Source organism: Macaca thibetana, chromosome 10 (assembly GCF_024542745.1).
Source record: "Macaca thibetana thibetana isolate TM-01 chromosome 10, ASM2454274v1, whole genome shotgun sequence".
Classification (NCBI taxonomy): Eukaryota; Metazoa; Chordata; class Mammalia; order Primates; family Cercopithecidae; genus Macaca; species Macaca thibetana.
In genome coordinates this window covers 23,297,693-23,441,871 of record NC_065587.1, presented here as the reverse complement: position 1 = coordinate 23,441,871, position 144,179 = coordinate 23,297,693, and positions in this window count along the sequence as shown.

Here is a 144,179-nt window from a genome sequence, read left to right as displayed (position 1 = left end):
CCCAAAGTGCTGGGATTACAGCAAGAGCCACCGTGCCCGGCTGAAAAACCACAAGTCTCTTGATGACGCTGGAAAGCCCAGCTACTCCAGCATCAAAGAGTGTTCAAAATGGGAGACGGAAGACCAGCTTGAAGCCCTTCGCTCTGCAGAGATGGAGCCCAGAGAGGCCACGTGACTTCCCCAGGGGCACAGAGCAGGGCATGATGGGACAGGCTGCAGAAGACAGTGCTTCCTTCAGCTCCCTTGCAGCCTGTCTCTAACTCCCAGGCACTGGGGCCTGCTCTACCTGCCCAGCCCTCTCCACCCCTCCTCGCCCACCCGTCTTCACCTGGGGCCAGTCCCAACACAGGGTGCCTCTTCCTGTCTGCAGACAACACAGCCCCACAAGCCAGGTGTTCCCTCAGGTGTCTCTTCCCTAAGCGGGCTGGGTTCCTCCGGTGGAAAATATCCTGGGGGCTTCAGGCTGGAAGGAGTGAGATGACTCAGGGCCAGGTGGGAGAAGCTCAGGGAGAAGGAGGCCGGGGGCACAGATGGCGGGAGTTCTTTGTAAATGAGTCAGAAAAACAAGCCTTTCTCCAGATAATACCAAGAATCTATTGGCCCGAACTCAAGTATGCAGGACATGAATGTTAGTTTCCTGTAACTGAACTTGCAGTGCCGTAGCCGCACTAGTTAAATTCTGATCCCACCTGCCGTTCATCTCGCATCTTGGAGCGACTGTGACACGCAGCCTCCTTCTGTGCCTTCCTCTGCCTGCCCCTCCTAGGAAGCCTCTGTCCGGTTCGGAGGTGGGAGAGGGGTCTCTCATCCCCAGTTCTTCTCCACCTGTTGTTTATATCCAAGGTTCTGGTTTTTGAAGTTGATTATTCCCTCCTCGAGGTGATAAATGCAAACTGCTTCCCTGCCCTGATGCGGGGAAGGACAGGGGTTATCTAGGAAGGCTAAAGGAACAACTTTGCTTCATGTTTCAAGGATTCTTCAAGGAGAACTCCCTTCCTGACTGGGGTGTGGGTTGCCCTGAAGCACATCCTGCAACAAGAACTGCAGTGTGTGGGGGGGTGAGAGGGTGAGGGAGTGAAGCCAGGAAGGGAAGCTTCATTAGCAAGCAAGGTTCCACTGTGGGCAGCCGGGGCACCTGAGTCCAGTGCCTCATATGACTATGTCCCAGTTCCTGGGGTTTAATTCAATGCCAGGAGCCCCCTTCTCCTTGACCTGATCCTCAAAGGGCTTCATCTGCCTCTCTGTGCCCTCTCTCGCCTGTGAGCAGAAATGAGTTTTAAACTCAAGTGGCCAGGCACGGCAGCTCACACCTATAATCCCAGCACTTTAGGAGGTGGAGGCGGGCTGATCACGAGGTCAGGAGATCAAGATCCTGGCTAACATGGTGAAACCCCGTCTCTACCTCTGGGAGCCAACATGGAACATGGCTGGGAGTTGTCTCGCCCAAGGAGCGAAGGAGCTGAGGTATTTATCCTGCAGCCCCCATAGGCTCTGCCACGGGCTGAGGGGTACTGCCCTGGCACTTCATTGTGTTGGAAACTGTAGAGTGGACACACATGGGGATGGGGACACACATGAGAGCCCAGGAGGAGTGGGTGGGCGCCAACAGCCTCTGCTGCATTCACATGTGTAATATGGGGGTACAAATCTTCTCATCTGCATATGGGGATAGTTCATATGCTCATGTATGCTAGCAGCATGACCTGCAAACCCCAGTGCCACCCCCATCTTACAAATGAGGCAGTTGAGGCCTCGCCTACGGAAGTACCTCATTGATAAAAGCGGAGAGGCTCAGAGATCCAGGTCTTTGGCATCTATGTCTAGGAGAACCGGCTCTGTGTGAGCTCAGGCCCAGGTTCCAAATCCTGGCCTGCCTCCTCCCAGCTTTATTTTTCTGAGCTGTCGATTTCACTTCCTTTTAGCCTCATTTTTTTCCTCTGCAAAGTGGGAACAGGATCATCCCCCATCGCAAGGCTGATGCGAAGATGCAAGATAATGCGTGCACACGTGTTGTGGACCAAGCCTAGCACACTTTAGGTGCTTCATAATCATTCCCCTCCCACCCTCTTCTCAGCCTCGCTCTGCCACCAAGTCCCTCTGGGACTTTGAGCCAGTCCTGTGTTCAATTCAGTGAACATTTTCAGAGCCTCCGAATGTTCCATGGTTGTGGCTGTAGGTGAGTCAGGCTGGCCACATCCGAGTCAGCAGTGACTCACCTGAGACGGGACGTGGGGCGAGGCCCCATGGGGTCCTCCCGTGGGAAGGTCAGGGACAGCAGACAGGAGCAGGGGTGGCGGGCGCAGTGTGGAGGGCTATAAGCTAGGTGTGGTGGGATCAGGTTTCTGAAACTTCCTCCACTGCCCTGTGGATGCAAGGCTGAAGCTGGCCCAGGAGGGTCACTTAGAAGGCCACCTCTTAAAATGGAGATGAGCAAAGATAAGGCTGACCTGAGGCAGGGGAATTAGGGGTGGGGGAAGGGGAGAGGAGATGCTGCGTGGGCTGGGGGCGGTCTTTCCTGAGGCAGCCAGAGGAGCCAAGGATGGCCACTGAATGGGAGGCTGGGGCTGAGTCCAGCCATCCCAGGACCTCCGGTGTGTGACTTCTGGACACAGCAGTCTTTGCCACCCTGCTGCCCTTCAGAGCTACAGCCATGGCCCTCAGGCCTGTCCACCGCCCTCAGCTCCATCATGGCTAACCTGGGCTCCATGCTTTTCTTGCATCAGCAGACAATGCCCCTCTGGGGGAAGCTCTGAGACCCAGCACCTGTCAGGAAAAATTCGAAGGCCTGGGCACTGAATCCAAGCCGGGTAAAAATGTAGATAAAGAGTGCTGGGAAGGAACTTTTTTGAAAACACACCCACCCAGCCCCTGGGGTTGAATTGAATGCCAGGAGCCCCTTTCTCCTTGACCGGATCCTCAAAGGGCTTCAGCTGCCTCTCTGTGCCCTCTCTCGCCCATGGACAGGGATGAGTTTTAAACTCACAAGCGGCCAGGCGCGGTCGCTCATGCCTGTAATCCCAGCACTTTGGGTGGCCGAGGCAGGTGGATCACGAGGCCAGGAGATCGACACCATACTGGCTAACACGGTGAAACCCCATCTCTACTAAAAATACAAAAAAAAAAAAAAAAAAAAAATCAGCCAGGCATGGTGGCTCACGCCTGTAATCCCAGCTACTCGGGAGGCTGCAGCAGGAGAATCACTTGAACCCAGGAGGTGGAGGTTGCAGTGAGCCGAGATCACGCCATTGCACTCCAGCCTGGGCGATAGAGTGAGACTCCATCTCATTCAGATCAACAGAGGATGGATGGAGCGTCCCGAGTCGGAACGTGGCTCCAGCAAAGAAGACAACACTTGAGAGCTGGCTTCAAAATACACAACACAACGGCCACATTCAAAGCCACAGGAACTGTTTTTTGGGTGTTGGGCCATTTTGTTTTGGTTTGGTTTGGATTGGTTTGGTTTGGGATTTATTTTTTTTGCAGCTATATCAGGGGGTCCAGAAAGGAAGGCCTAAGTTTTTATTTTTAAATAACAGCTTTTTAAAAACTTTAAAAACAAAAAACAGCTTTACTGAGATATAATTCACATACCACTTAATTCACCCGTTTACAGCACACAATTCAATCATTTTTAGTCTATTCAATATGAGCAAAACAGTCACCACGGGGTTTAGAACAATTCTACCACCCCACAAAGAAACTCAGTTCCTCTCAGCTATCACCCCATGTTCCCATCACACCCCCCAGCCCCTGAAAACCACCATCTACCTTCTGTCTCTATGGATTGCACTGATCTGAATGTTTCATAGAAATGGAATCATATAGTACATGATGTTTTGTGTGTGGCTTCCTTCACTTAGAATAATGTCTTCAAGGTTCATCCATGTTGTGGCATGTGTCAGTGTGACATTCCTTTTCGAGGTGAACCCATTGTATGGGTGGACCACACTTTGACTGTTCGTTTATATTGATGAACTTCCACACTTGGCTCTTATGAATAACGCTGCTGTGAATGTTCCTGTACCAGTCTCTGTGTGGCCATGCGTTCTCATTTCTCTCGGGTAGATACGTAGGAGTGGAATTGCCGGGTCACGTGGTAACTGTCTGTTTATTCCTTTGAGGATCTGCCCCACTGTTTTCCAAAGTGGCTGTATCTTTTTTATTCCCACTCTCCCTTACTTTTCAAAACTACCGTATATTGAGCCAGGCACTCATGGGCATCATCTCTTTGAATCCTCCCCACAATCTACCCACGGGATATCTGGGCATGACCATCACCCCATCTTCCAGATAAACTGAGGCTCAGAGACACAAGGCTGCTTGCCTGGGTCACTTGGCTGGTTGATGTTGCAGGATCCTGATCAGCTGCCCTGCTTCCAGCCATGCCTCTGGGGCCTTCCATCCGTCCCCAGTGGGGCTGCTGTTTAGGAGGCTGGGATGCCCCACTGGGCCTGTGGTGACTCCTGCTCCAAGGAGACCCTCCCCCATGCCTGACAGGTGATCCTGGGAGGAATATTTACCCTGGGGCTCCCGAATGGGAAAGCCCTCGGGGGCTGTAACTGGAGAGGCCCGGTCCTGAGGCTCTGCTGAGGCTGGAGGAAAAGCACAAAGGGTCCTTTGTCCTGCCCATTGTTTGCACTCACAGCCAGCCTTGCTGTGCCCCTCAGACCAGCACGGGGCACGCTGGGTCTGCAGAGCAGCTGGGCTGTCTCAGGTTCTCTGGGGGGCCCCCTGGGATGAACCAGAGGATTCACCGGGGCGGAGGCAGAGGGGATGTGGAAAATATTGGGAGCTTAGTAGGCACTCAGCCTATGGGAAATCATCCCCCAGACTTTTTAAAGGAGTCCTTTGTCCTTGGGTTATAAAGTCAACGGGCACATGCGTAAAAAGGACGAAACAGCCCCAAGGGTGTGTGTACCCTCCTCTTCCCACCCTGAGCCCAGCAGCCACATCCACACCTCTCGTGTGTCTTTCCAGAAAGTTTTTAATGCTTACATATGAAAATGAACACGTGTGTGTGTGTGTGCTTCTTTTTTACATATGAATGGTGGCTTTCTTTTTTCTTTAAGATTTAACTGGATTTTACTGCGACAGGGGAGACCCCACCAAGCAGGGCCAGTATATGTGGTCCCAGGAGGTCAACACATGGTGACTTTCTGTATCCACTCCTGTCTTTCACTGCACAAAGCCCTCAGAAGATTATTCCATAGCAGTATGATGACAGCATCCTCCTTCTAGGGACTGCATCGTCTTCCGTCTCTGGATGTGCCATCTTTTACTCAGCTAGTCTGCATCTCAGTTGTTCCCTGTCTTCTGCACACAAGTCTTTGCACACGCGTGTGAGCGTGTGCTGTGGGCATATTCTTACCGGTGGTATCATTGGGTCATGGGAGGTGTGTCTTGTTTTTGCATGTGACAAGCACAAGCAAATTGTCTTCCATGGGGGTGGCCTCAATTACCCATCCCCAGCATGGCTTGGGAGTGCCTGTGTGCCCATAATCTCACCAATAGGATAGCATCAGCTCTTTCATTTTTCTTTACTTTTTTTTTTTTTTTTGAGACAGAGTCTTGCTCTGGCACCCAGACTGGATGCAGTGGCATGATCTCAGCTCACCTGCAGCCTCCACCTCCCGGGTTCCAGCGATTCTTCAGCCTTACCCTTCCAAGTAGCTGGGACTAGAGGCAAGCACCACCACGCAGGGCTAATTTTTGTATTTTTAGTAGAGATGGGCTTTTGCAATGTTGGCCAGGCTTGTCTGGAGCTCCTGACCTCAAGCGATCTGTCTGCCTCAGCCTCCCAAAGTACTGGGATTACAGGCATGAGCCACCGCACCTGGCCTTTTACTTTTCACTGAAGTGAAATGTACATACAAAAAAGTGCGCCTATCATCAGAGCCCAGCTCGCTGGATTTTCACAGCGTCCACGCCTCCATAAAACCAGCACTTAGATCAAGACGGGAGGGTCCCCAGTCCCTGAAGCCTGCTTGTCCCTCCCCTCCCAACATAACCTTGATCTTTTGTCAGTCTTTTTTGTTCACTAAAATCCCCTTCCCTTTCCAAATTCCCCTGTCTGCATTGACCATGTCAGTGCTGCCTAAAGCATATGCCAGGAAACTGAAAAACTAAAATGTTTTGATTTTTTTAAAGGGAAAATAAATCAGTAAGAACAAGGGTCCCCAAACTATTCCCCATGGGCCAAATCCATTTTGCAGTCCTTTTACATGTGGCCCACATGCTAACAATTATAGTCATTTTTTTAAATGATTGGGAAAAAAATCAAAAGAAGAATAAATCTGGACACATAAACATTTTATCAAATTCAAATCTCAGTGTCCATAAATAACGTTTTCTTGGCACACAGGCATGTTCTTCATTTGTGTATTATCTTGCTGCAACAGCAGAATCGAGAAGCTGCGAGAGAGACCCCGTGGCCTGCAAAGCTGAAAATATTTACTTCCTGGCCATTCACAGAAAATGTTTGCCAACCCGTGACCTAAAGCATCATCTCTCAGAGGGCTGGGAAGGAACCTGGAAGTTGTCCCATTCAGGAGCGGGAGCTTCAACAGGACCCTGTGTCTTCTGCCTCCAAGGCCTGTAGTAGGGCTGTCGCAGGCTGCAGAGGAGCCTAGAAGGGAGATGCTACAGGTAAGGCAGGAGGATGGAGAAGAGAGAACGGACTTGAACTAGACTTAGGGTCACACTAGCAACTGTGAGTGGCTGATGAGTGTTCCAGTGCACAGAGAAGAGGTTGCAAGAGCCAGGGATTATGCATTGATTAGCTTCCATTGCTGCAGGAATTAGCTTGTCTGTGCATGGTGCAAGGGTCTGGAACACACATTTAACCAAGACGAGGAGCGAAGTGAGAGGAAGCAATATTGTTGTTTGCAGGAGGTAATGGATGAGATGAGAGAAGAATCTGCATGGTCAGAATCTGTTTGGCACCAGAAGGGAAGTACCCAGGAAATCTGAGGATCACCTCGTCCAGTTGTCTGTGGAACTGAACTGTGAGTTGTCCGTGAGGGATGAATGGCAGCACCAATGTTTCCAGGGTTTCTGTTGTGAGGTCTCCTGGCTTGGAGATGGAGAGGGCACACACAGGTTTCGGATTCAAGCCTGCAGGACAATCCTGGCTGCACCACTCAGGAACCCTGGGTGAGTCTCTTTACCCCTCACAGCCTCAGTTTGCCCTTCCTGGAAATGGGACCACAATCTGAACCTTGTAGAACTGCTTCAAAGATGAAAGGAGACATCGTGTGTGAGATGCCGGCCCATAGGAGCCACTGCCCAAATGGCAGCTCCCCATTAGGTCCCCAGAAAGTCTCTGCAGGTTGGCAGCCAGGAGAGCTACCATTTCTTTATTTGGAGAGATTCCACCCCCCGGCAAGGGTAATCCTGCAGGAAAGGAGGAGGGAGTCGTTCCGGAGTTTGGGAGATGTCAGCTTTGACTCTGAGTGATGCCTCCTCAAACACTTACTGTCATACAGGAAGTTACTCAAACACAATCAATTAGACACCCATATTAGCATATTTTTCATTGTAATACAGCCGCAGACAGTAGATGCTGGAGACTGTTTATTGCTGTTCTGAGCTAATATTTATTAAAGTGATTAATATGTTTTTCAAATATCTGTGACAGGCATGGCAGGCATTATTTATCTCCTCCCTCGCAAGCCTGAAACCGTGAGGGGTGGGAGTCACTTAGAGAGGGGCGGCAGGTAGGGGCCTTGGGTTCTGGGGGACCGTGACCTCCTCTGGGGCCCCTTTCCTGCTCGGGCCTCCTGCCTTCCATCTTCCCCTGTCTCCTCCACCTTCAACTTCCCCCTCTACTGACCGTTCCCATTGGCATTCTGAGACATCTCCCACCATGACAAATAGAGGCCTCCCAGGACGCCCTGTCCCCCTGCTCCTCCCTGGATCCCCTCACCCCTGGCCATTCTGCCATCTTCCTCCTTCCCTCCATAGCCAAACTCTTCAAAAGACCTCTTCCCTCCTTACCTCCTTTGCTCATCTTCCAGTCTCTGCTTTTTTAAAACTCCTTACAAAAAATTAAAAGTGGCCGAGCATGGTGGCCCAAGTCTATAATCCCACTACTTTGGGAGGCCGAGGCGGGGGGAATCACCTAAGGTCAGGAGTTCGAGACCAGCCTGGCCAACATGGTGAAACCCCGCCTCTACTAAAAATACAAACATTAGTGGGGCATGGTAGCGGGTGCCTGTTATCCCAGCTACTCAGGAGGCTGAGGCAGGAGAATAGCTTGAACCTGGGAGGCGGAGGTTGCAGTGAGCTGAGATCACGCCATTGCACTCCAGCCTGGATGACAAGGGCGAAACTCTATCTCAAAAAAAAAAAAAAAAAAAAAGTTAAAAGCAGCATCCAGGATGCTCTAGAACAGCAACATGCAAAAAAACTTGCTGCAGTCATGGAAACATTCTGTGTCTGCATTGTCCAATTCAGAAACTGCCAGCTACATGTGGCTTTTGAGCTCTTGAAATGTGGCTAGTACAACTGAAGAATCAGATTTTTTTTTTTTTTTTTTTGAGATGGAGTCTCGCTCTGTCACCCAGGCTGGAGTGCAGTGGCGTGATCTCAGCTCACTGCAAGCTCCGTCTCCCTGGTTCAAGCAATTCTCCTGCCTCAGCCTCCTGAGTAGCTGGGACTACAGGCGCCCGCCACCACACCCAGCTAATTTCTTTTGTATTTTTAGTAGAGATGTGATTTCACCATGTGAGCCAGAATGGTCTCCATCTCCTGACCTTGTGATCCGCCCTGCTCAGCCTCCCTTTTTTTATTTTTTGAGACCAAGCCTTGCTCTGTCATCCAGGTTGGAGTGCAGTGATACAATCAGGACTCATGGCAGTCTTGACCTCCTGGGCTCAGGTGATCCTCCCACCTCACCATCCCAAGTAGGTGGAACCACAGGCACACGCACCACACCTGGCTAATTTTTGTACTTTTTTGTAGAGATGGAGTTTCACCATGTTGTCCAGGCTGGAGGAACCAGATTTGTAATGTTATTTAATTTTAATGAATTTATATCTAGATTTAAGTAGCCATGTATGGCTCTAGAGGATTATACAGTGGGCCCCTGGATCCCCAGCACCCACCAGCATTATCAAATGTCTACACTTTGTCATATCTGTTTGAGGATTTTTAAAGTAACAAAATCTTACAGACATGTTTCCCTTTTTTCTCTGCTGACGTAATTACTATCTTAAGGTTGGTCTCTATCTTTTCCATTCATGTTTGTATACTGTTACTACGTTTGAATGTGTCCACAAGCAATATATAGTATTATTTTTCACATTTTAGTAACTTATATACATGGTAACCTACTTTATGCATCTTTTTGCAATTTTTTTTTTCTTTTTTTTTTTGGCTAAGTTTTGTTTTCCCAGTTAACACAAAACTAGCTCATTTTCACCATTGTGTAATATTCTACTATAAAAGGCATGCTTCAATGTATTTCTCCTCCTTCTATTGGGGAACTTGTGTTACTTAATGCTGCAGTGAATGTCTTTGAACATGTCCATTAGAGCAATGGGTTAACATTTCTGAAGCCTATTCAAGAAGAAATAGAATTGCTGGGTCAGTTTGCATAGCTTTAACTTTACTAGCTGCCCCGAGATGGCTCTACAACACGGCTGTGCCAATATACCCTCCAACCAATGCCAGAAGAGAGGCCCTGCTTCCCCACAGGCTCATTGATGCTTGGTATTCTCAAGTTTTAAATTTCTGTCAAATAGATGGGTAGGATGGTGTAGTTGTTTTCATTTGTGTTCCCTGTTTATCCGTGAATTTAAACATCTTTCATAATTATTGGCCATGTGAATTTTCTCTTTTGATGACTGTCTGGTCATGCTCATTGCGTATTTGCCTATTGGGAAGTTAGTGTCATTGATTTGTCAGAGCTCTTTACATATTATGGATTCAATCCTCTTTCAGTTATATGTGTTCAGATATCTTTTTTGAGTCTCGCCTCCTATTTTAACTTATTTATGATGAGTTACTTTGAAAATAAGGTTTTAATTTTAAGGTAGTCAAATGTGTCAATATTTTTCTTTAATGTTTATGTTTTTTGTACTATGAATAAGAAAACTTCCCTTACCCCAGGGTTATAAAGGCATCCTATATTTCCATATAGAACTTTTCAAGTTTTCCTTTTTGTATTTAGATCTTTAATGAATCTTGAGACTATTTGTGTATATGTGTGCTATCTGAGTTTGGAATCTAGCATAATATTGTTTATGTAATATAAGGCAAGACTAGAAAAAGGTATTGTTTATGTAATATAAGGCAAGACTGGAAAAAGATATCTGAACACTTAAAACTGAGAGAGGATTGAATCTATAATATGTAAAGAGCTCTGGCAAATCAGTAAGACACTAACCTCCCAGTAGGCAAATAAGCAATGAGCATGACCAGACAGACAGTTTTTGAAAGAGAAAATCCAAATGGCCAGTAATCATTAGTTGTCTATGCTGATGGCAAATTGCCACAATTGGTGGATTAAAACAACACACACATGTTTACTATCCCAGTTTCTGTGGGTCAGGAGCCTGGCACAGCTTAGCTGGAGCCTCTGCTTAGGGTGTCACAATGCAAACAACCAAGGTGTTGGCTGGAGCTGGGTTCTCATCAGAGGCTTGACTGGGGAAAGATCCTCCTTCAAGCTCCTCAGCTTGTTCACAGAGTTCATTGCCTTGCAGCTGTATGATCCATGGAAGTTTGTTTCTTTAAAACCAGTAATGAGGCTGGGTGCAGTGGCTCATGACTGTAATCCCAGCAGTTGGGGAGGCCAAGATGGGTGGATCACAAGGTCAGGAGATCAAGACCATCTTGGCTAACACAGTGAAATCCCATCTCTACTAAAAATACAAAAAAAAATTAGCCAGGCGTGGTAGCAGGCGCCTGTAGTCCCAGCTCAGGAGGCTGACTCGAGGACTGCCTGCCACAGTGTATACTGATCTTCATCTTCCAGCATTTTTTTTAGGTGGTCCACCCCTTCCTCACCAACTGGCAATGCATCCTCCACCATGTATGAAGTTTCCGTAGGCACAGAGGTCTGTTTTGGGCTCCTTTGTTATTGCTGTTGTTCCAGTGGTCTTCCTGCCCCTACCACCCTCTAAATATGCTCCAGTTTGGGGTCACCAATGCCCACCATACTGCTGAATTCCATTAAGTCTTTTCAGTCTCACCCTACTAGACCCTCAGGGGTATCCGGCACCATGGACATCTCCTTCCCTCTGCAATCATTCTCCCCAGACTTGAGGCTCCTCATCCGGGGTGTCCTATGCCAGGTGCCCCTCCTGCCTGATGTAGGGGTCCCCCAGGTTCACTGCCTGGGTGATCTCATCAGCTCCTGGGACCAAATTCCACCTGAGGGTTGAGGATGCTCGATGACCACCCCAGGCTGGGGCCTCCTGGAGCTCCAAGAATGTGCAACTGATGGCCCATCAGACTCCACTTGGAAGACCTCTGCTCACGTCTGACTCAATGTGCCCACACCGATTTCCCAATTCCACGCTCCCCTCTAGAAGACCCCCTTCCCACTCACCATCGCTGCCTCCATGGATGGATGGAATGGATGTTGAAATCCATGGTGGGCTGGACTCCTTCCTTCTGTCTCTGCTGCCTCCCTGCCCGAGCCACCATCACCTCTCACTTGGGTGTCTCCAGTAGCTTTCCAACTTCCACTCTTGCCCCCTGCAGTCAATTCCCCACATGGCGGTCAGGGTAATATTTGTAAAAACATAAATCATTTCACATCATCCCCCCACTTAAAATCCTTTCTGTGGCTTCCCACTGCTTTTGGAATAGGATCCAGATTCCTCAATGTGCTCTCCGTCATAGGCGGCCACCTCCTCTGCAGCTCCATCTATCACCACCCTCCCCCAACGTGCGCCTCCCCCCTCGTCGGACCCCGGAGATTATCTGATTATTTCTCTAAGTGGGAGACTTTGGGGTGGTCCAAGTGGTCTGGGGGGAAAGGTGCCAAATTTCCCCTCTGAGTGGCAGGGCCTGGGCAGAGCCACGAGCCCCGAGGAGGTCAGGTTAAACGGCACTGTTTACTTTAGCCCTCTCCAAAGTGTGTTTTGGTGGTGAGAGAGAGTTATGAATAAGCTCTTAATTCCAGCAAGGGCGTGGGTCAGCTCTCCGACCGCAGCGTTTATTGACACACGCGTCTGCTCCCTTGCCCAGCGCCCCGAGTCTGAGGGGCCCGTCTCTGTGCAGGGGCTGGCGGCCCCGGCTCACCTGGGCGGGGGCCGGGCTTACCTGCAGCCTCTCTCCAAATGCACCGTGGCATCAGTTTTTCCATTAGTGCTGGTGGGGGCCAGGGAGGGTGGGAGGGGGTGCATCTGGGAAAACTGTCATGAGCAGGGAGGGACCCAGACCCCACCCCTGGCTTCAAGGGTGCCCAGAAGCCAGATGCCACCCAAGGAACGAGGTGGGTGGGAGGTCCGTGGGGCTGTTTGGAACTCTGTCACCTGGTTAGGCTGTTTGTTTGTGTTTTTACCGGGCTGATGGCATCCTTGGGGCCTGAGTTGGGAGCAAGCTGAACTCATGAGCTCACTTGCTATGTGGCTTGAGACCAGTTGGGTTCTTCTGCTGGTTGGGCCTCAGTGTCCCCATCTGCATTACAGTCATTCTATTCTACAGGCAGCAGACTGTGTCCTCACATAGGATGGTGGTTTTTGGAAGAAGGATATTTGAGAACACGTTCTCAAATGGAAATCACAAGTTCAGAGAGGTCCATTTATGTACATCTGCCCAGGAGCCTTCCTGATGGAAGCCAAGAGCCAGGACAAGAAGGTCCAGATAAATATATGAGCCAAGAGTCACACAGTGACGCTGCTGTGAGGCTGCCAGTGCACCAGTCTCAAAATGACAAGACGGCAGAGATGGAGAACAGATTAGTGGTTGCCTGGGGATAGCAGCGGGATGGGAGATGGACGCAATTCTAAAGGGGCAGCACAAGGAACCTCTTCTAGGGTGATGAAGTCATTCTGTATCTTGACTGTGGCGCTGGTCACAGGAATCCAAACATGGCACCAAGTTGCACAAAACGACACACACACACACACACACACCGAATTCATGTAAAAACTGGTGAAAATACAACATAGTCCATGATCTACTTAACAGTAGAGTACCAGTGTCAATTTCCTGATGTTGAGGTCATGCTACAGCCATATAAGCTGTTGCCATTGGAGGAAGCGGGGGGCAGGGGAGAGAGTACATAGGACTTTGTACTTTTTTCCCAGGGTCCTGTGAGTCTGTTATATAATTGCAAAATTAAAAGTTGTTTTTTTAAAAGCTCGGGAAGGGTATTCATGTGCCCAAGGTCACACAGCAAATTGAGAACTAGGCTAGACTTAAGCCCCAGAGCTTTTGATAGCCATGTTTTTTCCACTCTATCATAGAAAGACAGAGCAAGACAGGCATTCTGTAAAATAATCCTAGATGAGTAATAGTGAAGACATGAGAGTAGTAATAGTGGAAGTAATCATAATTCTTTTTTTTTTTTTTTTTTTGAGATGAGGTCTCTGTCACCCAGACTGGAGTGCAGTGGCACAATCATGGCTCACTGCAGCCTTGACCTCCCTAGCTAAAGCAATCCTCCAGCCTTGGCCTCCCAAAGTGCTGGACTATAGCCATGGATCATTGTGCTTGGCTGCTAGTAATAATCATTGTAGTAATTGTAGCAGTGACAGTAGCAATAATCATGACAGCTTATGTTTATTGAGGACTGGCCTCAAGCCAAGAACCTTGTGTCTGCTTTACATATATTACTCCTGCTCTTCCTCACAGCACCCAAGGTTGTATAGATGGGAAACTGAGGCACAGTTCCCAGCTCACACAGAAGATAGTAAAGGTTGAATCTAAGCCTTTCACTCCATTTTTCGATTCAGGTGTCCACCATAAGCCTTTGTCCTTATCCCATGTCCCCATTTGAAACCCTCCTGCAAAATTATGCCAGCCAGGTTGAAATTCCAACCTGGTGTCCAGGATCCACACCTTGGTCATATCTGCTCTCTGACAGAGGTCCTGGCTAGCACAAAGGGGCCACAAATGGGTCAGTGGCAGGATCAGTGACCTTGCTTGGGAATCTAGGTAGGTGGCCAGAGATGGTTTTGGCACTGAGTGGCCCTCGCAATTTATATCCACCCTGATGCCATCCTGATGGAGGTCGTGGGCCAGGACAAGGAGGTGTCCAAATAAACAAACAAGCCTATAGCCAGGAGGTGCGGCTGCGAGGTGGCTATAAACAGGGAGCATATTGGGAGGCTGAGGCGGGCCGATCACGAGGTCAGGAGATCAAGACCATCCTGGCTAATACGGTGAAACCCCATCTCCGCTAAAAATACAAAAAAATTAGCCAGGCATGGTGATGGGAGCCTGTAGTCCCAGCTAATCGGGAGGCTGAGGCAGGAGAATGGTGTGAACCCAGGAGGTAGAGCTTGCAGTGAGCCGAGATTGTGCTACTGCACTCCAGCCTGGGCGACAGAGCAAGACTCCATCTCAAGAAAAAACAAAACAAAACAGGGAGCATAGAACACCGGATGGAGAGCCCAGAGCCCCTGGTCCTTTTTGTTTTCTGGTTTTTTTGGGGGGTGGCGGGGGGAAGACAGGGTCTCCCTCTGTCTCCCAGGCTGAAGTGCAGTGGCATGATCCTGGCTCACTGCAACCCCAAACTCCTGGCCTCAAGTGATCCTCCCATTCAGCTTCCCAAAGTGCTGGGATTACAGGCATGAGCCACCGTGCCTAGCCTGCCCAGGTGCTATTTATTCACTGATCCACCCCCACGGGCTGGGCACCTGGGTTGACACGCCCCCTCTGTGCCTCAGTTTTGGTCTCAGAAAGCTCTGGGGGCCCTCCCATTTGAGTGCACACCTGCTCTGTGTGGGGCTGTTTCTGGCTCCTGGATAGCCTGGCCCATGCTGGTGTGGCCTGGAGGTCCCTCTCCTGCTAGATGGGGCTGGGCAGCCATAACAAATGATCACAAACCTGGGTGCTTTGAACAACAAGATTTAGTGTCTTACATTTCCGGAGGCCAGAAGTCTGAAACTGAGGTGTCAGCAGGACCGTGCTCCCTCTGAAGGCTCTAGGAGAGTATCCTTCCTTGTCGCTTCCAACTTCTAGTGGCTCCAGGCATTCCTTGGCTCATGGTTGCATCCCTACAATCTTTATCTCTGTTGTCACCTGGCCTTCTCTTTTCTCCCTGTTTCTTCTCTATGTGTCCCTTACAAGGACACTTGTCATTGGATTTAAGGCACCCCTGGATAATCTCAATGATCTCACCTCGAGATCCTTAACTTCATTAAATTAGCAAATAAGTTCAATTCACAGGTTCCAGAATTAGGATATAGACATATCTTTTGGAGGGCCGCCATTCTACCCACTACAGACCCTCTGCATCAATCATGCCGGAGATCAAGAGAGATCATGACACCAGAGGCCTTCCTGACCCTGACCCAGCCTCTGCTTTCTCCACCCCTCATGCCCTCTGCTTCTGCACAGTGCCTTAGCACACGCTTGCTTTCTCAGTTTGGGACACTCCTTCCCCCATGTGTCGCCAGTTTCTTCCTGACCCTCTCTGAGCCCCCATAGTGGGCCTAACTCCAGCTACAAATCCTTAGCACTCCCAGAACTTCTCCTTCGAAGAACATGTTATGTTAAAGTGAAATAACTCAGTTTCTCCATCTGTGAAATGGACCCAAGATGATACCTCCCTTGCTGGGTCAATGTGAAGATTCAGTAAGGCCCTGGCTGGTCATGTGTTCAGCTAGTGGCCCAACATATACCAAAGGCTCAGTAAGAGGAAGGCTGCGTATCTGTTTTAATGAAAAGTCAAAGCTCTTTATCACCTGTCACCCAGATCTGAGCACTCATTAGGCATTCTGGCCTATGACGGAGATGGACAACTTAGAAGGGGCTCAGGAGAGGAACACGGGAGTTTATTAAAAGGAATTCAAGTCCAATGAAAAGAATAAAAGCAGGATGTGGGAGTGACTGGAGCAGTAGAGGCAAGAGGCACCTTAGTTGTGGTGGCCAGGGAAGGCCTCAAAATGAAATCTGAGTGACAAGAAGGAGCCAGCCTGAGGGCAGCATGATCTGCAGAGGCAATAGGTGAGGCAAAGGCCCCGAGGTGGGAAGGAGCTGAATGCTTCCAAGGAAGAGAATTAAGGTCAGTGTGGCTGGAGCAGAATAGATATGAGCAGGGCTGGTGAGGCCTGAAGTCAGAGAGCTGGGCAGAGGCTAGGTCAGGTGACATTTGTAGGCTAGGGCAAGATGGAGTGGGCTGGAATAGGATGGAGTCTGTTCCCAGTGCAAAGAAGAAGCCATCGGTCAGTTTAAGAAGATCTGAGGCCTGTTTTAAAAGCTCTCTGATCCTAAGGAGAAGAGTCTGGAAGGCCCCAGGGTGGAAGCTGTGATAACATGGGTGACTAATGGGCAGATTCCAGAAAAATAATGGAGGGACCTTTGACAGGATGTGCTGGCATGTGGTGTTTCCATTGCTTATCATGTGTAACAAATCACCCAAACTTAGTGGCTCAGAACAACATCATTTTATTGCTCATGGTTCTGTGGATTAGGTGGGCTCAGCAGGGATGGTTCATCTCTCCTCTACAAGGTGTTGCAGGGATAATTCACAAGGCTACACTCGGCTGGGGGCTGAATTGGCCTGGAAATTTCCAGATGCATCCACCCATGCCTGAGGCCTTGGGGCTGGCTGTCAACTGGGGCACCTCAGTCCCTTGTAGGTGGCCTCTTTGTCCAGCAGGATAGCCTTGGCTTCCTTCTCTGGCAGCTTACGGGAGCACAAGAGTGAAAGTGAAGTCGCTAGGCCTCTTGAGGCCTAGGCCCAGAAGCATTGGAGTCACTTCCACCACATTCTGTTGACTACAGTAATTCACATGTAATTCACATTCTGTTGGCTACAGTAATTCACATGCTAGAGTCTGGGCTCAAGAGCAAGGAAAATAGACTCTGCCCATTGGTGGGGGGAGCAGCATGCACATACAGGGAAGAATTGATGGCCACCGTATTTGCCAATGACTAGCACAGATGAGATGTGGGTGGTGGGGGCTGGAACTCAGGACAATGCCCAGGGCTTTGCTGAGCCCTGGGTGCACAGCGGTGCCACTGAGATGGGGAAGACTGGGGGAGAAGCAGCTTGACGGAAGGGAAGGGAATCAGGAGTTCTGCTTGGGCTGTGTGGATGTCAAGCTGCCGGGTGGCTGATGGAGCATCCTCCATAACAAATGGGACTGCATGTGAAAGAGGAGGGAGCTCCTTGTATGTGCAATGACCCTGAGAGTTAAGGCTAATTTGCCCCATTCTAGACATGAAAGAACCTGAGGCTCACAGCATTTTACCCACAGTCACCTAACAATTTAGTCTCAGAACAGTGATTCGAACCTTGGGTGAGAAGCAAAAAGCATTTGATCTTCCCCCTCTTGCTCATCATGGACCTAAGGGAGGCTGGTTGGGACATAGTGTGTTTCTATTACAAATGAAAGCAATCACCGGTGTAGTGTTCCTTCAGGGCTCACCATGCACCAAGGCATTGCTAAGTTGTCATCCCAACAAAAAAAGTAGAATAGGCACTGTTATTGTCCGCATTTTACAGAGGAGGGAAATGAGGCTCAGAGAGGGGAAGTGATTGGCCCAAGGTCACACAGCAGTCGCTCTTCAGAGACAGGAATCAAACTCAGGCCTGCAAGACCTCAGAGCTCGCAACCATTCACCTCACCCCTCTGTCATCTATCATTTGGGACTCATGGCATGGCAACCCCATGAAACTTTGCCCAAAAATCTACACCAAGGGTTGGCAAACCACAGCCCACTGTGGGCCAAATCCAGCCCACTTCCTGTTTTTGAAAATAAAGTTTTATTAGAACTCAGCCACACTCATTTGGTTCCATATTGTCTGTGATATCTTTTGTGGAATGGTGGCAGAGTTGAGTAGTTCCAACTGCTACTACTGCATATCCAAAAATATGTACTGTGTAGAGGTCCTTAGAGAACAGTTTTAGAGAAAAGGTGTACCAAGCCCTGATCTAGAACAAAGACAGTAGGATCTTGGCTCTTCATTATGGAAATGAGGAGAGTGATGCCTGAGGGGGCATCCCTCAGCCGAGGCCACAGAGTGGCAGGGCAGGGACAAGAGCAGAGGCCTCAGGACTCTGTCCCTCACTCATTTAGCTGATGGAGCCCTCCAGAAGCAATATGCTGCCAGGTTGGGACTCAGGAAAGACACGCTTTGATGGGAAGGCAAGAAGGACTGAGAAAGGCTCTTTCCCCAACTCAGAGAAAGTTCTCTTCCAGTAGGGATGAAAAGTCAGAGAGATATGGGCTGCTCTGAAGTTTTGCTGGACTGGTTTTCAGGCAACTCTTCCACCCTTCCCCTTTCTCTTCAGCTCAAGGGCTCCTTCCAGGGCTCTGGCATGTTCTAGAGAATGTAGCCCCTGACTTTCTAAGTCATCAGGGACCTCCACCCCCAAGCGAGCCGCTCTTGCAAGGACTCTGAGAATCGAATGAAAGGTCAGCGAGAAACCCAATCTGGGCTATCAGGTGGGGGCTTAGCCAGCGTCTCTTTCTCCCCGAGATGGGCAGGATCCCTTTTCCTCTCGCAGCCGACGACCGTGCATTCCAAGTACCAGCTGGATTCTCCCGGCCGAAAATAAAAGTCCTTCGAACATTGCAGAGGTTCAGAAGACTTCTTTTAAAAGTAACCCCCCAAACAGCGGCTTTGCAAGCCACCCACAGACAGAATCAAGCTCCATTTGTTTCCAGAAGGCCGAGGGGCAGGGGCTTCGAAAAAAGAACCTTCTCTGAAACTCACGGGGAGGCAAAGGCGGGGTCAGAGGGCACATTCCGATTGCTAAGATGCATTGATGAGAGCCCAGGCCCCCCTGGGCCCTGCCAGGGAGAAAAGGAGGGGGCTATAGCAGGGGGCACCGGGGCCTACAAGGCAGCCGGCCTCAGAAACACTCCCCTTGGAGCTGGCCACAAAGAGTCGGAGAGCAGACCATCCTCCCTAGCTGGGCCCCTACCTCCTGCAGATATACCAAAAAAGAATCCTCAGGTCTTCTGAAAGGAACAGAAAGCAGCGAGGTTTTGCTAAGAGGGTTATTTATTATTTATTTATTTTTGATTGGTTTGGTTGGCTGCATTTTGCCCCAAAATCGGAAACTGCAAGGGGGAGTAGTGAGTGATGAGCAAAAGCTGGGCAATGTTTTGTTTCTTTACCATTTGCAAGAGGGGAGCAGGAAGGATGGTCAGGATGTTCTGGAATGAGTCCTGGTTCGGCCGTCCAGGGCTGGGTGATCTTGGACAGACGTCCTCACCTCTCTGAGCCTTGGTTTCCTGCGCGTTGACTGGGTCCCTAGTTCCTGCCTCCCGAGGTTGAGACTATCCACTAAGATGACAGAAGGGTACAAGGACCTGTGTGTGGCTAGCACAGAGGAGCTGCTCTGAAACGCTGAAGGCGGAGGTAGCGAGAGGGTCCACTGGGAGGCATGACACAGGAGTCTGCCAGTTGAGGCCCCAGTGGTGGCCAGGGAGGAATTCTGCTCGGAAAGAAGGAGCAGCGGGTAAAGTGATCTTGAGCTATGAAGTGGCTCAAACAGAAAGAAGCTCTGAGAGCATCTTCTCAAAATCTTTCAGGAGGTAAACTGAGGCTGAGGAACACATGGGCAAGTCAGTGAGCGAACTCTTGGCATCATCTAAGGCCCCAGTCCATAGTTTTCTCAACTCACCTTCTCTCGGAAGCACGTTGGCCAAACGCCTCGTTCCATCCCTTTAAAGGTGGGTCAGGGAAAGCTCTTTTCCCTTCAGAAAAGTGGGGCTGGGGGGAGGTTCCCTAAAGTATTAAGAAATGAGGAAAGAAAACTTGCCTTACTCCCTACTAAGGAGAAGAACTCACAGCCTATGTAGTTTGGCCTCCGCTGGAAAATAGCACAGAAAATAATAGCCCATTATTCAAAATACATTCAAGGAGCTTGATGGTGGAGTCACTGTGGGCTGGGGCAGCCCAGGAAGCTTTGGGCCCTGCAACTCCTGGAGGCGCAGAGGGAAAAAATAGCAAGTAGACAATGGGGAGTGAATTTATAAGACAACTTCTTATAATCCCAGTGCTTTGGGATACCAAGGTGGGAGGATGGCTTGAGGCCAGGAGTTTGAGACCAGCCTGGGCAACATAGTGAGACCCCCACCTCTACAAAAAATTTTAAAAGTCCTGGGCGCGGTGGCTCACACCTGCAATCCCAGCACTTTGGGAGGCTGAGGTGGGTGGATCATGAGGTCAGGAGATCGAGACCATCCTGGCTAAAACGGTGAAACTCAGTCTCTACTAAAAAATACAAAAAAATTAGCCAGGCGTGGTGGCGGGGGCCTGTAGTCCCAGCTACTCGGGAGGCTGAGACAGGAGAATGGCGTGAACCCGGGAGGCGGAGCTTGCAGTGAGCCGAGATCGTGCCAGTGCACTCCAACCTGGATGACAAAGCAAGACTTTGTCTCAAAAAAAAAAAAAAAGAAAAAAAAATTTAAAGTTAGCCGGGCATGGTGCAGGCCTGTAGTCCCACCTTCTTGGGAGGCTGAGGCAGAGGATTGTTTGAATCCAGGAGTTTGAGGCTGCAGTGAGCTATGATTGCACCGCTGCACTCCAGGCTGAGTGACAGAGCGAGACTCCATCTCAAAAATAAAATTTATAAAAGATGCTTTGAACTCATTTCTGTTGACAAATAATCGGGAACTGAGTTCCATGTGCTCAGGGGGAAATAGCAGGGCACAGTGGCTCCTCACGGGGCCTGGACCTCCTCAGCATGAATGAGTGACCTCATTTATCTCATTTCCTCAGTGAAATTGTCAAGATCGGAGGTGATGAAAAGGCCCTGGGGTAGGTAACCCCAGTTCACAGGTCCTTCCTGGGTGTTTCCCAGCCTGTGTGTCATCCCTGTTTCTTGCACAGTGCCTGGGACCTGGTCTACGCTGCTCTCATACAAACTGCTCACTAACTGGTGGCTCCAGGCACTGAAGAAGGAAGGCCACACCTCCAGCTGCCCCCTCGGGGTCCTTAAACTCACTGCCCCCAACAAATCCCTAACAAACGTGTGACAACTCAACTCCCTCAGTTCCACGTCTCCCCCATCCCATCTCAAAAGCTCTTCCCACAAGGAGGAATCTGTGCTTCTGGAATGCCCTGGGCCTTTCCTGTCTCTGAAGTTCTTCCATCAGCTCTTTTTTTTTATGCTTAATTTTTTTTTTTCTTTTTTTGACTGTGTCACCCAGACTGGAGTGCAGTGGCACCATCTCGGCTCACTGCAACCTCCACCTCCCAGACTCAAGCGATTCTCCTGCCTCAGCCTCTCAAGTAGCTGGGACTATAGGCATGTGCCATCACGCCAACCTAATTTTTGTATTTTTAGTAGAGTGGGGTTTTGCCAAGTTGGCCAGGCTGGTCTTGAACAACTGACCTCAAGTGATCCACCGGCCTGGGCCTCCCAAAGTGCTGGGATTACAGGATTACGGGCACGAGCCACTGCTCTCGGCCTTTTTATGTTTAATTTTTAGAGACAGGGTCTCACTCTGTCGCCCAGGCTGGAGTGCAGTGGCATGATCATGTCTCACTGCAACCTTGACCTCCCGGGCTCAAGCGATCCTCCTTCCTCAGCCCCTTGAGTAGCTGAGACTATAGGTGCACAACGTTTTTAATTTTTGTAGAGACAGGGTCTTGCTATGTTGTCCAGCCTTGTCTCAAACTCCTGGCCTGAAGGGCTTCTCCTGCCTCAGCTTTCCAAAGCACAGGCATGAGCCACCACACCCAGCTCATCAGCTCTTTCTGGGCCTCTCTTAAGAGAGGACAATTTTTTTATTATTATACTTTAAGATCTAGGGTACATGTGCACAACAAGCAGGTTTGTTACGTATGTATACATGTGCCACGTTGGTTTGCTGCACCCATTAACCTGTCACTTACATTAGGTATATCTCCTAATGCTATCCCTCCCCCGACCCCACGACAGGCCCCAGTGTGTGATGTTCCCCACCCTGTGTCCAAGTGTTCTCATTGTTCAGTTCCCGCCTATGAGTGAGAACATGCGGTGTTTGGTTTTCTGTCCTTGTGATAGTTTCCTCAGAATGATGGTTTATGAGTTCATGTCCTTTGTAGGGACATGGATGAAGAGAGGACAATTATTGTTCCCACCACATAGGGTTTGTGGAGGGATCCTGAAGCTGCACAGTGGCCCCTTTACTGGGATGTCTCTGAGAATCAGGCCCCCAGAAGATGCTAATGGTGACAGGGCACGGGGGGAAGTATAAAGGTAACACCCTGAAAATCATCTATCTTCATCTGCACATGCAAATGAGAGGCAAAGCCCACCCTAGTCTGGTGCACAGCCCTTCAGAATTTGCAATATGCTTTTCCTTCCCAAGAGCTCCCTGGCTTCTCTGAGTGACCTCAAAAGGGAGGGAGGACAGGGATTCTTATCCCCACTGGACAGATGAGGATCCTGAGGTCAGAGAGGACCAGGAGGACTAAGCTGGAAGGAACACTGGACAGGAGACAGGAGCAACTGATGGAAGCCCTGACTCAAGGGCCACGCTGTGGAGGAACAAACCATGGATCCACTACAGATTAGCTGTGTGACCCTCAGTAAGTGGCTTAACCTGTCTGTGCCTCAGTTCCTTCATCTGTCAAATGGGGATACTAATAAATTCCTCTCTCCTGGGGCTATTGTAAGGACTAAATGAGTTAATGAACATAAAGCACTTAGAACAGACCCCTGTGCATAATAAGCACAAGAACTGTTAGTTTTTATTTTTATTGTCGTCATCATCACCATCCTTACCCCACAGCCAACCGGCAATGGGACCTTGGGTATGCTCCTTTTCCTCTCTGGGCCTCAGTTTCCCCACGGGCAGAATGATCTTGGTTTGACGGTCTGTAACAGTTCAGTGTGTCCAGAATTCCTGCTTCCATGCCCAATGTACAGACGAGAAGCGGGGTAGAAACTCGGGACTCACAGAGTCCCCGCAGGAGACCACCTTCTCTTTTCTAGGTCTCAGTTTCCCCATTTGCCAGGTGAGGAAGTGAACAAGTCATGCCCTGAGAAGCACAGAGCACTGTGACCTCCCCAGATCCCCAGAAGCCTGTGGAGCCCTGGGGGAAACTGAGTCACCTGGCTTCAACTGCCCTTCTGCAGTGTCCCAGGCCTAAGGCCAGAGCAGGGTCCAAAGGGTTAATCCCCATGGGCAAGGTGAAGGGAGCCCCTTCGTGGTCTCCACAGCCAGAGCCCCAGAGGGAAGAGCCCCATGTTTGTGTTGGCAGCTGGGCCAGACGGTGGGAGGAACTGGCGCTCAGTGGGGCCTGGAAAAGTCGGCTCATCCTGCAGCGGGGCTGGGCCAGCCTCGCCCAGGTCCCCGCTCCGCCACCTGCTGCCCCATTACCTAAGCCCCACACAGGACATGAGCACATGGGCCGGGCGTGAGCAGCAGCAGCAGCTCAAACAGGATGGCCATTCACACAGCCGCCCCCAGCCCGGCCCAGACACAGCCCCAAGTGGGGTCTGCAGCCGGCCTCCTCTTGCTCCGCCATTCACCATGAGGCCTGTGGGTGCCAGGCATGGAGGGAGGACACCTGGCGGGGGAGAAGGGGACAAGACAAACCAAACATGGCTGGGGCCCCCCACCCCCGAGAGCTCGTGGGCCAGGAGGAAACGTGCTTTAACGGGGGTGTGAGGCACCAGTGATTAAGGAGCAAGAGGAATGTTCCAGACGCTGAGGACCAGGGGCCTCCATGAAGGCTTCTTGGAGAGTACAAGGCCTGAGCCCATTTAGGAGCTTGTCCAGGAAAAGTGACGACTTCAGGGAGGACCACAGAAGGCTGCAGAACAAACACAACACTTGAACTGACCCTCAAAGGATAAGGTTCCATTTGACTCAGTACACAAATAAGAGAGGACTCCGGGTGGAGGGAGCTGCATGCACAAAGCCTTGGCGGTGTGAGGTCCTAGGAGGTTGGAGCACACCCGAAGCATCACATGGGTGTCTCTGATTGGGAGGGGAGGAGTTTTTCCTGCAGTGACAGCCACAGCCCCCTCCTCAAGCAAAGCTGTGGGGTACTGTGGTCTGAGCGGCAGACTCAGGCCCAGATCTCCTGGGGGGTAAACCCCTGCTCCACCCCTTGCCCTCTGTGAGACCTTGGGCGAGGTCTGTGCGTGGCAATTTGTCTTGCCTCAGTGTCCTCATCTGTAAAATGGGCACAATGAGTGGGTTACAGATGAGGTAGACTGAAGAGCAGGAAGGGCCTTTGCTCTGCCGTTTGCCGTAGTTCCCACCATGCCCTACTGCCTTGCACTCTGTTCAGTTATATTTTTACCTTCCTCGTCTGGCCCAAGCCTTCTCCGTTTACTACCAGCGACCCAGAATGTCACGTGCCATCCCAGCAAGCTGAGCTTTGCCCTGGACGGGCGCATGAATGTCTGACTCTCCTTACTGGCTTGGACATTTTCTAGGGAAAGAAGGGACCCCAAGGGATGGCTCCAGGGAAGGGTGTGGGGGCTTGCCTGAGGAAAGCAAACAGCTCCAATGACAGCCCCCAGCCTGGGCAGGATAAAGGGAAGGGAGAGAAAGGGGCAGCTCAAAGCTCCTATTAGAGGTCTTTGTGCTGTTGGGGAGCAGGGGAGTGAAGGGGAAGGTTGGGGATAGGGAGGTGGGTGGGGGGTAGGGAGGAGGAACAGGGCCTGAGACTGCCTCATACCTCCCCAGAAGCTAATTGTTTTGCCTCCTTCTGTCTGAGAGGTCAGAGCTGGGCACACTACTGGGGGAATGTTGAAGAGCTCAGGGGCTGCAGCTGCTGACCCAGGGCTGTGACCACCTGGCTGGGGGCCTGGGGCTGGCATAAAACTGGGCATAGGGTCTGGGTCAAAGTTCAGGATCTACATGGCCAGAAGTTCAAACTGAAACAGGAATATGATTATCATTATTTTTAAGCAATATGACCTGAGCTATAATTTTGAATGCTTCCTGTATACTAGGTGTGTTAAGCCTTAAAAAAAAAAATCTTATTTAATTTAATTTAATTTTTTTTTTTTTTTGAGACAGGGCCTTGTTCTGTAGCCTGGGCTAGAGGGCAGTGGTGTGATCATAGCCTACTGCAGCCTTGACCTCCTGGGCTCAAGTGATCAGGAATGTGGGTCCAGAATGCACACTTCTTATTTCTTGGAGAGAAACTGCAAGTTTAGCTTTTAAAAATGTTTAAGAGTTACTGTCTTTTAAAACCCTACAAGGGCCTAGTGAAAAATATCTGAGGGCTGGATTTGACCTATGAGACAGTAGTTTGTGACCTGATTCCAGGTCAGTGTGTCCTGCAGACCAAGAATTCTACAAAATGTTCACTGATAAAAGCATCCCCTGGTCAGTACCACTGGGCAACTCAGCATTCCTATGCTGAGTTGAACTCTGGGAATCCCAGAGTTCATTAGCATATTAAAGGCTCTGAAAAGGTCTGTAAGAAAGAGATGTGATTAACTTGTGAAGCCCAGAAGGGCATCAGTGCTCCATAGGACCTGTCTTGTGACATAGCCCCTCCTAGAGCTGTGATCTCTTCAGTGTGCTCACCGTTTCATAGGGTCATGGGTCCTGGAGGCCCATCTAAGCCCTGAGTTAGGAACCTACCTCTTTTATCTGCTAATCTGACAATAGTTATGAAGCCTGTTTCTAGGCCAGGCATGGTGTGAGCACCAGGGACACAGTGATGACCTGACAGGTGTATGTCCCCTGCCCTGCCTTATAGAGACCACACCTAATGGCCCCTTTGTCTAGGTTTGCTCTCGCCTCCAACTCCAACCCTTCCAATCACACAACGTTAATGCACACATAAAGGCCTTGTCAGCCCAAAGCAGGCACTGGTGTTCTCTCCCAGAAGATCTGGGTTCTATCTTGGCTCTGTCCTGAACACACCATGAGATGTCCAGTTGACATTCAGTCATCATATATCTACTGGGCAGCTACTATGTCCAGGCACTGAGCTCAGTGCTAGGGACAAAGGCAAGAAGAGGAAGGATTCTAAGAGCTGGCTCTGGCCATCGTGAAACCTGCAGCAGAGAAGAACAGAGAGAGAAATAATAAGAATAATAATAAGGAACAGCAAGGACTGACACATAAAATAATTAAATTGCTCTTGGGTTTTGTTTTGTTTTGTTTTTTGAGGTGGAGTCTCGCTCTTGTCACCTAGGCTGGAGTGCAATGGTGCAATCTTGGCTCACTGCAACCTTCACTTCCCAGGTTCAAGCGATTCTCCTGCCTCATCTTCCCAAGTAGCTGAGATGACACCTTGCCCAGCTAATTTTTTTGTATTTTTAGTAGAGACAGAGTTTCCACATGTTGGCCAGGCTGGTCTCAAACTCCTGACCTCAGGTGATCTGCCAGCCTCAGTCTCCCAAAGTGCTGGGATTATAGGCATGAGCCACCAAACCCAGCCTGTTGTTGTTTTTATTTTAACTTTTATGAAGCACATAAACAAGAGATTGAAATAGAGAATGTAATAGATCGGGAAACTTACTTTTGAAGGGATGGTCAAAGAAGGTCTACGGAAGTGGCATTTATACTGAGACCTAAAGGGCAGGAAGAAAACCATGACAAAAACTGTCCAGATGGAGAGCACTGTAAGGGCAAAGGCCCAGAGAGAGGGAAGAGCAATAATTATAGAGGAGAAGGATAGGAGATGAGATTGGAGAAGTTAGAAGGGCCTAAATCATGCAAGGGCTTATAAACAATATGTATCAGTTAGCTTTTGCTGCATAACAAACAATCCCAAAACTTGATGGCATGTAAGACCTATCATCTATTATTATAGTTCACACTTCTAGGGGTCAGTAGTTGGCTTGGGGAGTGTTCTTCTCTATGTTTGGATTGGCTGGAGCATTTTAGCTGGAACAAATTTGCCCCTAGCTGTCTCATCCTCTCCTGGGATTGAAAGCTAGCCTGGGCGTGTCCTTCTCGTAGCGATGGCAGAATCTCAAGACAGTGGAAGCCACAAGGCCACTGGAAGTCTTGACTGGAACTGACACATTGATACTTCTGCTTCATTCTAGTGACAAAGTCACATGGCCACCTTCAGAAGCAGGCAATTCCATCCCATCCACAGTAGGAGAGCACAGCAAGAGAGAGGGAGAGGTGGTGGCTTGGACAAGGATGGTGATCATAATTAGGAGAAAAGTAGATTAATTCTGGAGCCATTTAAGGGGCAGAAACAACAGGAATGTTGATGATGGGTTGGACAAAAGAAGTGGAGAAAAGGGTAGACTCAAGTTAGGCTTCTCAAGGTCTTCCAGAGCGAGGGGTTGGATGATGAGAGCATTGGAGGCAGGAGAAAATAGGTGTGGGGCTGACCTCAGTCCACTCTGGCCCCCGGCTTCCTCATCTGAACCATAAGAGGATAGGGAAGGGCCTCCCGGGCTAGCCCATGCCCATCTTCACCTCCATCCCCAGCCAGAGCCCAAGCTGCCTGCTGACTGTGGCTTCCATGGTGTACAGTGAAGAGCAGCCAGGCCTGCCGTGATATATGACCCCCATAGCTCACAGCCCGGCTGCCGCTGGGATGATGTGTTGTTGCCATCCATCACCAGCCCGACGGGCACCCAGCGCCAGAATTCGGCAGCTGCCCTTCACCGGGACACTTAATTATAAAGGCCTGAATTTTTTCCCCACCGACCTGGGAAATAAAGGCTTTGTTTACCAACGGCAAGTTGGGAGGCTCCCAGGAGAGGGCCGATATATCAGAGCAGCCTGGCAGACGCAGTGCAAATCCTGATGGGGTGGTGGAGGGGTGGGGGCTTCCGAGGAGCTGTCACCTCGAGCCCCCTGGTCACCCCCGAGCCCTGCTCTCCAACGCTGCACGAGAAGATTGATTCCCGAAGCTCTATGCCGTCGTCTCACCTGTGCCGTGTTGGAGTTCGCTGAAAGCTCACTCCGTCGCTGCAGAGCCCTCAGATCCGCTCTCTAGACTTCTCCTCTGGGTTTGCCAGAAAACTCGCAGGACATCATCTCTGTCAGGACTCATGTGAGCAGAGCCACTGGGGAAGTGGGTCACGGATCGCAGGGGAAGCCAGCGGACTCAGCAGTACTTGGAAGAAACCATTCAATGTCACTACTCAAAAGAATCTGAGTTCATCCAGCCAAGTGGTCCTCAAAAGTGTGGTCCCTGGACCATCAGCATCAGCATCTCCCTGGAACTTGTCAGAAATACACACTCTTGGGCCCCATCCCTGACCTAATGAATCAGCAATTCATTGCTGGGGATGAGCCCGGTGATCTGTGTTGTAACGAGACCTCCAGAACATTCTCATGTGCGCCGAAGCTTGAGAACCACTGGCTGGTCCACTCACAGCCTCCTTTTGTGCTTCTGGGTTACCAAAGCTCCAGAGAAGGGGACATGGCTTGCCCAGGTGACCCAGAAAGCAGAAACAGCTGCGACATTCGACCCAGGTACCAACACTCCCTAGGTTTCTGTGTGTAATCCTGGGGTGGTGGTTAAGTCTCTCCAAGCCTCTGTTTTCTCTTCTGTAAAATGGGATTAAGAGTGCTAACCATGTAACTTGAGCTCAGGGTTGAGTGAGGAAAGCCCCTGGTGCACAGAAGATTCTGGACACAGATGGGCCTTTACTGTGTCTCCCTGCAGTGGGATGTGGCCATTCCCTTCCATCTACACAGAGGGGCCTCCTCGGCATTCCCAGGACCTACCTGCTGCAGGCAGGGGATCCGTCCTTGCTGATGCTCAGCTCAAAGCCAGGGCAAAAACCCATGCCAGCTGGCGTCTGAAAGAGTCCCAAGCAAAGGTGTCTTCTTTCCACTCATTCTCCAGCCTCACTCCTGGGATACAGGAATTGGAAGGGTGAAAGAATAGCAGGGATAGGAAGGGGGCTTCAATTGAGAGAGAAGGGCTCTCAGAAGCACAGAGGCCAGAAACAAGAAGGCAGCCCAGGCTCATCTCAGTCACATCCAGAGATGTATCTGGAGCCCTCACATTGGTGGCTTAAGGCAAGGCAGGGCTGGGTAGATTTATCCTCATATCCACCATCTGTTTGATTCCTCACTGAGATTTTTATTTTTATTTTTTATTTTATTATTATTATGATTTTTTGAGACGGAATCTCGTTCTGTCACCCAGGCTGCAGTACAGTGGCATGATCTCAGCTCACTGTAACCTCTGCCTCCAGGGTTCAAGCAATTCTCCTGCCTCAGCCTCCTGAGTAGCTGGGATTACAGGCACCTACTTGCCACCACGCCCGGCTAATTATTGTATTTTTAGTACAGACGGGGTTTCACCATGTTGGCCAGGCTGGTCTTGAACTCCTGACCTTGTGATCTGCCCACCTCAGCCTCCCAAAGTGCTGGGATTACAGGCGTGAGCCACTGTACCCTGCCTGAGATCTTAAGATAAAGGGCAGGGTCCCGCAGTCTACCAGTGCCAGTCAAGACTCAAACCCGGGTCTGTCTGGCTCCTCTAACAAAGTGTTGGAGTTAGAGAAGGGCAGATGTCCTCCTGGGAGAAGGAAAGCATTCCTGGTGTGGGCCAACCCTGAATCAGGTGCTTCAGGGGGAGGGAGGCAGGTGAAGCATGGGCAGCCTCGCATCAGAGTTTGATCTCTGCCAGGTGACCAGATCCAAGAAACATCCTCTTCCAGATCTAGTCTTCTTGGGGACGGTGGGGAGACTGTGGTCAGAGTGGGTCAGAGAGGGCTCTGTAAACCATCAAGTGTGATGCACAGGTTACTGTGGAAGGACAGTCCCATGGGCAGCCTTCAGGGGGTAAGTCTTTCTCTGGGACTCGGTTTCCCCACTTGTACAACCAGAGGATTGGACAAAGTGATCCTGCAGTCTCCTCCTCTGCATCCCTGAGTCCTTTTGTAGGATGACAACAAATGACATTGGTCTACAGGGTCCAGGCTCACAGCAGGTGCCTACTAAGTGCAGAAGTGCTCAGGGGGTGACTGCCCCAAGCCACATAGTGGTGCAGGATCAAAACCCCGGCCTCCCAACCCCCAGTACCTATCTCCTTTCTCCTTCCCCCTGCCACCACTCCCCAGAAATGACATCTGCAACTTGGCTTTTGGTTCCTGGTCACCAGGGAACCTACTCTCTAGTGGCAATTGGTTTATTGAGCACAGAAAGGTCAGCTCCCCCATTGTGCAGCTAAGGAAGTGGCTGCAAAACACCAGCCTTTCATCGAGTGCAGGATCTTAGTAATCGGCAGTCAATCTGCCCCGGCTTCTGCTTCCTAGGCTTGGGAAAGACCCAGCCAACTCTCCCAGAAGCTCCTCAGAGTCAGGTTGAAAGGGACAAACAGCATTTTGGCCAGCAGCCCCACTCCAGCAAACCGGGTTATTCTCTTGGCAATCATCTCCTCCAAACCTAAATGGGGGTACCTAATCTGATTGCTGGAGAGAGGAGTGGGACTGAGGGCTGGGGCTAGCACAGTGTCTGGGGCATGGCAAACATTTAACTAATCTTTTCCAAAAGGGGCTGGGGAGGAAAGGAGGGAGGGGGTGATCCTGGGGACTTTCATTAGTCAGATACTTGGTATGCACATTGCAGAAAACCCAATTCGAATTGGCCTAAGCCAAAATCTTTTTTAAAAACATAGGACAGGGAGGGGCTTTAAGAACATTTGGTGGGATGGGAGTGGTTGATTGAACTGTCTGATATTCCAATTTGTGGTAGTGGTTATATGACTATATGTGTTTGTCAAAATACATAAAACTATACACTGAAGAATGTGGATTTTACCATGAGTAGATTATACCTTGATAAACCTAACCCTCATCCAATAAAAAGGAGAAATATATTAACTTACGCGTTGAAGTCAAGATATGCTGCTTTCAGGCAAGGCTTGATCCAGCAGCTCAATGTCTCCAAAGTCCCAGTTTCTCTGTTTTCCCACTCTGCCTTCTCTGGTGCTTGTTTCTCTCTCACTTCCCTCTGAGGCATCCAGAAAGCTTCAAGGTGTCTCTTATAAGGTACCCAGAAGCTCTGGAGTCTCGACCTGGTAACAATTTGACCATATCTATCACAGAGATTATATCTTTACTTCTCACTCTTAAGTAGAAGAAAGAGGAATTGTCTCTTTTCTAGAAATCCCAGCAGATGACTTCTTGCATCTCCTGGGCTCTCATTGTCTGACCTTGAACCAATCACTATGACTTGATAGTGGAAAATGATGACTGGTATAAGCCAATCAGGGCACTCCCTGCAGTGAGTTCCATGCCACCCCAAACCCAGGGCTAAGAATAAGAGAGGGGTGATGCATCCCAAAGCAATAAATTAGTCAGGAGGGGGGAAGACAAATGCCCCTTACAGCCTCCCTTGGAAATTTCCCAACCTCTTACTCATGAAAGTTCCTACTCTTCTTTTTGGCTTCTTCAAATACTATCATGCTATAGAGACTCTTCCCAGCCCCACTTTCCCCAAGCATTTTGAATGCATTCAACCACACTTCATCAATTGATTGCTCACTACTCAGAGAATCCAGCATCCAGGCCCCATCCAGCAGGGCTGGAGCTCTTTGCACAGTAGCACCTGCTGCCTGCACAAAACTACCCCCTCAACACACACACACACACACACACACACACCCTCCTGGCTGTCCTCCACCTTGTTCCAGGGGTCTCTGAGATGTGTCAGCTGCCCCAAGGGAAGAAGGTGGCTTGTGTCTGAGGGACAGGGGAGGCACACAGTGGAAACATACCTTGCACCCTGCTCCAGAGAATCATACAGTAACCTGCAGAGAAACTGAGTCACAGAGCCCTGAAAGATGTACAACAAGACATGGTGGTATTCCTGGCCTTGAATCACAGGTTCCTGGCTTCTAGTCTGCACCACACAGCCACTGGCTCTGTGTTTCTGAGCAAGTCAACTTACTTGTCTGAACTTTGGAGTCTTTACCTGAAAAATGAGAATTGAGGATGTTCCCCAGTGGGCTGGTCCAAGCCAGGTCAGAATGGGAATGGCCAATGATAATGGATACCTAGTTTAATCATTGACAATAGATCACTCATCACATTTCAGGAATGTGTCATGTTGGTGATCCATGCTTCTCTCACTGTCTTGGTTTGGATTTTCCCAAAAGCTGGCCCCCACATTAATAGCAGTTTACTCAGAATGTGCAGAAAGCCCTTGCTGAAGAGTGGGAAAAGGAGATAAGGAAGAAGCCAGCCATAGAGGATGCATTATCTATGGCAATTACCATGATGGGTAACTAGGGCTCAATCCCAATGGGGAACATTGGGAGATTCTGCAGAATACACAACTCAATGTTATTCCATCTGAGTGGGGAGGGAGCTGGGGTATTGATACACCAACTCCCATCTGTTAGCAGTTGAGGGCTTCCTGGGAATGTTAATTCCCAGCCTCTCTCTCTGCCTACCACTCACAAGGACAAAACAAACTCTGGTGACCAGAAAAACCCTCAAAGAGCATTTGGTGTTGGCCATTGGAATGGGACAGGTACACGTAGAAACGTTTTGTGCTGAGAGCAATGTGGGTAAAGCACTAAAATACATGCCACATCCTCCTCCCTTCTCCACCTGGAGAAATACTTTATCTTCTTCAAGACTCAGCTCAGAGTATAATTTCCTCTGTGAAACCTTCTGCTAATCTCCCAAGGAGAATGGGAATTTACTTTCTTGCAGCAACTTTATCTTGTCTCTATCACAAACACTGCTTTCATTCATTTGCTGGACATTTCCTCAAAGACAGCCGGGTGCCAGGCACTATGTGGATCTCTGATCTCACTGCACTGTAACTGTTTTTTACCTGCCTGTGAGCACTAGACCATGAGTTCTCTGCAGGTGGGACTATGTCAGATTCATTTTTGCATCTCCAGCTCCCAGCACATAGTAAGCACTCCATGTTGGCTGATTTACACTTCAAAGTAAAAGTAATCCAATAATACATGAAAAGCACTTGACTTGAAACAAGACCTGCCACAATAAAAGTCAAAGAAAATTATAGTTAATGTGTGGATACAAACTGTGTGGGTCCCTCTTGAACATATCACAACCCTCATCTGTTCTGGAAGGCACCCACTTCACCCCAGGCACTCCAAACAACAGAGCTTGAATTCCCTTGGGAGCCCCCGGCACAAGAGTCACCCCAAATTAGACCTGCCCCTGCTGGTGCTTAAAATTAGAAGGAGTTTGCATTCCAATATGCCAACAGGTGCAAGCAATAGTTCATGGACCAAAATAAATTGGTGACACACTAGGGCTTAAAATTAGATGAACCCTCTTGGTTCAAACTGTTGTCCATGTCGGGTGGTTGTCTTGGGTAAAGGATAGGGAGGAGGATGCTCAAGCTACTCAAAACCTGAACCCAGGAGATGAAGAGAATCCACATGGACTGAAAATGTACCTGGTGCCGGCAGTCTGGATTAAATTATGCAGCTGGATGTGCACAGTGGTGCTGGAAAACAGTGCTGTCCTTATTATCATCATACCTTGCCAATGACAAAACCCAGCTTCATGCTAGGGACTTGTCCAAAGGCACCCAGCTAGCAGGAGGCAGAGCAGGGTTTGAAACTCCGCCTCTCGCTGGCTGCTCCAGGCTTGTTTCAGTGAGCCAGACTACCCACCACTCCTACTTCCCTAAGCAGCCTTTGTCTGGATGAATCATGTGTCCTGGCCCTGAACACACTGATTGGACAAATCATTGGTTGTGTGCCCTAGTGCAAACCACTCATTGGCCAGGGACTTACAGGTGGAAAGGATGAACTGAACCAATCAGATGTCACCTGGAGGAATGTGCACTAGGCAACTGTCCTAAGAGGAAGGGATGGAGTAGGCTCTACTGAGGAAAGCGAGAGAGGTGGAGCAGCAGCCCAGAGCAACACGGTCACATAATGACTTCAGCAAATACTAAGGGGCAGATGGGCATATTACATTTTATCCTCAACTCATCCCTGGGAATTTTACCCCCTTTTATAGATGAAAGCAGCTGGGTATTGGTGAGGCCACCAAGCAACCCCAGAGAGAGAGGAAGGCAAGGTTTCAGATTCCAAAGTCGTCCAGTCTACTGTAGGAACGTAGGGGTGTGTGTATATTCACACACGTGTACACAGTATGGGAGAGTGCATGTGTGTGTGAGTGGCTGTGTGTGTGCCTATTGTGTATGTGTGCATGGATGGGGGTGTCATACAGGAAGGATGCGAGAATGGGGGATTCAGAACAGGTTTGTTCCTCAAAGTGGCTGCCATGGGTGCCTCACTCCTCAAGCCACCAGTAACTCTGGATCCTCTTCACATTTCCCCTGTTTTCCAGCAGTGGGACCACATCAGCCCCACCAGGGCTCCACTGGAAATTGTTGTTGATACCCAGAGAGAAAGGGCCTTTCACTGTCCAGACCCCCCGTGGGCTGGTCGCTCTCCCAGGATCAGCACGAGGACTTTCTGTGAACTCTGGAAAAAAGTAGGCTGCGCTTAAGAAAAAAGTTCCCAAAGGAGTAGATTTTAAGTCTGGTTCAATTGAATGCCATTGATCTCTTTCTCTAAAAGACCCTCAACAGTGAGAGAGTCCTACTCAGAGGTTCTGATCAAGGCTGGGTAAGGCTCTGTCCCTACCAACCCTCTGTGTGCTACTGAACACAGGCATCAAGCTTTGGGAAGAAGCCACTTGAAGACAAATTCCGGGTCCTCCACGGGGAGCCAGCTCAAACCTCCCTGAACCTGTTTCCCCATCAGTAACATGGGGAATATTCCTCCTTCATCGGTTGTTCCAAAGAAGTTACAACTATAAAGTCATTGATCAGTAATAGTCAGTTTCTTTGAGCATCTTGCACGATGACATAAGATAAAACTGTACTAAGTGTCAGGAACATTGGGTTCCATTTTTTCACCTAGCCGTTGACATACTCCATGATTTCGGACAAGCTCCTTGTCCTCTATGGACCATATTGTTCTCAGTTCTATAATTGAAGTGTTGGCCCTGATTAATTGATTCATTCCTACTATGTGCTAAGTCTTGGACTCAACATGGTAGGTGTAGATGTGAATGTGACAAAGAAGGTCCCTGTGGCATCTGGGAAGGCCTTACCTAGACACCGTAGGTAACTACTATTGGTGACTGATCTTTGGAAGAAGAGGTGTCTAAGTTAACTCCTTTTTTTCTTTCTCGGGAGGTTGCAAGAGTAAAGAGCATGTTCAAGGAAAAAAGGAGTCCCTCTCCAGGGTTCTCCTAGGTCTATTTGTTGATTGGCTTGTTGAGTACTTAACCTACACGTGCACACACACATCCGCACGGGCATGCGTAGACATGTGGCGCACACACCTACCAGAAGGCAGGGTTCAACAGGCCCTGCAACGGCGTCTTGGGGAAAAGGATCGATTGGAGAGAAAACAGGAAGCAACTCCAACTGTTCAAGCCTCCCTCAGCAACCCTGTTCCTTTTCCACACATGATGAAAATGGGATTGGACGGTGGAGGGTGGAGAGGTGCGTAATGCTCCTGCTATTTCCTGACGTCCTTCCCAGTGCCTCAGAGGCCCAGATCGAGTGGAATTATCTCCTCCCCTGGCTGGGAGGGAGCTAGCTTAGAGCCAAAAACACCAAGATATGGGGAAGAAGCCTGAAGAACTATACAAACAAGTTAGGCTTGTGGCTTCAGGCCAAGAGGAACTGAGCCAACAACCCTCCCCTGTCCCAGTCCAAACCTAGATGTTGGCTAGCCCCCCAGCTATTGGCCACAGAGGTAATGGGGGTCCCACTTCAGGATCTGAGTCCTGCTTGATTAAGACTGACAGGGGGCTGGTGTGTGAATCTGGAGAGAAACAAGAGGCTGGATGCCTTCCTTTCTCTCTCGCTCTCTCTCTCTCTCTCTCTCTCTCTCTCTCTCTCGCTTCCCAGTCTCTGCCTCATCATCTTGTCACCTATGTGTATCTCTCTCTTTCTCTTTGCAGTGTTGGCCCAATCTTTTTCTCTGGAACAAGTAGGGTGAAGCCGGCAGGATGTCTGAAAAATCCAACCTGACCAAAAACTTGCTATGAAACCCAAATTAACATAAGACACCCTGTTCTGTCTATCACACTGATAAAAACCGAAACATCAATAATATTCTCATTAACAAGGGTAGAGCAAACAAGCTTTCTCAAAAATTATTAGTGGGAGTAAAAACCAGTATTAAATGTGCATGCTCCTGACCAAACAATGCTACTGGCACAAAGTCAATGTGCACAAAGATATATGACGAAGTGTAAGAACACAATGGTATTGTTTATACACCAGTGAAATGTGGCAATAATGCAAGAATGATCTAAAGGGGACGGGTTAAATAAGTCAAGGTGTCACCATACTATGGAATATTATGCAGATATGTAAAAGAATGAGCTAGGTCTACATGTCAGGGCATGGAAAGACATCCATGAACAAAGAAAGTCACATAAAGGTTTAGCTGAGTTAGCTTAGGCTATGCTGTAATAACAAATATGTCTGAACACCTCAGTGGCTTACTACAAAAAGGCTCGTTTCTTGCTCACACAACATCTCATGGAAGCCTGGTCACTCTCCAGGGTAGCTGTGCTCCATGGTGTGACTCAGTGATCCAGTCTGAGTCCATCCCGTAGCTCTACTATCTCAATACTATCTCAGCATCCTGTTCACTATAGAGGGAAGAGAATGCAGAAAGTACTCACACCTGATCATGCATACACCACCCTTTGCTGGGAAGTCACATGCCCTTTGCCTAAGTACAAGGAGACAGGAAAATTGGGAGGAGTAAGTTGATTTTAAGTGAGCCATAAAAAGGCAAATGTAAGAATTATCCCCACTTTATATATGAAAAAATGAAGTCCCAGATAGACCACCACTCACTGCAATGAATGTTTTTACCTCCCTAGCATCCATCCACCTCTTCTTCAGCCAAGGGTATCATTATATCCCTTCGAATGACCTGTCCTAATCTCACCTACACAGAATATGTGGGTCATAATTGCCTTAGGTTAGTTGCTTCCACAATTCTCTCAGTCATAATGACTGGTCTGGGAGGTCCTATAGTTCCGTCAGAGCCAATGAAACCGATGGACACTCTCATGGGAGTTCTGTGTAAGCATCTGGATCAATCCATTCCTGAAGCTAATAGCAACCACTTTGGCCAATATGTTATTACTCGCTTACTCCCCCATCCCCTTTTATTATGTGTGTTGATTTTTGTTTTGGTTTGTTTGTTCCTAAGCCTCTTAGGGTTTTTATCAGGACTTAATCCCAGGTCTTCCAGATTCCAATGCCCACTCTCTTAACCAGCAATATAAGATACCCTGTCTTAGATGAGGGAGCAGAAGGGACCTTATATATTTTCTGGTCCAAACCCTTTTATTTCACAAATGAGATTGAGACCCAGGGAAGTCAAGTGACTCTCCTGAGGTCACACAGCAAGCCCATCTCAGAGCTTGCATTGCTGTCCACAGACCCCTGATCTTGCCACAAAACCTCCACTCAAATTTACCTGACCTAAGCCCCTTGTGTGACTCTGGAGATGCCGGCATCATTTCTGATTTAAATAGATGATGACCAAGGCCCACCCTGATACGTCTGGCTGTGAACTATGTTCCAAGCCATCCGTTGCCAATAACAGTTCAAGTGCTGACATTTTAGAATGACTTAGTTTCTTTTTCATTTCATTTAGTGTGGATTCTAATGACATCATCCTCACTCAGTCACCTTCTGATGGGTTTTGTCCAGTGCAGAGAAAGCCAGAGATTTGCAGGTGGCCTTCTGCAGGAATTGCATGTCCAGCCTCTCGAGGTGTCCAAGCCTCAGTTTCCTTCCCTATAAAATGGTGAAAATGATTGCACCCATCTCGCAGGATGTTGTCAGAATTAAATGAAATCTCACATGGAAGAGCCAAGCACAGAATGCAGTGCAAACAGTATTGTGTAAACTCCAGTTAGCATCTTCCTCAACATCCCCTGATGGGGCCCAGCAATGTCATGAATTCTCTGGGCCCCAACAAAGTTCTCTCCACTCTGAACCTCAGTTTCCCCAAGGGCAAAGTGAGACCAAGACACTCTAAGGACCTTCTAGCCCTAACAGCTGGACAGCCAGCTGGAGAATAGCATTTAGCTGATTGCTACAATTCCCTGGATATCTGCAGGGTGCCAGCTCTGTGTCAGGGCCCCTCCCTCCATGAGCTCACCAGCCCTTGTGGGGGTGGATACTTTTCCCCCAATTTGCAGAGGAGGAAAGTGAGGCCAAAGAGACCCAGGCAGACTTGCACTGGCCGTCCAGATCCAACATTCCTGGACACTTTCCTAAGCAAGCAAGTTAGACTTTATTCCAAGTTTCAACAAGCTCTACGGCATGTTTTTTATGTTTCCTTTGAAGGAGAGGCCACAGCTGATGGATGGGGAAACCCAAGTCCAGAGTGTTTGATGGACTCGACCAAAGCCACCTAGCCATAGGCAAGAGGTGCAGAGTTGGAACCCAGGGCATGTGATTCCCAATAAATTATTCTTTCCACCAGACCACATGATTCTTTTGGATTGAACCCTTCTCCACTCTTTCCAAACAGAAGACATCAAGCTGTTTTCAGAGGCAAGGAAAACTTTGCTCCATATTTTTGAGATCAGGAGGTGGGAAGAACTTGAGTCTGAACTCTCTTCTTACAGTTTCTTAACCTTAGGTAACTACTACTGGTGACTGACCTTTGGAATCGCTCAAACTGGCCCCAGGATGATTCCTGGGGAAGAAATGTGAGTGTGATAGACCCAAAGAGGCCAAGGTTTGAAAAGAATAGATCTAGTGTCTGCCTCTTAATTATAGCTGTATGACCTCGGGCAAGTTACCTTACCTCTCTGAACCTCAGTCTTTTCATGTGTACTGTGGAGATAACAGTTGCTTGTGACATTACTAGGTGGCTAGAAAAAAGTAAAATTGGTCTGCACGAACTGATAAGGATTATTAAATCTCCGATGTGTTATTAAGTGGAAAGATAATATTGCAGGACACTGTGGTGTGATCGTGTTTGTGGATGTGCCTTCCTCTCCCTCATCCTCCACTCTTATAGCAGACAGCAGGAATGGCCCCAGTTCTCCATTATTCACCCCAGCATCCATGCCCTTGGTCATATGACCTACAGTGCCCTTCCACTCTGACCTTAGAGTATCCTCTCACATGATTCAACCATATGACTTGCTTTGGCCAATGAGATGTTAACAAACATGACGCTTGTGTATTTCACTTGCACTTTCCTGCTCTTCCATGATTGCCATTGGAATGTGACCTGGGAAGCCTTTTGGAAGATGATTGACAAGGGGGCTCAGGTGAGTTGTCCCCAGCTGAGGCCATCCTAGATCAACCAACAGCCAGGCTGACCCCTGGATATGTAAGCCAGCCCAGCCAAGAGCAGAAGAACCATCCAACCAAACCCAATCTAAATCATCAACCTGCAGATTCGTAAGTGAAATAAATGCCCATGAATTGACACCATGACATTTTGGGGTGGTTTGTTAACATGGCCTCATTGTGTCAACAGGTGACTGATACACCCCTCACCCCATCCAGTTAATTCCACCTTCCAAATATGTCTGAACCTTTTTGTTTACCTCCTCTCCTTCTCCACTCTCCTCTCCTCTCCTTTCCCACCACCACTGTATTCTAAGCCACCAATTTCTCTCTCCTAGATTTCTGCAAGAGCCTCCTTACAGGTCATTCCCCTACACATTACCGGCCCGTTCAATCAATACGAGGTTACTCCAATCCGCAACCTTGCAGAAACATTTGGGGCATATGACCTTTTGTGTTTCTAAGTGTATGACGTGGAAATACTCAAAGGTAAAGTTCAAAATGCTCTACCATCAGTACTAAGTGGACACCAAGAAGTCAACAGACAGCCAAGTATGGCAGTCCAAGAATCCCAATGTCAGCCCAACATAGCTGTCATGAGGATTACATAAACATAAGTTCTACCCACTAGGAGGAAGTGACAGCTAAATAAAGAGCTGGAAGGAACTTTGAAATTAGACTCCAGTCTCCTCATTTTAGATCCAAGGAAACTGAGGCACAGAGAGAAAAAGCAACCTGTCCAGAGTCGCACAGTGACCAGGAACCTGTAGGGGAAGGAAGAAGACCAGAGTCATGAGGCAGTGTTTTTCTGGTTCTTGTCGCGTGTATTCTAGCACCCACCACATGGTTTGGCTCATATTTGTTGATAAATGAACCAAGGATCTAGACACTTCCTAACTTTTGCCACATCCCTCTCCAAACCCCTTCCCAGACACACTCGCCTCTAACCTGAACAAGGGTAAGGGTAGGGATGGTTCTCCCACAGCCAGCAGAAAAGAGGTCTGGAGTCACCCTTCTGTGTGTTCACTGGATCAGTAAATCTGGGCTCCACATGTACCTTGAGCAGAACAGCTAAGAAGCCCCAGCAACACCAGGAAGAATCCACGATGGAGGGTGGGGGGTTGCCGTAGGAACTACAAGCCATTCAGACCATCTCAGGCTTGTGCCTTGGCTCAACCAAATGGCTGCGTCTTACTGTGCCTCTCTTTGCCCGTCTATGAAATGGGTATAACAGATCCTCTCACACAAGAGGCAAATGGTAAATATTAGCCCTTCTTGTTGCAGCACCAGGGCCTTGGTCACCTTCTTTCATTTTGTTAATTTCATTTTCATTTTGTTAACTTTTTAAAATGTGGATATAAACCCCAAAAATGGCCTTCGAGGGACCCCCTCAAGGAAGGCATCTAAAAGGAGACCTCTAAGAACCACCTTTCCCCAAAGGTGTCTACAAGTTGGGGAACCCCTTCCTCCTGCCTAACCTTAACAGCCACTGTGAAATATTTTTTTCCCCTCAAATATTCACTGTGCAGGATGAACTCTGGCCAGATGTGGACAAAAGTAACTTGGGGGTGGTGATTCAGCCCCAACAGAAGGAAAATGGAGCCAGGCCTGATGCTTTTGGGTGTTCAGCTGGTGGCCACGTGGTACCCAGGCCACACAGCAGACAGGAGAAGGAGGTGGATTTGAAACCAGCCCCCATGCCCAGCCCACAGCAGGGATCCTAGGAGCCAAAGGGGCTGAGGTTTGAATTCCAGTTCAGCCACCTACTGTCTGACTACAAGCAAGTCCCTGTTCCTATCTGAGCCTCAGTTTCTCTGTCCTGTTGGGGTATGGCAGCTGGCTGGGTCCTGGCGGAGGATAAGAGAGAAAATGACCTGAGTCTGAGCATAGGAGTCTGTTGAGGTGCGCATGTGTGTGTGCACACGCGTGTGTGTGTGTGTGAGAGCATGCACACCCCTTGCAGAGTGTCCAGTAGGTGTGACTATCTGAGCCAGTGTAAGAGCCGGGGCTGGAACCAAGGGGAGGCCTGCAAGGTGCCTGGGACGCATGCTTTACGGAGACATCCAGTCCCAGTCCTGGTGGGGGTTCCTGTTTCCATCACTCCAACATCCCCTGGAAGACCAGGTAGGAAAAATGAGCCGTAACCTCCCCAGTCTGGCTACCACCTCCCAAGCCCCCTCCCTCTCGAGTCAGCCTCCAGCAGCCTTCCAGGCAAGAAGGAGTTAACTGGATGCCCTTCCAAAGCAAATAGGGCCCAGAGCACAGCCAGTCCAGAACTCAAAACACATGAGAAGAGGGAAGCCCCTTCCCCCATTTTCTCCCCCATCTCCTCCCCCACTCCAGGGCTGCTTTTGTGCGGTTCCTCCCACACACCCTGCCCTTTTTCCCTCCTGCCCCTGGCTATCACTAGCAAGTCTCACAGATTTTTCCTGCTCCCTCCCTCCTTATCTCCATCTCTTGTGTCCCCAGTCTGCTCCTGCCTAGAGTACAGGCAATCGGGCCAGGAGTTGACCTGTTCTCTGTGGCTCTCTGGCCTTCCCCAGTCCTAGACGCCCGGACTGTACAGGGGGCCCTGCCTAGAGACCCTCCTCTGTCACGCACTATTGTGGGAGCACAGAGCCCTGTCAACACTTCTGCTGCCTCCATTGCCTCTGAAGGTGAAGATGCGCATGAAATGCACACAATGAATCACCCACTTACTCTTAGGCGGAGAAGAACCCTTCCCCGGGGAGATCTGTGGCAGAGACTAGGCTGACAGCAGCAATATCTGGGCCTGCATCCTCTGTATGGGTGACACATAGCCCCTATCTGAGGCTGCAGTCCTCCTGGAAAATGAAGTTGCAGCTACCAGTCCTTCTCAGGGCAACCGTAAGGCTGGAAGGAGACCAAGGGTGTGAAGGCTTCACACACTGCTCGGGCAGCCCACAGGTTTCTCAGCATCACGGTGCCTCTACTGACCAGCTTTCTTACTCCAGTGAGATGTGCTAAGAAGTAGACGGGCATATGGCTGTTAGAATTCCTGCCCCTGTGAAACAAGGGCAGACTGGCACTGATGGTTGAGTGTTTTTTGGTGTTTTTTGTTAGTTTTTTCTTTTTTTGTTGTTTTTAAGACAAAGTCTTACTCTGTTGCCCGGGCTGGAGTCCAGTGGTGTAATCTCAGCTCACTGCAACCTCCGCCTCCCAGGTTCAAGTGACTTTTGTGCCTCAACCTCCCAGTAGCTGGGACCACAGGCACGCAGCACCACACCCGGCTAATTTTTGTATTTTTAGTAGAGATGGGTTTTCACCATGTTGGCCAGGCTGGTCTCGAACTCCTGACCTCAGGTGATCCACCTGCCTCAGCCTCCCAAAGTGCTGGGATTACAGGCGTGAGCCACTGTGCCCAGCCTATGTTTTTAGTAAGAATAAGAATATGAATATTGATCCCTGCACTTGCACCTTGTGCTATGCCCATTCTATAAATTATTTCATTGAATCTACATGTCAGTCCTGAAAGGCGGGTAGTACTGTCCCCATTTTACAGATGAGGAAACTGAGGTGTCCAGTGATATTTACCTTCCAAGAACAGAAGGAGGTTTACATTCTTTCTACCAAACTCATCATTTATCAGTTGCCCAATAAGCAAAAAAAAAAAATCATTTTTAAGAGTCAGAGAAACTTCTAGTCCACACTGGGGACCAGAGAAGGGGTGACTTGTGGATTCCCAGAACAGACCAACCAGGTAACCCAGGAGCCAAAGTCATTTATTTCCTTATTCATAAAAGTGTTTTTAAAATGATTTGTGCAGCTGGGCATGGTGGCTCACACCTGTAATGCGAGCACCTTGGGAAGCCAAGGCAGGAGAATTGTTGGAGGCCAGGAGTTCAAGACCAGCCTGGGTGACATAACAAGACCCTGTCTCTATAAAAAGGGGGAAAAGTGATATGCGTTTGCAATGCTTTATAGTCATCATGAACAAGGTTGTGTGTCACCCTCAAAGCCACCTGCAAGAAAGATCCGACCTGCCCATGTTACAGATGAGGAAGCTGAGACCCAGAGCAAGGAAAAGACTTGCTTGGGGTCACAGCCAGTTAATCAGATCCAGACGGGGCCCAGTTTCCTGACTCCCAGCCTGGGATTCTAGGGTTCAGCATAGTCTGTCTAGGTCTGTACCAATGGATCCCATCCTCAGCATCCCCTGGGAGGGTTATTTCTGGGGTTTTGTTTTTGTTTTTTTGAGACAGGGTCTCGCTGTCACCCAGGCTGGAGTGTAGTGACGCAATATCGGCTCACTGCAACCTCTGCCTCCCGGGCTCAAGTGATCCTCCTGCCTCAGCCTCCCAAGTAGCTGGGACTACAGTCTCATCCCACCATGCTGAGCTAATGTTTTTGAATTTTTGAGAGTCAGGCTTTCACCATGTTGCCCAGACTGGTCTCAAATTCCTGGGCTCAAGCGATCTGCCCACTGTAGTCTCCGAAAGTGCTAGGATTACAGGCATGAGCCACCATGCCCAGACATCCACACAGATAAGTGCCCCAAGCTCAGAGTTTCTGATTCGGAAGGTGTAGGTGGACCCAATAATCTGTATTTCTAACAAATTCTCAGGTGATGTTGACACTGCTGATCAAGGGCCTCCACCATGAGAATCAGTGATTATTATGGGGGGACCTGTCAGGCATTTTCAAGCTATTGCAAAAAGAAATTAAAATAAAAAAAGATATTTCAGGTAGCACCTCAAATGTCATTCCGTGTAATCACTTGAGTCCTCCCATTCTGCAGCTGGGAAAACTGAGGTCCCGAGATAGAATGTGCAAGAACCAGACATTGCCACGGCTACACCTGGACCCTGACGCAAAACAGGCTGCATAATTTGCCAGGCCACATGCAAAACCAAAATGCAGGGCTCCTCATTTTAAAACATGTTAAGAATTTTGGCCGGGTGCAGTGGCTCAGGCCTGTAATCCCATCGTGCCTGTAATCCCATCACGCCCATAATCCCAGCACTTTGGGAGGACAAGGCGGGTGGATCACGAGGTCATTAAATGAAGACCGGTGTGGCCAACATGGTGAAACCCCGTCTCCACTGAAAACACAAACATTAGCTGGGCGTGGTGGCAATTGCCTGTAGTCCCAGTTATTCGGGAGGCTGAGGCATGAGAATCGCTTGAACCCGGGAAGCGGAGGTTGCAGTGAGCCGAGATCATTCCACTGCATTCCAGCCTGGGCAACAAACAGAGCGAGACTCTGTCTCAAAAAAAAAAAAAAAAAAGAATTTTAAGATGGTAACAGTAGAGCATTCAGCAAACATGGCGCCGTTCTCAGCTCAGGGCCCTGTTCAATTACAGAGGTCCCAAGGCCATGAAGCCAGCCCTGCCCTCAGGTCTCCTGGTTGCATCCTATACTGAGGCTACAGTTGATAGTCCAGAGCCACAGTGGGGGTGAACCCCAACTCCCCAGATGAAGCTGCCTTCCTGGGGAGCAGCCTGAGCCATTTATCTTCCAGGTGAGAAGACCAACGAGGCCACCTGCACTGAATTTCAGTTTGTTTTCTTTAAGTAGAACGGCACCTCAGGAAGCCGCTTTTGGCAGAACTACAACCCCTGAAGAATTTGACCTGCCTCAGCCGGCTCTCATGGGCCCCCACCAAGCCCCTTCATCCTCCCCCTCTCACCTCAGCCTGTGTCCTATTCTTTCGTTTTTCACTGCAACCTCCGCCTCCCAGGCTCAAGCAATTCTCCTGCCTCAGCCTCCCAAGTAGCCGGGAATACAGGTGCGTGACACCACACCTGGCTACTTTTTGTATTTTTAGTAGAGATGGGTTTCACCATGTTGGCCAGGCTGGCCTCGAATTCCTGACCTCAGGTGATCCACCCACCTCGGCCTCCCAAAGTGTTGGGATTACAGGCATAAGCCACCGTGCCCGACCCTACATCCTATTCTTTTTTTTTTTTTTTTTTTTTTTTTTTTGAGACGGAGTCTCGCTCTGCCGCCCAGGCTGGAGTGCAGTGGCCGGATCTCAGCTCACTGCAAGCTCCGCCTCCCGGGTTTACGCCATTCTCCCACCTCAGCCTCCCGAGTAGCTGGGACTACAGGCGCCCGCCACCGCGCCCGGCTAGTTTTTTGTATTTTTTAGTAGAGACGGGGTTTCACCGTGTTAGCCAGGATGGTCTCGATCTCCTGACCTCGTGATCCGCCCGTCTCGGCCTCCCAAAGTGCTGGGATTACAGGCTTGAGCCACCGCGCCCGGCCCTATATCCTATTCTTAGGCATTTTAGGAAGGTTTGTAAAGATGGAGCAGGAACCAGCTGGACCAAAAAGAGAAAGGAGAACTTGATGTTTTAAGTTGCAGACCGGGGAGGGACACCACTGCGGAGTCGCTGAAAACAGGGGCAAGTTTGATGGAATCAGTTGAGGATGGAGTGACGCTTACAGTAAAGCCTCCTCTCCCTACACAAAGCCAGCCCCGTGGGGACTCGGGAAGGAGGGGCCTCCCAGGAACGGAGACCCTCCCCATTGCCTCCCTGGGACCCCACCTGATCCCCAGCTGCTACCAGATTCTTCTTTCCACACGGAGACACCTTGGTGGCCAGACTCCGATGACAGAGAGAACAGCATGCCAGGCTGTGGAGCTGGAACCCCTGAGTGAGACCAGTAAGAAAGATGTCTAGGGAAAGGCAAGTGGAGTTCCCACCTTGTCTCCAGTGACTTCAAAAGCAGAGGAAGAAAACCAACTGCCAAAAAGATGCCTCAGAGAACCCCATTTAGGTCACTGTGCAATGTGTGCGTGTGTGTGTGTGTGTGTATGACAACAGTCTGTTGACAGTGGTTATCTGGAGAAGGAGGTGGGAGAGAGGCTGACCTCTGATTTTTGTTTTGTTAGAGACAGGGTCTCACTGTATTGCCCAGGCTGGAGCGCAGTGACATAATCATAGCTCACTGCAGCCTCAACCTCTCCAGCTCCAGGCGATCCTCCCGCCTTAGCCTCCTGAGTAGCTGGAACAATGGGCACATGCTACCATGCCTGGCTAATTTTTTTTTATTTTTTGTAGATACAGGGTCTCACTATGTTGCCCGGGCTGGTCTCAAACTCCTGGCCTTGCGTGATCCTCCTGCCTTAGCCTCTTAAAGCACTGGGATTATAGGCATGAGCCACCGTGTCCAGCCAAAAAACTTTTTAAACACGAAAGAAATGTTTGAGGAAGTCCGCAGTGCCTGCTGAAACCAGACGTGCCCCTGCCCTGGGAGCCAGCAACCCTGCTCCTGGGCAAACCACCAACATAAAGTGTGTGTGGGCACCAGAGACCCACAGGAGGACGCTAGCAGAACCGCTCTTCCTACTAGCGCTAAACTAGACACCACCCAGGTGCCTATCAACAGGCAAATGGATGTGCAGACTATGGAAGACTCACAGAAGACAAAACTCCTTGGCAAGGAGAAAGAACAAACTGTTGATACCCACAACTGAGTGGATGAATCTTGCGGATGTAGTGTGAGCAAAAGAAGCTGGACATGAAAGAACTCGCACTCCTTGACTCCTTCAGGTGAAACTCAAGAACTGGCACTGTTAGAAGTCCGGCTAGAGATTCCATCTGGTGGGCAGGGGGTGGGGGTGCCAAAAACAAGACAAGGAGAAGAGTTCTCATAGATGGCGTAGTTTTGAGTGTCCCCTGCGAACCAGGCAGCATCTTAAGCACTCGAGGTGCAATGCATCCTCATCCATTGATCTACCCATTTCACAGATGAAGAAACAGAGGCTCCGAAAGGTGAAGTTCTTTTCTAGAGATCCAGCAAAGAGCTAAGTGACAGAGGTTGTGGTTTGGATGCAGTTCTGCTGGGTTCCAGGGTCTGTGTTCCAAAGTATGTGGGGACTTCATCAAAGACTTATGACGCCTCAAAATGGGACTTGGACCCAGTACCCTTCTGAAACCAAAGTCCCCCATGCTGTTAATGCCTACCTCCCTAAGTTAAGGTGTGGTAAATGCTTAGCACACAGCAAGAGTTCACTATGTTGTTATGATAATCAATAATAACAGGAGGAGGCCTTGTCTAGCAAGTGTAAGAAGAGGGAGAGCACAGCCTCCCTAGGGGAGCAGGCTTGTGACTCCACGGTAAACCCAGCAGTGCAGGCGGACAGGGCAGAGGCCCATTGCTCAGGAGGCTGCAAGCCAAGGAGGATTTTCTTTACACCTGAGCCCTGACTTTTAGGGCCTGCTGTCCTAGAGCCCCCAGGCCCTGGTGCTTCGGAGATATTATTGGTCAACTGGAACAAACTGCATGGTCCACGCCAGGCCTGGCCTGGATGGAAGGAGCTGGAGCATGTGCTTAGACAACCTTGGATGGAGCAGCTGGGGAACCAGGGCTGTGGGTTCTGAGCTATTCCTCCGTGAAGTGTGCATTAAAAATACGTCTGTATCGATCAGAGGCCTGAGGTCAGGATCCAAGGACAATGTGTATTCCCCGCATGTTAGGACGCCCCTTGCAATTTCAGAAATGAACACTGAGAATGCCTTAATTACCTCTCCTGAGGCAGACAGGAGTGAACTGCCCCGTGTCTCCTTCCAAGGCTGGCTTCTCACACTGGCCGAGGCCATCCCAGGCTGGCAGAGCTAGAAATTGCCTCAATTTCATCTACTCCAATACCTCCATCCTACAGATGGGGACACTGAGGACCAGAAGGAGAAACAGGTTTACCCGAGGTCAAAGAGTGAGAGGTGGACGCAGAACAAGAATTCAAACCCAGGTTTCTGGACTCCCAGGCAAGATTCTCGCTCAGCACCCCATCTCTTGACTAAAGTACTCATTCTCTAAAGGAGGTCTTTGAACCACTCGTTCATTTAGCAAATATGTATTCAGTACCTACTATACACTAGGCTTTATGTTAGAAATTAGGAAAACCACAGAAAGCAATCCCAGGCCATGTCTCTACCCTTGGGGAGGTTACAGTCTAAGGTGGTAGAGTTCCCAGGCCTGCTGGCCACTCTTGTAAACTCATTCCCAGTCACCTTGGCATTTAATAGAATTTACGGGGAATTAATAGAATTTATTAGAAATTTAATAGAATTTATGGGGAATGCAAAGAGGAAGCAGGCACAGTTTAGGGTCCTAGAAAATCCAGTAGTTTGGATAGTGCACCTACACAATAACAAATTGAAGGAAATTCGTGATGCAAGGTAAAATAGACAGATGGTGCCACACAACGCAGGAAGGTTAGCAAGGGCTTCTCGGAAAATGTGACCTTTGGTGTGGATGTTGAGACCATGAAGATTTTAGGGCCGGGCACTGTGGCTCATGCCTGTAATCCCAGCACTTTGGGAGGCCGAGGTGGGTGGATCACCTGAGGTCAGTTGTTCAAGACCAGCCTGGCCAACACGGTGAAACCCAGTCTCTACTAAAAGTACAAAAATTCAGCCAGGTATTGTATCACATGCCTGTAATCCCTGTTACTTGGGAGGCTGAGGCAGGAGAATCACTTGAACCCAGGAGGTAGATGTTGCAGTGAGCCAAGATTGCACCACTGCACTCCAGCCTGGGCTACAGAGCAAGATTCTGTCTCAAAAAAAGAAATAATAATAAAATAAAAGATTTTAGAAGGGAGGTGATAGAGGGATACAGCATTCCAAGTGGGAGAAATGGTTATGAGCGAAGGAAGGTGCAGAGGTGAGACCATGAACATTCTGTTCAGGAAATAGCAAATGGCCTTACTATTTGGCACAATGGATAGAAGCCAGAATAGTAGCTCAGGGTTGTATCATAGAAGGAGGTCCAAGTCCAACAAGGAGGTTATTCTTTATTCTGTAATGCAAGGGGAGAATGGTTAGAAATTTAGGTTCCTCCTCTCTACCCGAGACCTATTAACCCAGTATGCCTAGGACCAGTCTGGCCATTCCTCAAAAGGTACAATACAGAGTGACCACATAACCCAGCAATTTCACTTCAGGTATTTATCCAAGAGAAGTGAAAACAACTTGTCCACACAAAAACTTGCCCACGAGTGCCCACAGCGGCAGTCTTCATTCTAGCCAAAAAGTAAAAACACCCCAAATGTCCGTCAACAGAGGAGTGAATAAACAAACTGTGGTCTATGTGTGCAGTGGAATAGTATTCGGCCATGTAAAGGAATGAAGTTCTAATCCATGCTACAACATGGATGTTTCAAGGAAGAACTTTGAAAACAGCGTGCTAAGAGAAAGAAACCGGTCACAGAAGGCCACATATTGTATGATGCATTTATAGGGAGTGTCTAAAACAGGTAAATCTATAGAGACAGAGACTAGATTAGCAGTAGCTGGGGCTGGACTGGGGTGGGGGTTGGTAGTGATGGCTAAGGGTTTAAATAGGGTGGTGCAGGGAGGTCTCCAGGGGAAGGTAATATTGGAGCCAAGACATGCAGCAGGTGGGGCTCTGGCCTTTTGCTTTCCAGAGAAACGACTCAGACTCACGGCCAGCAGGCAGAAGGCAATGAGTGGAAGCTACTGATTTATTGATCCTGTCATGTCTGGGTTTTCCTCCATACTCTTCTCTCCAACAGCAGGAGAGGACAGACAGAAATGCTCCCCTCTTATAAAGAGGAAACTGAGGCCCAACGAGGGTTGCTCTGTCTACCATCACACAGCAGCTTACCAGTCCATGTGGCACTCGGGCGTAGGGGTCTTCCTGCTCCATTCCAGCTGGTGAGGCAGGCAGGGCCAACCTGCAACAGCCCCCAAATCTCAGGGCACAGCAAAGGGAAAATGCTACCCCCACCGCCACTGCCACAGCCACCTGCCTCAGGTGTGCCTTCAGGAGTGTCCAGGGAAATCACCCCTGGGGCAGCTCTGCAGACCTCCAGCCCCCGCTCCCCGCCAAGCACGCATGCACAGGACAAGCCCATGATCTCACGGAGGCTCTTGCCAAAGCAACTGAAATTGTTCAGGCCTTGGCGAGCGCCTGCTGGCGAGGCTGTGGGTGGGAGGACTTCGTGGGGGCCAGGGGGGTGGATACTGGGGAAGGGGATGGCGAGCAACAAAGCCTTCCTCCTTAGAGACAGTTTGTTCTTTCAACAGCTGTTAGAAATTTGAGGTTTTTCATGCTCCAGGCTCAGAAAGGAAAGTAGGGAGACAGCTCTGGGGACACACTGCTTGCAATGCCTGTGTCCTGGGAAGGAGGATGCGCACCTACCAGTCACCTACTTTGTGCAACCACCATCGGCCATGCACACGCTTCACCAGCCCTGTGGGCAAGCAGCAGGCTCTAGCTGGGCATCCAGTGGGTTCACAATAGTGTTGAATTCATGACTCCACCACTGAAATCCTGCAAGCAACTTTGCCACTCCTAGCCTCAGCTTCCTCATCTATAAAATGGGCATGGTAATCACCCGCGTCTTCACAGGGTGACTGGGAGAGTCATCAGTGTCAAGCACTTAGCACATGTGCAGTCAATGCAATTCATAGTAATTACTTCTGCATACGAGATTTTAATTGTAATTGTTACAGCAACACTGTGAGATCGAGATGACTGTCTTCCTTTTCAAATCAAGAGTTAAGGTCCCAGGGAGGTTAAATGACTTTTCCAAGTTCCCACGGCCACAGGAGCAGCTACGTGTTTCGTGGGGCCCAGTGCAAAATAAAAACATGGAGACTTTTGTTCAAAACTTATCAAGAATTGCAAGGTGGCAACAGCCGAGCATTAAGTCAAGCATGGGGCACGATGTGGTGCCATGAGGACAGCTCTGCGCAGCCAGACTGAGCCAAGCCAGAATGCATATCCAGGTACCCCCGACTCAAAAGCCAGTGCTTGTTCCACTCCTAAACTCCACTGTGGCCTAGAACTTCACCCTGCCCATCCAGCAGTGATTGTGCTGGAAAACAGCATTTTCCAAAAAGCATCCTCTGTTACCTTAAAGAGAAAACAGATATGCACATGTTTAGGGGAAACCCAGTGACTGGTGAAGTTCAGAGCAAGCCCTGCCCAGAAGTTGCCAGGAGGTGCCCCCACCTCTCCTGTGTCCAGGGAAGCTTCCCCAAGGCTCAGATGGAAAGCTGCCTCTTTCCAAAAGTCATCTGTGATTGGATCCCTTTTTTTCTGGCATTCCTTCAATTATCGTAAGACGTTTGCTGATAACCTATACATGTGAGTCTCTGTCCTAGGCCCGGAGAGCTGGGCACATACAGAAGGTGGGCCCCACCCTCAAGGGAGACTTGTTGTCATTAGAAGGAAATGAAAACATTACACATCAACAGCGGGTCTCATCTATGCAAAAAATTAGACCTAGAAAAAAAGACTGGAAGGAAGTACTTCCACATGAGGGTTACTCAGCCCCGGATGGTGGAACTGGAGAGGGTTTTCTTTGCGGGTAAAAAAGGAGTAGCTTGCCCTGGGGCTGCTACATCTGGCATGGGAACTTCTGAACTAGGGGATTTACGTTTTAGGAGGCAATAATGTTCAGATTTAGGTATTTTTTAGATATAGCTTTTGTATTTTTTTGCAGTTTCCTATAAGGATCCTATCACAGTTGCATATTTAAGGACTATGAAATGAACATATTTTAAGGCATGAACTGTGACTAAATGATGGGGCAGGGATAGGAGCCTATGTGTGCCTGACTCCCAAACTTGTATATCACCTCATTGCTCCATGCCTCAGTTTCCCCATCTGTTGATAAGGCAATGGGATCTGCCACCCTTTGAGGTCCTGCTACCCTGACATTCAGAGTGTGTTTGACACCGTAAGCTGCCAAGCAGGGAAAACTGGGGTGGTTTGTGGCCATCGGCGGAACCCGATCACTCCATCACAGATGCTCACTGAACACCTATGACGTGCCAAACCTGGGGACACCATGAATAACAAGCCCACATGCCACTCATAGCTTCGGAGGGAAACAGCAAACAGTTGATCCCAAATGATCACTTACGTGAGTCCAAGTTTGCAACACGCTGCAGGGAAGAAGGTAGAGCGTTCTGGGGTCAAAAGCATGAGACTTAGTGCAGAGGCCAGGGGAGGCTTCCGCATGGAAGTGGCACTTTGGGTCAACAAGAGTCAGCCAGGGGAAGGAAGGAGAGGAGCGCACACAAGGACCCTGAGTCGGGGTGATCACGGCTCTGGGAGGGATGTCTAGAACAGCTGGAGCAGAGAAAACCAGAAGGACCGAGCTAGAGGATGAGGCCTCAGAGACCAGAGGGGCTGGTTCACATGGGGCCTCGCAAGCCACCGGCAGGATTCTGCACTTTTCTCAAGGGCACTGGGGAGCCATGGATGGCTCAGCCTGGAAGGAGCCTGACAAACTCATAGGAAGACCAGAGTCCTCTGCCCCAAGCAGCAGTTCCTGTGCGGCCTGTTGTGGCCACACTTTACTAGGTATTGGAGATGGGTTCATTCATAAATTAGGTTTAGCCTGAGCGCCAGGAGGAGGGGCCTCACAGGCAAGAGGTTTGTTCAGGGTCAGGTACCTAGAACATTCCCTGGTTGCCACCAGAAGGCTCTGTCTTTACCAAAAAGTCATCCCAGGAGAGCTCACTGCTCTCCACCCCAAGGCCACATTGTCTCATCTCAGAGCCTCACACCTTGAAGGCCGGCAGGTTCAGTATAAAACATCCCAGCACGGGGCCAGTGCACAGTAGGTGTTTCACGACAAAAGCTACCATTCTTTGAGTAGTTACCATGTTCTCATGGTTCTGAGACTTTCTATTCATAAACATAGTTTACCATCATATTAATCCATGAGGTAGGAACCAGCATCCTCTTTGTTCTGGAGATGCCTGTCAGACTGACGCTTGGAGATGTTTCTTTTCAGGGCCAAGGCCTCAAAGAGGCCTCACAGCAGGTCTCCATCACAAGCACCTGTCTTCTTAACTCCTTCTCTGCCCCACTTCCTCTTTACACATAGTAGGGCATCCTCTGACTCCTTCCAGAGGCCATTTGCACGTGTTTTCTTGTGGGTGGCAGAATGAGGGTCACAGCCAACAGCAGGGTTAAAACCCTTGCACGTGAGCTGTGGTGAGGGTTGAGACAGCACTGGTAAAGCACTGGCTTAGTGGTTGGTATACCATACCCACTCGATAAATGACGGAGGGTCCATGATGATTGGATGCTTACACCACCACTGAGCCAGGGAGAGCGCTGTGGTATTCATTCCACTGGTCAGATAGGTCAAAGCAGGTCCAGAGAGCTAATGTCAAGCCAAAATTCTCACAGCAAGATCAGAGTTGGGACTGTCCCAACCCCAGAAACAGGATCCATGGATTGCTCCACAGAAGTTCCCTGAGGGCAGGGCCACATCTATCTTGCTTACTATCAATAGTACCAGTTGAGATGGGGGCAGTGGTTCATACCTGTAATCTCAGCTACTCCGGAGGCTGAAGCAGGAGAATCACTCGAACCCAGGAGGTCGAGGCTCTACAAGCTATGATTGCACCACTGGACTCCAGCCTGGCCACAGAGCAAGACCCTATCTCTACAAAAAATAAAAGTAAAAATAAAAAATAATACTAGCTGAATGAATGAATGAGCCATTGTGGCAGACAGACTCTTCTCCTAATGTTTATGCCCTTGTGTAGCCAGTCCCTTTTCCTGGCATGTAGGAAGAGCCTGTGACCTGCTTCTAATCCATAAAATACAGCAAATTGACAAGATGTGTGTGATTACATACTTAAGATTATAGCACCCATCTTTCTGGAATCTCCTGCTTCCTGACAACTTTGAAAGCAGCAAGCTGCAAAGGTGTAGGCTACCTATGTTGGGATGCCCATGTGGCAAGGAAATGTGAGGGGTTTCTAGGAGCTGAAGGTGGCCTCTGATCAACAGTCAGGAAAAAGCTAAGTCTTCAGTCCTACACCCACAAGGACCTAACTCCTGTCAATCATCTGCATGATCGTGGGAAGCAGTTGAGCCTCCGATGAGAACATAGCCGCAGCTGATACCTGGGTTGCAGTCTTGTGAGACCCTAAACAGAAGACCCACCCACACCCTGCTCAGACTCCTGATCCACAGAAACTGTGAGATCATAAATGTAAATTGTTTTAAGCCACGAAATTAGTAGCAGTATGTTACACAGCAGTAGATAACCAACACAGCCATAGACAGCAACAGCCATAGTTCCCAACTTGACTCATTCACAAACCAGTTCCTCTTCCATAGTTTCAGTCAAGGAAGATTTTACCAAGACAAAATGGCCGAGCATGGTGGCTTACACCTGTAATCCCAGCACTTTGGGAGGCCAGACAAGAAAGATATTTGAAGCCAGAAGTTCAAGACCAGCCTGAGCAACACAGCAGGACCTCATTTCTATTAAAAAAACAAAAAATAAAAATTAGCCAGGCATGGTGACAGCATCTGTAGTCCCAGCTGCTTAGGAGGCTAGGGCAGGAAGATTACTTGAGCTCAGGAGTTCAAGACTGTGGGGGGTTATGATGGCACCACTACACTCCAGCCTCGGTGACAGAACAAGACCCGGTCCCTTAAAAAGGAAGAAGAAGAAGAAGAAGGAGAAGGAGAAGGAGAAGGAGAAGGAGAAAGAAAACCATTTGGAGTTGGGAGTGGAGGGAAAAGGGGAGTTCTTAAAACTGTCCCTGGGAGCCCAGATGTGGTCGAACATGAAAACACACTCTTCTTACAAGTGGCTTGGAAATAGGACCTAATGTAATTATCTTAAACAAATTCACAAGAGGAGAGCATTCTTGCTTGAGGTCATCTTAACTCACCAATGCAGCCTTGCTCTGCTCAGCCTGACACAGTGCTTAGCCTGGGTGCCTGATTTGGACTGAGAAAAAGACCTCTCTGGCTGTTACTTTTCCATATGGATTATCTGAATGTCAGAATGTTCCAGGCATCAGCTCCTTAAGTCTAGGAGTCATGAAATTCCAGACCTCTGCAGACACTGGAACGTAGACTGTGATTACCAGCACGTTTCCGCTAATAACCAATTTGTTTCTAGATAATCTAGTTTGGGTGGTCGAGACATGGATGAACACAACCGGGAGTGTGTTGATGAATGTTGAGGCAGGTGATAGGTATCTGGGGGTTCTTCACACTACTATTCTTTTTGCTTTCACACGTTTGAGGTTTTCCATAGTGAAAAATTAAATCAGCGGAAAGGCAGTGCAGTCCAGTGGTTACATGCATGGACTCTGAGTCCCACAGATCTGGGAGTGTGTCCTGGCTCATCCAAGTTAAATCATCCCAGGCTAAATCTCCACAGTAGTAACCTCAGTGAGATCTTAGCTCCATTTTACAGATGAGGCCACTGAGGCTCAGGGAGGGGCTGTGACTTGCCCAGAGTCCCACAGTTGGGAAGGCCTGAGCCAGGATTTGAACCAAGTCCTTTTGCCTCCAAAATCTTCTAACTGGTACACTCAGGGCTGGCTGTATAATTTGTGGGACCCAGTGAACAAATGGCATGTGGGGACCCTTGTTAAAAAATGATGATTGCTTCTTGGAATAGGGGATTTGAAAAAATACTAATAGTGGTGAATTTCAAGTTGATGACAGCAGAGCATTAAACCAAGCACAGGGCCCTCTGCGAAGCTGGCCCTGGCTACACTGTATATGTTAGCTGCCATTATTCTTACTACAATTGCATATTCACAGTCCCCTGGAGTCTTCAAATCAAAGAAGAATAGAACAGAATTCTGGTGTCTCAAGGATCTTGACGATCCCAGAATTACAGAACAGTGCCCACTCCCACAAATTCTTGCTAAGTCAGAACCCAGAACACGAGAAAGAATAAAAAGCACATTGGCAAATACAGAATGCTGGAACCGGAAGAGGTCATCAAATCAGCCCATTTTACAGATGTGGAAGTCAAGACCCAGAAAGCAGTAGCGACTTTCCTAGTATTCAGGACTCCAAGACCCCAGGGTCCCTCATCACCCCTGAGAGCAACTCTCTGGATCTTCCCATTCAGCTGACAGGCCTTCCCCATTCCTTCAGTTTCCAGCCCCTGGAGTGGGATTCTTCCTCCATTGTTCTCCTCGTGGGCCAACCTTCTCCCACACCATCGCCTCTCTTAGCTCAATGTCCCAGAAGAGCATTACAAGCAGCTGCTTAACTCAAATTATAGCTTCTTTAGGAAGAAAGAAAACATGGGATAAGAGATCGAGGCAAACATTGCCACTCTAAAGAGGTTCTCGTCAGCCTGTTATGAGTGAGGAGTTTGTTTTTTGTTAATATTTTTTCTGCATGGCGTGCTGCAAATAAGAACATTCAGAGAGCAAATTGGTGGCGTATTTATTGCTGTCGGTTCTTCAGCAGCACTAAGCCAGTAATAACGGAGAAGCTGCTTGAAGTGTGAGCTCAATTCCGCCTGGTTAAAGCGATCAGGGCTCCGCTCCGGGGCTGTGTTTTGTCAAGTAGACACAGAGCACAACCCCAGAACACCCAAACTAATAGCATAATCGGATTGAGACTTCCGCATGCTCCCCACATCCCTGCAGGTTCCCTGGGGCAGCGGGCTGGCCTCCAAGCTCCAGGTGCCCACCCGGCACCCAGCCCAGACCCAGAGAAGACTGGTACCTCTCCCTACCCAGACAAGCCATGCTCTTAGCTTTGTACCTTGCTCCCAGGTACCTGAGAGGGATGGCAGTGTGAGACCTAAGTCATGCACCCAGGAGGGTGGGGGTGTCCGCTCGAGTAGAGGGTTCCACAGAGAAGATACCAAGGGGGCCACCTTAAAGTCCAGCACCGGCAGATCCTGGTTCAGTGACCTTGAGCAAGTTACTGAACCTCTCCATCCATACCTCTACTTCTCCGTAAGTAAAATGGGTATAATAATAAATACCTATATCGTAGAGTCACTATAAGGATTAAACTGAGTTAATGCATGGGAAGGGAATCCTTTAGAACAGTGCCTGGCCCTTGGTAAGAATTACACAAGCACTGGTTTTATTTATTTAAAATCCGTCGCCTAGGCTAGAGTGCAGTGGTGCAAACATAGCTCACCGCAGCCTCAAACTCCTGGGCTCAAGCGATCCTCCCTCTCCAGCTTCCACAGTAGCTGGGACTACAGACGTGCGCCACCACACCCAGCTAATTTTTTTAAATTTTTGTGTAGAGACAACATTTAAATTTTGTGTAGAGGGGCATCTCACTATGTTGTCCAGGGTGGTCTCAAGGCAGAATTCAGATCATCAAAAATCTTCAGGATCCCAGAATTACAGAACTCTTGGGCTCAAGCGATAGCCCTACCTCGTCCCCCAAAGCTCTGGGATTACAGGTGTGAGCCGACGTGGCTAGCGTTGGAGTTTTACTGCAAAGATAGCAAGCTCTGGAGTCTGCAACCTGGACTTTGCACACTGTGTGAACTTGGGTGGGTCACTTCAGCTCTGGCTTCTTTGTCTGAACAGACACGAGGTGATAACTCATGTGTATGTCTCAGGGGGCTGTGAGGGTTAACCGGGGTAAGGAGTGTTGATGGGTTTTGTAAGCAGCGCTGGTCGGGGCTTCTTGGGAAACAGTGTAGCACGCTGTTGGTGAGAGTGTGAATTATGACAACTACTTGGAAAAGAATTTGGCAATGTGGCATCATGTGGAAGATGCACATACCCTCTGCAAGAAGACGCCCAAAAAGAACTCTGGCTAATGTGTTCACATACACACATGGATGCTCATAGCAGTGTGTTCAGGGGGAGTTCTGGGCAAGAAAACACCTTAGTGCCATGGCCAGGAGATCACATGAATCAATTGTGGGACAGCCAAGCAATGGACTCCCACACAGCCCTAAAAATAAATTAACCACACCACTAGGGAACGATACCAGGGAATCTTTTCTGGATGGAATAGCTCTGTATCTTGACTGTTGGGATGACTATTCAAACCTACACACATTTTCAAGAACTGCACACCTGGGGTCAGGGGAAGAAATAAAAGATGCATGTTAAAAAAAAAAAAAAAAAAAAACCTGATGACATCTGAATATGACCCACCCCTGAGTTAACAGTATTGTCCAGTGGTTAGGTGCATGGGCTCTGGGTGCCACAGATCAGGGGTGTGTTCTGGCTCATCCAAGCTAAATCATCCCCGGCTGAGTCTCCACAGTAGTAACCTCAGTGAGATTGTACTATTGTGTCAATTTCCTGTTTTGATCATTTTTACTATGACCTTGAAAGGTATTATCATTGGGGGAAGCTGGGTGAAGGTTGACAGGGTCTCTCTGTATTATTTTTTCAACTTCGTGTGAGTCTTAAATGATTTTAAAAAAAAGAATTAAAACTGATTAAATAATTCATTACAGTGCATGCAACAACATAAAGGAATCTCAAAAACAGAATAAGGAATGATAAAGAAGAAAATACAGTGGGATTCCATTTATACTGAGTTCAAAACCAGGCAACCCCTACACTATAGTATCTAGGAATCTTATACATGTAATAAGTCACTAACAAACAGCCAACCTGAGCCCGGAAGAGGGGTTCGCCTTGGCAGTAGAGACGAGTAGGTAGCAGGTGGGGTGGAGTCCACAGGGCTTAGCCACATGGGTAGCGTTGCATTTCTCAAGCTCAGTGGTGGAGAGGCTGTTGTTTGTTTCATTTTGCTTTGTCCCTTATACCTACCTTATGTATTTCATTTTATTTGTATAAAATATCTCCATAAAAATAAGTTTTAAAAAGGGTTTGGTCTTTGGAGTCAGAAAGTCCTGGGTCAAGTGCTGGCCTTGCTGCCTAGCAGCCAAGTGACCTTGGCCAAGTCACCTCTGGGCCTCAGGGTCCTGTGTGGAGCCTACTGGGCAGGAAGACGGCTATCTTATTACAGGGCCTTCCTGGAAAAATGACCTCCCAGCACCTTCAGGCATCTGGGCCTCCCTTTTTCTACAGGGACTTGGAGTAAGGCCTGAAGGGACAGCTTTGCCCAACTGTGCAGCCCTGTAGGGGCACTGCCCACCCATGTCCCTGACGTTTTCTGCTGGGAAAGGGAATGTGAACTCTCTCTCTCTTTTATTTTTATTATTTTTTTGACGGGGTCTTACTCCGTTGCCCAGGCTGGAGTGCAGTGGCACAATCATGGCTCACTGCTACCTTAAATTCCCAGCCATCGTCTTCCCTCAGCCTCCCCAGTAGCTGGGACTACAGGCACACATCACCATGCCCAGCTATTTTTTTTTTTTTTTTTTTTTTTTTTTTTTTGGTAGAGACAGGGTTTTGCCATGTAGCCCAAGCTGGTCTTGAACTCCTGAGCTCAAGAGATCCTCTCACCTCAGCCTCCCAAAGTGCTGGGATTACAGGTGCATGTTTAACATTGCTCCAGGCGTGTGCTTGCCCTCTCTCAACACCTTCCCCAGCTTATCTCTCCCACTGAGAAGGAGTCACCCCAAGTGGCTTAGATTTGGGGCAATGACTGGGCCAGGTTTGCTGACGGCAGGGCCTTCTCCCGCATGCAATGGCCGAGCTTCCCTGCTTCCTATCTCTTCTCTGATGTACCCACCTGGGTACAGATCTTGTTGCTTTTCTCTTCTGCAACAAGCCAGAGCAAGGCAAGCTTCTGCATCTGACTTAGCTGGATAGTCAGCCCCTCAGACCTCATGCCTAGACCCAGCTGGGCCGACCCTCATGAACAACCGTGCTGTTCACCTTCCTATCCCACTCTTCCCATCCATAATACACTTGCAGACCTTGTCCTGTTTATTGCTTTGAACAACTTAATTCTACTCCTCGGAGGGACACACCTGGTTCTGTGTTCAAAGCTCAAACACCAAGGCAAACTCAACCAGTATTCACCTCTCTTCATTGGCTCTTATGCAACATCACTGCCATCCAGAATACACCTTCGTCTTTTTTTCCCCTGCTCCCAGCTCCCTCGATACGTGTGAATATAAAATATAAATAGATGTAAATATAATTCTGTGGCCGTTTGTGTTCAAGATTTGGAATCTCCTCCTAGAGGGAAAAGGCAGGAAGGGAATGGCTTGTAAGCACAGGCTGTGCTTCATTAAGAAGCATGTTTGGGGTGGTGATCACTTTTCTCTAAGCTAGACAAGCCGGCTGGAAGCTGACCTCCCTACATCCTGAAATTTCATCAACTCCTTTTCTCCTCCAAAGAGCCTCTCCCAACCCCTCCTCCACCAAAACAGAGCCCCTTCCTTCCTGTCTCCCCAGGGACCGCCAGGGGTCACAGGGACTGCGTGAAATGCGCTCCTCTGCTCCGATCCAAGGGGCTCTGGGCTTCCAGACGGCTTTAGATGCCTGGCAGTCGGCCCACCGGCACGTGATGGGGCCCCAGGTCACGAACAACGGGGCTGGAGGGCTACAGCTGAGCGTCTGGAGGGGACAGCCGCTGCCTGCTGCCTGAACTGATGGAAAGGAATCCTCACCTTAATTTTCACAACAGACACATGTTGTAACACTCTGCATCTTTAACAAAATCCTTTCATAACAACAATAAACAGCCATGTCAATAATAACACTGATAATGATAATTGCCCTATTTGAGAGCTCACCATCTCCAAGAGGGCTGGAAATGGTGACAGCCACTGATAGGGTTGCTTCTTAGATGCTACCATTTTATAAACACTAGAACATCCGGTTCTCACATCTATCCTCCAGGGGAGGACTGATGATTCTCCCCATTTTACAGACAAGGAAACTGAGGCTCCAGGGAGGTTGGCTCCTGTCTGGGGCACTTATGTGGTAAGGGGTGGAGCCTGGAGTTGTAACTTAGGCCACATCTTTCTCTCCAGTCCCAACATTCAGCTCCGTAAGGAGACATCAGAATGACGCTTCTTCCTGGAGTTAGTTCAATGAGAAGGCTCATCCTGAGCCAGGACCCTTGCTAGGTGACCCTGGGGCTCCCAAATCGCCTCAACTATAAAATTCCAAGATTCCCAACCAAGGCCTATCCCGACACAGCCTTATGAGAAGGCAGTTGCCTGCCAACCCCCCAGCATGTGGGCTCTCCCAGCCTTTGTAATACCAGAAATATTGAAAATAGCTCACAGACACTCCCCCACCACTGTCACCTTTGGAGCCAGCAGGGTACCCCTCAATGCCTGACTTTCTGGGGACATCCAGGGCCACCATGCTGGTTTCAGTTCTGGGCAGGCCAGAAGGTACAACCTCCTGGTGCTCGGGACTTAACCTCACTCACCCAGAGTCAGCCGGTCGTGAGGGAGCAGGGGTGGGGGTGGAGGGCCCGTTCAGCCCAGGCCACGAAGGCCCCTCAGCTGGCGGGACATCAAAACCCACACAAAACGCTTCCATGTGGTACCAGCCCTTGGCCCGCGTCCTTCACGTCGGATTAATCCTCCGGCTGCTCGGACAGACGTGTCCTCACCACTCTGCTTTCATGTTTGCCCACAATTTGAATGTCATCACACAAAATCAAGGCTAATTGTGAACAGACCTCCCCTCCCCCTCCCCCCGGCCTGCCTCCCCTCCCCCTTCCTCCTTCCCTGTCCACATCTGGATCCCACAACCACTCTCGGGGACCTTGGAGACCTGCTTAGGCTGCGAACTCTGAGAATCTAACCTGATTTCCTTTTCCCGTCTCCCAGCCTCCTAAATATATATCATGGAATGTTACTTTACTTTCCTTTGCTGTAGCCATTGCCCAGATGACCCTACAAATTCTCCACCTTTCTGGGCTCTCTCCAAGTGGAGAGCAAAGCTCTGGCAAAGTTAGCTGGGTGCCGTGGCTCATACCTGTAATCCCAGCACTTCGGGAGGCCAAAACAGGAAGATTACTTAAGCCCAGGAGTTCGAGACCAGCCTGGGCAACAAAGTAGAACTGGGTCTCTACAAAAAAAATACAAAGATCAGCTGGGCGTGGTGTGACACACCTCTGGTCCCAGCTACTTGGGAGGCTGAGGTGGGAGGATTTCTTGAGCCCAGGAGTTCGAGACCAGGCTGGGCAGCATAGTGAGACCCCATCTCAAAAAGCAAGGCAAAATAAAATACAATAGCTCTGGCAAAGCCAGCGGAAACCTACCCTCAACACAGCCAGGTAAAACCTCTTCCCTCAGCCTGCCAGCCACATCCCGCTCTCCTAACACATATCCATTTCACACGTGCTGCAGCCCATCAGGCTATATGATATACTCACCTGCCCCTTGTGCCCAGACCAGGTTGTGACATGTCACTCACAGTACATGGGACACGGTCCAGCTTGATAAGGCTCCCTGAGCTGAGCAAAGGAATTTGGTCCAGGAGAAACAGAAGTGCTTGTCATCTTCGGAGAACTCCAAAAAGGGAATCTTTGGTGTTTCCTGGGAGCCTGTTTGAGGAAGCAGAAGAGAAGCTACAGGGAATCTCTGGGTGCTGAGAGTCCTTCGGGGGTGGAATGGGTGTTTGCAGGGACTTGGGGCTCCAGACAAGAAAAGTCTCTGGGGACAGGAATTCTAGGGGAAGGAGTTTTCGAGCACTGGTGAATATCAACTGTGTGGTCCAAGCACCCCAAACAGCAATTGCTTGGGTTGTGGTGACACCCATCCTCTCCACTTAAAAGGTCACATCATTTCAGAGTCCAAAAGAGGCTGAGATGACTCAAGGGCCCATTGCATACAGGAGAAAGCTGAAGCCTGGAGAGAAGAGAAGGGCCAGCCCAAGGTTCAAGAGAAAGTCAGTTATTTGGGACCAGGTTGGCCTTTGCCTAATGTTGCTTTCTGGAAAAGATGGCAATGAACACCACTTGGGGCCTGCACTGGCTGCTGGGGAATCCTACAGAAGAGGACCCCACCCTGGAGACATCCAAGAGGTGACATAAGAATCTGAGTTTAGGTCTGTGCTCTGCAAATACCACTTAATTGTGGATCCGGTAGTGCAGAGCTGTCACCAGACCCAGGCAACACGTGCAGAAGAGCAGATCAAAGGTTCCGGAACCAGACCCCTGGGATCAACCCACTTCATCCACACACCACCCTGTGGCCGTGAGCAGCCACCCAACCTCTGCAGGATGGAGTATGTTTCCACGACTCCCTCCCCAGCCACAGTACCGGCGCTTTCCTGTGGGTGTTTGCCGAGTGCCAGGGCGCAAACAGAGCACCAGGGAGTAAACAAACTGTTTAGCCCTAGTGTAATCCTAAACTATCATCATTCCCATTTCCCAGGTGCAGAAACTGAGGGTCTGACATACATAAGGACACACAAGAAGTCAAGATTCAAAGTGATGAGAGGAATGACTAAATGACAACAAGAACTATTTAATAACCCAGTTATTATAATCAGCAAGGGGAGAGATGAATGAGTGAGTGAGTGAGTGAATGAATGAATGAATGAATGAATGAATGAAAATTTGCCCTTCTCCTGGGCTCCAGGACACATCTGACGATTTTCTCTGCATTGATGGAGAAATACCCCTACTTCATTTCCAAGGACTGCAGAAGGGAATTTAAACGTACACACTCCCGTATCGTTGGCATCTGCCAAGAATGAGGCTGAAGCTTGCTCGGACAAATGAAATTCTGACAAAGTGTGTCACAGGCTTGAAGCATCTGTCACTGACTGGGAGACACGCACATGTGAATCTGAGAGAAGTGCCGCTCGCCTGCGAATGACAATTGTGCAGTCGGGGCCGACTTTCCCTCTGACCTTCCGGCCAGCTCCAAAGGGCTCTCTCCTGTAAACATCCTCCAAATAGTTTATCTTAATAAAAGCGCCTGTAATGGAGACGGAGTTCATTTGAAATGGTTTCCTTGGCCGTTTGTCTTGTCGGCCAATTGCTGGGAGAGGGCTGAAGTCAATATTGCCTGAGCCGCGGTGGGGTCCTGCAGGCCTCGGACTTATCCTGGGATCATGCCACTGATGTGACAGCCGACACTGTTCCTTGAAGCACGGAGGAGCCTCCGTGGATGATGGCAGCCAGTGCTGGACTTGACCTCAGACACATTTGCAGGCTAAGTTCCCAGGCGCCACCCTCCTTGTCCTGCAGTTCAGAGAGCGGAAGATAGGCAACTAGATGACCACTTTACAGATATAGAAACTGAGGCACAGAAAGAAGAAATGGCACATTTGCGGTTGCCTAGCAAATTATTGGGAAGACTAGAAATAGTGTTTCTTTTCCTGAACACACACGCAATCACTGGCTAATTGCGTGGCGCTGCAGATGCAAAGTTAAATAAATCACAATAGGAACCCCCAGGGCTCCCTCTCTCCAGTTAGTGAAAAGAATGGGGAATAGGGACTTTGGAGACGGAAAGACCCGAATACAAATTCTGTATCAGCTGCTTCCTGGCTACATCACTCAGAGGACATCGCTTAACTTTTCTGAGTCCCAAAAAGAAAAGCGATACTATTTTCGCAGGAAGGCTTTGAGGGTCAGATGGCTTTGCACCGGGATAGAAAGGCCTTGCGCTGTGCCTGCCACAGAGGAGTCCTCTCACCAAGTGTGAATTCCCTCCTCCAGTGCCTAATCCAGCGCCTTTTCACCCAGTTCTCTCTGTCTTCCCGTTCTGCTGAGGCCTGAGCCTCCCCCGGCCTGACCCTGGACCTTGCAGATGTGGCAAACCCGGAAAACATTAGGTTCGCTGGCGATTGTCTGCACAGCCCTGTTTATGTTTGCAATAAAAGCAAGCAGGTGCTGGCAATTTAGCTAATCAGGTACCATCCCGGCCCCAGACGCCTGCCCGCCTGCCCGTCGTCACTGCTTAATGTGGCTTTCTCCAAGCCTGCAATTAGCCTGGTCCCCCAGCCCTGCACACGGCTCGGATTACCCCCACAGGATGCACAAATGGCCCAATGGACGGTCCCTTGGCAGTCCATGACCAACGGCGTGGGGCCGAAACCTCTTCAGGCCTGTGCCCTCTGCAACATCAAAACAGGACTCTCTTGCCCTCTACAGAACCATTTTTGGGGGTCAAGCCTGCTAAAGGAGTGGGCTCTGTCTGGAGTTTTCGCGGGGGAAGATGAGCAACGTATAGAAGTGGTACAGTCATCAGACCCTCAGACTCCCCCCAGCCTGGGTCAGGCTATGTCCCCCAAAGTCACTTGATCACACTGGCCTGCAGAATCTGGCACAACAATCTCTAACCCTGAGCATTTAGCAGTATCAGGTACACCACCCAGGGATGGACGTTCATGAGCCCTGCTTGCCAGGCCCTGTGTGACCCCAGACACACCCCACTGGCCAGTCTGAGCCTCAGTTTCCTCATCTGTCAAACAGGTAGATTAGACCAGCTCAAGGTCTGTCAACCACAGCACTACTAATGCTTGAGCCTGGAGGGTTCCTGCTGGGGAGCCGTCCTGCCCATCGCAGGATGTTAAGCAGCATCCCTGGCCTCTACCCACTGCATCCTAGCAGCCGCCCTCACCCGTTGTAACAACCAACAACATCCCTAGACATTGCCAAACCTCCTCTAGGAGCAGAGACAACATCACCCCCAGTAGAGACGCTGGAGTAGAGCCATGGCTGCCAGCCCCAGCTGCACAGCAAGCTCCCTTGGGAGGACTTCGAGAGGTGAATCGTGCTCTACCCCATAGTTCCAGATGCAACCACTCTGGGGGGCAGCCCAAGCATTCATGCTGTCAGTTTCAAAAGTTCCCCAGGGATTCGAATGACCTGATAGGGTTGAGACCCACTGGGGGCTCAAAGATCTATGAGGACCACCACCCCCACTTTTTCTGGGCAGAGATGTCCTTACAGAAGTTCAGCGCAGCCTTTCGCAGTCCAGGTCTAACCCATTTCCCCAGCTGCACCGCAGGCCTCCAGCGACCCCCACCTGGAGGGTCTTGTGTGGTGCTTTTATTTTTCTTAGCAGACATTATTTAACCAATTCCGAGTTGAACAGAATCCAATCAAATGCAGTGCCTACAACACTTTTACAGCTAATTGGTTTGACTGGTACATTGTAAATGTGTGAAGGGACTCTAGTGAGGGAAGCGGGGACCTGGTTAACCTTTCCGTGGGGCTTAGTTCATTGCTGTGTCTCTCTTAGGCCTGTCCAGCCTAGGGAGCACCTCCTCTTGCCCACTGAGGGGACTCCAGCCCTCAGAGCTTCCAGCTCTTCTCCCAGGCAAGGTGTCCCAGGACCAAGGCCTTCTGGTAGCCCTGAGCACTCAGGGCTGAGCCCGATCTCATCCTTCCAAGACAAAGTCCCTTAAGGAATCCTGGCCTGGCCCTCCCTTCCTCCTTCCTCCCTGTTTCTCTGCTCCATCCTCCCTGTCTCCCTCTTCCTTATCTCCCTCCTCCCTCCTCTCTCCTCTCCACCTCTCCTCCTTCCTCCCTTCCTCTCTTCTTCCCTGCCTCCTCCCTTCCCTGCCTCTTCTTCCCTCCTCCCTTCCCTCCTCCTTCCTTTATCCTCCCTTCTCCCTACTCCCCTCCTACCATGTGTCCAGCTACACTGGTGTCCAGGCTGTTCCTTGGACAACCAACCTCTTTCCCTTCTTAATAGCCCTCACCCATGCTGTTCCCTTGACTTAGACATCTGTTTCCAGCACCTCTGCTGGCTTCATGCCCCTCCATGCCCTCACAGGTCAACACAAATGTCACTTCCTCCAGGAAGCCCTCCCTGTCACCAACTCTCAGCACAGGCGATCTCCTTCAGAGGACCCATTACTGACTGTAACTAGGGAAGTTTATCTGGGCAATTCTCTGTCTTCTCAAATTCAACCAGGGAGACAGAGGACAGGCTCTAGTCTGCCTGGTCAGTCCTGCTGTGGAGGAAGGTCACTGTGGCAGGGCAGGAGCTGGGTACCAGGAATAGAAAGCTGGTGGGGCCCAGCCTCTGCCCTCAGAGGCTCCCACCAAGTGTAAGGTCAGATGAGCCCAGAGTCGGTACGAGGGAGGCTGAGAATCCGTGCTAGCTCTCAGCCTGGCTGCTTCTCGCAAATGTGAAAACCACCACCATCTCTGTTATTGGTGAAGTCACTCTGTGGGCCAAGATGTGGCCAGGCTGGAGGGATGCCGTGCAACCTTAAAACTAGAAGTCTGACCTCCATGGGCCGGGCTGGGACCCAAGCTGCTGAGAGCTTCCTTTCCCCCAAGGACCTTGAAAATGGTTTAGATAGTCTTTTATGGGAAATTGCCACTTTTTGTAATTAATCTTTTATTTTCCATAAAAGGAATGCAGGCGGCCAGGCTCGGTGGCTCACACCTGTTATCCCAGCACCTTGGGAGGCCGAGGCAGGCGGATCACCTGAGGTCAGGAGATCAAGACCAGCCTGGCCAACATGGTGAAACCCCATCTCTACTAAAAATACAAAAAGTAGCCGGGCATGGTGGCACGCGCCTGTAGTCCCAGCTGTTTGGGAGGCTGAGGCAGGAGAATTGCTTGAACCTGGTGGAGTTTGCAGTGAGCCGATATCACGTCACTGCACTCCAGCCTGGGAGATAAGGGTGAAACTTCATCTCAAAAAAAAAAAAAAAAAAAAAGGGAATGCAGGCTCGTAGTTAAAAACAAAATCCAATGGCACTGTAAGGTGTGTAACCTAAATGAGAGGTCCCCACTCCACCCCCACTCCTTCCCTCCTCATGCTGCTTCCCAGAGGCAGCTACTTTCCATACTTTCACCCACTTCTTAACTCTACGTTTCTCAATAATATGTATCCTGCGTATTTGACTCCTTCCATTTTAATTATGCTAAAAAAATTACATAGACATGTTTTCCCTAAAAGTACAGGTTTAAAAATCCGACAGACACAGTGCTTGAGGTCCCACTCCGCTGCTTCCTGGCTGCGTGGTCCTGAGCTGATTTCTTGACCCCTCTGAGAATCCATTTCCTCGGCTGTCATATGGGAATAAGAACACCTGTTTGGTTCAATCGCTGGGGTTTAAAATGGGATGATTGTGTAAACCTCGGAGGCTCAAGGGATGTGCAATAAACCACTGCTGTAGCTTGAGGACTTGCTTGCTCGTCACCCCTTGTGGAAAATGAGTAGCTCAGTACACAGCACTTAGAAGGCGAGATAATAACAGATCCACCTCCCCAATGCTGTGAAATCTGAGAGAGGAGAGAGAGTAGTGGAAAGGCTGGCAGATAGGAGCAGAGCAGAAGGAGCAGTCTGATGAACATTCTGCTATGAGTTCCATTTCTGTGCAGCCCACATCAGCTCCTTCATAAGGGACTGATGGTGTGTGCAGCGTTCAGGGGCCCCAGCCCCTGGCAGCCCCATCCTCCAACCTCCTGTCTCCCCTGTTCATATTGCAACCTAGTTTTGGCATCCGCCCCAGACCCCCAATTCACTGGACAAATGGTTGCCTTTGACCTTGTCCTGATCCCGAGCCAGCCCATCTCAGAGGTCCCCTCCTCCAGGAAGATGCTTGTGATCTTCCCAGCACTCAGCCACTCTTCCCCTTCTGTAGTACCTACATGTCCAGTGAGGACACTGGCCACTCTTTTCAGGCACAAGTTCTCCCACCCAGATCCCGTTTTTCCCCAGCACTACAAGCCCTGAGTACAGAGGTCTCTGCTCTTCCCTCTCACTTAGAGAAGTTCAGCCCAGCTTTTTGTTGGGAGACCAACAGAGAGACCACATAGTAGGACAATGGCCAACATGTGTCAACAGAGGAGAAGGGTCTCATGTGAGATCCATGTGGCACTAAATGCCTATTCTGATCAAGCCACTCAGAACTCTGGCCATGTATCTCCTCTGTACCTACATTCCCTCCTCCAGCCAAGTTTTATTGAGCACCTACTGTTTGCCATGCATTGTCCCGGAGGCTGAAGAAGAAGAAATTTTTATTCACAACTTTTAGACACAAACATTTATTAAGCACCTACGACATGCTGGGCAGTGTGGGTGTATATTAGTCCATTCTCACACTGCTAATAAGGACGTATTAGAGAGTGGGTAATTTATAAAGGAAAGAGGTTTAACTGACTCACAGTTCTGCCTGGCTGGGGAGGCCTCAGGTAACTTACAATCCTGGGGGAAAGTGAAACAAACACATCCTTCTTCACATGGTGGCTACAAGAAGAAGTGCTGAGCAAAAGGGGAAGTGCCCCTTATAAAACCATCAGATCTCGTGAGAACTCACTCACTATCACGAGAACAGGATGGGGGAAACTGCCCCACAATTCAATTATCTCCACCTGGTCTCTCCCACAACATGTGGGGATTATGGGAACTATAATTCAAGATGAGATTTGGACTGGGACACAGCCAAACCATATCAGGATGCAACAGTTGCAATGCAGACCGCACCCCTGCCCTCCTAGGGATGCTTCTGATCACATCTAAGAAAGGAGGCTGTAGGCCGGGTGAGGTGACTCACGCCTGTAATCCCAGCACTTTGGGATGCCGAGGCGGGTGGATCACTGGAGGTCGGGAGTTCGAGACCAGCCTGACCAACATGGAGAAAAACCCCATGTCTACTAAAAATACAAAATTAGCTGGGCACAGTGGTGCATGCTTACAATCCCAGCTGCTTGGGAGGCTGAGGCAGGAGAATCACTTGAACCCAGGAGGCAGAGGTTGCAGTTAGCTGAGATTGTGCCATTGCACTCCAGCCTGGGCAGCAAGAGCAAAACTCAGTCTCAAAAAAAAAAAGAAAGACAGAAAGACAGAAAGACAGAAAGACAGAAGGAAGGAAGGAAGGAAGGAAGGAAGGAAGGAAGGAAGGAAGGAAGGAAGGAAGGAAGGAAAGAAAAGAAAGAAAAGAAAGAAAAGAAAGAAAGAAAGAAAAAGAAAGAAAGAAAGAAAGAAAGAAAGAAAGAAAGAAAGAAAGAAAGAAAGAAAGAAAGAAAGAAAGAAAGAAAGAAAGCAAGCAAGCAAGCAAGCAAGCAAGCAAGCAGGCTGTATACCAGCCATGGGCACAGAGTTAGAACTCAAGATACAATTGCTGAATTGAATAAGAAGTATTTATCTTCGCCTTGTGCATACGAGAATCAAATGGCTGTAAGCTGGTCGTGAGCGTTCACTGAGCGCTGATGCACACCACCGAGCTGGACTCCGGACATGCTGAGACCATTACCAGCCTCCCCACTTTGCAGGGAGGAAGCTAAGGCTCAGAGAAGCTGGTGTGTCCAAGGTGACCCAAGTAGAAATGAAATACAGGCCAGCTGCAGTGGCTCACGCCAGTAATCCTAGCACTTTAGGAGGCCAAGGCGGGCAGATCACTTGAGGTCAAGAGTTCAAGACCAGCCTGGCCAATATAGTGAAAAAACCCTATCTCTACTAAAAATACAAAAATTAGCCAGACGTGGTGGTGGGCACCTGTAATCTCAGATACTCGGGAGGCTGAGGCAGGAGAATCACTTGAATCCAGGAGACACAAGTTGCAGTGAGCTGAGATCGTGCCACTGCACTCCAGCCTGGGCAACAGAGCAAGACTCTATCTCAAAAAAAGAAAAAAACCAAAAACAAAAAAACACAGTGCTCCTGTAAGTGTAGGCACCTAGTTACAACATCATTTGTAACTCTTTTCTTTCTTTAGACTTTTATTTTTATACTGGGGACTTGTTACCAGCTTTCTGGCTGCCCAGGGGAGAGAACTTCATGGACAGTTGGGTGGACTCTCAAATAAAGAGAAGGTTGAGGTTCTCTTTATTAAAAGGGGGTCAGAGACCCTAACAAGACAGCACCTATGTCTGCCCGCAGTGATGAGGCCATCTGGGAAAAGGAGAAGCCAGTGTGTACAGGGCAATCCGGGAGGCCTCACAGAGGAGGTGGCCTCAACTGCAGCCATACGGAAAGCAAGGGAGGGCTTTATGAAGTCACAGAAGACACAGGTGCCAACAGATGGAACAGGCTGACCCGTGTGGAAGTGAGCACCCCATCACGGGGGGTACCCAAGCCCTTGGCAAAGGTGCTGTAGTGGAATCCAGCATTAAGAATTGGTCAGGCAGGCACGGTGGCTCAGGCCTGTAATCCCAGCACTTTGGGAGGACAAGGTGGGCGGATCACGAGGTCAGGAGAGGGAGACCACCCTGGCCAACATGGTGAAACCCTGTCTGTACTAAAAATACAAAAATTAGCTAGATGTGGTGGTGCGTGCCTGTAGTCCCAGCTACTCAGGAGGCTGAGGCACGAGAATTGCTTGAACCCAGGAGGCACGGGTTGCAGTGAGCGGAGATACGCCACTGCACTCCAGCCTGGCAACAGGCTATTTTTTTGAGACTCCATCTCAAAAAAAGAGAATTGGACTAACAAACTGAAATAACGACATTTATTAACTATAGTAAATTATAACCAATAATGAGTATTATTATATAATAAATATGTAATAAATTATATGATTATACATCATATATATATATATACACACACACACATATACATAAATTATAAGAAGGTGTTGTCCAGTCATGGTGGCTCACGCCTGTAATCCCAGCACTATGGGAGGCTGAGGTGGGTGGATCGCCTGAGGTCAGTAGTTCAAGACTAGCCTGGCCAACATGGTGAAACCGCTGTCTCTATGAAAAATACAAAAAATTAGCCAGGTGTGGTGGCGCATGCCTGTAATCCCAGCTACTCGGGAGGCTGAGGCAGGAGAATTGTTTGAACCTAGGAGACGGAGGGTGCAGTGAGCCAAGATCATGCTACTGCACTTCAGCCTGAGCAACAAGAGTGAAACTCTGCCTCAAAAAAAAAAGGGTTATTTGTCATTTACAAATGGGGAAACTGAGGCTTGAAGAGGCTAAGTGACATAGCAGAGAGCCAGCCCTAAACCATCAATCTAACGCTAAAACTAGGCTCTGAACAAGATCTGTGAAGATTCTATCTGCTCTTCATGTTTGTGATCACCTTCTCACTGTGGGCTGGGAAAGGCAAACAAGTTTGAGGGGTGATGGAGACAGAGCATCTAAGAGGTCTGTCTTGCTGGACAGCAAGACCTTTGGGGAACCGTGGCGGAAACCGGAACTTAACAGCCCCAAGGAGACCATGAACCCCAGAAAGGACCAGGTTCAACTCAGGCTCTGAAGGTTTCCCCCACTGCTAGGATCCTGAGGAGGTTCGGGGGCTGCTGTTCCCCACCCAAGAGAGGCCTCTGGGGGCCCTGGCCTCCCTGTTCAGCCCACCTAACGTTTTCTATTTAAATGCAAATTTTGACTTTTCACTTGGCAGCTAGGAAAAGTTTTTTGCACTGGAATGAGGGTCACGATAATAATTTATCTACAGGCCTTTTTCTAACAATTATTATTTGTTCAAGGGAGAAGGTGGAGGCCCCAGAGGCTGGGAGAGGGGGCTCGGTGCTGGAACACCACACACATGGACTGGCCTGCAGGTGTCAGGGCAGAGGCCAAGGGCCTCTCTCTGGGGCAGAGGGAACGAGGTGTAAGTAGAAGCTGCCCATCCTGGGGCCCCCGGCCCTGGGAGCTTGCTGAAAGGAGCTGATATTTACTCAGCCCTCAGCTATGCACTGAGAAGACTTTCCCATAAGCAAGGTCTCAGGTCTCAAGTCTTGGGGAGCTGCCAGTCCGATGACAAGGACAGAAAAAGAAATAATCCATTACAATACAGGGTGCCACATGCCTGGCCCTGGGGTGGGGTCCCAGGCAAGGCTCCTGTGCTAGCTTGAAGATCTAGGAAGGCTTCCTGAGGGAGGTGACCACTGTTCACAGTCTTCAACAACACTGACAGATCAGGCCATAGCGGGGGAAAGTGTCCATTGGTATCTTCTAGGGGGGATAATTAGATACAATCAATCAATATAATAAATTGGTAATTTCAGGCCTAGGAAGGAATGCTATAGTTTCTCCCCCAGATGCAGGCAGGTGTACAATATTATTCAATGAAGCATTCTAAGTCGTGGCGAAACACGAGAAACAGTCTAGATACTCATCGACAGGAGACTAGATTGATAAATGAGGCTGCGTCCATGCAGCAGAATACCATGCAGCTCTGTAAAATGAATGAGGAAGCACTTTATGTAGTGATCTGGAAGAGTTCCAAAGTATAGTGAGTGGGAAAAGATGCAGTGAGTATTGTACATTTTGTGTAAAAGGCAGCAGGTGGATAATCTTTTTAAGATTTCCTTATATTTGCATAAAATGTCTCTGAAAGGATTCATACAAATTGAACACATGGTTTGCCTGTGAGGAGGGGCCTTGGGGGACTGAAGAATAAAAACGGGAGAGAGTTTTGCAGTTTCAGTTTTTGGTGTATGCATTTCTGTACCTTGTGAATTCCGATGCATCTGAATGTGATGCTGATTTAAAAACTGAGTTTGGAAAAAAAAAAAAAAAAAAAACAGGCGGGACACAGTGGCTCATGCCTGTAATCCCAGCGCTTTGGAAGGCCGAGGCGGATGGATCATGAGGTCAAGAGATCAAGACCATCCTGGCCAACATGGTGAAACTCTGTCTCTACTAAAAATAGAAAAAATTAGCTGGACGTGATGGCGCATGCCTGTAGTCCCAGCTACTCAGGAGGCTGAGGCAGGAGGATCACTTGAACCCAGGAGGTGGAAGTTGCAGTGAGCTGAGATCGCACCACTGCACTCCAGTCCGGTGACACAGCAAGACTTCATCTCAAAACAAAACAAAACAGAAAACACAAAATCCAAAGGGCTGACCAGGCTATCGGGAAGACAGCGGGAGTCCCAGGCAGAAGGAACAGCATGTGCAAAGGTTGGGCTCACTTTCTGGGGTGAGAGAGAATCTGCAAAGAGAATGACTGGGAGGGTAGAAGTGAGGTAGGAGAGGGTGGCCTGGCTCACTGGGCTCAGTGCTGGCTAGCTGTGCTCAAGTCTGCTCTTGTCCTAAAGACCCCAGGGGCCACTGGAGTGTTTTATACACAGGAGAGGCAGCCAGACTTGCTGTTTGGAAAAATCACTCTGGGGAAGGCATTTGCGGAGGACAGGAGGAGGCAGGCAGGCCAGTGGGAGGCTGCTGCAGGGACACACTCATTGCATTTAATCCCTCACGGTAACACTTTCATTTTAGAGAGGAGGACATTGAGGTACAGAGAGGGGAAGTCACTTGCTCAAGGTCACAGAGCTGGGATTAGAAACTGATCTGTCTGCTACTTGGCTTTGCATGTATCCAGGATCTCCCAAGAGGAAACACTTTGCTGGGAAGTGGCGGCCTCGGTCCCAGGCAATTCGTGTGTCTCTGAGCAGGCTGCTGCCTCTGTCTGAGCCTCGCTGGACTCATCTAAGGATGAGGTGCACTGTGCCTCTTGGCTGAGGTCACTTGGTTGTTTTGACAGCCCAGGACCAATGGTAGGGAAAGGGTTTTATAAGCTGTAAAGTGCTGTGTTCCCTTTGTGTTTGCTCTCCTTCCCGCAGGAGCCATGCTGGGGAGTGTCGCATCTGCCTGATCGGTGGCTTCTCCGCATCCCCCAGTGGGACACCCTGCAGCTTGAGGATGACTGCCCTCTGGGTGTCCCAGCCAAACCTCCACCTGATCCGGTAGAGGGTGAAGCCCCTATCTTTGCACAAGAAAGCAGTTACTGAGACAAGGACTTGGGAACTTGCAGAGGGGATTCCAGAAAAAAGCAACAAGGGAGCAGAGAAAGTGAGACAGGGAAGGAGGGAGAGCCAGGAAAGGGGTGATTTGGGGGATGACTCTGTGGGCACCCGGGACTATGTTCCTCTGGAGACCTTCCCAGAAACCAAATACAGTATGCCTTAGGGTGGTCCCCTCCAAAGGACAGGAGGCTAGGCCTTTTATCCAGGATCCCAGCTCCCCATGCACAGGTGGCATCCTACAGAGCCAGGCTGCACCTGCACAGGCTGAGGGGCTCCTTCAAGACCCAAGACAGACAACATGGCTGTGCCAGGGCTCAGTGGGGTGCCAGCACCATGCCCCTGTCTGTGCACACAGCTGCCCCTAAATCAGAGTGAGGGCCAAGGGCCTGTGACGCAGGACACAGAAAGCACCTACTTCACTGGGCGGGTCCACCTTCCCTTCCAGCCTTCCTTTCATGCCCCATGCCACCTCCAAACTCTGTTCCCCAAGTTTCCCCATCTCAGCTGGAGGGCGGGGAACAACCACTGGGGGAGAAATCACACTAATGAAGGAAAACTTCAAAACCAGGTGCCAGAAAAGTGTGTGGCCAGAGTGGAGGGGCAATGAGTTAAAACTCCTCCATGACGGGCTAACCTGTGTCCCCCTGAAATTCACATGATGAGGTCCTAACCTCCAGGACCTCAGAATGGGACTGTATTCGGAGATAATTCAGGGGAAATGGGGTCAACAGGGTGGGCCTTAATCCAATATGACAGTCCTCATAAGAGGAGACTAGGCCACAGACAGAGAGAGACGCCAGGCCTGTGTTCACGCAGAGCAAAGACCCCTTGGGGGCGCAGCGAGAACGTGGTCCCCTCCAAACCCGCCAACACTTTCATCTTGGACTTCCAGCCTCCGGGTCTGCCAAACACCACATTTCTGTTGTTTCAGCACCCAGACTGGAGTGTTTTGTCATGGCAGCCCTGTGACACTGACACACCCTCCTACCGGAATGGGTGGGGCAAGTCAATGAGGGTGTGTTCTCATCATTCACCGTGGCCTCCGTGGGTGGGCTCTCCACGTACCTTCTCATGCATCCCTGATGTGCTTTGGATCTGTGTCTCCGCCCAAATTTCATGTTGAAATGCAATCCTCAACGCTGGAGGTGGGGCCAGAGGAGGTGACTGGACCGTGGGGGCAGAGCCTTCATGAATGGTTTAGCACCATCCCTGTAGTGCTATTCTCACAATAGTTCTCTTGCAAGCTCTGGTTGTTTTAAAAGTGTGTGGTGGCCGGGCGCAGTGGCTCACGCCTGTAATCCTAGCACTTTGGGAGGCCGAGTCAGGTGGATCACGAGGTCAGGAGATCGAGACCATCCTGGTCAACATGGTGAAACCCCATCTCTACTAAAAATACAAAAATTAGGTGGCATGTGCCTATAATCCCAGCTACTTGGGAGGCTGAGGCAGGAGAATCGCTTAAACCCGGGAATCAGAGGGTGCGGTGAGCCGAGACATCACTATTGCACTCCAGCTTGGTGACAGAGCAAGGCTCCATCTCAAAAAAAAAAAAAAAAAATGTGTGTGGCATCTCCCTCTCCATCTCTCTCAGTCCCTCTCCTGCCATGGAAGACACCTGCTCCTGCTCTGCCTTCTGTCATGAGGAAAAGCTCCCTGTGGCCTCCCCAGAAGCAGATGCTACCATGCTTCCTGTACAGACTGCAGAACCATGAGCCAATTAAACCTCTTTTCTTTATCAATTACCCTGTCTTGGGTATTTCTTTATAGCAGTGGGAGAACAGACTAATACAATCCCCGTCTGCACCCTCCCACCCCCACCCCACCACACACACACAACAGACACACACACACACACCAGTCACTGGTTCCCTAAGCCCATTTAGGCCAAGACCGTATTTTTAGTAAATGTCACCTCTTCTGCATCCTGCCATGTATGCCGTTAAAATAAGCAACAGCAGCAGCCGCCTTCATTCACACTCCTACTGCTACATGGTAGGATGAGAACCCAGAGCCATGACAGCTCTTCCTCAAACACCAGGATCATCTGCAGGGTTGCATGATTTAGCCCCCATCCATCTTTCACCCACATCCCATGCCATTCTCCTTATTCACCACACCCAAGCCACATCAGCCTCCTTTCTGTCCCCAAAACAAACTTTTGCATTTTCCACCTCAGAGCCTCTGTGCTTGCTGTCCCCGCTCCCTATAATTCTCTTCCGGCAGCTTTTCTCACTACTATTACTTTCTAATCCTTTGGGCCTCAGACAAAATGTCACCTGCTCAGACTGACCTTTTGTATCAGTTAGCTACTGCCGCATAACAAAACATCTCAAAACTCTGTGGCTTACAAAGAGCAGGCATTTGTATGGCTACAGAGCTTCTGTGGCTGAAGGTTGGATGGGTAGTTCTATTGATCTGGGCTCATCAAATGATTGCTCTGCCTTTGAGGTTAGCTAGCAGATCAGCCCAGTTCTGGTTGATCTAGGTTGGCTTCCACCGGGACAGCTCATCTCTGCTCTATGTGCTTCTCACCCTCCAGCAGGAGAGCCCAGGCTTATACTCAAGGTGGTCACAGGGTTCCAAGTGAGTGAGCAGAAATGTGCAAGGCCAGGCCAGCACAGTGGCTCACACCTGTAATCTTAGCACTTTAGGAGGCCGAGGCAGGAGGATCACTTGAGGCCAGGAATTCAAGATCAGTCTGGGCAAAGTAATGAGATTCCCATCTCTACAAAAAATATAAATTAACAAGTTACCCAGGCATGGTGGCATGTGCCTGTAGTTCCAGTTACCTGAGAGGCTGAGGTGGTAGGATGGCTTGAGCCCAGGAGTTTGGGGCTGCAGTGAGCTATGATTACACCACTGCCCCCCAGCCTGGGTGACAGGGCAAGACTCCGTCTCTAAAAAAAAAAGAAAGAAAGAAATGTGCAAGGCCTCTCTGGCCTCGGGTCAGAGCTGGACCTGTATCACCTGTACCACATCCTATCAGCCAAAGCAGGGGACATGGCCAAGCCCAGGTGCAAGGGATGGAAAATAGATTCCCCTTCTAGGTGGCAGAGTCATGTGGCAAAGGGCAGTGGCTACCAGGAGGAGTGAAAGGTTCAGGGCACTTTTGCCATCAACCTTCCCTGACCACTTTATCTAAGAAATACCCTCAGAGAGTGTCACTTTGCCTATTTTATTTCCCTCCTTGCACATGTTCCAATGTTTTTTTTTTTTTTTTTTTTTTTTAGAGACAGAGTCTCACTCTGTTGCCCAGGCTAGGGTGCAGCAGCATGATCTCGTCTCACTGCAGCATCTGCCTCCCCAGTTCAAGCGATTCTCCTGCCTCAGCCTCCCAACTAGCTGAGCATACAGGAGCGCACCACCACACCTGGCTAATTTTTGTATTTTTTAGTAGAAATGGGGCTTCACCATGTTGGCTAGGCTGGTCTTGAACTCCTGACCTCAAGTGATCTGCCCGCCTCGGCCTCCCAGAGTGCTGGGATTACAGGCAGGAGCCACCGCACCCGGCCCCAATGCGTCATTATCTTGTTTATTTAGTAGTTAACTCGTTCTTGTGTGTGGCTCCTGAGGGCCTAGACAGAGAGACAAGCACAGTGTCTGGCACATAGGAGTTTCGAAAACACTGCCCTGTCCCCATCTCCACCAGCACAAACATTTCCTCCTATCCCAAGAACAAGCCAGAATAAGCCAGATCCTAGCAAGCTCAGGGTTGAGGGTGCGGAGGGTGCTGGACCAGTTGGGATATTTCCTCTGGAAAGCAGGGGTACAGGGTTCAGCTCAGCCAGGACCACACTGCCCAGCCTAAGAGCTGCGAATCCTGCTCCCCTTTCTGGGGCCCGCTCTGAGGAAGCCGTTTCTTGCCTCATAATTGTATCTGAATGCAAATAGCTCTGCCAGTGTGAATATATTAAAATCTGCGTTGTCAGCAATCACAGTGGAGGGTGGGGAGAGGAGGGGGCCATGCAGAACCCGGAACACAAATGACTGGATGATCACTCCATCCCAAGGAGGCCGGGGGACAGGAAGCTCATTGTGTGCCTGGGTGGGGAGGGGGTGGCTCTTGCTTTGCTCACTAAAAATGCTCACGTTTAAGGCTGAACTCATCCTGGCTGTGGAGCTGAGGCACCGAGAGAAGGAAGAGGGGCCAAGATGGTGCAGGTGGTGCTTTCAAAAGAGGACACCTGCCAGGTGGGGCTGATGTTGGGGGGAAAGGGATAAAAGAGGGTGGGACGTTGAACTCCAGGAGGGCACAGTGTGTGTAGGGTGCTCACTCACCAACTCATTCACTCAATCATTCTTTCATTCACTCAGCATTTCCTGGGCAGCCACTCAAACTTCTGACTGTGCTGAATCCTTTCCTTAACGCATCTCCCTGCAGCACCAAAGACCGAGCCTGTGAGGTCCTTTTCTAACTGACATCTGCTTGCCTTGCCTCACCAGTCCCCGCACCAACCTGCCCCCGTCAGCAGCACTGCATTCAAAACTCTGCTATGGTTGCCTCCTTCAGGAAGTCCTCCCTGACTGCCCCCTTGACAATAGCATCATTCCCAATCCCTTACCCTGTTCTGTATTTCTTCATAAACACTGACACCATCATGTATAATTTTTGCTTTTAACCTCAATCTCCCCACTTAAAATGTCAGCTCTGTGCCCATCTTATCCGAAAGCCGGGTCCCAAACTCTTGCACCTTGCCTGGCATAGGACAATAAATGTTTGCCGAGTGACTGAATGAGCAGTCAGGATAAGAGGTGACTGTTACTCATCAATGCTGCCCAGCTCATGTTGCTTTTTAAAAGAAGGGGCAATAATGGGACCACCCCTCGGCTCTGAATCAGGAGGTCGGTGGACACAAGCCCCAGGATGAGATCCAGGGATGGCCCCACCACAAGCCTGAAGGTTATGTGTGAATACGTGTGAACCCATGATGAACCTGGGGACACAATGCCTGATCTCAGGAGCTCACGGGCTGGCGTGGGAGGCAGAAAATGATCCATTGAACAAATACGTGATGTAGTATAAAGCAGTGATTTGTGCAGAGAAGGAAGATGAAGCTGAAAAGGGGGGTAGGTAGTGATCAATGGGGAATCTGGGAAGACTTCTTAGAGGCAGTGTTTAAAGCAGAAACCTGAATGGAGAAGGGGGCAGCCCTGTGAGGACCTGGGGGAAGGACATTCCAGGCAGAGGGAACAGCCAGCACAAAGGGAACACAGTTGGCATATTCAAGGGACAGCAAAAGTTCCGGAGAGGTGTCAATGAAGCAAATAGGAGGGAGACGGGCAGTAGTTGTGGTAACAGGGGCCGGGTTATGAGGGCCTCGAGATGGGGGTCAACAGAAAGTTCTGAGCAGATGGGGGAGATCCGACACGTGGATTCAAGGCTTCCCTCTGCTTTGTGAAGAGGAAGGACTGAAGGGTCCAGGAGAGAAGTAGGGAGCCAGAGAGGGGACCCCGCAGGTGCCAGGTGAAAGGTGTAGGGAGGGAGTGAGAGCTGGTGGCCTTGAGATGTGGTTTTGTTTTTTTGTTTGTTTGTTTGTTTTGAGCCAGAGGCTCACTCTTGTCGCCCAGGCTGGAATGCAATGATGCGATCTCGGCTCACTGCAGCATCCGCCTCCTGGGTTCAAGCGATTCTCCTGCCTCAGCCTCCTGAGTAGCTGGGATTGCAGGCACCCACCACCATGACCCGCTAATTTTGATTTTTAGTAGAGATGGGGTTTCACCATGTTGGCCAGCCTGATCTCAAACTCTTGACTTCAAGTGATTTGCCTGCCCCGGCCTCCCAAAGTGCGGGGATTACAGGCGTGAGTCACTGACTGCACGGGCTGAGATGTTTTAAAGACGAAGTTTGCCCAGGTCGAGCATGGGGTAGTGGGTAGGAGAAGATTCAAGAATGCCTCGCAGGTATGGGGCCTGTGCGATGGAAGCAAAATCAGGCCAACTGCTATAGGGTCTGGGGTTGGAGTGGGTTGTGTAGGGAACAAAGCAGGAGTGGAAGTGGGCCGGTTGCAAGGCTGGTACTGGTTCCTCAATCCACATGGCAACTGTTGGAACATCCTCACCAGGCTGGCATTGGTTTTGGCTTCCACTTACACCCCTCGGATGGCGGGGAGCTCATCACCCAGCCAGAGAGCCGGTTTCACTGTCACAAATACATCGTTTAAGCTGCACTCCTCGCTGCTTTCCTGAGCTCTCCCTCCACCCAGCCCCGGCATAGCACTCGCCATGGAGTTCTAGAATCCATGAGAGAACACAAAGAGAGGAGGTAAAAGAGGGAGAGAAAGAGAACGGGCCAGGGACTTCGGCTCGCAGAATCTCCCCTTTTTCTCCATGCTACTCCACTACAAAGATACCGCCACTATCACAGAACAGCCAGGGGGCTGTGGTTCAGAGAGGTGAAGCGACTCGCCCAAGGCGCCTCAGGAATTAAATGGCAGAGGTGAGATTCCAGCCTCAAGATCCCATACAGTCTCTAAACAGAACTAACTGGGGTGTTCATGCTGTCCAGCCCCCTGCCTCCCACCAGGCACAAAGAAAGGTGAATACAAAACCCAGGGCAGCCTCCTCCTTCTCTGTGCAAAGATGGGGCCAGACAGTTTCCAGGCCCCTCTGCCTTGGGGGAACCTAGAGGAATGATTTGAGGCCCACAGTCTCCCACATCAGTGGGGCCCACGATGACCTCTCCCGACACCTAGACCAACCCGGCTTACTGATCTGTCTGCCGGTCCAAAGTTCTATGCCTGACCCCAGCACCCAGCAGAGACCCTTGGCACACAGTAGACACTCAATAAACCTTGTTGGGTGTGTATCTGAATCATGGGATGAAGTCACGACCTGTGTGTGTTCCTTCCTCCCTACTAAGAAGAAAAGATCAAACCATATATATATATACATAAAGAAAATCAGTCCATCCATCCCAGAGTTTCTATTGCAGGGGCCGAGACTGAGCAAGTACGCCAAGTTGAGCCAGGACAGAGAGACAGCGTCAGCCCCACTGTGAACCACTGATAAGAGGGGGTTGGCTGGGGAATCCAGACGGCTTGTCTATCAGCCTATTAAACACCATTCTTACAAGTTTTCTTCCCTCCCCCCTTTTCATTAATACGCAGGGTGAATAGAACATTGAATAAAAATCAGCCCTTGCCACACAATTGTGGGATTGAAAGGTAACTGTCAACAGAAGGATTTGGGTGACAAAGGGAATGGTTTCGGCGCTTAGCAAATGATTTTCGGCTTGTCATTTCAATGGGCTGTGTTTTTCAGAGATTGTGGGGTGGGTTTTTCTCTACTTTTTTTCTTTTTTTTGTGAATAGCATTTATTACCATGCTTTTAAAAATTGTGCGTCTGTGTGTGTGTGTGTGTGTGTGTGTGTTGTCTTCTTCCAGACGCCCTTCCTTCACAGATGCTGTGTTCCCCTCCTCCTGGGTCTCACAAATGCGTCTTTCTCCAAAAATAAAATGAGATAAAATAAGACACACAACAGCTCTGGGAGGACAAGGAGGGGAGAAGATGTTTTGTGAGGAATGGATAGTGGCAGGGTGGGGGACAGAGGGCAAGGGGGCCCGGAGAGGGAGAAGGGCATGGCTGGGGGGCTTAAACCCTGACCTGTGGCTCCCAGGTCAACTATAGCCTCAAGCCTCGCTGGTGGCCATGTCCCTCTCAGGGTGGAGATTAGTGACACCCCCTTAGCATCAAGATGCAGCCTCTGTCGGCTGGGTGGGCCAGTGTCAGGCAGCCCCCACTCCCTGGCCAGACTCCACCATCGCCCTCAGGGCAGCTCAAGAGAGCTCTCAATCTATAAAGAAGAGATGTCCCTGCATCCAGCAACCAGTGTGTGGTGACAACACATCCCTCCGAGACAGCTTGAAGCCAGCCCTCCAAGTGGACAAGAATCCTGAGGGACAAAACATCACAGAAAGCACACCCGCCTCCGTTAAAATATCAAAATGATGCTTTCCACACCTCCAAGTAAACGTACAAGTAAACATGCTTTTAAAGAGCTTTTCAAAATCTCTCTCCTCTCTGAATGGCCTATGATCAGGGTCAAAATCAGGAGATCCAGCTGCAGCTGGCCATGTTGATTGCAGTCTCTAGGTCTCGGTTTCTCTCATCTGTGAAATGGGCCAGTGGGACCCAATCATGGTTCAAAACATTAAAAAATAAAAAACTGCAGACCCGTTAGAGAAATGCAAATTTAAACCACAATGAGCTACCACCACACCCCTGTCAGAATGGCTAAAATAAAAAAAATAGTGGCAACACCAAATGCCAGTGAGATGAAGGGAGGAAAACGTGCTCTCTCTCACACTGTACAGTGGGAAGATAGGTTGGCAGTTTCTTTAAAAAGTAAATACTCTACCATGCTACCCAGCAATTGCACTCCTGGGCACTGATCCCAGAGAAATGAAGACTTATGTTCACATAAAAACCTGTACGTGAATGTTTATAGCAGTTCTATCCGTAATAACCCAAAACTGGAAACCACCCAGGTGTCCTTCAACAGGTGACTGGGCTGACACACTGTGACACAGCTACATTGTGGAATATGACTCAGCGGTAACAAGGAACGACTATTGATACACATGACAACCCGGATGGATCGATGGGAAATTACGTCCAATCCAAAAAGCAAAACCCAGAGAAGTTACATGCTGCATGTACGTTTACATTCCATTTACTTTCCATTGTGAAAATGACAAAATTACGGACACGGAGAACGGATTAATGGTTGCCAGGAGTTAAGGAGGTGGTGGAGGCAGGAGATAAGTGGGCGTGGCTACTAGAAAAGGGGCCACCTGAAGGATGGAAATGTTTTGTATCTGTATCAAAGTCAATATCAAGGTTGGAACATTAGACTATAGTTTTTGCAAGATGTTATCACCAGGGAAAACTAGGTAAAGGAAGCATGGTGTACTCTGTATTATTTCTTACAACAGCATGCAACTCTACAATTATCTCAAAATAAAAAGGTTTATTTAAAAATCAAAATAAAACCCACAGAGCCCATTTTACAAGTAGAATGTTACGCGGCCCATATGTGTGCCAGGTGCATAGGAAGACACTCTTGTTGAACTGAATACCTGGCCCACGGCCCCTACTCCGTCTTTTAGGGGCACCGGCGGTTTGGAGACCCACTGGATCTAGGGTCCCCAGGGTATTCCCCAGCTCCAGAATATGCAGGTTCCGGGAAGTGTCACTGGCGGGCGTGCCAGCCTTGGGTTCCCATAGCTTACATGTTTGGGCTCCAGACGGCCAGAAACTTTTAGTACTTTCAGCTGGTGTGGCCACTCACCATCTAGGCCCTGTGGGGGATGCGGGCTGCAAGGGAGTGAACAAGGCATGCCAGGCCAAGGCAGAGGGGACAGCATGGTCCCTGGGGTGCTGGAAAGGTCTAGCCTTTCCAGGTGGGTGGGCCACACCATGCCCACACCCACACCACACCCCTCTGGGGCTATCTCTCCAGGACCGCCCTCCTCCCAAACCTCCACCCACAGAGCCACATCCTCACCTCTCCAACCCAGCTGCCCCACCTCCCAGCGCGCTGCGATGAGACTGGCAGAGAGTTACGGGAAAGCCCAAAACAGGGCACAGGAGAAGCGCCCAGCATGTGGAGCATCAGGCACCTGCCTCCTGCTCCAGGCTCTCCCACCCACTCACTCACTGCTCAGCGGAGCACAAGACACATCCCTTCTCCTCTTTGAACTTCTGTGTCCACATCTGCAACTGAGCATGCACTCAGCAAAGAAATTAATATTTACTAAGCACTGCTTCGGTGTGGGGCATTTTTACCAAGGCCGGAGGGGACGCGTGGATACAACAGGCTCAGCTCACTCTCCACTAGGGGAGTTGGATATTAAACCAGTTATCACATAAACAAGAAAATTTCACAACAAAACTAGGTGATGAAACAGGAGTGGTGTCAGGGGCCTCTCTGGAGAGGGGAGGTTTGAAGAGGAAGCAGATCTTGTTCACTCCCTATTGACACACACGACAACCTGGATGGATCAATAGAAAATTACATCCAATCCAAAAAGTAAAACCCAAAGAAGTTACACATGGCATGATTCCATTGACATGCCATTGTGAAAACGACAAAGTTATAGAAACGGAGAACGGATCAGTAGTTGCCAGGAGTAAAGGAGGTGGTAGCGGCAGGAGGCAAGTGGGCAACGTCAAGGTCTGGGGGAAGGAGGGTCCACAGAAAAGGAGAGTATGTGCAAAGGCCCTGGGGTACAGGCAAGCTCAGCATGCTTGTGGCACAGAGACAAGGCTGGTGTCACTGGAAGGGAGTGAGAGAGGACAGAGTTGCAGGACCTCAGGTCCCACAGGAGGAAGGGGCCTGATCCTGAGGGGACTGGGGGGCCAAGCATGGGGAAAAGTCTAGTTTTCCTTCTCTGCAGAGGTAGAAGGCATTGCCGGGCTGATCTCACGTGTGCTTTAAAAGGATCACTGTCTGCAGTGGTAAGCAGGAAGACGTGAACAGAGCAGGGAAACCTTACCTGGTTACCTGGGACCTTGGAGGTGAGGTTTTATGGATCCCACAAACTGCAAAGTATCGTTAACACATATGACCTCCAGCCAGCCTCTAACCAGCCCAACTCACCAGCTTGTTGGTCCAACCCAGCTGGTACCAGTGGTTTGAACCTCCGAGGTGTCCCAAGGACATAAGCATGACAGCAGCCCCAAGGGTCAGCCCCAGTGGTCACGGTCCAGATGTGCCCGTTGCTGGGTGGAATTCGGGCTCATCTTTCAGGACTTACACATTATTTCTGAATGTGTCTGCGAGGCATTTCTGTAAGAGACTGCCATTGAAATTGGCGGGCTGAGTAAAGATGGCCCTGCCCCAAGCGGATGGAGAGGGCCTGGATAGAACAAAAGGGTGGAGGAGAGTTGAATTCCCTTGGCCTGACTGCTTGAGCTGGGACACTGGTCTTTTTCCCGCTCTCATGCTCCAAGTTCTCAGGTCTTTGGACTCCAGCAAGAATCTATACCGTCGGCTTTCAGGTCTTCAGCCTACGCCATTGGCCCTCCTCCATCTCCAGCTCGCAGATGGCAGATCCCCCCGGGGACTCCTCAGCCTCCACAATCCCATGAGCCAAAACCTTATAATAAATCCCTTCATGTATGTTTATATATAAATCTCATTCTATATATAAACCTTTTAAATATATATTTTATGTAAAAATCTCTCTATATATTCATATACGTGTTTATGCTTTTCTATTGATTTTGGTTTTCTGGAGAACCCCGATGAATACAGCTGCCTTTCTGGCCCAGTTGTGTTTACTCCACACAGCCCAGAGCAGAGAATTCTGCCTCTGAAGTAGGGCTTGGCTGCAAGCTCCGACTTCACCCTGGAGAATCCTGGGTTCAGGCTTTTAACTTAGAAAGAAAAGTTGGCCGGGTGTAGTGGCTCATGCTTGTAATCCCAGCACTTTGGGAGACCGAGGTGGGCAAATCACGAGTTCAGGAGTTCAAGACCAGCCTGGCCAACACAGTCAAACCCCATCTCTACTAAAAACACAAAAACTAGTTGAGCGTGGTGGTGGGTGCCTGTAATCCCAGCTACTCGGGAGGCTGACGTAGGAGAATTGCTTGAACCCGGGAGGCAGAGGTTGCCATGAGCCGAGATCGCACCACTGCACTCCAGCCTGGGCAACAGTGCGAGACTCCATCAAAAAAGACAAGACAAGACAAGAAAGAAAAGAAAAGAAAAGAAAAGAAAAGAAAAGAAAAGAAAAGAAAAGAAAAGAAAAGAAAAGAGAAAGGAAGGAAGGAAGGAAGGCAAGCAAAGCTCTGACCCTCCCTGGGCTCTGGAATATGCCTTGGCTTCCCCCACCTGCAAGGGGAAGAAAGGTCAGATGATCTTCCAAGCCCCTTTGCTGAAATTCCAAGAATTCTCCATGCATCTGTAGTAATAAGGTCTGTCATTGAGTGAGCACCTACTGTATTCCCCTCATACTACCTGCCCTGCATGCACAGGCTCACTCAGTCTTCACAAGCTCCTCCCAAGGCAGGTGAGGCTAGCATTCTCATTGAACAGGTGAGAACACCACGGCACAGAGAACCTGAGTCACTTGCTTCAGGTCACACAGCTGATCTGTGGCACCACTGGAATTTGATCTAATTTCTACCTGACCCTGAGTCTGTCCCCTTAACCACTCTCCTACATGGCTCCTTGATCATTAACCAAAATCCCCAAAATTATGATTGACACCCATTTGTTCATCCATAGAAGATGGATTGAGGTCCACTAAATGCCTCATAGGTGCCGAGACTCCTGGATGTTGAGCAGTGAACGCAGCAGACAGAACTTTCTGTCTCCACAAAATTTATATTCTAGTTGAGGGGAGGAAGAAAATAAATAAGTAGGTGATATGGCAGAAGGTGAAAAGTGCCGTCAAGCAGGGAATAAAGCAGGGAAGGGCGATGGGAAGTCCTGGGGCCAGGACAGTGACTTAAGAGAGTGGCCACGGAGACTGTGTGGAGAAGATGTCAGAAGTCACATCAGGAAGGAGATGAGGAAGACGGCCCTGCAGATGTCTGGACCTGGACCAGTCATGGCAGGGGGAACAGCAAATGCAAGGCCTGAGGAAGAGGGTGTTAGGGAGGCAGGAGGAGGCTGAGGTGTTGGGGTGGGACCCGAGAGATGGGTGAAGGCAGGGAAGTGTGGGTGTCCGGAGCACATTGGCGCTGGCTGTGGGGGCGAAGGGGCTCTAGGAAGGAGTGCAGCAGATGATGTTATATGCAGTCTCATGCGTTAGGGTCCCCCTGGCTGCTGGAGCTGAAGATAGGCTACTGGGAGACAAGGATGGAGGTAGGAACACCTTCAAGGAGGCTGCCACAATAATCCAGATGAGTGACAATGGTGGCTCCAGCCAGGGTGTTCAGGGGCCTCTCCACACAGCCTCTCCTGCCTCCATCCCTCTGCCCTGGGAGTGGTTTTAAAGGGGCCTCCGCTGACACTTACTCCCACTGCTGCACCATCTCCTAGGGCTTCCCCCTTCCCTGCCCTCCCCGTGGCATCAGTCATCAAGGCCACAGCTGGAGTCTTTTCCAGACCTTTCAGCTCCACGTCAGGCACAGAGCAGCCACTTGGCAAATGTCGGTGCTCATTCATTATTATGGAAGGTCCATACCTTGGCAAGAGAGAAAGACACGCAGAAAGAATCCTAGTCCCCAAAAGCTCCAGAGTCGACAGGTCTGGGTTCCAATCCTGGTTCCGCCGCATCCTCGCTATGGGACCCTGGCCACATCATTCTTCTCTCTGAGGCTCAGTTTCCCCATCTGTAAAATGGGGAGGGCCACGCAGGGTCACACTCTCCACCCAGAGCTCATCTTTGACTCCTCTTTGGAGATAACCTGACTCACCGGCGCCTACTCTTCAATGTCTTCCCAAACAGGCCCTACAACGTATACAGTGCTCCTGCCGCCCCTGGCCAGAGTTTGTGGCCACCTCAGGGGTCCGGGCTGCTGCAGCTGAGCACCCCACGAGGACGGAACATGGGCCTCGCTCTCCTCCTCTGTGCAACGGGCACCGCACCACCGGGCTCGCAGCTGTCTTCGATGATTCCTGGGGATGATGAACACAAAGTGCCTCATCCTGGGCTCAGGATCGGTGAAGCTCCCCATGAGAAAGCCACACAAAGATAGAGGGGAACTAGAGTGATGTGGCTACAAGCCAAGGAATGCCTGGAGCCATCATAAGCTGGCAGAGGCCAGAAAGGATCCATCCCGGGCCCTTTGGACAAAGCACAGCTCTTCCAGCATCTTGATTTTGGACTTCTGGCCTCTAGCACTGTAAGAAAATTAATTTTTGTTATTTTTAAGCCATGAACTTTGTGGTCATTTTTCATAGCAGCAACAAGAAACTAATAATAGTTTTGGTTCACCTAACATTCCTGCATCACTATGATTGTGAATTATAGCTGCTGGCACATCTGTCTTTCCCTCTAGACTGTGAATGTCTAGAACACAAGGACTATGTTTAGGGATCTACAGATAAGTGGGGTTGCCTAAACACTCTGCATTAGAGAAAGTCAGCCCTTGCTGGGTCAGGCTGGAAAAAACTTCAGAAACCCTAGGAACAATCTACTTACGTCAGGACCAGAGGGTGGCAGGTCTTGAACCCAGAGCCCTGGACCCCACCCACAGCTCCTGCCAAGCAGACCTGCAGCCCCCAAGGGCACATCACCTTTTCAGCCAGCAATTTAAGGCCCTGCCTGAGTGCAGACTCAGAGAGAGGGAGAGAAAGAGAGAGAAGACTTGAGGATCTCAATGGACTTGTGGTTCTTTCAGTCAAGTCTTTGAGAGAGAAAGCATTTTATTAGTACCAAAGAATTTAGTGCTGTAATTCATGAGACTCAGAAAGAATTGGCTCCGTGCCCTGCACCTATTGACAGGTGAGCTGGAATTATAGGCTGGTGGAGAGAGATTGCCTGTGGGTTTCTGGGAGGGAAGTGAACTACTTATGCCAGCCACTCTCTCCACCCCCTACACACACCATCTTCCAAGCGCGTCTTCTGATGCCACACTCCAATCCCCATGCCAGGTGGAAGATGCCCTGCAGCTTGTTGCTTCCTGCCTCTTCCTAGAAAAGTTGAGACTAAGGTCTCCAGCATGGTTCAAGTGTCTGTCATGATGGCTTCTGGTCAGCCCCAGGATGTGGTAGCCCTGGGGATAGCCTTGGGGTCCCCTCTAATCCCCCAAGAAATCACTCATAGTGATGAAGGAGGGTTATTGCCCAGCACGTGCTTGATTGACATTGGATGGATGAATGGATGGGTGGGTGAGTGTGTGGATGGGTGGATGGATGGATGGGTGGGTGGATGGATGGATAGGTCGATGGATGAATAGATGGATGGATGATGGATGGATAAAAGGAAGGAAAAATAAATGGATGGATAGATGGGGGTGGATGAATGAATGGATGGGCGGGTGGATGGATGGATGGATAGATGGATGGATGGATAAATGGAAGTAAGGAAAAATAAATGGATGAATAGATGGAGGGGTAGATGGATGGATGAAGGAATGGGTGGAAGGAAAAACAAATGGATGGATGGATGGATGGATGGATGGATGGATGGATGGATGGATGGATGGATGGGTGAGTGGGTAGGTATATGGATGAACAGAAGGAAGGAAGGGAAAAAGGAAGGAAGGATGGAAAGATGAATGTGTAGGTGGGTAAGGGAATGCATGAATGAAAAAATGAGTGGATGAGTGAATGAGTGAATTATTTTAAAGTTAAACAACCCCAGATTCAACTTATTTTCCCACTAACATCTGTGTGACTTGTTCAAGTTACTTCCCACCTTTGAGCCTCAGTCTTCTCGTTTGTAAAATGGGGGTCATATTGCTCAGCTGGTGATGCTCATCCACAAAATGAGAGTGATGGTGCTGGGAGTTCTAACAACATTGTGCATATAAAGAGACTGGTCCAATTTTCATCACACCCTTCTCAGAGTCTCCCGGAAGTGGCAAATCTGGCATACAGTAAGTCCTCAGGAATAATGAGTTAGCCTTAAGTCAGCTTACGGGGGATGACTTTTAGGCCTCAGATCACCTGGTTCCCCTTAGGTCTCTAAAAGCCCTTTCCTCTGTGAAGTTGGAGAGAATTTCTGATGTTGATTTCCCCTGTAGGGTGAGAGGAGCCAAGCTGGAGCATGTACCCTGCTTCCCTCAAGGTCACGTCCAACACCACCCCAAGCCTTGTCTTCTAGGGGACCCAGAGCATGTACTTCCCAGCTGACCCCTCCACAAGTAGGACCTGTAAAAGTAGCAGCCCTTTTCCTCTACCACCCCCAGAATTGGAGAAGGGGGCACGGCAAGAACAGAAACAGGCCAGTGCACTCTACCACGCTAGGGGACCAGAAAAGTTTCCTGCCATCCAACCATCAGCAAAGGGAATATTAGGGGTCTTGGAGAATTTTCCAACTGAGCTTCAAATCCACAATTCTTGTGCGCGATGCAGGAAAGCGTACGGGCTTAGGAGTCAGGCAGAACTCGCGTTGGCTCACGGAGTGTATACGCCACTCCAAAAGATTGTGTGAGCTGTCATGTGTCAAAGAGATGTGAGCTATGAAAAGTGTTTTACTGTGTAAGAATAGAAATTCTCAACCCATCACCCAGGACACAGGCTGAGTGTCCCCAGTGTGAGCAACAGAGGTCATGCGAGTGAGCCTGGTGGATGAAAAAAGGTGTGAAATCATTGTTCTCAGCTCTTCGCCTGTTCTATTACAGCAAGCATCAGAGGTTCTGCTGGGAAGACCTGCCGTATTATGGGATAAAGCTGCCCCATTGCAAAGTCCCGGAGGGTTATCCCACGAATGGTCCCAGCTCTTCTACCCAATCCTTCCTTCTAGAATAAAACAGCAGAGAACTTTCTTCTCCCTCCAGACACATCCTCTAACAGGGGCCCCAGGAAAGGGCTCCCAGAATAATTGAATAATCCCAGACAAGTGTGAACAGCAGTCGAGGAGGTGTGTGGAGGAGGAACCCAAGGTGAAATTTATTTCTGTCAACTGGTGGTCTATTTCCCTGATACCATTTCCTTGTATACAGATAAGGAGTTATCTTAAATGACCATGTCTTTTTCAATTTGTACTTAACAGTCAATCCCATTTTCCTTATATGATACTATCGCAGCTGGATGAAAAATGCATTCAATAATCCCTAAGGATCTTCATATATCAATATCAAATGGTCTGAAATTGACCTGTTATAAAACCAGTCCTTCAAGCTAGCAAGAGACTAAATCAAAAAGAAGCAAATTTTAGCACTCACCGCATTTTGCGTAAGCTGAGTGCTCCAGCACCAAAGCCCGTGTTTTCCAGGGCCTTAAAGTGAATAAATGCTTATCCATTAAAAAAAAAAAATTGTCTGAAAGATATATCTGGATTATTGATACATCTGCCTAATGAATGAAGCTTCTTCAAGGGTCACGCCTGGCAGAAATACTAATGAGCAGGGGGTGTTAACAAGATCCTTCCAGTGAAAGTTCATAGGAACCCCAGGTTTGTTCTCCATGCTGAAGCATGTTGTGGAGCCCTTGGGGAGGGAAACGTCTTGGGCTCAGGAGAGAAGGCGCAGATGTGCACTTCACAGAATTGTCTGTTCGTGTGTCTTGATCCCTTCTCAGTAGTAAATACGTAATAGGTATTCTTCCAAAGTTTATTTGATGGCTTGATGTGAGCAGTTAAACTAAGAGGGGTTAGTCACCATTCACAGCTCTTCATCCGCTCTTAGCAAATCATCAGGAGTTCTACTGGGGAGAGCGATTTTCTTCCTGGCTATATAGCTGGTATGCTCTAAAGCCTCCCAGATTCACTCCCTTAATTGTTACAGTGAAACTTCTGGCCGGGTGTGTCTGCCCGGGTGTGGTGGCTCGTGCCTGGAATCCCAGCTCTTTGGGAGGCAGAAGCGGCTGGATTACTTGAGGTCAGGAGTTGAAGACCAGCCTGGCCAACATGGCAAAACCCCGTCTCTACTAAAAATACAAAAATTAGTCAGGCATGGTGGCATGCACCTCTAGTCCCAGTTACTCAGGAGGCTGAGGCAGGAGAATCGCTTGAAACCTTGAACCCGGGAGGCAGAGGTTGCAGTGAGCTGAGATCTTGCCACTGCACTCCAGCCTGGGCGACAGAGCAAGACTTTGTCAAGGAAAGAGAGAAAGAGAAAGAAAGGAGAGGAAGAGAGAGAGAAGGAAGGAAGGAAGGAAGGAAGGAAGGAAGGAAGGACGGAAGGAAGGAAGGAAGGAAGGAAGGAAGGAAGGAGGGAGGGAGGGAGGGAGGGAGGGAGGGAGGGAGGGAGGGAGGGAAGGAGGGAAGGAAGGAAGGAAGGAAGGAAGGAAGGAAGGAAGGAAGGAAGGAAGGAAGGAAGGAAGGAAGGAAGGAAGGAAGCCACCACACCTGGCTAATTTGTTTGTATTTTTAGTAGAGATGGGGTTTCACCATGTTGGCCAAGATGGTCTCGATCTCCTGACCTCATGATCCGCCCACCTCGGCCTCCCAAAGTGCTGGGATTACAGGCGTGAGCCACCGCGCCCGACCAGCCTTTTCACTTCTAACCATGCAACACTCTCTGACAGCTTCTTGTCTGATTCAGAATAAAACCCAGACTCTGCTGCAGTCTGCATGTGGTGTGCTCCATGCCCATCTCATGGTGCTCTCCCCTTTACTCACTCCACTCCAGCCACACTGGCCTTCTTCCTCTGCCTTGAACACTTCTGGGTCTTGTCTGCCTCTGGACCTCTACACATGCTGTTCCTCCTGCCTGGAATGCCATTTCCCCAGTTCTCAAGTAATCAGCCTCCTCTTGTCTTTGGATCTCAACTCAAAAGTCCTATCCTCGCAGAGCCCTTCTCTGTCCAGCCTCGTAGTGGAAAGTAGCTGCCCCCCAGGTCCCTATTTATGTTTACGCCCTTGGGAAACATACAACTTACAGATATTTTATAGAGTTGTGTCTTGGCTTGTTTGAGCTGTCTCCCCCATTAGACCTTGGACTCTGGGCGGGGGCAACAGTTACCAAATCTGTCTCAGTCATTGCCCTGTCCTCAGTGCCTGGCATGTAGCAGGTGATCAATACAGACTTGGCAAATGACTGACTGAATGAATGAATGAACTAATGGCTTCCACATCTGAAGAACTGACATCAGGCAGAGGACTCAGACCTCAGGCTCCCCTTGTGTAGTTCTGAGAAACTGAGCCAGAGGAAATGAGAGGGGTAGGCGCAACAGGGTCATTACGAGTGTGAGCTGTTCTGTGAAACGGGGGATCAGGGATGACTTCCTGGAGACACAGCCCAGCTGGGCCCTGACATGACCAGGAATGTGTTGGACCAAGGGAACGGAGGCCACAGGATCTTTCTTCCACATCACGTGTTTTTCCAAGAGTGTTTCCCCAGGACCACCTGCATTAGTATCTCTAGGAAGGAGAAGGCAGTATTTTAAAAATGCGGGTACCTAGGCCACCCTCCCTGGCCTCGTGAACTAGAATCTCCAGGGTTGGAGCCTGGGCATCTGCATTCTCACCAGCTCTCCCGCAAGGCTCTGAGCACAACAGAGTCTGAGGAATACTGGGATTCTGAAAGTCAGCCAGAAAATCGGAGCCAAAACTATGCCAAGGAGCAAGCGGATGACACCCGATCCAGAGGTCTAGTACCCCTCACGCCCAGAGCTTTCTCTCTCTCTCTTCCTGACAGTGGTACATCTCAGCACAGCCCTTCCTCCCTTGGGTCACTGGAAAGAAAATCTGAAAACCCTTCCCTGCTTGGTTCAAAAGGATTTGGGCTGCCCTGGGTCTCCACAGCTGCACCCCAGGAACCTGCTAAATCAGAGAATGATCTGCAAACACAAAGCAAACATCACTCATCCTGTTTGGTGGTAGGAGAGATTTTCTTTTCTAAAGAGAAAAAAAAAAATCCCTGATGATTGACTGCGTTTTTGCATCTTCCAGCCATTTGTTGCCATGTAATATAGACATTTGCCTGTCAACAAAAACGCCATCAGTTTTACAAACACGCTTCTTCTACTGGCTTCGTCGGGGGGAGTGTTTTGACTGGCTTCACTTGTTGAGTGTCTGTGCACTGCTCTGCCCCAACCAGCTGCAATACAGACTCGGGCTGCCCAGAGTTTCTCTTCCCAGCAAGTCTCCCTCCCTTTGGAGCAGCAGAATCCAACCCCCATAGTTACTGGGTCCATGAGAAGCAGGGGCAGGAGAAAGAACTCAGATCTGGAATTCAACACTTGGGCAAATTGCTTTCCTTTTATGGGCCCCAGCCTCCTCTGTAAAATGGAAATCAGCCTTGAATCTCCCTTGGCAAGATTAAAGAAGATCATAAAAGTCATCACAGTTTCCATCTTGCTCTCTTGGATCATGCATTCTGGGGAAAGCCAGCCGCCATGTTGTGAGGATGCTCAAGCAGCCCTGAGAACAGCCCATGTGAAGACCCAGAAGAACTGAGGACCCTGATCAAAAGCCAGCCATGAGTGAGCCACCTTGGAATTAGAGCTTTCAGCCCTGGTCAGGACTTCAGATAACTGTAGCCCCAGACACACGACTGCAACAGCAAGAGAAATTCTGAACCAAATCCATCCAATGAAGCTGCTACCAATGCCCAATACACAGAAACTATGAATGATAATAAGTGCTTATTGTTGTTTTAAGCTACTAAGTCTTAGCAGTGATTGGCTTCACATCAATAGATAACTACACAGTACCTGAGAGATATATACCCAAAGATAAATCACCAATATTGATTGTTTATTATGTGCGAGGTACTGTGCTCAGTAATTTACATACATATCTCCTTCCATCCTTACCCCACACTGCAAGGCAGATGCCAGTATGAGACTTGTTTTACAGATAAGGAAACCGAGGCTCAGAGATGCAGCAAACTGCCCAAGGTCACACAGCCTGAAATTGACAGAGGCAGGGTTTGAACCCAGGTCCCTCTGACCCTAGAACCAAAATTCTGAATTACTACACTACACAGCATTCCAGATATCCATATAAATTATTATTATCACTAGTATTAACTTTTAAAGGGGTGCTTTTCCCAATGGGAGGACTTAGAGAGAAAGCAAATTGCCTTTGAGTCCTTCAATCCTCCATGGTTAATCAGACAAACTCCAGACCTCTCTTGCTCTCAGAACCTGAAGTCGGGCAGCTGCAGGTGACCGTGAGGAGGAGGAAGGAGGCACAGAGATGGGTGGGGATTCCCAGGACAGCACAACAGGAGTAGCCTGTCTGCTCCCTGCTGGGGCTGCGGGGGTTAAAGAGAACCGCCTAGCTGCAAGAAAATCTCTCCAACGGTGTTAGAGCAGGGGAAAAAGGCAAAATGATTGTAAATTCCGCCAGGGGAATTCTGCCATGAATCCGGCTCACCTTTCAGAGACCCCCCCCGCTCCGCTGCCGCCCCCCGCCCCGCCTGAGAGGATAACTGACCTTTGGAGGGAAATAATGAAAAGAAGAAATTCCTTGGAGAAAATAATGTGTCCGGGCCCCAGTAATGAGATCGGCTCCTTTTATGTTGCCATGGAGACAGCAGTCATTTTATAATACAAAATACATGAATGGGTGCGGGCGGGCACAGCCTCGCCAACCCAGAGGGGGGTCACAGGCAGCGTTCGGGGGGCAGGTTAGCCTCTTGCAGGCTGTGGTCTGGGGTCAGGCAAATGGCTGGGGTCAGGGGCCACCGTGCCTCACTTCCCCAGAGAAGCAGGCCTGGCTCCTGGGGCCTTCTTAGGCTGGGGCCTTGGGACTCAGAGAGGGGCTGGGAGCCTGATGGGTGACAGCAGCCTCCATGACTGCTGGAAGCAGGGGAGGCCCAGGCTCTGGCACACTCGTAACATTAACCATAAGGCCCACCTTGCTCGTCTGTGCCTGCTGTGTAACCTAAGACAGGCTTTTTCCGCAGCTGTCCTACGAGGGAGAGGATTGTAGCTCTATTTTACAGATCAGGAAACTGAGGCACAGAGAGGCAAATCAACTTGATCAATGTCACACAATAGGGATTTCAGCCCAGATGTGGCTAGAGCTGAAGTTTTGAGTTAAGACCAGGGACTCTGGGTGTCAACTGGGAGGCTGGCACAAGGGAAATTTTCCGGGTGCTGAAAATGTGCTATTTTGTAATGGGTGGTATATACATGTAAAAATGCATTGAGCTGCTCTCTTACACTCTGTATACTTGACAGTTTGTAAGTTAACTCTCCTTTTTAAAGCTTGAGTGTGTGTGTGTCTATTACAACATGAAGTCTCTGATGTGAGCCAGATCTACACAGAGACCCCAGCCCAAGCCCCAGCTTCATGTGGGACCTTGGCAGGTGGCTTCCTCCTCCGGGTCCCCCTGTCCTGTCCTTGCCTGTAAAGTGATGAGATATGGTACCCATCTCCTAGGGTTGTTGAAGGACGTTATGCACCGGATGGCCTGGGTGCAGGGCTTGGGCGGGGAGGAACCCAGACATGTCATCTCTCTCTCCTGATGTGTTTCCAGTGTTATAATGATGATGGTGACGGAAAAAGGAGTGGGGTAAAGAAGACTTCTAGAGAAAGGCTTGGAAGAGAGGAGGGAAGGGAAACTGGAGCTGAGAGAGGAAGAAGGGGAAGAGGAAGGCGACAGGGAAGAGAAGGAAGGAAAGGAATACAGGAAGGGGAAGAGGAGGAAGAGTTCAGGGAGGGGAGAAGAGGCAGCGGATGAAGAAAAGAGGCAGGCAGGAAAAGCGTTCGGAGCCGGGAGTCCAGGAGAACCATGCACTTTTCTGCTGTGTGTGCTTGGAGAAAGTGCTGTCCCTCTCTGAGTCATGGCTTCCTCATCTGTAAAAAGATTACCTGGGAAGTCCTTGGAGCATAGAGTAGGTACTCAGGCTGCCGAAAAATAAGAGAGACGGTAGAGGAAGGGCTACGGGTGGTGAGGCTGCTTTTCCTCAGAGCATGAATTTAGCCCCCACCCTCAGGCAGTGGCCGCCACTGTCTGTCCATTCCTTGTCCTTGAAAGCCAGCTCACAGATCTGCCACCAGTCATGGGAACAGCAGGCCAGTTCCAGCAGAGAGCCTTGAAGGGAAATGCAGTGACAGCATTTAAAATAACAGCCCCGGTCAGCTTTTTATAGGTCTGAGACTGAGTAGGTAGTGCAGGAACTAGTTACGGGGATCTTTGTCTGCAAAGAGATATTAGGATAGGCAAACATGGTGGCTGCAGAGAAGCTGAGGTCTTTTCCAGAGGGAAAGCATGGAAAAACGAAGTCACACGTCACCCAGGGGGCCGACCTACAGCCAGAGCCAAGCTTCAAAGGTGGCCTACCTGGGACTCGTCCCTTTGTCTCTCTGGAAAATGAGCTTAACTGCCAAGCACTTCCCGTACCAGCCCTGCTGAGCACTGCACATCTGTTACCTTATTTAAGCCTCATGACATATGTTCATCCCCATTTTACAGATGAGAAAACTGAGGCTCAGAGAGGTTAAGAAACATGTCCAAGGTCACTCAGCTAGTGAGAGGCCTGGCTGGGATTTGAGCTCACATCTGCCTCACTCGGAAGCCCATACTCCTGACACTGACATTCTCCCTCCTTGCCACCTCCCTGAGAGGAGAGAGACAGCCCAAACCCAGCCTATAGTCGCGTCAGTATGGAGCACTATGATGCAATGTCCTTGCCATTGACCCCAGGTCTCTGAAATCTGGATCAGGGAGTCTGGGGTGAAACAGACCAAAGCCCAGGGTTTGGGAGAAGTAAATGTTATATTTGACGGCACTGGTATTTGGACCAATTGGATGCGTCTCAGAGAAAATTCCATTTTGTTCATCAGTAACCCCAGAGAAAAATGTCTTGGGGCAAAAAGGAAATGTCAGAACAGGCCTGCTAGCAAGAAGACAGAACAATCCTTTCATTCCTGTGTTCTGCTACCTGGTGCCAATGAAGAAGCTGGTTACGTTAAATATGAGACGCTTCCAGCCAAGATTTGTAGGAACCAGTTTCCAAGCTCAATTTTGCCACTGACTCTCAGCGTGATACGAGCCTCAGTTTCCCCATCAGCAAATTGAGAACTCAAGAGATCTTTAAGATTCCTTTCCATTTGAAATGTGTTCAGTCCCCATGACACCCTCGAGAGGCCAACCTGGCCTGGCTGTCCCCATTGCACAAAGTGGAAGCTAAGGCTCAGGAAGGGCAGACGGCTCGCGCTCAGTCTCATGGTGGCTTCAAGCTGGACTCAGCCTTAGAGTTCGTGCTTGGACCACAAAATTCAGCTCTCTTGGCTAACTGCCCCCTGCACCGTGACAGCCCAGCAACCTTGCAGAGCAATGGGTCCCTTTCAAGGGTCTGGCTCCTCTCAGCCTGGGGCCGGATGGTGTCACGGAGACATCTGGGGGCAGTCTGGCAACCCCCTCAGCCTGTGGGTCTCTGAGACATCCTGGGCCATGGTGCACATCTGGCTAGTTGGCTGGAACCACAGCAAACATCTGTGGGAAGGGAGGGAAGGGAGGAAGGAAGCTGGTGCTCCCAGGGTCTGAGGGACAGTCCTGGCCCTGCTCCAGAGATCCAGGTAAGCACTCTGGCTTCAGGTTTTGAAATGTGTCTATGAGTCAGTGCATGCACGCACATGGTGTACGTGTGTGTACGTGTGTTCCTGTGAGCACTGTGTCCATCGTGTGTTGTATGTGCATGCATGTTGTATATGCATATGTGTTCTTGTGCTGCATCCATGTCTTTGTGTGTGTGTTGTGTCCATGTGTTTGTGCACACACATGTATTGTGTCCATGCTCGCTTGTGTGTACATACATGTATTGTTTAGTCAGGGATGTACAGCAGCAAAAGACTGAGCTCGCTCAAGCCTGTGCACTTTGGGAGGCCGAGACGGGTGGATCACAAGGTCACGATATCCTGGGTGAAACCCCGTCTCTACTAAAAAATACAAAAAACTAGGGGCGAGGTGGGGGCGCCTGTGGTCCCAGCTTAGGTGTAGGAGAATGGCGTGAACCCGGGAGGCGGAGGCAGTGAGCTGAGATCCGGCCACTGCACAGCACAGAGCGAAAAGAAAAAAAAAAAAAAAAAAAAAAGACTGAGCTCGAATTCCAGCCCCACCACTTTCTGGCTGTGTGACCCTGAACCAGTTAGTGTACCTCTCTGGGTCACTAACAATAGCACCCACCCCATTCAGCTCATGAGGCTTTGGGGAGCTAACCGATGAAGACCAATGAACACTGGCCCACAGCAAAAGCTGTGTAACTGGCTGCGATTATTCCTCTTCTTTTCCTGCCGGCTGCGTCTCTGGGTGCTGCAAAGATCCAGCCATCAGGGCCGGCTGCTTGTTGATGGGCCTGCATGCGGCCCCCCGTAAATTCAGGAATCGCCTGCCGCAGGAATGCCATATTTCTATCATCTCCCAGACAGCGTCAGCCTTCTCTGAGCTGTTTCCCTTTGGCTCGCAGCCAGGTTTAAGAGTTTTACGAAAATTCCCAAGACCTTTAGCCGTCTCGCCTTGAGAAGACAGGGCTGCTGGGCTGGGGAGAAAATCAGAGGCTACTGAAGGCAGGAAGCAGGCTGCATTCCTGGTCCCAAGGAGGTACGGCTGGCGGGAGGCTCAGAAAGCCCAGGACATTCTTCTCCAAGTTAAAAATACGCAGCACGTCAGCTGCAGCAAAGGCCTCTGCAACCTAAATCTATTCCAGAGAGCAGAAAGGTACAGCAGCACTGACGTTTCAGGCTAAGAGGAAAAGAAGGTCGAAGGCTCCCAGCCGGCTTGTGTCCTCCGCACCGTCACCACCGGCAGCGGCGTTCCTTCCACCAAGTCCGCGCGTCCTTAGCCACATTCTCCAATGCACAGCACCCGGATCTGGGATTCAAATCCCAGCTCCACCCCTTACTGCCACATTCTCCAATGCACAGCACCCGGATCTGGGGTTCAAATCCCAGCTCCACCCCTTACTCACTGTGCGTCCTCTGGAGACTTGCTCTACCTCTCTGAGCCTCAGTCCTTTCAACTTTAAAATGGGAACAAGAAGGCATTCCTGAAGAGGTGCGCTGAGGGTTAACAGAGATGGTGTCTGTGAAACGGAGCCTTGTCTCCTTCCAAACTCAGGCAGGGCCTACCCCTGGGTGAGCTCCGCCTCTCCTGACATACACACTTGTTTCAGGGGCCGGGAATGCCCCAGGCTTGGGAGTCAGGAGGTCTCAGCTGTGTTGGCTGTGTGGCTTTAGGCAAATCACTGAACTTCTCTGTGTGACACTCCCACTTCCCCACCCATGAAATAAGATGATTGAACTGGATCTGTAAGTCCCAAAAAGAGGTTTAAACACCCCAGTGACTGGGAAATGGTGGTACACAGGCATAAAACTTTTTGGTTTTAATTCTCAAATATTTTTATGTGTATTAAAAATATCATCATCACTTCAAATTTGGGATGTCATGGATATTGTTGCTAAGGCTGAGGCTAAAATCTTTTTTAAGTGAGTTAGTGTAAAGTGGATTTAAAGAATGATGTTGGGTTAATAATGGGGCAAAAGCTACCTAGGTGGCCATGAAAGACCAAGATTGGGGGATAGTCCACAGAGAAGGTAGTCGCAACCCCTAGCTTCTCTCCTTCTTGGTTTTGATATTTTGAGTAAGGACCTGGCACAGTGGCTCATGCCTGGAATCCCAGCACTTTGTGGGAGGCAGGAGGATCACTTGAGGCCAGGAATTTGAGACCAGCCTGGGCAACATAGTGAGACCGCGTCTTTACAAAAAATTTAAAAAATAGCCAGATGTGATGATGTGTGTCTGCAGTTCCGGCTACTCAGGAGGCTGAGGCAGGAGGATCACTAGAGCCCAGAAACTGGAGATTGCAGTGAGCTAGGACTGCACCCCTGCACTCCAGCCTAGACTACAGAGCTAGACTCTGTCTCTAGAAAAACTAAACATTAAAATTATGGGTAAGTCATGGCATCTATGAGCCTTAGTTTCCTAGTCAGTGAAATGGGGGTAATAAAAGTGCCCCCCAAGGCCACGAGGAAGGTCTAATGAGAAGATGGCTTGCAAAGCACCTGAGGAGATGCCTGACCAGTAACAGATGCCCAGAGGAGTGACTGTTATTGCGGAACTTGTATCAGAAGCCTAAAAAATTAATCATCATACCCCAAATTACTATTAATTGTATTATTATTTTCCAGACAGTGTTCCAGGCACCTTACATGAATACAGCAGTGATCGTTTATGAAGCACCGACTGTGGAACAGGCCCTTACCACATTTTATCTCATTTAACAGCTCTGCAGTTCACACAAACAGCTCTGTAGTTCACACTTCCAACAGATGGCTATTGAGCATTTACTCGATTCAAGACACGGAGGATTCCAGAGTAAACAAGCCAGGAGAATCCCCGCCTGAGGAGGCTTCAGTGATACAAGGGCTATTTTACAGCTGAGAGGTCTTGGAGATGAGATGAGGCTCTAGGACAAGGCAGAGGGCAGATGTGAGCCTGAGCCTGTCTAATTCGAGTATTCAGGCTCTCCCCACAGGGACTCCTCATCCCCTGGGTATAATCAGAGCATCTTCACACCCAGGCAGCTGTGAAGGAGACTGGAGACCCATCCATGTAAAACACAAGAGCAGGAGCCGACAGTTACCCTCATCTTCGATGCTCCCTCCCTTGGCCCCACTGGAGGACGAGTGTCCAAGAGGCTGAGACAGCCCCAACTGCCATCATCAGCAAACAGAGAGATGGGGTTACTGTCACCCCTTTTGCCCATGGAAGGGGGATCACCATGGGACAGAGAGACCCCAAGGGCATGTTAATGAACCACCAATGCTGAACTTGACAGACACACTGGAGGCTCCAACTCATTCCTAAGGGATCTGGACCGTAATTTTTGCCCATAATGGGCTCCAGGTACTGTCATTCAAAAGGAGTCAGTTTGTCCCTTACAGAGCACTAAGGATTGAGTGAGATGGGGCTGGGTGTGAGGAAGGAGGAGAAGGCAACTGCAGGAGATGTGGACACCGTGTGGGCTCCTGCAAATCGGACAGCAGACTTGACATTCCTTCCTAGGCTTTAACTTCTCGGCTCTTTGAAATGGTCCATAAAACCTGAGCCTCAACTTTGCCATATGTAAAATGGGGATAATCCTATCAACCTTACAGGGTCCTGTGTGTGGAACTGCACACAGGGTGTACATCACAAGCAGCAGCTCAAAAGTGGCCCAGGGTCCTGCTGCTGCTTTCCCAGGCAGACACCATGAAGGGCAGCTCAGTTCTGGGTTCTGCTTCAGCAGGAATGGGCTATGCACTCTGGCACAAGTGCTCCTCCTCCAGGAAGCCTTCCTTGACTGCCTCTTGTCAGGCTGATTTCTCCTGCCTTGAATCTACTGCAGGGCTTACATCAAAATCACAGGTCATTCCACTGCCTCATCCTCAGGTCGTGGCAGCATTTAGTGGCACATGATTGCCCTGCTCATCTTGCAGATGAGGAAACTGAGGCCCAACAATGGAAAACAGAGCCAGTGTGGCTCTCTCCACCTCCCTGCTTCTCTGGGCTTTGCCTCCCCACCACTCTGAAGAACAACATAAAGCAAGCAGCCGCTCACTGAAATCAGCCTTAAACCCGAGCCAATGCTGCCCCTTGACTTCAACCAGGAACCCTGAGTCATGCCCTGGCCTCAGCCCTGGTGGCTCCAGATGGGGGCACCAAGGCAGGTCGGCAGTTTGCCAAAAAACACCAGCAGGAAAGGGGTGAGGCCATGTGTGTGCCAAGTGGGCACCACACATGGGTGTCCCTCTGTGTGCACTGCATGTGTGCCTAAGAGCTCACCCACATGCATGTTACAACAGGAACCACACATGGGTGTCCCTCTGTGTGCACTGCGTGTGTGCCTAAGAGCTCACCCACATGCATGTTACAACAGGAACCACACATGGGTGTCCCTCTGTGTGCACTGCGTGTGTGCCTAAGAGCTCACCCACATGCATGTTACAACAGGAACCACACATGGGTGTCCCTCTGTGTGCACTGCGTGTGTGCCTAAGAGCTCACCCACATGCATGTTACAACAGGAACCACACATGGGTGTCCCTCTGTGTGCACTGCATGTGTGCCTAAGAGCTCACCCACATGCATGTTACAACAGGAACCACACATGGGTGTGCACAGATGAGACCGGATCACGCGTGCGTGCCTGAGGGTGTCCCGCATACGTGTGTGCAGGCATCATATGGCGAACATGGAGGTCTTAGAACAATCTCTAAGCTCACAGTCGCACATGGAAGAATCTGAACTCCGCACCAGGACGGCAGGACCCTGAACGTGCTGCCTTACCACTACCACTGTCACTGACCTCATTTCCACCCGCTCCGTCCTGCCTTCCTGCTACTCCTCAAGGCCCTGTCCCTCTTCTGGAACATTCTGCCCCCAGATCTTCCCATAACTGACTCCTTCTCGTCCTCCGCGATTTCAGTATGGCCTTCAATATGGGGTGGGGGAGGTGGGAAGATGTCGCTTTGATGCCTCCATTGTACCCGCCAAGACCCTCACCGTCATTCCTCAGGTTACTTCCAGCACAGCTCCTCCTCAGTCGAAGTGATTTCGTTCTATGTGGTTTGGTTTGGACTCTGAGAGTCTGCCCCCCCCATTAGACAAGACGTTCCATGAGGATGTGGACTTCATCGGCCTTTCTCAAAGTTAGCAAGAGTCGTCTAACGTGACCTGCTTGAAATACACCCATTGGCTAAATCGTATTGAGTGTACACACGTGTGTATGTGTGCCAAGGGGTGTGTGTGCGTGTGCCCAAGTGTGTAAGGCTGGCGTGTGCTCCCGTGTGCTAGCATGTCTGCATGTATTTGTCTGTGTCCATCTCTGAATGGTTGTGTGTCCATGCCACGTGTGTCTGAGAGAGTGGGCGTGTGTATTCGGGGAAGATGCCCCAGAACTAAAGGCACTGGCCAGAGTCCAGGAAGGGCCCTGTCCCTTGGGTAGGTTTCGTGGTTCCATCTCTGCAGAGCCTCCAGTGTGGAGAAGAAAAGGTGGCCATGACTGCCGTGCCTTGAATGTCGGGGTGCATGGTCTCATTTCATCTTCCCTACTATAGAAGAGGTGGGTCTTACCAGTCATTCCCATCTTACAGACGAGAACCTGGGAATGGGGACGTCATGCACACAGTCCCCACAGTCAGCAAGTGGGAGTCAGAATCCAAACCCGGACCCTTGGGCCTGAGCCCTCTGGGTCCCACTGCCTCGGCCAGAGTCTTCCAAGAAGACCAGAAGAGGCAGAGGGAGCGCGGGAGGAAGAGAATTCAGAAGGCTCCAATCCCCGCCCAGCACTTGGCAGCGCTTCCCCACACATGACAACAGTGTGAACACAGAGATGGGAGTAACAGCTGGTCTCTGCCCCAATCCAGATGTGGGAGAGACAGTTTCTCCCAAAATACTCTCGCTGTGAAGTCAGAAACCCTCCCAGTATAAACAAAATGTGCTGCTCAGTGCTGGGAAGGAACTGCTCACGTCTCCGCCAACGGTCCACCTGCTCCCGAGAGCTCACCCGGGTCCCCAGCCCTCCTGTCATTCCCTCTTAGGGTCGTCTCCAGCTAAAAGTCTCTGGGAAGCCCCTGTTAAAATACGAACCTATTCATCGTGGTAGAACCAATTACAAATGCTCCTTGACTTACACTGGAGCTGTGTCCAAATAAACCCATGGTAAATTGAAAATATTGTAAGTTGAAAATGCATTTAATATGCCTAACCTACCAAACAGCACAGCTTAGCCTCGCATACCTGCAGCGTGCTCAGAACACTTACATTAGCCTACAGTAGGGCCAAATCATCTAACACAAAGTCTGCTTCATAGTAAAGTGTTGAATGTCTCATGTAACTTATTGAACACTGTACTGAAAGTGGAAACCAGAATGATCGTATGGGTATCCAAGGTACAGTTTCTACTGAATACGTATCATTTTCAAACCATCTTTATTCTATGTATGTATTTATTTATTGAGACAGGATCTTGCTCTGTTGCCCAGGCCGGAGTGCAGTGGTGCCATCACAACTCACCGAACCTTCAAACTCCTGGGCTCAAGTGATCCCCCCACCTCCGCCTCCCGAGGAGCTGGGACTCCAGGTGTGGACCAACACAATTGGCTAATTTTTGTTTTAATTTTTTGGTAGAGACGGGGACTCACTATGTTGTCCAGGCTGATTGTAAATTCCTGGGCTCAAGCAATCCTCCCACCTCATCCTCCCATAAGTTCTGGGATTACAGGCATGAGCCATCACACCCAGCCTCGAGCCACATTAAAGCCAAAAATGTATAGGTTCAACCAGGGACCGTCTATACACAATCAGTTCTAAGCAGAGGACAGGAACATGAGAGAATGGGACGTAGGATGGACATGTTTGGACAGGGCAAGAGGCCCAGTAGGTGATCCTAAATTTTAACTGTTTAGCCTCTTTCCTTGCCAGTCCCTCCCTAGTGCTGCCTTTGCCTCCAAGGGAGAATTTTCTAGATCCCCACCTGTGTCTTGGTCTGTCCCCCTCTTGTTCACGCTGTTTCACCTAAGATTTTATTCAAAGGAAAGATGTTGCTGCAAATAGAAAAAAAAAAAAGCAGAGTGTTGGGGCGGGGAGGATAAAGTCTAAAATCACTGACCTGACCTAATTCAAACATTAGACAGGAAACCAAGGCCCAGAAAGGAGCTGTGACCTGCTGAAAGCTAAACAGTAGAGTTTAATAAAATTGAGTAGCATTCAGGTCCCCTATCTGCTGAGTCAATGGCGTCTGGCCCTCCATTGGCGGGGTGAAAGGGACTCTGGGTTCCACAAGGTCCAGGAGGGACCGGGACATCAGAAGGACAGGGCATCATGGACACAAGCCCCGCTCCAGGCCTAAGGTCAGGTGAGAGATGGGAGAGAAATGATGGGAATGTCGAGGGAATTTTGGGAAACAAGCAAGCCCATCGGTCATCGTGGACACCCAGCCTTCAGCCTGGAGTCAAAGAGAAATCCACTAGGGTGGGAATGTTGGGGTGGCTGTTCTAGGATCTGTTCCCTCATCCCAAGAGGGTTTCCTCACCACCCAAGCCTGTCCAGGTTCTCCAGGAGAGACTAAGCCTTGTCATCATTGAGATAGACACAGGGAGGGTCTAGACACTCTAGCTAAGCATGTCCATAGGGAGGATTAAGGATCGGGCAGGATTTGAATTCATTCAGCCCAGCCATAGAGCCTGGGTTTGAACTCCACCCTACATGGCTAGGAAGAAGGTCTCACAGCTGGAGCCAGAAGGAAAACCAGGAGCTCTTGTGAGCCCAGGGTGCTTGGAAACACCCTTATCAATGGGTTTGCATCCAAGAGACCTGCTCAGACGCTCAGACAGGAGACAGGAGCAGCTGCTGTCTTCAAAAACCATGGAAAAGCCCAAAAGTCAGTGGGCTCTGAGTGGGGCGTGGATCCAGCATCGCTCCGGCAACCCTGGACCACAGCCTCATACACAGGAGGGGCCCAGGAGGAGGCAGTGGGGGAAGGGCCCCTCCCAGCCGGCCCCAGGATCCAAGGATGCCCGGCAGAACCAGACAGGTTTGAGGAGCCAGAAGTCAGTGTGATGTGAGCTGGGAGCATGGGCTCATAGCCATCAGGCTTCGGACAATTCCATAGCAGCAGAGCCTGGAGAGCGTCCAGCCCACAGTCGTGGACACCTGGAGCTGGGAGGGGCTTTAAAAGTCTCCCAGGCCAACCCCATTAAGAAGTTGTCTAGGATCTGCTTGCACACTTCCAAAGACAAGCAGCTCATTCCCCATTTTCGGTACAGACTAACGTGCCGTCTTTCTGTTGAGCTTAATCATCTTTCCACTCATTCCTCCACCCCTTGGACCACACTGAACAAAGCCTGAAAAATTCCCAAGTCCCATTTATGATTTTTTTCTATCTGCCTATGCTTTCATTAAAAAATACAAATACCATGAGAATTGGATGAGTGTTTTTACTGTTAGTTTCTTACTTCCTAGAACAGTGCCTGGCTCAGGATATAATAGATTCTCAATGCGTATTTACTGAAAGATTGAACAAATGAATGAGATTGGGGTGAACATACAGACAGCATTCCTCCTTAGGTGTTTGAGCTAAAATGCCCAGGCTGGACTGGTTCAGGAAAGAGTAATGTATCCAGGGCAGACAAAGACACTTAGGAGAAGGGATGCCTAGATGTCAATTCCAAGGTAAGACAAGGACCAGGTGAGAGGAAAGAACAATGGAAGCAGGCGGAGGCAAGGAGGGCTGAGTGTGTGGTCCAGGATCAAGGCTGGGAATAAAGTGGGAAATCAGGGTCTCTTGTTATGTCCTGTGGGGGCCATCCTAGAGATGATCCCAACAACTTCATGAAGCCAGATGCACGACCCTGAAAGGTAAGCAAGAAAGATCCTGCAGGGGCAGGGATAATAATCTCTCTCCCAAGAATACAGCAACCTTGTAGTTCCTCACAGCATCCTTCAAGGGCAGATATAAACCCAGTTTGCAGATGAGGATGCTGAGGCCCAGGAAGTAGCAGAGGCAGAACTAGAAGATGGGTCTCCTCTCTTCATGACACACTTCCCTCCCCTCCTCCCCACCATATGCCTCTAGAGGGCAGAGGAGGCAGAAGGAGGCTGAAAGCACCCTGGCCCTTTGGCGAAGATCGTTTGGGGATGCCAGGCAGGTAGGCTGAGGCCGGAATGTGAAGCGGCAACTTTGAGCTCCCTCCTGCATAGGTAGGACACCACTGGGCAGCCTTAGAGAAGCAACCAAGAGCAGTGGATTAAAGTTATGGCTGAAGCTTAAATCAACTGCTCACTTCCTTGCTGTGTAATCTGATGAGTAAACAAGCCTCTCTGAGCCCCCTTTTCTCATCTACAAAATGCCAATAATAAGAGTGGCTGCCCAAGGGGTTGGCGTGGACACGATGAGACGTATGTAAGTCACAGCCCCTTGCACACAGTACGTGCCCAATAAATATTGGTTACTTTTTCTTCTTTTTTTTTCAGGCAGAGTCTCACTCTGTTACCAGGCTGGAGTGCAATGGCGCAATCTTGCTCAGGGCAACCTCTGCCTCTCGAGTTCAAGCGATAGTCCTGCCTCGGCTTCCCGAGTAGCTGGGATTATGGGCACACACTGCCACACCCGGCTAATTTTTGTATTTTTAGTAGAGACAGGGTTTCACCATGTTGGCCAGGCTGGTCTCGAACTCCTGACCTCAGGCAATCCACCCGCCTCAGTCTCCCAAAGTTCTGGGATTACAGGCGTGAGCCACTGTGCTCAGCCAATGCTGGTTACTCTTATCAGATATTGAGAAGTGGCATCTCTCCGGCCTCTCATCACAAAATGGGCCCTCCAAGGGGAGCCTTGTCTTCAACCTTCAACAGCCCTCTCTCTACCATGGGGCACATTTGGGCAGGGAGGTGTCGTGGATGTGGCTGCCTGTTGTTGCACCCCGAGAGTCTTAAGCCAGCTCCAGCAGGGCAAGGTAAACCAACTCACTCTGTACTCTTCACAACTGCTTATTAATTCTCCTCTCAGGGATATATTTTTCCCGGCGTTCTGCCAATACCTGTCCTGCTATATTTCCTTAATGTGAAAGGAAGAGCAAATAGTTTACTAATTTTGGTATTTGTTCACACCCAGGACTGGAGAAAGATGGAAGTCCTCAGAAATCATGGCTCACTCTCAGAATTTACCCATCCCTCCATTCTTCCACCCATCTAGCCACCCTTTCTCCCATCTACACATCCTTCCTCCCTCCAACCTATCCCTCACCCATTCACCCACCCACACACCCATCTATCCATTTCTTCTTCCATTCCACCAATATTCATTGAGCACCTTCTCTGTGCCAGACCATGTGTCAGGTACTGGAGGATACAGGAGTGGACTAGATAGACCAGACTCTGCTCTTGTGGAATTCACAACACAGATATCAATGGAATAATCAACTGCATAAATGCATCTCACCTTCTAACTCATTCCCCACTCTGGAGGCAGAGAGAGCCTCGGAAAACCCAAATCTCTGGTTCCCATTAGCCTGGAAACAATGACCCCCACTAGACTGGGAAGAAAACATCCTCTCGATCATCGCTGCTGGAGATGTAAAGTGTTGCAGCCTTTTAGAAAAGCAATCTTGCTACATTTCTGAAAACGTAAAATCTACCTTATGCCCTAGCAATCCCCCTCCTGGGGATCTCTCCCACAGAAACAAACACACAGCACTTAAAGCCATGTGCTCACGAATGTTTCCTGCAGCATCATTCGTAGCAGCAAAAAGAAAGGAAAGGCAAAGCCAAACAGATGCCCTCAGTCAGGCAATGGTGAAAGCATCAGGGTACACCCAAGCCATGGAGTATTATGCAGCCAAGGACAGGAGGGAATACAGTTGTACCAATCAGCTCAAGAGATTACCAGGAGATGTCTGGCATGGAAAAAGCACTATGGAGAAAGTGTGTGCGATGTGATCCCGTTGTTGCGAAAGGAACATCAATCACAATGCTTCACATACGTGATGACATGGGTATGGGGAGAATTATGATAATTACGGGAGAATTCAGACTAGGTAGTTAACTTGGGTGGCCGGGCTTGGGAGGTGGTCTGCAATGGGAGGAAGAAGTGGAGGAAGCCAAGGAGAGAGAAAAAAAGGAAGCGAAACTGTCAGCACTAAAGAAACACATAAGTGACATGACATTTATGCAGGTACATGGAATTACATATTTGGTGTCTTAGTTTGTTTGTATTGCTATAACAGAATACCAGAGACTAGGTAATTTATGAAGAAAAGAAATGCATTTGGTTCATGGTTCTAGGGGCTGGAAAGTCCAAGATCAAGGAGCTACATCTGGAGGGCCTTCTTGTTGCATGCCCCCTGGCGAAAGGCAGAAGGACAAAAAAGTATGTACAAGAGACAGACAACAAGAGTCAGACTTACTTTTATTTATTTATTTATTTATTTTTTGAGACAGAGTCTCGCTCTGTCACCCAGGCTGGAGTGCAGTGGCGTGATCTCGGCTCACTGCAAGCTCTGCCTCCCGGGTTCGTGCCATTCTCCTGCCTCAGCCTCTCAAGTAGCTAGGACTACAGGCACCCGCCACCACGCCCGGCTAATTTTTTGTATGTTTAGTAGAGACGGGGTTTCACCATGTTAGCCAGGATAGTCTCGATCTCCTGACCTCGTGATCTGCCCGCCTCGGCCTCCCAAAGTGCTGGGATTACAGGCGTGAGCCACCGAGCCCGGCCCAGACTTACTTTTATAACAAATCCACTCTCATCATAGTGAAGCCATTCTCCATGACAACGATATTAATCCACTCATGAGAAGAGGGCCCTCATGACCTAATCGCCTCTTAAAGGTCCTACCTCTCAACACCGTTACATTGACGAGTAAGTTTTTAACACACAAACTTTGGGGGACACATTCAACTCCATAGCACATTACTACTATATAAAGGAATTCAACAAAATAAATATTTGAGAAAAAGAAAACCCTCATCTGATTGTACCTCCCCATGTGCTACCCCACCCCCTCCCTGCAGTCTCCCTGGCCTCACTCCCTGCAATACTGACCCTCCTTCTTGTCACCCAGAACATGTCATGGTTCCCTAACCGAACCCAGATTCCATCCCACTTCCAGGCCTTCACATATGCTGTTCCCTCTGCCAGGGATGCCCCTTCTTGCTTCTATATACATCATGGCCTCTTTTTCAGGTTCCTTGAGAGATGTTTCTCAAGCCTGAAGACTAGGCATGAGCTGACACTGATGGGTGCCTACTGCATGCCGGGCATGAGGTAGGCTTCATCCTCACAGTGCCCTTGGGTTTCTCTTTTCTGCTCTGCTACCCAATATATGTACCAAGCACAACCACCTCCATCCAATTTTGGCTCTTCTTCAGGAATCTTAGCTGCATTGATTCATTCCAGTTTACAGAGGAAGATACTGAGGTTGAGTGGCAAAATATGGCATCCAAAATCACATAGTTAATGAGGCAGGATTTGAATTCAAGACTGATCTGAGGCCCGGCCTTCTCCTCCCCATTCCAGGCTGCTCTTGGGGAGGAAAAACAAGATGTGAATTGGATTCAGGTACTGCAGTTTGAGGATTAGTATCTCCCTTTCAGGTGAGTTTACTGCTCAGATGCACACTCTGGAGTGACGGATATCGATTGCAGCAGCTGTCACAGGGCCCGGATACAGTCAAGACCTCTCAGGATTCCCAGCTGGAGAGACACCCTCAGCCCAGCTCCCAGCCTATGGTCATCGCCACTGCTCACCTAATATTTACCCAAATCATTAAACGCCTTCTTCCTGATACCTTCCTGGCCCCGCTGCCTCCTACGTCAAACAAGTGCAAACATCACAGCCTCCAGGGCAGGTACATAAATCACCGGGTCTAGCAAAAGAACTATTATGTCCATCTCACCTCTGGGAGGCAGTGGCTGGGCCCTGCCAGGTTTTAACCAGATGTTCGCATTTTGGGGCTCTGCCTGGGTATTTACACCAGAAGTTTCCCCCAGGGTTTGAGGACAGAGGTTGCCTCAACACAGCCTTACCATTCAGAACCTCAGCAAAACAGGCAGGCCTAGGAGTCATAGGAGATTAAAGGACATTGTAGTCCACTAACATCTCCAAGTGGGTGAATGGTCCAAGCCCAGAAAGGGGGAGGACTTTGCCTGAGGCTGCATAGTAATTTAATCAAAAGAACTGACATTCCTCAATAACACAGGAGGTGTCCCCTCAGCAACAAAAAGTCACCAGCACCATCTTCATTATCATCACCATCACCATCATCCTCACCATTTTCATCATCCTCCTCATCATTACCATCATCACCCTCATTCTCCTCTCCTCCTTACCAGCACCATTACCATCATCATCACCATCACTATTATCATCACCATCACCATCACCATCATCACCATCACCATTGCCATCATCATCATCATCATTACACATCATCATCGTCATCACTATCATCATCACCGTCATGATCACCATCATCATCATCATCATCACCATCATCAACATCATCATTGTTTTGTAGCCACCCATCCTGGAGGCTATGCTGAGCCCTTAGCATGATACTAAGTACTTCACATGATCTCCCCTGGAACCTGACACACTTTGGCCATTCATCCACTCTCATCATTTCTGCCCCTTTAAATAAATCCTTCCCCCACTATTTGTCCATCATTTTTTAACTTTCGGGGACACTTTTTAAATCTCAGTGTCATCTGAGGCAACAACATCCATGAAAGTACTGGTAGAATGTGCTCATTCTATCTGTGTCCAATAGACACTAGAACAAATACATGAAAGTAGAAAGTTTGCTCATGTCTTGCTCCTTCTGCTGATGAAATTCAGACCACCCCTTGGCAAATGCTGTGTCCTCTGGTTTAATCTTCAGGATGACCTTTCACATTTAGTAAGCTGTACCCTTTCACGGACCAGGTGAACTGAGGCTTGGAGGGGTAAAGTAGCTTGGTCAACCAGCCCTAGAGCAGCAGAGCCAGAATTCAGACTAGGGCTTGTGTGATGCCGAGACCTGAGTCAAAACTCCTCCTTCTGCTGACTCTTTAGGCCAAACGTGAGAGAAAACTTTAGCTCTACTCAGCAACTAAAGAATAATAGAGGTGAAAGGGACCACCCAAATAGAAGTCACCCATTGTACAGATGCAAAAACTGAAGCCCTGATGGCCAAAGTGTAAAATCTCAGGTGGGCCAAGATCCAGACCAGACTGAGGTGGCCCAGGAGGTCAACAATGAGCCTCTCTTACCCCCGGAAATTCTGGAATCACCATGGCACCCCTTTGGAGTCTTGACCATCCCACCATGGACCTTGGCATGACCCATCTTCTACTGGGATGCTCCTCACCCCAATTTGCCCACCTCCATTCAACTTAAATGTACCCTCGGCCAGGCGCAGTGGCTCACACTTGTAATCCTAGCACTTTGGGAGGCCAAGGCGGGCGGATCACCCGAAGTCGGGAGTTTGAGACCAGCCTGACGAAAATGGAGAAACCCCGTCTCCACTAAAACTACAAAATTAGCTGGGTGTGGTGGCACATGCCTGTAATCCCAATTACTCGGGAGGCTGAGGCAGGAGACTCGTTTGAACCCAGGAGGCAGAGGTTGTGGTGAGCTGAGATCGTGCCATTGCTCTCCAGCCTGGGCAATAAGAGTGAAACTCTGTCTCAAAAAATATATATATACCCTCCTCTGCAAGACCTCCGTCTCCAGATAGGGCTACCTGCTTTTCTCTTGTATCTCAGACTTTTTAGTTTTTCACTTTATAGCTCTTTGACACACAATTAATAATCATGACTTCATTGGTAGATTGATTTGATTAATGTCTCCCACTGAACTGTGAGCTCCGGGGGGGCAACGGCCCTGCCTTCCCAGTGCCCTACTGTTTACCAGAGTCAGGCACAAGGTCAGGGCTGAGTAAATATTTGTTGAAGGAATAAATGTGTGAATGAATGAAAATTTGCCTTGAGGGCTAGGACCCTTCCCTTATAAGACTTACCTAACTCTTAGCACCCAGCATAGTGCATAACACTTACAAGCTTTCATGAACGTCTATAGGTAGAGGGAAGAGGAGGGAGGGACGAAGACAGGCAGAAAAAGGAAAGGAACAGGGAGGGAAGGATGGGAGAGAGAAAAGGAAAAAGGGAAGGAAAAAGAGAAATAATGAACTTCCACATTTTAAAACAAGGAAGACTGAGGCCCAGAGAGGAAAAAGACGTTCCAAGGACACACAGCAAGACAGCATCCAGGTCCCCAAGTGCCACAGCCTCTCAGTACAACCCCATTTGTCCACCTGCTCTCCCGTCTTTTGTGCACACACCAGGAAAGCCTGCACTGGCCTTGAGCTAGGTGCTGGCAAGGGCGTCCAGAGCTGGGGGAGGCACCAGGGCAGGCAGCCAGTCCCCTTGCCGGGTCTGCCCAGGGGCTAGACCTCTCGGAAGCTGGACAATTGCAAGCCAGAGGACTTCCAGCTCTCCCTCCTGTGGGCCACAGGGTCCCAGGAGGAAAGCAGTTGGGGAGATCGGCCCTTTTGTCACAGACAATTTTCTGACCAATTTATCTGTCAGGATGGTACTTGCAGACCCGAATCCCAGAGCTTATGACACTGTAGTCAAAATACGCTCCTGACACCTTTACCGTGTGAATTATGCCCAGCGTCCGTCCACAGGCAGAAGCTGCCATTACCCTACTTTTGTCTCATTGCCCCAGCTGTCCTGAGCCTCAGAGTGGGAAGAACACACAAGCAGTGGCCAAGAGGGTCTTAACTCACTGTGGACAAATTTCTGCCCATCAGCTGCCGGAAGACTGAGCCCTGGGGTGACACCTGCTCATTCCCTGCTTGCTGGTGTCCTGGCAACCCCAGGCAAGAGTGCCTGCCAGGGCTGAGGACCCAGCATCCACATCCAGCAGGTAGCTCTGACCCAGAGTTCAGCAGCATCTAGACAAGCAAAGGGAGCTGTGAGTCAGGGGATGAATGGGGCTCGTCAGGAAGCCAAGGCTGCCCGGGGCCCCTAGAGCCACATGGCTGGAGACGGGACTACAGCATCTGTCTTGGGGTTGGTGGCATTGAAGGGGCTTGCTGTGGAGCAACCTTCATGTGGGTTTCTGCATCTTCTGTTCTTTGCTTAATTCATTCATTCATTCTACACATCACTTATTCAGTCAGTCGTTCCACCAGCCATTTATCATCAAGTCCGTCTATTCATTGGCCATGGGATACAAATGAGACTCAAACACTGGAGTCAAGCAGGTATCAGGCACAGATCCTCGCCTTGGGAGACCCTGGGCCCTCCACTTCACTTCCCCATGCCTTGCCTTGCTTATCTACAAAACAGGAAAATAAGAGTTTCTACCTCATGGTAACAGTGGGGGCATTTAATGAGAGGGTGATGGCACTGTTTAACACAGGGTTCAGCAGGAAGCAGCTGATGTCAGCCTTTGCAGTTATCACTCATCCTATAATTCGGTGACAGGAAAAGAGCACCATCTTAAGAACAGAAGGCTTGAGATTTCAACTTGCTGGGCTCTGCCGGTCGGTTCGTTGGCTAATCTCTTATTAAAGGGTGTAATGGAGTGAGTAATTACTACACACAAGCCACTGAAGATTAATGGAGAGAGACTGGCAAACAAATAGATGTGGCAGGGCCTGTCGGTGGGCCTTGCGGTTGAAGGATGATCATGAAGGACCTCCTTGAGAAGGTGAATCCTTTCAAAATCCTAGACTGGATTTTGTAGGAATAGTAGGAGTTTTCTCAAGAAATGGCGGGGAAGCTCATTCCAGGTGGTGAGAACAGCATGGTTAAAATCTTGGAGGCTTGAAAGGCATACTGGACTTGGGATCATAAATAGTTCCAGATAACTGGAACATGGGCTGTTCCCAGGGACATAAAGGAAGCGGCAGGTGCCTGATCAGAAAAGGCCTGAACAGCAAAGCTGAGAAGTAGTGACACCTTTCAGCATCATGGCTCCTGGTGATCTGGTCATTGGTTTCAAGAGCCACCATTTCCTAAGTCTCACTTTGTGCTTAGTTCTTTATCGACACTGCCTTCCCTAAACACACAGCCACTCTGAGAGATGATGGCTCTCATGACACCCTTTGGACGGGTGGGAAAACCAAGGCCCAGAGAATTAAAATACCTACCAAAAGCCAAATAACTAGGGAGAGGCAAAGCTGGGATTTGAACCCAGGCCCATGTATCTCCTCACTCAGGCCCTCCTCACACCTGCAGGCCAGTTGTGGAAAAGCAAAAGGGCTAGTGTGGGGGAGATGTGCATGAGTGTGCACACACATCAGAGAGGCATATGCATATGTGCATATATATGCATAAGCATCCACAAGTGTGTGGGCATGCCTACAGTGTGGATGTAGGAAGGTACAATGTGTTTGGCAGTTTGGCATGCATGTGTATGCATAGGCGTGCATGTCTACTGGGTGTGCTTGCATGTGTTTGTGCAAATGTGCCCATGCACTAAGGTTGGGTATATGCCTACACTCATGAGTATGACTGGGTGCATCCCTGAGCACATATGTATGGCTTTGTGTGTGCACATGTGGATACATGTGGGCATGACTGCAGCATGTACACATGTGTGTACAAGTATGCACCTGGCCTCTGGCTAGGTGTAAGCATGAACATATGTGTAACTGTGTACTTTCCCTCCTTCACATGTGTGCATGTGTAAATACATGTGGGCATGCCAAAAGCAAGTGCACATGCATGTGTAGGCATGAACACGTACTACCAAGTAAGCACATACAGGCGCATGCACTTCCAGAAGGCTGCGGGACTCCCTGTGTGTGCATCTCCTGCCATCCCCAGGCAGCCTCGGCCACAACCGCCAGACAGAGGCCACAAAACAAGATTCTCCTTTTCTCTCAAAGCTTCTCAATCAAATGGCCCAACACTGTCAATACTAGGAGGACCAGAATATTAACAGGTAGTGATTTTCATATTAAAAAATAAAACAGCTACATGAATCAGGCCAGTGCTGCGGTCACCACAGCCTCAGGATTAAACACACACGGTGGCTAACATGCTTCAGCATAAATTGAACACCTTCCACTCGGGCCGGGCTGGGTGAAGCCATGTTACGTAAGTGCCGCCTCAAGTGGTGGCTCCTGTCATGGTCCATGTCAGGCCTGAAACAACGGCCCTGATCAGCATGTCCCTAAGAGGCTGAACGAAGGTGGGTCGACCACTTCCGGTTCTCCTGCCATGCTGGCCTCAGAACAGATGAAGACAGGGACTGGAGGGAGGAAGGGCCCTGCGTTTCTCTTTCAGCCCTGTTGCCTGCTGCCGCGTGTCTTTGGGCAGTTCATTCAAGCTCTCTGTGCCTTAGTCTCTTTGTTCCACAACATGGGAATATTGATCATACCTCCCTGGGATGTTGTGGGATTCAATGAGATAATAAGGCAAGGGCCTGGCTCTGCAAAGGCCCAGAGTAGGAACATAACCTCTGTCCTCTGTTGTTGTTGCTGCCAAGGAAACTAGCCACGATCTGGAAGGAAAGCCCCACCTTGGGGAGAGGACCCGCCTGGCTGGTTTATTTTGTCTGAACCAATGCCGATTCCCTAAAGCCTATGTATCTCTCAGGCAAGGGAAGGGTCACATGTTACTGGATGGTCCAATCAGCTCTGGTTCTATGCTGCCTAGAGTCTGTGGACAGGACAGATGGCTCAAGGAGTCACATTGGCCATGCCCCTGCCTCTGCGTGCTCCTGAACCCATCACAGAGGTGGATCTTGCACAGCATAGGGTGATGTGTAAGTGAGGCCAGAATCCCAGGCCCTTCTTTTCATCTCCCCAAACCTCAGTTTCCCCATCTGTAAAATGGGGATTATAAATGTACCTGCCTCCTAAGACTGCCGTCTGGATTCAGTGAGATAATCCATGAAACACACTCAACATAAGGCCTGCCACAGGCACAGCGTTCAGACAATGCCTGCTCGTTATCATTATTATTTTTGCCTGTGTCCTTGGTGAACGTAATTCCGTTTGCTGTTCCTTTGAATTGCATGCCATCCTTCCTTATCCTCCTCTCCCATCTTATCTGTAGTTTGCAGCTTCCACAGCCCCACTGGTCAAGCTGGGTCTGGAGCCAAATGCTGCAGAGGTTACCTGGAGGCATCGGTGACAGTCAAACTCTCAGATCCCAAGCTGCACCCAGAGACAGGGACCCAAAAAGGTCAGGGGCAGTGGGGAGGGCTCTTTCTGAGCCAACAAAACCACCATGCGCCCCACGGGAAATGGACCCAGGGCTCTCGGGCCCTCAGGGGAAGCAAGAGGGCAAGCTCACGGGGGTGTCCAACATTTTGGCTTCCCTGAGCCACATTGGAAGAAGAATTGTCTCAGGCCACACAAAAAACACACTGACAGGATTGCTGATGAGCTGAAAAAAAAAAAAAAAGTCTCGAGAAAACCTCATAGTGTTTTAAGAAAGTTTACAAATGTGTCTTGGCCACATTCAAAGTCGTCCTGGGCTACGGACAGCCTGTGGGCCATGGGTTGGGCAAGCTTGCTCTAGAGGTCGACCCAGGATCAGATTCCAACCTGTCCTCCCTGAGTCTTGGTTTCCTTATCTATAAAATGGGGTTAGTGCCACTACTTGAGTCACAGAGCTCACTGCAAGCCACCCTGCTGTTTGTGCTCACCTGGGGTAAGGGTGAGCAAATGCACCATTTGACACACAGTCCCCCCACTTCCCAAGCCTGAAGGGCCTCAGATGTTGACTTTGGACAGTGCTTCGCCTGGAGCGCATATGCTCAGTCATAGAGTCTTTGAATTGCATGCCATTCTTCCTTATCCTCCTCTCCCATCTTATCTGTAGCTTGCAGCCTCCACAGCCCACTGGTCAAGCTGGGTCTGAAGCCAAATGCTGCAGAGGTTACCTGGAGGCATCAGTGACAGTCAAATTCTCAGATCCCAAGCTGCACCCAGAGACAGGGACCCACAAAGGTCCAGGGCAGTGGGGAGGGCTCCGTGCTGGGCACGGTGGCTCATCCCTGTAATCCCAGCACTTTGGGAAGCTGAGGGGGGTGGATCACTTGAGGTCAGGATTTTGAAGCCAGACCGGCCAACATGGCAAAACCCTGTCTCTATAAAAAAATTACTAAAATTAGCCAGTTATGGTGGTGTGCACCTGTAGTCTAAGCTACTCAGGAGGCTGAGGCAGGAGAATCACTTGAACCTGGAGGCTGAGGTTGTAGTAAGCTGAGATGGTGCCACTGCACTCCACCCTGGGCAACAGAGCGAGACTCCGTCTCAAAGGAACAAGTGACATGTGAACAGAGTTGAAAGGAGGCTATGATTGGCGCTGTCTGGTGTCCAGACCACACCCCTCATGGTGCCCTGCAAATTAATATTTTTTTAAATATAGTCATTTTCCCCTAACAATCCAGTTTCCCTGCCTTGCAACCTTACTGCATTAAAAGCTGCATTTTGGTCAAGGTGAGCATGGAAAAGACACCTGTGTACTTGTCATCCTGGAACCCCTCTCCTTGGTTGAGAATATACATCAGAAGGCACAGAAAGCCAAAGAGCTAGGGCTGGCCACTCCGCTTCTCCCTGGAAAGCCCTGAGTATCAGGCACCCTTTCCCCCACCACCACCTCCCCTCAGACTGTGGGCCCAGGAGCCCCGGCTTGCTATACCCCCATCTCTTTCCCACTCATCTTCCTCTTAACACAGATACTCCCTGTCTTTACTTGTCAGCCTGCACCTTTTTCTTTTGCTTCTTACCTAGAGCCTCATGGATATTTTACAAATAGTTCTGTTTCTTCCTCTAAGACTCTTTCAATCAAGGATGCCAAGATGTAACTCTATTTCTCTCTCTTCCTCCTCCTAATCCTCTCCTCTCACCTCTCTGTCTCATCTATCCCTTCTTACTCTTCCTCTTTGCCACATTTCTGGCCACAGATTCCAGCCAGGCCTTCCCAAATCCAAGGCCTGTTCCTTCCCACACAGCCCTAGGTTCAAATCCCACCTCCTCTTCTTCACAGCTATACTCCTTACACAGATGACTTCATTTCTCTGTACCTCCTCCCCTGTAAATTGAAGATAATAAAAGTCTCTACCTTGTGGGATTGCTGGGAGAATTTAATGAGAAAATGCACGTAAACATTTAGCACTGTACCTGCACATAGTGGGCATGCAATACACGTTCACGGCCATAGCTGCTGCTGCTGGTTCTCCGGCTATTATTGTTACTATTACCCTGGGGCATGAAAACTCTGGGAAGGGTGATCCAGAAGATGGAATGGCATGAGTAAAAGCCCCTGAAGTATAATGTATCATAGCCCATATGGTGGATTTGGGGAAAGCGGCCATCAAGGGAGAGGAAAACAGGGCCCTCAGAACTCATAGGAATTTTCATAATATCTTTAGACTCAAAGTCCCCACTGTGGTGGGAAAGGATTGGTTCCCCCTGGGAACTACTGCAACATCCCCATAAATCACATCCAGTTAAATGGAGCCAGCAGAGTCAGGAATTCCTTCCCCATCCTCCTAATTGCCACGAAGCGGCCTCCCAGGCCCCCTCCTCAATGGAGTGCTCAGATTCCAGTGCTGAGAATGGCGAGGCCTAGCCAGCTCTGGAATGCAGGCTATGGAGAGCTGGGATCCTTCCAGAGCTGAACGTCTGATCCTCCTCACCTCCTGCCTCATACAGAAGAACCAGAAGTCTCAAGCACCGCCACCCAGAGAGACTGATTTCCCTCCCATAGTCTCTCCTATTCCTAGCAAACAGCCCTCCATGGGCCCTGCTCCTCTCTTGCTCAAGAATTTATCACGGCTGCCCAGCGGCTGCCAGCTATGATCCAACTCCTCACTCTGACATTCAAGGCTCTCCACAGTGGGCCTCTTCTGCTTTTCCATGTCCTTTCCTCAAGCCTCCACCCTCTCACCACCCACAGGCTGCCTACTTTAGCCACACCAGGTAATCTAGTCTTCTAGTCTTTCTACCTTGAGGCCATCTGCACATGCTGTTCCCTCTGCCTGGAATCCCATTCACTTTCTCTTTCTCCATGGAAAACTCCTATTAATCCTTCAGGATGCACTTCAAATGGTCCTTCTTAGTAAAACTGACCTGGAGTCAGCCCTCCCTGCTCTGTGTGTGTCAGCACCTAATTCATATAACTGTGGACACATGCACACACACGCACACACACACACGCACGCTCCTATGTCATTAGCTACATATCACAGCAAAGCAAGCCCGTTTGAAATCATCTAGTCCTAGTCCTACTTTTTAATGACAGAATCCTGTGTTCAAACCAAATTTTGAAATGGAATTCCAAAGTATAAAATGGATAAATATAGATTGGATCCATTTGAAGTCTGATGAGAAAACGGCAAGAGATGAGATTCTTTGCGTCAAAAGTTACAGAAATTCAACTGGAAGTTGCTGAAGCAAAAAAAAAAAAAAAAAAGGAATTTATGGCCTCATATAACAAGAAAGCTCAAGACATCAGGTAGAGCTGGATTGAGGAGTTGAAACAATGCATTGGGAATCTGCCTTGTATCTTGGCTCTCCTCACCTTTGCACTGGCTTCATTCTCAGACATTCTCTTCCCAAATCGTGACCCAGATGGCCTCCAAAGCTGTAGCCTCCCATCCTCCTTGCTCAGCCACCCCCAAAGGAAAGAGTCTCATTCTAGACAGTTCCAGCAATGGTGCTAGGGAAAAGGTTCATCAGCTCTGACTGCCCAGGCTTGAGTCATGTGATTGCTCCAAACCAATCACAGTTACCAGGGCAATGCACTGATCTCACTGGCCACTCCTGAGTCCTCTGGCACCCTCTGGAGTCAGAAGTGAAATAATCCCTCCAGAACCACATGGACTAATGACAAGGAAAGAGAGATTCCCTAAGGTAAAATCAGGGTGATAGCACCCAAAAAGGGAATCTTGGTAGGTTCCCAAAACTGATGCCCACTCCACCGAAACCTTACCCCACCTGCCTCTCTTTTAGCCCTCATGATATTTTCTGAACCCCTAGGGCTCTGCAGATCATGGCTTGAAAACTACTCATCTGGTCCTGTTCGGTAGAAGAAAAGTGAAGGCCCAGAGAGGGAAAGTGTGTCCCCAAAAGTCACACAGCACATTCTATCATCAAGCTCCCAATTCCCTGAAAGTGCCTATGCCTCCTTGATGAGTCTCCTTCCCACTGGGTCCGTAGCATCTCCATTACCAGGTTTGGCTGAAAGGATTTGTCAGTTGTCAGCTTGCTTGTCTAACTAAATTAATGTTTTACATTTCTCTTCCAGTTTGCAAACTTTTAAAAAATTAATCCCATCATTTCAACAAGTGTAACAACTAAATTATCATCTTTACATGATTAAGGAGCCTGCCGCGTCTTCTCTTGGCAAACACTGCATGCACATAATTTTACTAAATGTAATAAACCAACCATAGAACTATTAATTTTGCCATGGTATTCATAACAATTAGAAACGCATGAACCTTAAAATGATAAAAACTGAATGGAATACTGAAATTGCAGGAAATCCCCAATCCTCTCGCTGCAGGCTGAAGACGATGTCATGAGATGCAGATTAAGGTCTAGAAACAGAAATTGGATGTCATTTGCCTCTTAGCTCCATTGTAATACACTCAGAATGATAGACCAAGATGGGAGCACTTGGCTAACTCAATGAAGCTTCCCCCCAAATCTAGACATCTGTGAGGAACAAAGCATCTGGAAAAACTCTCTGCCTTTCCAGAGCTTGAGGATCCTCTAAGAGTGTCTAGTCCTGGAATAACAAATACATGGCAAAAGTACCACCATCCTACTTCCCACACCTGTGGCAGACATAATTAATTTATCACAGCACTCTTTCCTGCTGAGTTCAGACAGCTCGACAATCTCAACACAGACCTCTAAGACAGGCACTACCAATCAATCATGAGGTGATCTTATTTGCTAGCTTTAGCCCAGTCTTGCAAGTTTGCAGGAAGAGAAACTTGGTGGCAGAGAGGAAAATGACTTGCTCAAAGTCAAATAGAGATTCAAGCCAGAGTAGAAGGTAGAAGTTGGGATGCTGTGGCTTTATTACAACAGACCAGGAGGCCGCACAGTCACCAACAGACGGTTTTTCTCTCAACCTCTTAAAGAGGAAGCCCACTCCACAGAGCCCTAGCAGGTCAAATATCCTCATGACACCCTCTCCTTTTCCTGCTCCCAGCGTTTTTTGTTTTTGTTTTTTTAAATCAAATTTACCTTTTCTTTCCTGCATTAATGGTGGAACGACACACGGCTAGAACTTTCCTAGAGAAGCATTTGGCAGCTTGTATCAAATGCCTTAAACATCAGCTCTCTTGCTTGAAGTATATATATAATTTATCTCAAAAATATAAAGGACAAATGCCCAAAAAGAATGTTCATCATGATATTGGAAAGAATAAAATTAAAAACAGCCTAGTAATTTATTTTAAACATTATAAAATAAGATTTGTATTAACATAAAAGATGACAGTATTTTTCAGTAAGAAATACAATTTTTCAAACGGTATGTGTAGTGTGGTGTCATTTTTGTAAAGAATAAATATTGACAGACATATACACATCCAGGGTTGCCATACACAGTTGCCCAGACTGTGAAATGGATTACTATAGCCACTCAAAATTTGATAGGTATGGTGGCTTCTGGAGTCGGGGGAATTTGACAACTCTGCATATAGCTTAGAAGAATTGAAAGGTTATTTACCAAAATAGTAATAGTGGCTATGGTGGAGTAGGGAGGGTGAGTGTGTAATTCTTGCCCTAATTTTCTAGTATTTCCATAATGAACATGGCTCACTTGTGTAAACACAAAATAGTAGCCCTTTCAAAGCACTTTCCTGATTATAATCTACTTATTACATATCCTGGTTTACTTAATTACATATCCTGGCTTACTTGTGTGTGTGTGTGTGTGTGTGTGTGTGTGTATGTGTCTGTGTGTATGTGTCTGTGTGTGTGTTATGATATTAACCAAGAGTTGATGGAGGACTTATGAGTGCCAGGCACTGTGCTAGAGATGCAGTCCCAGCATTCATGAGTTTCAAATCTAATAAGAGCCCAGGAAGGCATCCTTTGGGATATTCTATAAGGTATATTATGGGAAGCCTGGCCTTCCCAATAGACCAAGCATCTGGGGGAAGATACTATGCCTTGTCAGTATCCTTAGACCACAGAACTGAGATGCCCATACACACTGCAATGGAAGCTGGGGGCCAGCTAGTGTCTAGCATGCACCGGCAGTGAGAACATTGAGCCTCAGTCTCCAGAAGATCCATGACACTCAGAATTTAATCCCTGAGATCTTCAAAGCCAGAGCACCTGGATTTGAATCCAGACAACTGAACCTCCACTTCCTCATCTGTGAAATGGAGAGAATCACAGATCCCTAACTCCTGAAGATTAAAAGAAGTCTCACAACGCACAATGCACAATGCCTGGCTTAGAAGCAATGTTCAATTGATGGTAGAGATTATTATGTATTGTTATGATGATCACGTCTGAGCCTCAGCTGATGAAGGGTCTAGACAGAAGCCCCATCCAGCCCTTCAGGACAGGGCTGGAACAGGATCAGAAAGAAAGCAATTTTCCAAGCCGGAGATCTCCAGTTGCCCTGGCCATCGACAGCAGGGCTGGCCCACAGGACACGGGCAGCTGCTGGCAAGAAAAATGACATAGAGTTTTGTAAGGTTCACTTCTCTTTGTTCCCCCCTCTCTGCTTCAGGTCCCCAAGCATTCAGCCCCAGGTCTTTTTCTCTGTAGACGACAGCTTGTTTCCTTTGGGGAAACTGCAATCTGTGTGTCTACAACACCCACTGCCCTTTAAGCAAAATGGAGATGATCTGAACGGGTCTGAGAATTGGCAACTCCATTCCTTGGCCTCCACATGGTTTCTTCTAGGCCAGGAATCTCCCAGTTTCCCCTGAGAATGAATCGCAAGCCTATTCCTGAATAAACAGAGCTGGACTCAGAGTTGGAACTCCTGGCTTTCAAGCCCAGCTCTGCTGTGTGACTAAGCAAGTTCCCCTACCATGGGCCTCAGTTTTCCACCCGTCAATGGAGGATTAAAGATCAAGTTTCTTTTTCTTTTTTTGAACCAGAGTCTCACTCCATCACCCAGGCTTGGGTGCAGTGGCACAAACTTGGCTCACCATAACCTCCACCTCCCAGGTTCAAGTCGTTCTTGTGCCTCAGCCTCCTGAGTAGCTGGAGTTACACGTGCACACCACCACGCCCAGCTAATTTTTATATTTTGAGTAGAAATGAAGTCTCACCATGTTGGCCAGGCTGGTCTCGAACTCCTGACCTCAAGTGATCCGCCTGCCTCAGCTTCCCAAAGTGTTGGGATTACAGGTATGAGCCACTGCACTCGGCCTGCTAGATAGAATGTTTCTGCAGGTTCTTTCAGCTTTGACAGTCTTACTGACATTGCACCAGTTGTGACTTCAGACAAGCCTTGGTGTTTGATGTCTCCCTCCCTGCATCCTCAGTGCCTTTGCACAAACCACTGCACCTTTCAAAACAGGCCTTTCCCAGGTAAGACTCCCTTCCCTTTCCCCTAAACAAGACTCAAACCACCTTAGCCTGACAATCTTCCCTGAACAACCATGTCCTCACAGCTCCCAGATGGCAAGCCCGTTTTACCCCCAGCCCTGAAGACCACCTCCCCACAGCTGGACTGCATGATACCCCTGTGCTGAATGTCCAGGCCCCTGGAACTCACCAAGTGCCTTGTCAAGCCCCAGTGCTTCAGACCACCTCTTCTTAGGACTTGATTGACCAGGATGATGAAGTCATTCACTCATTCAATGAGCATGCAACCAGCCTCCAGGATGTGTTAAGATCTCTGATGGATGCTGGAAATGCAAAAGTGAGTGAAGCCCAGACTCTGTCTCCGAGGAGTCACAGCCTGGGGCAGGAGAGCAACAGGAAAGCAGATCATTTCAATGTATTGTGGCTTTCCAGGCAGAAATGGCAGGGGGTTGCAGGTTTGAGGTATGAGAAGGGAACATCCAAGGAGACCAAATGGTCTTGAGAGAGGTGAGATATCCGGAGGTGGGCGGGGCTGGGGGTAGGCGGGGCCTGGAGGGCAGGATGGGGCTATTTGTGGGCGGGGTCTAGGAGGGTGTAGCTCTTCATGAGCTTTAGTGAGAAGCTGGGGCCGAAGAACCCGTGGAAGGACTTTAAGCACGGTGAAATCTGCATTTTGAAGAGGTACCTCTGGCTACTGGGTGGTAGATAGGTTGCACGAGCAAGAACGGACTTAGGGAAGCCATTGCAGTCACTGAGGGGAGAGAAGATGGTGGCCTTCATGGAGTATTGACAGTAGGGTGGGGAGGGGCAGGACGGATTCCAAAGAGATTTAGGTGGAAGAAACTTAAGGCTTTGAGGTGGTCTTGACTGTAGGTAAGGGAGAGACGAGTCGAGGGGGCTCCAGGAAAGACTGAGGTGGCCCTACTATTTGTGAGACAACCCCAGAAGAGAGCCAAGTGGGTGACGGTGAACTCGGTTTGGGATGTGGTGAGTTCTAGATATCAAGTGCAGCTAAACACATAGCCAGTGTTCCAATAGAAAAACGAAAAAGTTGAAAATCACATTGGTCAGATGACCCAGTAAATGAAGGACCAGAGAATTGACATTTGCAGCAGAAAAGAGGTCAGGAGGTGTGAAAGGCAGGTCCCCTAAGCAGCTGTTGAAGCCCAGAAAACTAGCCGGGATGCCCTCATTTACACAGAGACTGCTGCCATTCAGAAGACACAGTGGCCCAAGAACCAGAAGACCTGGGCGGCGTTGGGCCAGCCACTGGCAGATCGTGTCAGCTCGGGCAAGTCCCTTAGCCCTCTGAGCCTGATGGGTTTGCTAGAAGGGTCAGAAATAAGACTGTGTAGGTGAGAGAGAGCAAGACAGACAGACAGACAAACTTTATCAATGGAAAAATGAAAAGTGCTGGGCAAATTGTGTCAGGGATGGGTATCAACTTTATAGCTTATCCCCACAGTGCCCAGACAGTGCCCCTGCCCAGCCAGTGCCCTAGACCAACAGCCCCCAGGCACCCAACTTGCTTGGCACTTCTCTATGAAGAGCTTACTTGGCCTCCCTGATTCGATCCCTGAAGATGTCTTGAGTCTGCATTTGCTGAGGAATTGGAGGAAAATCAATGTGAACAATGTAGTCAAAACAGTGTCGGCAGGCGTCGCGCCGGGCCGGGAGTGAACATTGCCGGGGACTCGATTGTGCCCCTTGTCTAGCAGTTTGTTCTCAAAAGTGAGCTCTAGCCTCACTGCGAACCCAATAAGTCTTTCAGCTTGACTGGAAACTTCACATTTTTCCTCTTTAGAAAAATGTCACCGACATTCCTCTGTTTCATTACTCTTGGTTGCGGCTGCTCTGGCCGTAGGGAAATTGCTCAGAGGGGAAGCTGCCTATACCAGCCACCGCCGCCAGACCAGACCCCAGCTGGCTGTGGTCCCAGGCTCCTGCTGGACGTGGCCTTCACTTGCCTTGACTGTGACCCGCCTCCCTGGGCTGGCACCACCTCAGCTCACAGGCTACAGTCCCCAGGAGCTGCCCCACTCCTGCCTCCCCACAGTAGGCCCGGCAGGCACCCCGCCTCCCCCTAGGCCTTCTTGCCATTAGACTAGGTATCCTCAGCCAGGCCCTGACCATATCTCACCAAGTCTATCTCTCTCTCTTTCCCCTTTTCATGTCTCTGTCTCTTTCCCCGTCTTTCTGCACTTCTCTGTCTTTTTTATATTTCTGTCTGTTTTTTCACTCATCTCTCCATCTAGGTTATCAGCAAACATTTATTGAGCACCTATTTGACAGGCTCTGTTCCAGAATCCAGGGATATAGCAGTGAGTAAGACAAAGTCCCAGAACTAATGAGGCAGACAGTAAACAGAGAAGCGAATAGATGCATGCAGATTGTATTTTATAAAGCTGGTTACAACAATATCTTCTGCCTTGTGTTCAAGAGGTGGACCCCTTATCCCCATTCTTTTGAAACTGGGCAAGCGTTTATGACTGCCTGACAAACTATGGGTATTTTACTTCCAAGGCTGGATCATAACAATGTCATGAACTTCCACCATATGCTCTCAGGAGACTCACTCTTGGAAACCAGCCTCCATGCTCTGAGGAAGCCCAAGCAGCTCATGGAGAGGCCCACATGGAGGAGAACAGTTGAATGCTAGCCAGCATTCAACGTGTCAATCATGGAAGTGAGCCATCTTGAAAGGGGATCTTCCAGTCTCTAGTCAAGCCCCCGCCCACACTGCTTGGAACAGAGGAGCTGTCCGTGCTGAGCCCTATTCAAATTATAGATTAGCGAGCCAAATAAATGATTGTTGCTGTTTTAAGCCAGTAAGTTATGGGGTAGTTTGTTACACAGCAACAGATAACTGGAACAGCATATGAAATAGGCATAGTAATGAGTGCTAAAAAGTGCTAGAATGCTAGAAAAATCAAGGCTGGGCACGGTGGCTCATGCCTGTAATCCCAGCACTTTGGGAGGCCAAGGCAGGCAGATCACAAGGTCAGGAGTTCAAGACCAGCCAGGCCAACATAGCAAAATCCTGTCTCTACTAAAAACACAAAAAAGTAGCTGGTTGTGGTGGCAGGTGCCTGTAATCCCAGCTACTCAGGAGGCTGAGGCAGGAGAATTGCCGGAACCTGGGAAGCAGAGGTTGCAGTGAGCCGAGATAACGCCATTACATTCCAGCCTGGGCAACAGTGTGAGACTCCATCTCAAAACAAAACAAAACAAAACAAAAAGAAAAAGAAAAAAAAAGAAAAGAAAGAAAGAAAAGAAAAAGAAAAAAGAAAAAAAAAAAAGAAAAATCAAGCCAGGTGAGGAAGTAAAGGCAGTAAAGCAGGGAGGTAGCCACCTACTCCTGCCTTAGGCTGGAGATTATTGAATTAATCACCAACCCCCTGGACATGCTGGGAAAGAGAGGTCTTAGAGACAGTCTGTCTCCCAGGGTGGGAATTCCAACCATAATGCCCCACAGCCCCTGTTTGCACATTTCCAGTGATGGAGAGGTCACTCCCTGCCCAGGCAGCCCTACTGAACAGCTCTGGCTATGACAACAGTCTTCCTTTCCATGAGGGAGCCTGTCTCCCTGCACGCCCTCTGGGGCCATGTGACCGGGACATGTGTCTCCTAACCACCTCCAGCCTCTCCTGCGTCCATGGTGGTCCTTACAGAAGGGGCCAGTTGGACTGCTGGGACACTGTGAATGTATTCAGGAGAAGGATGGAGTCACAGCCAGGGAAAACATCTGTCATCATCTAAGGATGGGGATTCATGAGGACATGGTGGCAGAGTGTCCGCAGAATAGGACACTTAGAATTGGTGAGCCTAAACCACCAAACCTCTGAAATTGTAGGCAAAATTGTATTCGCATAAGCATAAGCTTTGCTGAGGAAATAGTCTACCAAGAAGGCCTTAACTTTCACCTCAACCCACTCCAAAACATTAACGACCCCTGGAATAAATCATAGGTTCTGAAGTCACAAAGACCTGAATTTCAGTCTTGCCGTGTGATCCCAGGCAAGTCGCTGCCCCTGTCTGAGCCCCAAAGTCAAAGCAACACAGATGTGTTGGTCGCTTCTAACAGCTTGTCCAAACTTCCCTGGTTCAGATGCCCTCAGCATGATTTCTGTCCTGGTCACACTTCCTCTCTGTGATCATCTACTTAGTATTGTTCCCTAAAGTGACCTCCTTCTTTTACTTAAAAAACTTATTTGTTGAGTAAATAAATAAGGACATTTATTTTAAAAACTTTTTAACATCACCTTCAATGGGAAACTAGCTCTGCATGCCATAGATATAAAAGAACCATAAAAATGAAGACAAAACAACATGGCCAGCTTAGAGACAGCCTCTGCTGCCCTCCCCACCCACCACCAGGTTTTACAAAGGCAGATTAGCAAGCTTTGGAGAAGTGTTGAAGATACATTAGCACACAACTGAGACTTTCTCCCACGTTATAAGAAGGTTGATGTAGGCCGAGGCGGGTGGATCACGAAGTCGGGAGATCGAGACCATCCTGGCTAACATGGTGAAACCCCTGTCTCTACTAAAAATACAAAAAAAAATTAACCTGGCATGGCAGCGTGCACCTGTACTCCCAGCTGCTGGGGAGGCTAAGGCAGGAGAATGGCGTGAATCCGGGAGGCGGAGCTTGCAGTGAGCCGAGATCGCGCCACTGCACTCCAGCCTGGATGACAGAGCGAGACTCCATCTAAAAAAAAAAAGAAGAAGAAGAAGGTTGATAGAGAGCTGGAAGAGAACCACTTTCTCGCTGCCTGATTTGTGCTGTTTAATGTCCTCTGTGTCAACAGCAGGTGATCCAGTCCTTGGAAAGACCTAAGGTCCTGACCTGCAGTGGCCAAGGCAGGGAGGGGGTGATCTAAGGGGTCCCTGTGCTCAGACACCCAACAATGACTTTTGACCCAAGCCCCCCACTGGATAATCAGCAAGAGGCCACAAAAACACAGATACCAAGAGTAAGAGGCCCTCAAGCTGGCTTCTGGGAGGACAGGCTGGGAATGTCTCGCCTTGTGGGCCACCGTGGTCTCACAGACAGGAGACATCAACCAGCACGGCTGCAACCGGGCCCCAGAAGAACACTGGAGGAGAGGAGGCTTGGGGACAGGTGCAAGCCCTGGAGCACAGCAGGGGTCCCCCCATTTTCCTGAGGGGACCTTGGAAGCAATATACACACACTATGGGCCTGGATTTTTTTCAACTTCTTTGCTAATGGGTTGTGTGTCCGTGAGTGAGTGGCCTTACCACATTGAATCTCAGGTGTGTCATTGTGCCTCAGTTTCCCCTGTATAAAGAGCCTATTTCTCCATCATGCACAGTAAGCACTGTCCCTAAGGCCCAACCATACTTTTAGGAGCTTTAAAAATGTTTTAATTTATTTAAGAATCAGAAGAATAAAGATGTTTTTGATGAAAATGTTTTCATATACAAAAATTAATGTTTTCATCTTTGTACCCACATAGTCATGAAATATAATTTTTAATATTTTAATGCAGAAAGGAGCCCAGGAAAGCCATCATGTGGCCCCTATAACTTGGGGAAGATAAAAATATTTGCATGGAGGCCCGGCACAGTGGCTCACAGCTATAATTCCAGCACTTTGGGAGGCCAAGGTGAGCAGATGGCTTGAGGTCAGGAGTTTGAGACCAGCCTGGCCAACATGGTGAAACCCCGTCTCTACTAAAAATACAAAAATTTTCTGGGCATGGTGGCGGGTGCCTATGGTCCCAGCTACTCGAGAGGCTGAGACTGGAGAATCACTTGAACCCAGGAGGCAGAGGTTGCAGTGAGCCAAAATCGTGCCACTGCACTCCAGCCTGGGCGACAGAGCAACAGACCAAGACTACATCTCAAAATATGTGTGTGTGTGTGTGTGTGTGTGTGTGTGTGTGTAAATCTCAGCCTACACCCAGCATCAAGGGTGTGTGTGTATGTGTGTGTGTCTGTCTATGGAAAGCTCAGCCTGCACCCAGCATCAAGGGTGTGTGTGTATGTGTGTGTGTCTGTCTATGGAAAGCTCAGCCTGCACCCAGCATGAGGGGGGTGTGTGTGTGTGTGTGTGTGTGTGTGTGTGTGTGTATGTGTGCATGTGCATGGAAAGCTCCGCCTGCACCCAGCATGAGTTCAACAAATGCTCTTAGCATTTTGTTGGTGTTGACCTCAGAGGAAGGAGCACTGGTTTAGGAGTCAGGAAACAGAAAGTGTCCTGGGCTCTGTCCCGCTCTGTGTAACTTCTGGAAGCTGTCTCCTTGCTGCCCATGGTTTCACCAGTGGTACAGTGACAGCCTTGGAGTTGGGGGTCTCCTTCTGGCTCGGATCTCTGCTTTTCCACCTGGGAAAACAATGAAAGCTTGCACCCACCCTGGGGCAGGTGAGCTGGCAATGGGCTGGCCCACTCTGAAAAATCATCTCGCCTAAGCATTACAGGTTCAGACAATAACTGTGGCTTCTCTCGTGCTCTTTTTTTGTTGTTTTGTTTATTTTTATAATTCCCGGATGTTTGATTAGGCCCAGCCCCAGCTCCTAATGTTTTCCCTGGACTGTCTCTGATCCCCCTGCTCCCAACACCAGGTTTCCCTATGGGAACTGGTAAAGGATCCTCAGGGGGGTTCTGGACACAGCCTAGGGTAGGGGAGGCACCTGAGGGAGCCAGAGTTTGCAGGGTGTAATTGCAACTAACGCTTCCTGAGCGCCTACTCTGTGCCAGATGCTGTTCCATCTGGGACACGTGAGAGGTGGGTCTGGGACTTTCTCCAGCTCACAGTGTGGAGGGTAAGGCAGATACAGAGTGAGCGCATGGGGTCGTAAGGAGGGGAGTGGGAGGGGAGCAAGAAAACGCCCCAAGGAGGCAAGTTCAGATGGGTCAGCAAAAGTTTATCCTAAAAATAAAGTGATGTCTAAGCTGAACCCACACAAATGAGACACGGCTAGGAGGAGAGAGGCAAGAGAAGGGCCTCTTAGGTGGATGGGATAGAGAATGCGAAGACTGAGGTGCTTTCCAACCCAATGAAGGAGGTCATCCCCATTTTACAGGTGAGGAAACTGAGGCTCAGGGAGGTCTCAGAGCTGACGAGCAGCGGCGGCATAACTTACACCCAAGCCTGCCTGGTTCCAAAGTGTGTTCATAATTATTAGGCGATGCTCTTCCTCCCCAGCCCCCAGCCCCTGCACCCTGCATTCCCCATCCTTCCTGGTTTCCCTGCAGGAAGATCTCAGAACCCAGCAGGGAGCTCTCGGAGTGGTTTTAGGGTCTCCATAGAGGCTGTCACCCCCATGGAAAAGTAACTGCCAGTACCTCAAATTCCACCATCCGAGCTATGATGGCCCGTCACCTGCACGTGCGCCTCCCCCAGTGGGAATGGAGGCCTGGGTGCCTGGGGTGGGCAGTGCGCCTGTCACACGGAACCCAGGTGTGGAAACTGAGGCTTAGACAGCTGAAGCGCTTTGCCCCAGGCCAGTGGCCAGGAAAAGGGGCGTGGAGTTCCCAAAGGCTAAGTTCCTAAGCCCCAGCCCTGTCTGTGGGCGCGACACCCCCTCCTCGGCCCCTCAACCCGGGCCCCAGCCCCCTCCCGCCCCTTCCCCCAGGACAATGGGGCCTTTCACAGCCAGACAAAGGGAAAAGTTTAAAAGGCGAGAATTATATTTCCACCGGTGAAGGGGGAGGGGCGGGGAGTGGGGGTGGGGCGGGGGAGGGGCTACTGCGGCTGCAGAATCCGGCTGGTGTGTATTTATTCATGTCTGACACAACACAATTTGATTTTCCACATAAAAGATCAAATAATATTTCAGTTACAGTTAATTACACACCCCAAAAGCACATCAAAGGACGGTCCGCGTCCACCCAGCCCATGCTTTGCAGTTCTGCATGCGCCTAGATTTCATGCCCGGCTTCTCCGTGTCTGCGGCCCAGCGGCTCCTGCATTCACTCCCACAGGGGACTTTGAGGCTGGGACCCAAGGCCCAGGGTGCCTCCTGGGCCCTCAGACCCCTCCTGGGTCTCCCAGGACACTCCCCGTCCCCACTTGATGCCTTGTCTCCCCACCAAAATAGTAGTCCTGGAGTCTCATTCCAGCCCACGTCTTCTCCTGAAGGGAACCTTTCTCCAGCAGGCAGAAAAGGAAGGAAGGTGGGCACCATTATCCCATTTGTTATATGGGGAAACTAAGGCCTGGAATGGTGCAGTGACTTGCCCAAGTTCATACAGCCTGAACGCCATAGAGGAGGCCTCCCTTCCTTGTTCAAAAAGGAACAAGGGAAGCCCACAAATCATATAAGAGATGATTTATGCGTTGTGTTTGTTGAATGAATAAATGATTGGATAAAAGAGGGAAGGACTGAGAAAATAAATGTGAAGCAGGAAAGGAGGGGAGGAAAGAAGGAAGGGAGGAAGGGAGGGAAGAAGGAAGGAAAGAAAGGAAGGAAGGAAAGAAGGGAGGGAGGAAGGAAGGGAGGGAGGGAGGGAGGAAGGAAGGAAAGAAGGAAGGAAGGAAGGAAGGAAGGAAGGGAGGGAGGGAGGGAGGGAGGGACGGGGGGAGGGAGGGAGGAAGGGGGAAGGGAGGGAAGGAAGGAAGAAAAAAAAGAATTTGGTTCTACCTCAAGCATGTCAGCAGAGGCATACTTTTCTCATGGGAGCTCTGCTGCCTGGCAAGCCACAGTGTAAACAACTTTGGGGATACAGGAGCAAGTCCTAAGCAAGGGTGACACCTCTGAAGCATGACCTTGGAGGGAATCACTGGACTTCTCAGAGCCTTAACCCACCCTGTGTCTCACCCGAGATTAACCCTCCTGCACTGCATCTCACCTGAGAACACTCAGGTGTGCATATGGTTGAGAAAATTCCAGAAAGACTTTTTAATTCTGGAGTTGGAGATTCACAGCATCTTAAAATCAAAATATTTGTGAAATAAACTTTGCAGAACCTGAAGGTAATGGGATCTTAAAAATCATCAAAGCAGAAAATTCAAGAGCAAGAATCCCCATGGTGTCTTCTCCATTAAGTGAGTCGTGAGGCCCAGAGAGGGTGTGGGTGACCCGAGATCACCCAGCAGGCAGGGCTGGGTTTCCCCGGGGCAGACTGGGTAGAGTCCAGTGTGTCCCCCAATCCCAAGCCCTGGCAGAGCTGCTGGTGTCCCGCTTTTCTTTGAACTGGCAATCTGCATGGCGCAAGAGGGAGAAACCGTTGGGATGGGTTAAACTTCAAGTTTGTGAGAGCCTGAGAGAGCTCAGCTGACCTTAGGGTGCAAGGAGGATCATGAATGCACCCCGTGTTGTGTCACCATGCCAGAAATCCCACATCAGAGCTGCCTGCCTTCTGGAAGAGCTTTTGAAGTACCCTGGGAAGAGTCTGTCACTGGCTGCTCCCCAGTGGCTGAAGTTGTCTGAGAGTCCTGGAGAAATGGGGTGCAGTGACAAGGGTTGGGAGCCCCAAGAAAAGGGGACTTGGATCTGCTCAGATGCTCGCTTCGCCAGATGGTGGACCCCCAAATGCAGCTTCTCTTTCTCCCCACCCCAGATCCCGAGAGAACCCTGAGTGTGGAGCTGGAAGTGGGTTTAAGTCAGGGGTCACCAGGCGCCAGCTGAGACAGGCAGGGTCAGCGGCCGTTCCTCTCTGAGCCTCCATTTCCTTTCTGTGAGCTCACGACTGTGGGAGGCTCAAAGGCACAGCGGTAGAGAATGGTGAAGGTTCCCTGCTGTGGGCACTGGAGGGAGTTGGGGACTGCAGAAAGGCTGGCAGGGGCCAGGCTAGGAGCAGGGGGCATGGGGAGGACAGTAGCTATTCTAGGTCCCTCTCCCTCCCCCAACCGTGCACCCCAAGGCCTAGGCAGCAAACGACCATCCTGTTTGCCAGGCAAAGATGTTTCCTGTGCAGGCCGCAGCCAGGCTGAACCTGCCCAGTGCCCGCCGCAAGCCCTCCCCAGAAGCCCCCACTCCTTAGCCGCCTTGGGACAAAGCTCAGCACACCCCACCTGGCTCCCACTGCACCCCACAACCACCCCATCCCCCCAGCCTCAGTTCCCTATTTCACAGCCAGAGTCAAAATATTCCGACCTCGAAAGACTGAGCCGATCAGTAAATTAGATCAACTGTGTAAGGCCTGCCACATGGTAGGCTCTCGATGGACTTTTGTGGGAGGACCGGAGGATACTTCTCACCACTTCTGCCACACGGAGGGGAGATTTGTAGCCATGAAAGATGATGGCTGCTGCCACCGTCATGTGTAGGCTCTCACTATCAGCACCCAGCACGTTGAGACACCCCATGGGTGCTTTGGGGATGTTTTCTGACCTTGTCCCTGGGGATTTTTTCTTTCCTTGACGACAGGGCTGTGCATTCTCTACCTCTGTGCCTTGTATATAGTCTATGCTTCAAAATGGTTATTGAATGCATAGGTGAGGGGGTGGATGGATAAATGGATGGAGGGACAGGGGAGTGGATGGATGGATAGTTGGAAAGAACAATGGGTTGATGAGTGGACAGAATTTGAAAGGAGAGAAACCAAGAGTGAAAAAGTACTTTTTTGCCGTAAGACTCGGGGGTCCTAGATTCAAGTTCACCACCTTAACTTAATCCGCTGTGCACCAGAGAGGTTTACCGTCTCTGACCGTTTCCTCGTTTGTCAAGTGAGCACGGTAACAGCTCTGCCAGCTCCCTGGGAGATCTGGAAGATTCCTCCCAGCCTGGTGGGAATTACTTCCCAGGCTGTAAAGAGCTCTGCCCTGGGCAGGTGGTAGCCAGTCCCGAGTCTCTTGGGGAGGCAGGCAGGGCAGATGAGCCCTGGGGCAGAGGGGGTGCAGCCTGGCAGGTGATGGAGGTGCTAACAGCTGCCAGCCTAGTGGGTTCTAATCTTGTATAGCCTCCCCAGTGGGCAGCAGCTCTCGCTCTAGTAAAATTTTACAGCCTCTGAGAGCAGGCAGAGAACTGCCAGCCACACCTCACTGAAGATTTATGGCAGGCCTCCCCACCCTAGTCCGGGCTTCTCTGCCCAGCTCACGCCAAAGCTGAGTGAGGTCCCTGGGCTTGGCCAGAGAGACCTGAGCCCCTCTGCGGGGCAAGGGAAAAAGAATCAAATCAGGAGGGATATAGATACTGACTTCATGGTTAAAGTCAGAGCGGAGGCTGGCTGAAAGACTTGGACCTGAGGAGCATCTGCTTGGTGAGGTTGTGACAGAGACCAAATCACAGCCTGCATTAGGTTTCAAAAGTGTCCATTACCTGGGGTCTTCCTGGGGAAAGCCAGGGAATGTGGCCAAAGCAGCCACATTGTCTCTTTCAGTCCCTGAGCACACTAGCTCCCTCCCACCACAGGGCCTTTGCACATCCTGCTTCCTCTGTCAGATGCACCTTCTCCCCCAGTTGATTCGCATAGCTAACCGGGAGGCAGGTGGAGATCTCACACTTGTAGACACGTGGGTGCATGTTTCATAAATAAATCTGTGTGTTCATGGCAAGTGTACCTGGCACACACATGGCCATGGGAAGAGGCCTGGCATGATCTCACCTACAGGAAAACCAGAGGACTGTCATGGAGGGGTGTGGGGAAGGCGGTGTGTATGTGTTGAGGGCTGTGTGTGGCCACACTTGGGCTGGGGAGGGGGGGGGTGCGTGGAGCTCGCATTGCTGAGACCAGGAGAGAGGAAAAAGGAGAGAAGAGATGGAGAACCGGGAGATGGAGATAAGGAAGCAGGAGAAAGCCAGAGGGGCTGAGAGAGACCCTTGGAGACCGGAGGGTCCCCGTCCCCGCCGCCTTGCCCCAGGCCTGCTCCACGGTCCTGGAGACCCCCTGACTTCCGAGGGCGGCGCTCTCATCGCACAGCGGCCGGCGGCGTGGTCAGCACCCGTCAGGCTGATTTACTGGCACTCGCCGCCCGCCGCGCGCCAGCAATCAGCCGCCACCGCCAGATCTATTATTGATGAACTTTCCAAGTCCCGTTAATTAACTGCGCGCACCCACGGCGGGCGCCGTGGCGGTGGCGGCTGAAATACGGGCCTGGACGTCCCAGCCAATGTCACGGGCGCCGCGCCCCCGGGATGGTCCCAAGGAGAGGGGCGGGATCTCAGCCGCCGGCTCAGTCCCAGCACCGCCCCCCGCACCACCATCCCACCCCGGGGTGGGAGCCCAGCGGGCTCTAGGAGTGGCTCCGAGCCGCCCCACGTGTGGCCTTGGGCAAGTGGCTTAATCTCTCTGGGCCTCAGGCACAGATCATCCCTGCTCCCTGCAAAGCGCTGCTCACTCCCTGCAAACCTTGGCAGGCAGCGGGTGGCAGAAGCCTCCAGGGTCCGGCCCGTCCATGGAGTTGGATTTCAGTCTCGATTCTGCCACTTCCTGGCTGCATAGGAATTTGACCTCTGGGAGCTCCAGTTTCCTCGTCTAGAAAACTGGAATAACGAAATCTGGCGTGGAGACTTGAGGAGAGAATTCAGTCTGCTCCCTGGTTGGGACACCGCAGGGATGAGGGACCCCCTGAACGGTGACCTTCTGGGCCTCCTGCCTGGTATCATCCAGAGATACGTGCGGAGCTCACGACCTCTGTCCTCCTTCTGGGTTGAACCCTAGCCTCATGGGCACTGGAGGAGGCATTTAGTCTGTCAAGCTATTTACTGAGTGCCTCAAAACCCAGATGGAGGATCCGGAAGAAAAGCAAACATGAGAGAGTCAGGGAGGCCAGCGCAGGGGTGGGACCTCGATTTAGGTTGTGGTCCAGGAAGGCTTTCTGGAGGCAGCTGAAGCACCAGGCAACGAGTGGTGGGCGAGTGTTCCAGGCAGAAGGAGCAGCTAGAAGTAGCAAAGAGGTGGCAGGTGCTCCAGAAGAACCTTGCAATGTGCAAGAAAAAGAACCTTTCTTCCCCTTCAATGGGACATGACATCTTCAGCCTCTCACAGCCATCTGGGATCTCCTCACCGTGCAGCAGGCAGGGGGCTCAGAAATGTGTGTTCCCTGAGTTCCTGGGTGCTGAGAAATTAGTTACCCTCCCTGCTCAGCCGGTCCTGCTGAGGTCAGGGGTGCAGACCTCTGTGGGTCAGAGTGAGATTCTCTGGGACAGGTCTAAGGAGCAAGGGGACAATGACAAAAACAGCTTCTGCAGCATTGTGGGGTCTAGAAATGCTGTGTGACCCTGGACAAGTCACCTTGTCGCTCTGGGCTTCCCCTGTGTCCCCGAAGCCCTCTGTAAGCCAGGGAGAATTCTCCATATGGAAAGGGTATTGTTATTCCTGTTGGTACCGTTGTTTGAACGAAGGCTTAAAAGACTCACCTCAAGTCTCCACGCCAGATTCTGTTCTTCAGTTTTCTAGATGAGGAAATTGAGGCTCCCAGAGGTCAGATTTCCGCACAGCCGGAACTGGAACCCAGCTCCCTGGATGGGCCAGGCACTGGAGGTTAAAATCATAACTTTGGAGCCACATAGACCTGGTTTTGCCACCTCCCAGCTGAGTGACCTTGAGCAAATGTCTTTTCTCTCCAAGTCTCAGTTCCCCCATCTTTAAAATGGAAGGAGTTCATGAGTTAGGGCGTGCACGGCAGCTGGTACACAAACAGGTAGACAGTAGGTGCTCCGTCATACGGCATTTTGCTTTCACTCTGTCCTTCTGAAAAGCAGGCACATCTGGCCTCCTGCCAATAACAGCTGCCCCAGGGTTCCCAGCTCCCCCTCCTCCCTCCAGAAAACACCTGTGCAGACCCCCCTTTCCGGCCCCATGGAATGAAAATAATGCAGGGGCCCACGCTTCCCCCTTGCAGACAAAAACCAAAAAAATAAAAATTCCAAACTGTCCCAGGAGGTGGCTGGAAGCTCAGGAATGACTGCAGCCAAGACGCCTTCCCAAGGCATGAGGGCTTCACCCTCTGGGCTCCCGGTTCATCCTCACAGCTGCCTGAGAGACAGGCACTGGTGCCCAGACTGGCATTCCCATTTGCCAGATGAGAAAACTGAGGTCCCCAAAATAGAAGCCAATGGCCCCTCACTGGACCCCCTGGACCCAGAGTTGCCTCCTGGAATGTGGGGCAGGGATGCCAGGGGGTGTCAAAGGGCAACCAGGAGAGACTGGAAAGGTGCTTAGCTCATTCCCCGGCACTGGAAATTCAAGGCAGGAAAGCAGATGCTACAGAGTGGGCTGGGGGCTGATCACAGACAGGGAGACAAATACATTGAACATCAGAGCAAAACAGCCTGGTCATTCTTTCCGCTGTCATGATTAAAGCAAGGAGAAAGCCTCAACTGGGTGCTGCTGGGTCTTAGACATCTAACAGAGAGGCCACCAAACCCAGGCCAGGAGGCTCAGAGCAGGCCACTCTAGCACACTACACTTGCATCTCTTTTCCTGTTTTTTTAGAAACAGGGTCTTACTTTGTCTCCCAGGCTGGAGTACAGCGGTGTGATCGTAGCTCACTGCAGCCTCCAACTCCTGAGCTCAAGTGATCATCCCGCCCTGGCCTCCCGAGTAGCTGGGAATACAGGTGCATGCCATCACACCCGGCTAACTTTGTTTTTTGTAGAGACGGGGTCTTATTATGTTGCCCAGGTTGGTCTCTAACTCCTGGCCTTAAGCAGTCTTCCCACCTCAGCCTCCCAAAGTGCTACAGGCACGAGCCAAGGTGCCTGGCTGACACTTGCATTTCTTATTCAATAGTTACATTTCATTTATGGGCAGTTTCTAATTCAAAATAGTGATGGAAAGTTGCCTGTTGAAATAAAAGCAAGTCCCTCTAAATGCACATTAAGTGAAAAACAGTACAGAGGAGGTGCGTGCATAAGGAAAGCACTGAGAAGGAATACAGGCAGTCTGAGAAATGTGTGTGTGTGTTGTTTTGGTTTTTGTTTTTTTTAATCTCAATAGATTGGTGGTTTGCAGGTCTTACCTGCCCCTTGGAGGGTGCTCCATACACACTCATTCACCAGTCATCTGCTAACATTTAGTAGGTGCCTGCCCTGTGCCCAGTGCTGGGCTGGCTGCTTATAATACTCTGTGCAATCAAACAGAAGCAGCCCTGTCCTCTGGAACTTAAGGACTAACAGAGAAATAGACACATGAGATCTTCACAGGTTATGATACAAGTCCTGAGGTCCCAAAGTTGTGTTAGAGAAGATTGAAGGACGGGAGTAAGATGAGGGTTGGGGAGATTAGACAGTGTAGACAGGGAAGGCTTCCTGGATGAGGTGTCATATGTAAACTGAGCCTGAGGGTAGAGGAAGTGCCAGCTGTGTTGAGAGCAGATGGGACAGCAGATGCAAAGGCCAGCCCTGGGGCAGGAAAGGGCCACCCCTTGGAAGAACTGAAGGGGGAAATGGGAGTGGGAGATGAAGCAGCACCTTGGACATCCTGGGGAAGAGTTTGGGTTTTGTTCTGAGAGCCATAGGGAGTCATTGGATTATTTTAATTTTGCTTTGTATTGTTTTGTTTCTTAATCAAGAGAGCGACTTCCTTTTTTTTTTTTTTTTAGTTTTTTTTTTTTTTTTTTTGAGACGGAGTCTCGCTCTGTCACCCAGGCTGGAGAGCAGTGGCCGGATCTCAGCTCACTGCAAGCTCCGCCTCCCGGGTTTACGCCATTCTCCTGCCTCAGCCTCCCCAGTAGCTGGGACTACAGGCGCCCGCCACCTCGCCCCGCTAGTTTTTTGTATTTTTTTTTTAGTAGAGACGGGGTTTCACCATGTTAGCCAGGATGGTCTCGATCTCCCGACCTCGTGATCCGCCCGTCTCGGCCTCCCAAAGTGCTGGGATTACAGGCTTGAGCCACCGCGCCCGGCCTTTTTTTTTAGTTTTAAGAAGACCCCTCTGGCCACTGCTTGAACCCAGGACTAAAGGGGTCATAGTGGAGGAAGGGAAGGAAAAAGGGGAAAGAGGGAGGACAGTGACTTTATCTGGAGCAGTGAAAGCTGGGTGCAGAGAAGTGGTCAGATCTGAGGAGGATCTGAGGTTACGTTGGAGGAAGGGCTGGGGGATTTGTTGATGCATTTAACAGATCATTTTTAAGCACCCACTGTATGCCAGACCCTAGACTGGGCACCAGAGAAACAGGGGCAAATTCCACAGAGAAGGAGCCCTGTCCTCACGGGGCTGACTGCCCAGGGGGTGCACACATTATACCATTAGGTCCTAATGGATGAGTGGCGCATGCATGCACACGCACACAAACATGCACGCTTGCACAAGCCCACTCTCACCCCTCCCAGGTCCACACGCACACGCACACACGTACACGTGTAAGCGCCCCAGGCACCCATGTGCTCATACTCAGCCCTACTCGCCCTTGCACACATACATACTCACCAGCTTCGCTTCTAAATATAACCTCAGTGGCCAGGCACGGTGACTCACACCTGTAATCCCAATGCTTTGGGAGGCCAAGGTGAGCAGATCTCTTGAGCCCAGGAGTTTGAGACCAGCCTGGGCAACATAGCGAGACTCCGTCTCTACAAAAATTTGCCGGGTGTGGTGGTGCGTACCTGTATTCCCAACTACTTGAGGGCTTGAGGTGGGAGGATAACTTGAGCCCACCAGGTCAAGGGTACAGAGATCTGTGATTACACCACTGCACTCTCATCAGGGCAACACAGCAAGACCCTGTCTCAATAATAATAATAATAAAACCTCGGTGATTGCGCTTAATTGGGGCTGACGTTGTCAGGGAAGAATTGAGATTCCCTCACTCAGCCTTTGCCGGTGATTCATTGAGAATATGCTGCACCCTTGCCTCAGCCCCACCGAACGCTGCGAACACTAAGAATACTTTCCTTTATTGCAGCAAATGACATGTGAATTCATTTTTCTACCTATTATGCACAGCGACGGCAGAGACTGCGTGGTTATTACCTGCCTGTCATTATGTAATGTGACAGAAATACGCCACAGCTGGCTGCTGCCGGACACCTTTGGGGCCTCCCAGAACCTGCTGGCCTGCAGGACACAAGGCAAGAGCCTTGTTCTGTAAGCTAGGTGCCAGCGCGGCCACTGTATCACCTTGTGACTTTGGGCAGGTGACCTTGTTGCTCAGGGCTTCAGTTTCATCATCTGCTAGATGGGGGTGAGAGGCATGAGCTGAGTGATCCAACCCTCCTGGAGATGGTTTTGGGGTCAGATTAGGCTCCTCTTAGGCCTCCTCTCTCTGAAGCATGCGGGTTGTATCTGTCAAGGTTTAAGAGACTGAGTCCTCCCCTGTGAGTCCCCCAAGTCATCATTCATTGAGCAAGGGTGGTTAAGGGCCTGCATCTGCCAGCCCTGTTCCAGGGACAGGACAGAGGGTGGTGAGCAGAACAGAAAATGTTCCTGCTTAATGCAGCTTATATTACAGTGACAATATCTCAGCAACAATTATCTGTGGGTGGAAGAGTGAGTGAATGAATGAATGAGTCTGGGCTGGAAATGGAGATTGGAGAAGTGTTAGTAGATGCCAGATACCAAACCCTGAGAGTGGGTGAAATGTCCCAGGAGAGGGAAACAATAAACAGTCTGAACTGAGCCATGGGACCCCCAGCCTACAAGACAAAAAAAAGAGGAGCTCACAGGGTTACCTGAAAAAGAGCAACAGGGAAACAGGACAAAGAGGAGGTCCCTGATAGGGGATGGAGGAATGTAGTGGGGAGCCTCAGAGACAGCAGAGAAGAAGGGACCCAGGTTGGGAGTGGGGCCAGAGCCTTGTCTTGCCTGTGTCCCCACCAGATGCAGGATCTGATATTCATCGGTCCCCATGATGGAATCTTGTCTTGCCTGTGTCCCCACCAGATGCAGGATCTGATCCTCATCTGTCCCCATGAATGTCGATGGGATGAATCCATCAATGGGTCCCACACCCCAACCTCTGTGTCTTAACCTCAGAGCCGCCACCTGCCCAGACAAAACATTGAGCAAAGACTGTGCCAGTGCCTTAGGACCGTCGTCCTCTTGTTACTGTGCAGCTGACACTTCTTGGGCAGCTACTGTGTACACAGCCCTGAGGGCACTTTGCCTACAATCCTATCATGTGCCTTTCCCAATATAATACTCGGTGGTAGGAACATGGCAAACCTATTTCACAGAATACCCTCAGATGAAATAAGGACTTTTCCAAGATCCACTAGCTTTCAAGAAGTGGGGAGATTTGGATCCAGCAGGGCTTCAGAACCCAGAACCACCACCAGCACCACGTTATGCTAGAGGACTGTATAAAGTGTATACTTGGCACTGTAGAAAGTGAAAATCCCCGTGCACACAAGGGGACCCTCACCACTAAGGCTCCTGGGCAGCTTCCCTGGGCCAGTTTCTGCTGCTTTGGGGCTGCCCCACCCTCCAATCCTAGACCTCCGCAGGCCATGCCCAGGGCTACACCTTGTTTCTGCTGGCTCACCCACCCCAGCAATGGGAAATCCCATTGCCAGTCAACTCCCTGAGCCAGATCCATGGTTCCTGGTGACGTGCAGTGGAGCCTACAGGTCCCCTTCACAGCTGCTACTGATTACAGCTACTTAACTGGCACATTAACCATGGAGTCAGAAATTAGGAGCTGCTCTCAGCTCTCCATTTAACATCACTGCATCACTTGACCTGCTGTTTCTTCAGCCTCCCCTTGGCCTCCTCTACCTCCAGCCATGGGGGCTGGTGGAATGCCCCACTCGGTCACGCCTGGTGTCACAGGCCCTTGCTCCAGCCTTGATGTTCCCAAACAACAGCCCTCTGTCAATCATCGATACCAGCAAGTTTGCCATACATTGGCAATTGTCGTCTAGGTTTAAGGTATCCTGCAGTGCTCCCAGTGTAAATCTTTGGGGAAACTGAACACTCCTTGCCATGACCCACAGGGGTGTGTTTCACTGGGTCGCCAAGGACGCCCTGGGCTTTCCTCTCGCCATTGCCCCCAGGCACGGCCACCCAGCCTTGCTAAACTTCCTTCTACGCTTGATCACGTGGTGATCTGCTTCCCTTCCATTCCCTTCCTTTGCCTGTGCCATTCCCTCTGCCTGGAGCACCCTTCTTTCCCTCCTGCTTTTCCACCCAGCCCACCCTCCCTCCCTGTTACCACCAGTGGGTTTAGCACTCGTGTCTCTCACTGCTGGTCCTGCCCTCCTCTCTCTCCCCAATTCCTTCTCAACTTCTTGGGAGGCAGGGAGTGTGTTCTGT